Below are 144,179 nucleotides of genomic sequence, written 5' to 3'. Positions count from 1 at the left end.
AGTTTTGACTTTTATCTTTCGTGATTTAATGTGTAATCCTTACATATACTTATCAATTGTTTTGATCTAAAATACACCTAATTATATAAAATCTGATTGATTGGATAGATGATTTGTTGATTACGTGATAGATTCTTATTGCTTATTTTGTTTTCTTTTTTCTTTTGGAGGAAAACAAATATCTATGTATTATTACATTTAGGGCTTGTTTGGTTGGTGTTTTGTTGTGTGTTGTAGTGTTCCAGGCCAGCTACAGTAGCACTATTGAAGCTCAAAACATGTTTAGCATAGGCCTGTGTTGCTTTCAACAGTGTCAGAACACTTATCAAAATATGGGCCAAAAGTTGGAACAACAAAATAGTGTTCTGGCTTGTTCCACAAACTGACCAGCCCAATTTGCATTGTAGTGGGGGCAACATATTTTGTAGCGGGACAAAAATAATTTTTTTAGGGCAAATCATTTCAGCCTCCCAATCACCTCCATCTCTATTCTCGTTCTCAACTCTGAACTTGCCCTAATTTCCCAAAAAAAACTGTGAACTTTTCTTCTCTTTTTCTGTGCAACTGCAAACTATAAAATCTACAAGAATCAGAAGTTCAAAACCCGTATCCATCTCTATTCTCATTCTCAATTCTGAAGTTGCCCCCCCCCCTTTCTTTTTGCAACTGCACACTACGAAATCTACAAGAATCAGAAGTTCAAAACCCATATATTTCAGTTAATCTATCTGTCTGTAAGAATCAAAAGTTTAAAACCTATTACCTATATCAAAACCCTTATATCAGCATATCATTCCAGATTGTTCAAAAAATCAAAACCCATAGTTTCCATCGCCCGCTATTCCAGTTCTGGTTCGCCATTCGCAAGGTTCAGCCGCTGTCTCTCAACTCTCAAGCTTGCCCCCTCTCTCTCTGCAACAGCTAACTTATGTGTATGGGTTTTGTTTTAATTTTTTTTCTAAATCAACTAATCAAGCTCTGTAATTCTTGTTTTGCAAACTAAATCGTATTTGGTGAAATTTTTTATGATCTTTTTATAATCAAGCTCTACTCTCGTTCTGAACTCTGAAGTTGCCCTCTCTCTCTTTCTCTCGGCAACTGTAAACCACAAATTTTACAAGAATCAGAAGTTCAAAACCCATATATTTCAGTTTATTACCTATATCAAAACCCATATGGGCATATCATTTCAGATTGTTCAAAAAATCAAAACCTGTGATACCCTTCGATTCTAGAGCCACGGGTGATCAAGTCCGAGTACAGATCCGAGTGATATCAGACAATTAATATGTAAACAAGCAAGAACAAAAACTGAAATAAGAATAAATTAATAATACGCTGAAAGAAATCTAAAATGAAAATCCTCGAACCTTAAATAATAAATTAATATAATTTAAATTCGTACAACTCGGGAATCCACCTAGTGGACCCCTAATTCCAAAACTTTAAATAAATTTACAGAATTAAAATCCAAAACCAAAATAGAAAGGAAATCCTATGTAACCGGAAGAGTGAGTGTCTATATCTGCATCAACACGATCAAACTCTAAGCCTGGTACTGGCGAATACCTGAAAAATAGAAGTGGGTCAGGCCCACATGCAAGTTCCAATCTACTACAATCCGTTCATAAACCCGATACGCAGATACATCCTTGATAGCTCGGCAATATCTACAATAGTCCATATATATATACACACACTATAGGATGCTCACTAGCCTATAACATAGTTTAACCTGGGTAGAAGGTGACATATAAAACACGCTTTTCAGCGGCCAAGTACCTAGACCTACCAAGGAACATTAGCTATATCTAGCTACTCAACTTTTGCAATATACGCACCCTAACCGTGATCAGGAGACTCAAGCTCGTATCACGGTACCATAAATATATATATATAAATTCCTTCCTAATGCAGAAAGATAAAACAAACATCCGTTATGTCATTCAACTGTTTTAGTTGACAGGACATGTATCCATGTAGGAGTTAATTATTTTAGTTAATCCATTCCGTATGTACGAAGGGTAGGACTTAGCTTTTTGATCTAATCCATCCCTGATATGTCACCGTCCCATACCGGTACATATAATGCAAATGATCCATAAATGATGCACATTCATTAGAACATCAAACATATCCAGAAACCAGCATAATAGAAATCAGATATTATTAAGATCCTATCATGCATCCAGTATATGATTATAATCATAAATCATTCCTTTAAATTGTTAAAGTAATGATAAACAATTTAAATTATCTAATTCCATACAATTGATCGAACATAAATTTTAATAGTTCACCAATTAACATCCATAGCACAATATAATGACAAATAAAGTTATAACTGTGCACATTATACTAAATTGCCAAAATTACCTCCATACTAGTCCAGTTTGTTTGCTAAAACAAAATTAATAATCACAACCTACATCATCCTTGACAGCATGCCAAGTAATGCTTAAATTACATAATGTCCCTTTAATCCTCCCTATAGATCATGTGTCTGATATAACGACACTCAGAAATCTACCCGGAGTACATTTTATGAAACTCCAAAAGTATTCCCGTACAAGTCCATTTAGTTCGCTAAAACAAAGCTAGCAATTTAAACTCCTACAACTCCTGTCGGTATGCAACCTATCCGTTAGAATTACATAACGACCCTAACCATAGCATAAATAACCTTCTTGGAACTGAAACATGTAATTTATATTGGTATAAAATCCTAACACTTACCTTTGTAGCCGTTCATTTAATTTGCTAGCCAACCAACGATTCTAGTTATCCTTCCTTCTTGACAATATTGAACATTCATACTTTAAAATTTATGTTGTCCATTCTCATGACCTGAAACAATACATCCTAGGTCTTAAACATGTTCTGTACGCCATTTAAGAACCCCCACGAACTCCAAAATTACCCTTTCTGCCCCTGAAGTATCAAAAATTACCAGAAATACCCCCGGAGGGGTTTCTGTTCAAAGAAGCCGGCTCCCCCTCATGGGAGCCGGCTCTTCAGCTTCCAGAGCCGGCTCTCCCTCATAGAGAGCCGGCTCTACCTTCTTGGGAGCTAGCTCCCTCATTTAAGGAGCCGGCTCTCTTCCCATGAGAGCCGTCTCTGCTCCATTGTTTCGTCTCTGCTTCGTCCGGTTGCCGTCTTTGCTTCCGGCAAAGTCCAGTGTTCTATTCTAGTCCTTTTTAAGGTTATTAAGGTTCCATTAATGCTCTTAAACCCCTAGAGACTCCTCCTATCCCAATGTGAACCAATTGACAAACAAAACTTAAACTACACACACAGTTTATGCAAGAATAAGTTTAAACTTTAAAACGCAGAATAGATTTCAGAAAACATCAAGCATGAATAAAGTTTGTTTTTAAAAGTTTAATTAAGTTCCTGGAGTCTATATAAGATGCACAGAACACAAGTTTACAGGAGAGGAATAGACTGAAACTTGTCTTAAGATTCCGGTTTGAAACCTTCACCGCCGTCTCTAAGTTTCAGAATTTTCAAGACTGTATTCCACCTCTGACCACCATTCCAGTCCTCTGTTGTTTCTTAATTCCATCCAGAAACAACCCCTCTGTTCTTCCCCTATTCTTCCTCCTTTAGCCTCACAGCTTTTCCCTCAAGTCTCTCTCTGTTCCTCTCTTCTCTAGTTACGGGGAAAAGGGTTTTTGAAACCCTTGCAGACATACAACATATATATATATATATATATATATATCTGCCCTATCAACCCTAATCCTAATCCCAGCCTAACCATATGTCGGCTAATTAATCCCTATAGAAGAAAAACCCTAATCCTGCGACCATACAAAAAAATCCATACCAACTAAGTCATTTTAAAACACACGTCATTAATCCAAGTAAATCACAATTATTTTAATTAATTAAAGTAAATCACAATTACACACCTAAAAATACAACCAACATACAATTACAGTTAAATAACTTATTTAAAGAAAAACCAATACAATTAAAAAATAATAATAATTCAAATAAACACTTTCAAACAAATAATAAATAAAACAAAACACCTAAGTCACATAATTAAATCAATTAAACAAAATTAAATCCCCATTTTATCCTTTTGAAAACTAGGGGTATTACATTCTTCCCCCCTAACAAAAGGAATTTCGTCATCTGAATTCACGAAACTCTGAATTAATGTCTTTGCAAAATTCATTTCCGTTTCCGTGTGGCACAGCCCCTTTAGACGAGCTCCACCAAATTCCAACATATCTAACAATATACTAAGTTTCTATGTTTAATAAACACCACAATTAGACAACGCCTAGATTGTATCTATCAATGATCCAATCTTACCCACTATGTAATGAAGGGTACAATCCTTATTCCTCCAAGTTCTATAGAGCAAATGCATAAAATTCCCATGCATCCAGCGCTAGCTATTTAGTAACACTAAACAATAGGCTACAGCCTAAATCGAGAAACAACATCCTAGAAAAGTCAGTGTAATAAATTAAACTGACCTTCCTCCAAAAACATTGTTTCCAATACGAAAGTCCTCCCAACAACCATTTCCTGATAGAAAACTCTCATGTACAAGTTCAATTATCGACAAAATCCGACTGCCGCCTCCAAACCGTGCGCAATCATTACCAAAAGAGAGTATTGATCTCCAATGTACCCTTACTAAAAACAAGGTCTTATTATATAACCTTGCTTCCATGCCAGACCAACCCAGGCGAGATCTGTACAACATACTATCCAAAATTCCAAACATTGTCGCACTAACCTCCTTGTGACGATAATAGCACAGATAATACGGAAAAACTAAGTACCGCTTTCAATTATCCGTGCCATCCGAAGATATATATCCTAAGCATATTTGCCATGATCAAAACTTATATCCCAATCAAATTTTCCATCTAGAAATGCGAAGCATAGTTGTTGCTCCCACACCTTCAAAAACTCCATTAGCATAGCAGTGTCTAACTCTTATAAGAGATAACCACATACTACAACTCCATTAGCAGCGCAATGTAGAACTAACACAACACGTTAAACAAACCCGACTAACAATAATGTCCACAATCGAATTACTTGATCCACGACTCTTAATCCATATGGAATTAAAATTCCAACTAATGGCGGTACTGTCTACCAACCATCCACGTCCTGATGAGTCCTACTTCCCTGTTGAGATGGGGAGTGGCTAAAACCTCCAATGATATCAAGTATCAACTTTCCACCTTGTTAACAGGTGACACTTGGAGACAGTGATATACTTATCCCTATCCATACCGGCTCACCAAAATGAACCTGGCATGCCGTGTTATAACGCCTATCCATTTGACTGCATCGTAAAAGTTATGAATTTTACATCTCAGTCACTCCGACTTTCCTAGAATCAGAAAGACAACTACCAATCCTCCTTCAGTACCCTAAACTCATCTGAGTAAGATACGACCCCCTGTGGGGTCAGCCCAAATATTCTAAGTTGACCACTTCTATTTCCCTGGTAATAGCAAATGTTATTATTTTCACATGTTAAACCATAACAGATTACGCAATAACCACTGAAGGTTTAATTACCATATCGATTAATAAGATCATCCTCTTCCCTGTTACTTTTACCAAACGAAACTTAATGCAAAGTGTGAATCACCACATCTATCCATCTAAGCTGTCTCGTGATCCGTGCTATTTGTAGGAACTGATATCTTACCAGTTCCAAAATAGACAAAGTGAAGCTGATTTAATTTTATCAGTTCAACGATATCCCAACCAGAATCCTGACCCTTGTGTAGAATCTGTAATCTCTCATCTAGATCTGTGGAAACTACTCTGTCAATCCTGTTCTAGCATGAGAAGTGGCCGCAAGAATCTAATGATCTTTGACGGTCCATTTAGATTATTTACCAGATATCAGACTTTGAGACAGATATTAGATGTTTGGTCTCATATTCAAGTCTTTGACGTCTTACTTTTCTAACATAAGTAAGTGTCTATTAGACATCCCGTCTAACTGCAACCGCATATGGAAATCTTTTCATCCTCCAAATAGTCAACAATTTCCGAGCGACAATTACTTGTTGCGAACAGTAACCTAAAAAAAATTTCCATATTATTTGTGCAAATGAGTGACTCTGCCTCCTCCTTGATATGCAACTCCAGCACCTCCTCCTAATGACACTCCCTGATGAAAATAAAATTCTTGATTAAGAATTGACTGATGACTAGTAAATCCGTCTACTATCCTCAGTCGGTGTCATTCCAACAAGTACTTAAACCAGTACCAAAATCCTCCTGCTGATTTGGGACTACCTCTTCTAAAATCTCCAAGAAGATATTCAGCTAAGTCAGTTCCTCCGGTAAAACATCATGGCGTTACAGTTTAGCAAATGAATCCATATCATTTGACTCGAACTGCTGGTTTACCTATCCCATCCTGAAAACGTACTATAACTACGCATATCTAAGTTCACTAAATTGGCTAAGGGTAGGTATACTACCAAATCCTTGGACCCCATGCCCAAAATCCTAGTATAGTTATTGCTATTCCTCCAAAATGATAGTTGGTTGATCACATACTCGTGTCCCCAACTAAACCACATTCCCCCTCCTGAACATTTAACAAAAAGGAAACACATAATGCACACACAATAAAACACAATAAAATCTACGTAAAACATCGTTCCTCCTTGCAAAGAAAATCTCTTTTAGAAATCAACTGTGCCTGATTGGTTCACAATCTCCTTTTCCAGTTTCGGAGGTAATCAACTAACCTCAAAACATAAGCTCCAATCATAGCTCCAAACTAAATCCATTTGCCTCAGCAAATTCCAAAGGCTTAACCTTCATCCTCCTTATACGCGGAATATAAAACGTCTAATGTAGCTTTATAAGGCAACTTAGAACGTCACAACCTACTTCCTATACTTCCCGGAACGTGACATCAAATCATTGCTTCGTTCTGAGAAGAACTCCATCCTATCCTAAGCTCCTGAAGAGTTCTCTTTTATCTACCTCTTTTAAAGGTAAAACGAAAGTCTAACTATATGTAGGTCAATCCACACCAATACTATAAGTATCGTTCACTATACTATTAGCGAACAAGATCACTCTCGCGTGATCCTTAATTTCCAAGATTCAATACCCTCTTTCTTGGGTATGTTGAAATCTCCTCCACTAGAATCCTCTTTGGACTCCTTTTCCTCGGTTGTCTCTTTTATGAGAACAACTAAAATCGTGTTGGTCCCTTTATATGGTGACCAAAAACGCACTCCTATATCCCTCTTTGGCTTATACTTCTAAAAGTAACACCAACCGAAACTAAACCTTCAATCCCAAGTTCTGCTTCTAATAGAGAACTTGATAATGTACTCCTCTACTCATTCGGGTCTGATTCACTGTCGTCTTGGACCCCATCCTTCTTCTAGTGTCAACCATTCCATAGTTATGGAATATAATTGACATCAGCTCCTTTTAACGAACCGTAAAAGAGTACAACGAATCCTAATATGGCTCTAAGTTTTTAAGAGACGCAACTTCTAACGAAAGACACTAGAACCTGGAGTGCGCTGATACTAACTATGATACCCCTCGATTCAAGAGCCACGGGTGATTAAGTCCGAGCACAAATCCGAGGGATATCAGACAATTAATATGTAAACAAGTAAGAATAAAAACTGAAATAAGAATAAATTAATAATACGCTGAAAGAAATCTAAAATGAAAATCCTCGAACCTTAAATAATAAATTAATATAATTTAAATCCGTACAACTCGGGAATCCACCTAGTGGACCCCTAATTCCAAAACTTTAAATAAATTTACAGAATTAAAATCCAAAACCAAAATAGAAAGGAAATTCTATGTAACCGGAAGAGTGAGTGTCTGTATCTGCATCAACATGATCAAACTCTAAGCCTGGTACTGGCGAATACCTGAAAAATAGAAGTGGGTCAGGCCCACATGCAAGTTCCAATCTACTACAATCCGTACATAAACCCGATAAGCAGAAACATCCTTGATAGCTCGGCAATATCTACAATAGTCCATATATATATACACACACTATAGGATGCTCACTAGCCTATAACATAGTTCAGCCTGGGTAGAAGGTGACATATAAAACACGCTTTTCAGCGGCCAAGTACCTAGACCTACCAGGGAACATTAGCTATATCTAACTACTCAACATTTGCAATATACGCACCCTAACCGTGATCAGGAGACTCAAGCTCGTATCACGGTACCATAAATATATATATATAAATTCCTTCCTAATGCAGAAAGATAAAACAAACATCCATTATGTCGTTCAACTGTTTTAGTTGACAGGACATGTATCCATGTAGGAGTTAATTATTTTAGTTAATCCATTCCGTATGTACGAATGGGTAGGACTTAGCTTTTTGATCTAATCCATCCCTGATATGTCACCGTCCCATACCGGTACATATAATGCAAATGATCCATAAATGATGCACATTCATTAGAACATCAAACATATCCAGAAACCAGCATAATAGAAATCAGATATTATTAAGATCCTATCATGCATCCAGTATATGATTATAACCATAAATCATTCCTTTAAATTGTTAAAGTAATGATAAATAATTTAAATTATCCAATTCCATACAATTGATCGAACATAAATTTTAACAGTTCATCAATTAACATCCATAGCACAATATAATGACAAATAAAGTTATAACTGTGCATATTATACTAAACTGCCAAAATTACCTCCATACTAGTCCAGTTTGTTTGCTAAAACAAAATTAATAATCACAACCTACATCATCCTTGACAGCATGCCTAGTAATGCTTAAATTACATGATGTCCCTTTAATCCTCACTATAGATCATGTGTCTGATATAACGACACTCAGAAATCTACCCGGAGTACATCTTATGAAACCCCAAAAGAATTCCCGTACAAGTCCATTTAGTTCGCTAAAACAAAGCTAGCAACTAAAACTCCTACAACTCCTGTCGGCATGCAACCTATCCGTTAGAATTACATAACGACCCTAACCATAGCATAAATAACCTTCTTGGAACTGAAACATGTCATTTATATTGGTTTAAAATCCTAACACTTACCTTTGTAGCCGTTCATTTAATTTGCTAGCCAACTAACGATTCCAGTTCTCCTTCCTTCTTGACAATATTGAACATTCATACTTTAAAATTTATGTTGTCCATTCTCATGACCTGAAACAATATATCCTAGGTCTTAAACATGCTCTGTACGCCATATAAGAACCCCCATGAACTCCAGAATTACCCTTTCTGCCCCTAAAGTATCAAAAATTACCAGAAATACCCCCGGAGGGGTTTCTGTTCAAAGGAGCCGGCTCCCCCCCATGGGAGCCGGCTCTTCATCTTCTAGAGCTGGCTCTCCCTCATGGAGAGCCGGCTCTACCTTCTTGGGAGCCGGCTCCCTCATTTAGGGAGCCGGCTCTCTTCCCATGAGAGCCGTCTCTGCTCCATTGCTTCGTCTCTGCTTCGTCCGGTTGCCGTCTTTGCTTCCGGCAAAGTCTAATGTTCTATTCCAGTCCTTTTTAAGATAATTAAGGTTTCATTAATGCTCTTAAACCCCTAGAGACTCCTCTTATCCCAATGTGAACCAATTAACAAACAAAACTTAAACTACACACACAGTTTATGCAAGAATAAGTTTAAACTTTAAAACACAGAACATATTTCAGAAAACATCAAGCATGAATAAAGTTTGTTTTTAAAAGTTTAATTAAGTTCCTGGAGTCTATATAAGATGCACAGAACACAAGTTTACAGGAGAGGAATAGACTGAAACTTGCCTTAAGATTCCGGTTTGAAACCTTTACCGCCGTCTCTAAGTTTCAGAATTTTCAAGACTGTATTCCACCTCTGACCACCATTCCAGTCCTCTGTTGTTTCTTAATTCCATCCAGAAACAACCCCTCTGTTCTTCCCCTATTCTTCCTCCTTTAGCCTCACAGCTTCTCCCTCAAGTCTCTCTCTGTTCCTCTCTTCTCTAGTTACGGGGAAAAGGGTTTTTGAAACCCTTGCAGACATACAACATATATATATATATATATATCTGCCCTATCAACCCTAATCCTAATCCCAGCCTAACCATATGTCGGCTAATTAATCCCTATAGAAGAAAAACCCTAATCCTACGACCATACAAAAAAATCCATACCAACTAAGTCATTTTAAAACACACGTCATTAATCCAAGTAAATCACAATTATTTTAATTAATTAAAGTAAATCACAATTACACACCTAAAAATACAACCAACATACAATTACAGTTAAATAACTTATTTAAAGAAAAACCAATACAATTAAAAAAAAATAATAATTTAAATAAACACTTTCAAACAAATAATAAATAAAACAAAACACCTAAGTCACATAATTAAATCAATTAAACAAAATTAAATCCCCATTTTATCCTTTTGAAAACTAAGGGTATTATAAAACCCATATCTTTAAATTTAGTAATATTTTCAAAAGGTAAAAATGCTACTAAACATGAATGTTCTACCATGTTTCTGTTCCAAAATTGTCACTGCAAATTTCATCGTGAAACATGTTTTGTTCTTATCTCATAACAAAACATGACAAAACACTTATTCTGTTCTAGACTAAAACAAAACACTACAAAACACAACACATACCAAACGAGCCCTTAAATTCTTTTTTCTTTCGTCATCCAGAGCTTTGTTTGTCTCTTATAATATTATTTTATTTAGTAATTTTAGCTTAAAATGTTTTTTTTCCGACTACACCCCCTTCTTATTCACTCCCTGGACAAAAAGATAAAATCGAAGTAGCGTGAGAGAGAGGGGGGAGAGAGTTAGATTTGGATCATATTAGATTTAATTCGGATAACCTCTCAAATCTTTTAATTTTTATTATTTTATATTATAGGGACACATATTCCACTAATTTTACATCACATCAAGGTAAGTATAAACTTGTTACTCACCGGCGAGTAAGTAAGTATTGTCCCTTTTATTTTGTTCATTCAGCAAGTATAGAGAAATTCATGGTCCTGGACCAGGATCAATCACATAGTAACATATAAATAACTGTGTCAACTTTGTTTTAATTTTATTATACTTTTTACTTGTTTGTCACCATATAATTGGTCGGCACCACACAATAAATTTTAAAACTTCGCCTATAAATTTATGCTACTGCAATTGTGTTAGGAAATTGACTTTACTCTCTTTCTAAAATAATCTTTTACAGCCAAACCTACAAGTATTATTTATTTTCTTTCTTTAAGTAAATAACACACGCCTAGTTTGCTTCATTGCATGTCATAACATGTCCGTCACGAATAAATATGGAAGAATTGTAGTGTCAAACCAAAGGTTGAGGGCCCTCTTTTAAACAATATATATATATATATATATATATATATTAGGGATTTTTACTAATACATGGACTTAAGGCCCAAATACTACAATGCAATGATGTCAACTTCTTGATTTATCAATAAAATGAGGGGACCACACAAACTTTGTCTTACAAATGAAAAGACCACACAATTATTTCTCTAAAATGGAATGATATTCTACTTTAGACCACACAACAAGTTATACTATCACTTTGACCTAACAGAATATATGATTATATCATAAAAGCTTTAAAACATAAAATAAGCTTACTGAAAAATCCTTGAACAAACTTTTAATATTTTTCTCACTAAATTAAAATTCGCAATAGATTAATATGGACTTATAGATTTTTTTAGACAAAAGATCTTATATATAAATTTAATTTAACGAAACAGTATAGGCTCTGATACCAAAATTGAGTTGGATCTAATCAGACAGAAGCATGCAAAATGACATAGAATAAATTTAACAATTAAATCATAGAAATGACTGCCGAACCTGATAACGCTCTGATAACGCCCTGTAAAAACGCCTGAACACCGGCAAGAATGGGCCAACAAGCCAACAGTTCAAGTCCACTCACAGAAGAAATTGCTAATTTAATACTAAGGCTGCTTGTATTGGTTGGATTCAAGAAAATTTTAAGATCTACACTATCTGGCTAAATAAAATCTATATATTAGATCTTTTTGTCGACATAAGTCCTTTGCCCAAAAGTACTGAAAATACTAGATAAAGAAAAGGAAATTTTTTTTGAACAGGAGCAAACTGGATGATTTATTTCATGGAAAATATATACATGGATACACACTGTTTATACATGGATACACTCTCATACTCTATTGTACAAAGAAAACTGAAAGAAGTCACAAAAAAAAAAACACACTGAAAACTGAAGGCTGAAATGCTTGATGGTTCTAGACTTGATTGCTCTAAAACTCGATGATCCTTATCTGAAAAGAGAAGCTCCTTTTATAGGAAAGGAGAGAGATGAATCTTCGGCTGAGATGAAAGATGCTGCATAGATGGTTGAGATGTAAGATGCTTTTGAGATAAGATGGCCTGCATTATTGCTAAACTGTTGATGTCGGCTTTTGAAGAATCTGATCTACTTTTACTGTTGAGAATCTGCTTTTGGTGGATTTGCTTTTATCTGTACACTGTTGGAAATTTTCTTGATTGCTGAAGCTGCCTTTATCTTTATACTGTGGCTGTGGTGAATGTGCTTTTTCTTTAGAATTCTTGCATATTGGACAAATTTCTATCGAAAACACTATCTGGTGGACTGTCCCTTTTGTGTACGCATGCCAAATATTCATCAGTGTTGTTTGGTGAGTTGGTTTCTTCATTCTAAAGGTGAGGTTGAACTGTTCCAGCAACATTTTTTCTTCATTTATTATTTCTTTAACTTCTGGAGATATCTCAATCTCTGGAGGAGGCTTAATGACATGAGGAATTCTTGCTTTGACAAAAATTTTCATGTTAATATTATGGTCGTAGAGTCTGAAACCAGGGTTGTAGCTTAAGTTAACTCGACTATAGGCTTTATAGTACATCAAATGGTTAAAGGTAACTGGTTCTATCTCATTACGAAAGCTATTTATAAAATCAATATGTTGAGTAAGAACTTTAACTTCTGTGGGATCAGAATGAATGTAAATTTGATTGCTGTCCTAGAATTATAGCTCCACCCTTTACCCATTCCGGGCGAGTACTGTGGATTTGAAGGAGGATTGGACTTTCTGGCTTGAAATTTTGGGTTAGTTTCAATTTGAAGGCAATGGCTTGGTTTAAACGGTTGGGAAAATTACCTAAAGAATTTAGATATTCTAATGGCATATCTTTTGGTATGGTAATGGTGTAGATCTTCCTAATTCTAACAGTTTGCTTAAATAACATATGGTTATTTTTGTAGAGAAAATGGTTTTTCTGGTTATTTCAAAAGGGTAGAAGAAAACAATGTCTACATCTAACAAAATAATGGCCATAGGTACGGAGTTTCCTGTTTGTATAAATCTTAGTAAAAAATAGTTATAACGGGTTCCTTTGGGTGGACTATTGTTTCGGAGGTAGTTTTGGATATCAACCCATTCCTTAATACGTACCATCAGACATGACTTCTTTAAGGATAAGATCCTCGAGGTCATCAGGAAAAAGTTCAACTTGTTGTCTTAGGATTTCTCTGTAGGTTGGAGAGAACATGGGTAATAACCTGGCATACTTGGTTTGTACCTGCAAAATTAAACTTTCTGAAGATTTTCATCTTCATCAGTCATTTGCTCAGAAATAGTTAGTTCTGTGGGGTTTGCTGTCATTTTTTGATAAGCTAAATTTAACTTTTTATAATGAGATATAAGCGTCTCATGTTCTTGCTGTAAATTCTGATATGCTTTATTGGATGATACAAAATATTTACTTAAAGTATTTAGATTTCTGACGAGGGTTCTATCGGGGTTGTTTCTAGAAAACCAAATACTATCTAAAAAAGTTTTTGGTCAGGAAAAAGATTATGTCTAGTGCGGAATTGTTGAGCTGTGTTTTGGATATTCAAAAGAGGATTAGAAGTGCCTGGTATAAGGCTATAGCTGTTGTTACTCTTGATTTCCATTCCTACAAAATTTAACAATTAATTAGTAAACAGGATAGAATATCTGCTAAATAATTGTCTTTTCCTTTAAGATGTTCAAATATGGGTTTAAAATCTCTACCAGTAATACAGTCAATAAAGGAAATCCATTTTTTTGCAGACATCCGTTGTTGTTTTGCTTTGTTTGCAAATTTAACTATATTATTACAATATGTTCTTATAAGAAATTCTTTATCAAGGACTATCTGAAATTTCTCAATAGAGTTGATTACTCCTAAAATTTCTAGATCGGTTGAAGGTAAGGTAGATTGTGCTTTATTAAAAGTTCCACTAGCATGGTGACAAATTTGTTCTTCATCTCAAGAATATTCTTTTGTAGGCCTTTAAAGAAGTAAACTTGCCCATCCTTGAGCTAATGCGTCTGTTTGAATTATTTTATAACTATTTTCAAGGGGGAGTTGTAAAGGCTCTAATTGAGAGACTAAAGATTTAATTTTCTTAACTAACTCTATGTCTTGGGTATTGAAATATTTTTGACCATGTTTCCCTAATTTTGAATACAAAGGTCCTACTAATTGTCCTAATTTAGGAATAAAATTGTGTCCATAATTTAATAATCCTAAAAATGCTTGCAGTAATTTAGTTTCTTCTAATTTATCTAGAAAGTCTAAAATTTTCTTGACAATATGTGATTGTAATTCGACATTTTCATTCTTTATGTATAGACCTAAAAATTCAATGTCTTGTTTTTCTAATATCATCTTTTTGCTACTTCTAATGAGTCATTGTGTTATAAATTCATTGAAAATAACTTTAAGATGCTTTCTATGTTCTTCTTTAGTTTGACTGAAGACTAGAATATCGTCGATGGAAACACAACAAAATTTTGAGTGTCTATTGAATATGGTATCCATTTTTCGCTGAAACTCTTGTGGTGCATTTTTTTTAATCTAAAAGACATAACAAACCATTCATAATGTCCTTCAGGACATGTGAACACTGTCCATTCAATGGATTCATCAACCATACGGATTTGCCAAAAACCTAATTTACAATCAAACTTAGAAAATCATTTTCTATCTTGTATTTGATTTAGTAACACATCTTTATTAGGAATTTTATAACTGTCATCGTATGTGTTATCATTTAATCGTTTATAATTTATAACCATACGAGTTTTTCCTCTTTTTATTTCAGAATAATTTCTAACCATGAAAACTGAACTCCTATGTCTACTATTGTTTTTTCTTATCACTTTAAGTAATAGCAGTTTTTTAATTTGTTTTTCGAATTCTTCTTGATCATCTAGGGTATGCGGATTATCTTGTGTTTTTATAGTTATGAACGGATTTATTATATTTAATTTAGCTTCGATTTTATTTTTGTACCAGTGTTTCTGAGGGTCTTCTCCTAAAATTTCAGTAATTTCAACTAATCTTATAAGATTATCAATGTTTAGTTTGGGGTTTTTAAATATAGCTTTATTATTAAGGAAAATCTTTGGCTTATTTAAGTGACTAAGAAACATTAAGGCTTCAGAAACGTCTTCTAAAAATTCGGATATATCAAATAAATTTTCTGTAGTTTCTTCTATCATAGGTAAAGTATTAATATAAGTAATGGCTCCTTTTTCTTTTTAAGGAAGATAAGGATTTCTAGATGGAATAAAGGTTCATTTCTTAAAAAACTGTAAACCTATAGGAGTATACATGAATCCTCCAGTGAGTGAATTTATAAAATTTAATCCTAAAATAAAATCAAAAGTGCTAGGAGTATTATTTACTACATAGGTTTGTGGTAAAATAAAATTTTCATTATTAATTAATATAGGAATATTCTGAACACAATGGGTTATAGGTAGTTTTTCATTATTATATTGACTCATATTAACATTATAATTTAATTTTATTAATGCTTCCTCTGGTACTAAATGATTTTGAATTATGCTTTTAGATGCTCCAGTATCCAACATAGCTGAGGTTTTTACTAATTTTTCTCTAAATTCTAATGTTACGGGAAATTGGATTAGACTAAATGGTTTATATATTGAATTTATAGATTCAACTAGAATATCTTCTTGCTTATCTTCATATTTTGTATAGCAATCATAACATAATAAAGTTTTGCAATGGTTTCCACAGTAATGACCTTTTTTAATAGATGTACTGCACTGTTTACAATTATAAGAAGAAAATTAAAAACTAACTAAACTATACCCACATGATGGATTACTTATAGTGTAAACGAAATCTTCTACTGAATGAAGCCCTTGTTCAAGGTCTTCATCATTATCAAAGTTGTTATCTAAGCTTTCGATACTATATATACTTTCATTATCATCGTCAGAATCATAAATACTTTCTAGTTCATATAATTCTTCTGTCTGTTCTTCAATATCTTCAAGTATGTTGATCTTTTCTTGTATCCTTTTGATAGGATTTTGCTTGTATCGATAAGGGCAATTTGGCCTTATATGTCCTGGATCGCCACAAATAAAACATTTGCAATGTCTTTCTTTTGTGGGTAAAGTGTTTACCTTATTATCTTTGTCTTTATTATCCTTTTTATCTTTATTTATTTTTTATTTTTTATACCAAGGTCGCTTTCTAAATTGCCTAGGGTTAGTTTTGATATAAGGTTTTTTATTTCGATAGTTCTTGTAGGTCTTACTTTTGCATAGATTATATTTTTTGGGTTTATTACGCTTATAATTATAATTTTTCTGAGGCATACAATGTGATACCCCTCGATTCTAGAGTCACGGGTAATCAAGTCCGGGCACAGATCCGAGGGATACCAAAAATCAATATGTAATTGAACACAGAATATAAAAAAATGAAATAAGATAAAATAATAATAAGCTGATAAAAATTCTAAATACGAAAAATCCTTCAAACAAAATTTTAATATAATTTAAACCTTCCAATCCTTACAACTCGGAAATCCACCAAGTGGACCCCTAATAATCCTAAACTGTAAATAAAATACAGAATTAAAACCTAAAACTAAAATAAGAAAGAAACTCCTATATAGTCGGAAGAGTGAGTGTCTGTATCTGCATCACCACAATCAAGCCCTAAGCCTGGTACTCATGAACACCTGAAAAATAAGGGTGGGTCTGGCTCACATGCAAGTTCCATACAACTACAATCCATACATAAACCCGATACGCAGATAGATCCTAGATAGCTCGGCAATAGCTAAAATAGTCCATATAGATATAGATACACAATATAGGACGCTCACTAGTCCAATAAGTCTGTCTCAGTCTAAGTAGAGATACCATGCAAATCGCACATACTGTGGTCATGTGTATCTAGACCTACCAGGGAACAACACCTGTGTCCAGTTGTCTATCCTAGGCGATATACGCACCTTAACCATGGTCCTGAGACTCAAGCTCATACCATGGCACCATAATGATATGTATATAAAGTCCGTATACTCCTAATATAAAATATCATCCATCCTTTGTAGTGGTCTGATATAAGTATAATAATCCATCCAGAAACCAAAGTAGGTCATTCAATTCATAATTGATATGACATAAATATGAGTGGGACTGAACCTTTATGGTAAATTCACACCTCAATCCAGAATAGGTAGGTTATAGTGTTTGAACTAATCCATACCTAGTATGCCACCGTCCCATACCGGTGTATACTATCCTCCATCCAATATAGTTGACAAGTTAATAATAAATATTCATCAACCATACTCCAAAATAAACATAAATACAGTCTATTATACGTATGACCAAATTATGCATCCAGTATATGATTATAATCATAAAACTTCCATTTAAATTGTTAACGCATTGATAGACAATTTAAACCATCCATATCCATCCAATTGACAAAACAGAAATTTCAATAGTTCATCAATTAACACCCACACCATGGTATAATGACTATCAGAAATATGAGCTGAGCACATTATACTAGACATCCCTAACCATACTCTCATACTAGTTCATTTAAATTATTAAAACAAAAACTAGTAATGAAAATCCTCCTTAGTCCCTGACGGCATGAAAATTATTGTTTCATTACATGACGTCCTTTTTAATCCTCCATGTTAAAACATGTGCTTGACATAATATGTCAACTAAGAAGTCTCACAACACATTATATATAACCCCAATGGTATTTTATACTTACCAAAATAAACTGGTTAAAACAAACCGGCAAATAAAAACTCCTCCACTCCTGACAGCATGCAACAATGTATTTAAATTACATGATGTCCACAACCATAGCCCAACCAACCCTCATGGAACTTAAATATATCACAAATATCTTTGGTACAACATCCCTAAAATATCTTTCAATTCAATCCATTCAATTGGCTAACCAAACTAGAAATTTAAGACTTTCTCCTTCCTGGACAACATGCACATTAATTTTTTTTAAAAAAATTCATGATGTCCGTTTATATTAACACACTAGCATATACTTACTAATTTATGGTTTTAATAGGTTAATTTTAAACATCTAAAACCCCACACCACTTTTCATTAATTTCATTTAAGCCCCTGAAATCAGAAAAACCACAAAAACGCACTTACTGTGCATTACCAAAAATGGAGCCGGCTCCATTATATTTTGGAGCCTGCTCTATCCTCTTGGAGCCGGCTCCATAATAGTTTAGAGCCTGCTCCATCTCAATGGAGCTGGCTCCTTTGAAGAATGGAGCCTGCTCCATTATCTGAACCTCCGTCTTCTTGAATTCCGGACACTTTCTGACTTTTCGGTTGCCCTTGTTCAAGTTCCTAAACCACTGTTTTAAGTTCCAGACCATCCCAACTAATTATAAGAAGTAATTTTGCATCACTACATGATTCAAAACAAGTGTACATTCAAGGGAAATCATAGTTAAAACAGGTACATAATCCAACCGTAAAAGCAGTCCAAAAACAAATTCAATTTCATGCAATTAAATTCCTTTAAATTCAAGCACGTTAATTAAATAAATTTTACTGTCCATTTAAGTCCTGACAATCCTAGAAGCTTCTCCAATTCCAATATGAATTAATTGACAAAACATAAACCATAAACGAAACAGTTTATGCTTCCCCTGTTTGCCCGCTCTGCTACCGGCGAACTCCATCCTTCGGTTCTGAATTTTTTTTTATAAAGTTTACAAGGTTCAATCAGAGTCTAAACAACCCTAGAAGCCCTTCATGTTCCAATGTAAATCAATTGACAAAAATCTAAACTGAAAACAACACAATTTATTCAAGTGAACTGAGACCAGTTAATTAAGCATGCAACAGGTTACAGTCTGATAATCTTGTATCAACCTTCCATTTCAAAGTTAAATTAATTTCCTGGAGACCATATAGAATGCACAGAACACAAGTTTACAGGAAGGAGATAGAATGAAACTTGCCTTTAGGTTTCGGTTTGAAACCTTACAACGTCGTCTATGGAGTTTCCGACGAACGGACGACCGGCAACCTTCCTACTGCTCAGTTCCAATAGCACAATCCATCCACTCCTTCCTCCTTGATACGACCTTCAGGTCACGGATGAACTCCTATCTGGTGGCCCATATAGTTTCCTCTCAAAACCATCATGCATGCCTCTGTTTTCTCTCTCAAGAATTCTTACATGCATAGGTTTGTTTTTAACCCTAGCAGACTTGTAAAGTTAAATATATAGGCTACCATAAAAAACTTAACCCTAATTCCAACCTCCTATAAGTCGGCACCCATAATTACATAATTGTAACACCCTAAACCTAATTAATTAATTACACGTAAAACAAATAAGGAAAGCAAATAAATAATCACTCAAAACACATAAATAAATTCAAGACAATAAATAATTAAATACATACCCACTATTCACAATTAAACAATATTAATTTAAATACACACTATTAATCACTTAAGAAAAACAAAACAACTAAATCACATAATTAAATCAATTAATCAATAAATAAATAAATAAATAAAAATTCCAATTTTATCATTTTTAAAACTAGGGGTATTACATTCTTCCCCCCTACAAAAGGAATTCCGAGAAACTCTGAATTAATGACTTGTCAAAATTCATTTCCGTTTCTGTGTGGCACAGCTGTTTTATATGAGCTCCACCCAAATTCCAACACAACCAACAATAACCAGGTTTCTATGTTTAAGAAATACCATACCTGTATAACTCTTAAGTTGTATCTATCAACGATCCAATCCTACCTAATATTTAGTGAAGGGTAACGATCCTTATTCCTCCAAGTTCCATAGAACAGACACATATAATTCCTATACATCCAGCGCTAACAAATTGGTAACACTAAGCAATAGGCTACTGCCTAAATTGATAAACAAAATCCTTGAAAAGTTAGTGTAACACGTAAAACTGACCTTCATCCAAAAACATCGCTTCCAATACGGAAGACATCCCAAGCAACCATTTCCTGATAGAAACTCCTATGTACGAGTTCAACAATGTACAAAATCTGATTGCCGCCTCCAAACTATGCTCAACCATTTCCAAAAGAAAATATTTATCTCCGATGTATCCTTAAATAAAGACAATGTCTTATTATATAACCTCGCTTCCATGCCAGACCAAACAGTGAGAGATCGGCACACATACTATCCAAAATCCCCAAACATCTTAGTCATCCCGACCTTCTTAGAATTCGAAAGACAACTGTCAGTCCTCTTTCAGTACCCTACACTCATCTGAGTAAAGTATGATTCTCCTGTGGGATCAGCTCAAATATTCTAAGTTGACCGCCTCCATTTCCCTGGTAATAGCAAGTGTTATTATTTCCACATGCTACACTCAATTATCTTATCAACTGATAAGATCATCTTCATCTCTATTACTTCTATCGGACAAAACTCAATGCAAAGTGTGATTCCCCACATCTATCCATCTAAACCGTCTCGTGATCCATGCTATTCATAGGAACTAATATCTTACCAGTTCCAAAATAAACAAAATGAAACTGATTTAATTGTATCAGTCAGCCAATATCCCCACCAAAATCCTGACCCTTGTGTAGAATCAGCCATCTCTCCTCTAGATCTGTGGAAACTACTCTGTTAGTCCCGTTCTAGCATGAGAAGTGACTGCAAGGATCTAAGGATGTTTGACGGTCCATCTAGATTACCTACTACATATCAGTCTTTGAGGCAAATCACTATGTCCCTTCTCCTACCTGCCTTCCAACCATCTGCTTCCTTTTTCGAAGCATCATGTTTCCTCCAAGACCCACTAAGAACTAAGAGTTGTGAACCTCAGTCCTTACATCCCCCGTTCAATTTGTCGAATGAAAGTATTATTAGTCTGGTAACAACAGCTTCCATAATTAGATGTTCGGCCTCATCTTCAAGTCTTTGACATCTTACTTGTCTAATAAAAGTAAGTGTCTTATAGACATCCTGTCCAAATACAACTTCAGATGGAATCTCTTCATCCTCCAAATAGATTACAATTTCTAGCAACAACTATTTGTTGCAAATTGTGACCCTTAAAAAAAAAATTCCCGTATTATTTGTGCAAATGAAGAGACTTTGCTTCATCCTTGATATGCAACTCCAGCAACTCCTCCTAATGACATGCTCTCATAAATCAAATTCTTGATTATGGATAGACTGATGAATAATTAATCCGTCTACTACCCTCAGTCGGTGTCATCCTAATAAGTACTTAAACCAGTATAAAATCCTCCTGCTGACTTGGGAATTTTTTAATTTTATTTTTGATAAGCGTCGAATATTACATATTCAAGCGCCCTTATTTGCATTAGTTAAGTCCATTAGTTGTTTATTTTATTTAGATTGCCTTCATTTGCATGTTCATATTTATTTTCAGGTTCATTGGCCAAAAAGGAGCAAGAATGAGTTTTTGTTGAAGCCTTAAATGTCATGGTGCTCATTAAGGAAGTTCTGGCAGCAGTGGGAAGTGAGTTTGATCGCCATTTTTGACCTAGCAAACTCGAGAATTGGACTTTCATCAAAACATATAACATGAAGAGCTATGAATCAGCTTTCCAAAGACATAAAGTTTGCTTCATTTGGAGTTCAGAACAAAGAGTTATGCTATTTTCACCAAAGGTGCGCAGAACAGCCTGGCAGCAATGGATTTCGACCTTGCTCCTCATTTTTGACCCTCCAACCTTCAGAACTGGACTTTCATTATAACATGGTTTATGTAGAGCTTTGAATTAGCTTTCCAAATCTTCAAACGGTTCGTCATTTGGAGTTCGGAGCGGGAAGTTATGGTCATTTTGCCAAAGTGGCTCAAGCTGGAAAGTAGCTTCGAGCGCTCGAAGAGCCACCTTCGAGCGCTCGAAAATTGGGCAGAATGCCCTCCGGAAGTCCTCATTTTCAGCCCACTTGTGCCTTGTCACCCTCATCTCTTATTTCCTCTTTTTGGAGTTGGTAGAAGATGTGTGGAGGGCCTTATTTTGAGGGGTTTTGGTTGGTTTTCTTGCCTACAAAAGCTAAAGGAGCATTTCATTATCAAATATCTTGGAAGGGCAGAATTTCTAGAGAGAGGGAGGAGAGCAAGAGAAGGTTTTCTTGAAGCCACAAGAAGGGAGCTCGAAAATGGAGGGAAAAGGCATGGTTTTTCCTTCATCTAAAGCTTCTATGGGTAACTAACTCACCCTCTAGGGAGGTGATGAAGTCCCTCCCTTGTAAGCATGATCTAGTTTAGCTTTATTTTGGGGATTACAATGTATATGCTATGGTCTTTTCATAACCAAGAGCACTTCATTTGTTGTAATGAATGTTAATATTGCTATGAATGATTTATTTGAGTTGTTTATCTTGTTTTAGATGACCTCTTACATTAATCATGTTGCTTGAGTTTTCATGGTGAGAATGGAAACTAGGTTATGGAATGGTTTAATGACATGTTGATAGGTGACTTTGATAGATCATTGCTTAGGGAAGTCCTTTGATGGTGTATGCTTAATCCCTACCTTCATGTGCTTCATCATTGTGTCAAGGGCTTGATAGTCTTTCATTTAAGTATATGTGTTTAAGCTACACTCTAGTTTAGGTAGTCTAAACATATTCACCTTTGATGGATTATTCTTGTTTGTGATTCAATGTACTTCTTGTTAATTATATGGCAACCATGAGTTGCTATATAATTCTTGGCCATTATATATTGTTTTTCCCCAATTTAGCTCTAATCTAGCATGTGTATAGGGATGGAGACGGATTCACTCCCCTAGTTGTCTTTAATCGAATTTCATCTCATTTAAATTCTTGCAAGTTTTTAGTTCATGCATCTTAATTTCATAACTTAAGTGACAACCAACAAATCCTCTATGAACACTCCATATCACTCTAAAATGATTCTAGATACTTAGGTTGCCGTAGATTAGCGCAGTCCCAGTGGTTCGACTTACCCGACCAATAGCCCTATTTTACAATGATTCGTGCTATTGCGAAGGTTGATTAAATTTAGGTCATATTATCAACCGATCAATTTTAGAAAATATTCAGTTAAGCCGTTTCCTCCAATTAACCATCGTGACACTACAGTTTATCAAATGAATCTATATCATTTGACTCGAACTGCAAGTTTACTTATCCCATCCTGAAAACGTACTATAACTACGCATGTCCAGGTTCATTAGATTGGCTTCAGGTAGGTATACTTATCAAATCCTATGACCACATGCCCAAAATCCTAGCGTAATTAATGCTATTCCTCCAAAACGATAATTGACTGTTCACTCACTTGCGTCCTCAACTAAATCGTATTCCCGATCCTGAATAATTAACGACAAGAAAACACATAATGCACTCACAAAAACATAATAAAATACAATAGAATCCTACGTAAAACATCGTTCCTCCTAGCAAAGAAAATCTCTTTTAGAAATCAACTTTACCGGATTGGTTCACAATCTCCTTTTCCAGTTCCAGAGGTAATCATCCAACCCCGAAACATAAGCTCAAATCATAGCTCATAACAAAAATCCATTTGTTTCAGAAAATTCCCAAGGCTTAACCTCCATCCTCCTTATACCTAGAATGCAACCGTCTAATGTAGCTATAAGAAAGCAACTTAGACCGTCACAACCTAATTCCCATACTCCCTGGAGCGTGATATCACATCATTGTTGCGTTCCGATAATAACTCTATCCGATCCTAAACTCCTGAAGAGTTCTCTTTAGCAACCTCTTTTAAGGTAACACGAAATTTTTTAACTATATGTAGGTCAATCCCCACCAACTCTACTAGTATCGTTCATTATCATACTAGCGAACAAGATTCCCCTTGCGCGATCCTTGATTGACAAGATTCGATATCCTCTTTCTGGGGTGTGTTGCAATCTCCTCCACTAGAATTCTCTTCGGACTCCTATTCCCCGGTTGCCTCCTTTATGAGAACAACTAAAATCGTGTTGGTCCCTTTATGCGGTGACCTAAAACACACTCCTAAATCCTTCCTTGGCTTATACTTCAAAAGTAGTGCCAATCGGAACTTAACTTTTGATCCCAAGTTTTGCTTCTGATAGAGAACTCGATAACGTACTCATTTACTCCTTCGGGTCTGATTCACATTCGCCTTAGACCCTATCCTCCACCTAGTGTCAACCATTCCATAATTATGAAATATAATTGACATCACCTGCTCCTTCTAACGAACCGTAAAAGAGTACAACAATCCTAATATGACTCTAAGTTTAAGAGACGCAATGCGGAAGACTTCTAACGAAAGACATTCTTAAGGACACTAGATCCTGGAGTGCTCTGATACCAACTGTGATACCCCTCGATTCTAGAGCCACGGGTGATTAAGTTCGGGCACAGATCCGAGGGATACCAAACAATCAATATGTAATTGAACACAGAATATAAAAAAAAACGAAATAAGATAAAATAATAATAAGCTGATAAGAATTCTAAATACGAAAAATCCTTCAAATAAAATTTTAATATAATTTAAACCTTCCAATCCTTACAACTCGGGAATCCACCAAGTGGACCCCTAATAATCCTCAACTGTAAATGAAATACAGAATTAAAATCCAAAACTAAAATAAGAAAGAAACTCCTATATAGTCAGAAGAGTGAGTGTCTGTATCTGCATCACCACGATCAAGCCCTAAGCCTGGTACTCACGAACACCTGAAAAATAAGGGTGGGTCAGGCCCACATGCAAGTTCCATACTACTACAATTCATACATAAATTCGATACGCAGATACATCCTAGATAGCTCGGCAATAGCTAAAATAGTCCATAAAGATATAGATACAAACTATAGGACGTTCATTAGTCCAATAGGTCTGTCTCAGCCTGAGTAGAGATACCATGCAAATCGCACATACTGTGGTCATGTGTATATAGACCTACCAGGGAACACCACATGTGTCCAGTTGTCCATCCTAGGCGATATACGCACCCTAACCATGGTCCTGAGACTCAAGCTCATACCATGGCACCATAATGATATATATATAAAGTCCGTACACTCCTAATACAAAATATCATCCATCCTTTGTAGTGGTCTGATATAAGTATAACAATCCATCCAGAAACCAAAGTAGGTCATTCAATTCATAATTGGTATGACACAAATATGAGTGGGACTGAACCTTTATGGTAAATTCACACCTCAATCCAGAATAGGTAGGTTATAGTGTTTGAACTAATCCATACCCAGTATGCCACCGTCCCATACCGGTGCATACCATCCTCCATCCAATATAGTTGACAAATTAATAATAAATATTCATCAATCATACTCCAAAATAAACATAAATACAGTCTATTATACGTATGACCAAATTATGCATCCAGTATATGATTATAATCATAAAACTTCCATCTAAATTGTTAACGCATTGATAGACAATTTAAACCATCCATATCCATCCAATTGACAAAACAGAAATTTCAATAGTTCATCAATTAACACCCACACCATGGTATAATGACTATCAGAAATATGAGCTGAGCACATTATACTAGACATCCCTAACCACAGTCTCATACTAGTTCATTTAAATTATTAAAACAAAGACTAGTAATGAAAATTCTCCTTAATCCCTGACGGCATGAAAATTATCGTTTCATTACATGACATCCTTTTTAATCCTCCATGTTAAAACATGTGCTTGACATAATATGTCAACTAAGAAGTCTCACAACACATTATATACAACCCCAATAGTATTTTATACTTACCAAAATAAACTGGTTAAAACAAACCGGCAAATAAAAACTCCTCCACTCCTGACAGCATGCAACAATGTATCTAAATTACCTGACGTCCACAACCACAACCCAACCAACCCTCATGGAACTTAAATATATCACAAATATCTTTGGTACAACATCCCTAAAATATCTTTCAATTCAGTCCATTCAATTGGCTAACCAAACTAGAAATTTAACACTTTCTCCTTCCTGGACAACATGCACACTAATTTTTTTAAAAAAAATTCATGATGTCCATTTATATTAATACACTAGCATATACTAACTAATTTATGGTTTTAATAGGTTAATTTTAAACATCTAAAACCCCACACCACTTTTCATTAATTTCATTTAAGCCCCTGAAATCAGAAAAACCACAAAAACGCACTTACTGTGTATTACCAAAAGTGGAGCTGGCTCCATTATATTTTGGAGCCTGCTCTATCCTCTTGGAGCCGGCTCCATAATATTTTAGAGCCTGCTCCATCTCTATGGAGCCGGCTCCTTTGAAGAATGGAGCCTGCTCCATTATCTGAACCTCTGTCTTCTTCAATTCTGGACACTTTTTGACTTTCCGGTTGCCCCTGTTCAAGTTCCTAACCCATTGTTTTAAGTTCCAGACCATCCCAACTAATTATAAGAAGTAATTTTGCATCACTAAATGATTCAAAACAAGTGTACATTCAAGAGAAATCATGGTTAAAAGAGGTACATAATCCAACCGTAAAAGCAGTCCAAAAACAAATTCAATTTCATGCAATTAAATTCCTTTAAATTCAAGCACGTTAATTAAATAAATTTTACTGTCCATTTAAGTCCTAACAATCCGAGAAGCTTCTCCAATTCCAATATGAATTAATTGACAAAACATAAACCATAAACGAAACAGTTTATGCTTCCTCTGTTTGCCCTCTTTGCTACCGGCGAACTCCATCCTTCGATTCTGAATTTTTTTTTTTAAAGTTTACAAGGTTCAATCAGAGTCTAAACAACCCTAGAAGCCCTTCATGTTCCAATGTAAATCAATTGACAAAAATCTAAACCGAAAACAACACAATTTATGCAAGAGAACTGAGACCAGTTAATTAAGCATGCAATAGGTTACAGTCTGATAATCTTGTATCAACCTTCCATTTTAAAGTTAAATTAATTTCCTGGAGACCATATAGAATGCACAGAACACAAGTTTACAGGAAGGAGATAGAATGAAACTTGCCTTTAGGTTTCGGTTTGAAACCTTACAACGTCGTCTATGGAGTTTCCGACGAATGGACGACCGGCAACCTTCCTACTGCTCAGTTCCAATATCACAATCCATCCATTCCTTCATCCTTGATATGACCTTTAGGTCACGGTTGAACTCCTAATTGGTGGCCTATATAGTTTCTTCTCAAAACCATTATGTGTGCCTCTGTTTTCTCTCTCAAGAATTCTTACGTGCATAGGTTTGTTTTTAACCCTAGCAGACTTGTAAAGTTAAATATATAGTCTACCTTAAAAAACTTAACCCTAATTCCAACCTCTTATAAGTCGGTACCCATAATTACATAATCGTAACACCTTAAACCTAATTAATTAATTACATGTAAAACAAATAAGGAAAGCAAATAAATAATCACTCAAAACACATAAATAAATTCAAGACAATAAATAATTAAATACATACCCACTATTCACAATTAAATAATATTAATTTAAATACGCACTATTAATCACTTAAGAAAAACAAAACAACTAAATCACATAATTAAATCAATAAATAAATAAATAAATAAATAAATAAAAACCCTAATTTTATCCTTTTTAAAACTAGGGGTATTACATACAACCATACTGGGGTGAAAAATCTATTTGTCTACACATATAATAAAATTGTTTTTTGATTTGTTTGGATTCTTTACGTTGTCTACATTCTGCTTTTAGCATATTATACACATGATTAACTCTATCTGCTATGGTTAGCATTTCTCATCTAGGATTGTCTAACCATTTTTCCCAAATTTTTGTTCTTACACTTCCGTGTAACTTCTGAAGATACCTATCGAGTAATGTTTTATCTCCTGTTTTACCAGTGACTGCAAAATACTCAAAAAACTTATTGGTGTACTCTTTTATGTATCTAAAATAACAAATCTGCAATAATTCTAAATTACGTAAAGCTTCGTTTTGCTTTATTAAGGTGTCATCTAATAATCTATCTTCGCCAACTAATACCTTTTTTATTAGGCTGGTAAAACCTTGAATTGTAAAATTATCTCGTAAGAGGGCATAATCATTGTGATAAGTTACTTTATAAGAATGCCACCAATCATGAATGGTTCCTCTTAATAAGGTTTCACAATAGGTTAGGGCTTGAGTTCTATTGTCAAAATTGGTTAAATAAATTGCCTAATACAATCTTGTTCCCAGTTTTCGATTACTTTTGCCCAATTTTGGGGATTATGTCTTGCTATATCTAATATTGTTCCTACTTGCTGTGCTGGTATATTCTCATAATGTCTACGGTATTGTGTCAATGTGTACATATCTGGTATATTTCTATTTTCTACTTAAGTTTCTCGTGAGGGATTTAATCTTTGCCCAGTAGTATAGTTATCATTTATGGTATTACTACCTAAGGCGTTAGTCTTTCTTTGGTCAGTCATTTCTTGGTCAATTGACTGAGATGCAGATTCTTCAGGTTCTTTTCCTTCTCTATGTTCTATTACGTACATTCAACTCTTCTTTTACTGTGTTTAATTCCGATGTTGTATAGAAAGATTCAAACCCTACGCTTAGAATATTTTTCTTAATATCATCATTATTTCCTTGTCCTAAGTAAATACTTTCTATAAGTTTGTATTTAGGTTCTGGATACTTGTCTTGCAAGGCTTCTAATTCTAAATTATCAAACTCGTACATTATTTTTTCTAAAATTTCATCTTCTAATCTATCGTAAAGGACATTTATTTCTTCAGGAGATTCTATTTCTATGAGTGTAGTTAAAAAGTCTTCTTGGGTATCATCTACTAAATTGTCTTGTCTTTTATAATTACTAAACCTTATGCTAGCTTCTCCGCTATTTGTAACATATATCATATTATTTTCGGGAATCTTTTTAGGTGTAGTAGTAAGTTTAGGTAATTTCCATTATGTTCCTTCACGGGTAATGCTACTTACTTTTCTAACTTCTATCATCTGAACATATTTGCTACTTAAAGGTTTAACTATCTCACTAAATTGGGCTTTAAATTTGAAGTTATACTGATTAACTGTTTTTCCCATAAATAAAGTATTAACTAATAGATTTTCAAATTGTCTTGTCATATTGTATCCTTTTATAGATATGGCTATCTTAATATGTTTACTGAATTCTCTAGTAGTCATTGTGTAATTGGGAATACATCCTACTATTGCTGCATTGTCGGCTAAATCTATTTCGACGTTGGCTATTTGTGTTTGTTGATGGTTATTCCATCGGTCATCATAAATATAAGTAAGTGCTCTAGTTCCTATCTCTGCTCTATTTCATCCTACTAATCCTATCATTATGATGCCTAAATGCATGAGTTCTAAATTATTATCATTTAATTCTTGGCATGCTTCGGGTGTTATAAGGTCTAAAATAACTTGATGGTTAACTGCACTTATTTTTCTTTGGCTAAAATGATTGTATATCTTGCTCTGGAAGTCTAATAAATTATTGGAATAAATATTAATTTTATTTTTTACCTTCTTCATTCATTGTTCTATATATTTTTTAGCATCATGTTCATTATCATATAAATCTTCTACTCTCATTATTTCTTTGGCTTTTCGAAGGATAACGGTCATTGTGGTATTCGCTTATGAGGTTGAGGTTGTAGTAAATTTACACGCTTGCTTGTTGTAGGAGAGGACTGATTATTGGTTGACAACTTTATTTCCTTTATTTTTTCTGATAATTCAGATAATTCTTTAGAAAATTCTCTGGGAATACTTTCTTGTATCACTTATAATTTCTCTTCAAGTTTATTAACTTTATCAGATAACTGGAGTAATAACTGGATTAAAAAGTTATTTTGTCTACGTATATTAGTTAATTGTACGTCTGTTTTAAAACTTGTAAATCCTATGGGTTCTTTATCAATTTTGTAAAGTTCAGCTAACGCAGTTAGATAATCAGGATTACTAATGCTCATAAAACTATTATAATAACCTTTGAATATCGGTTTTAATGGATTTTAAGTAGTCTATAATTATTTTTTGATTTTCAGCAATATTTTTAATATCACTATTAATATCTTTAATTGCGACTAATATTATCTTGTTATCTAAATTATTTGGACTAGATATTCTGTACTACTTGTTCTTTAATATAATCAAGATTCTCTCCTAGTCGTTTTATAGAGTTATCTAAATTATTAAAGTCTATTCTATTCATAAACTAAAATCGTTGTCGTCTAACTTCTAAAATATTCTGTATCAAAATAATTTTAAATCTAAGTTCTTCTATTCTTCGTTGTAAACTACGAGTTGTGTCTCTTAATTCTAGTGCTATGTAGCAGTTCTTAAGTACTATTTGACAAAATTCTAAGACTTACAGAAGTTGTTCTTTGGTTAAATTGTGCATAAAGTAAACTTTTAGAGGTGAAAATATAATTTTTTAATGCTAAAGGGTTCAAATAAAATGCTTTGACTTTTAGTTCATGCGATGGTAAATAAGCAAACTACGTTCATGTATGGGTAATATACCTTTGCTGCTACCATTTATATGTAAATTTTCCTATATATTATAGAAGGGCGATAGATAGCCCACACTTTATTTTTCAACAAATACGTCCCTAACTATATAAATAAGACAATCAAACAGTAATGAGCTTGGGGACACTTTTGTCATTTATTATAACAAGAAAACGAGAGTGAATTGCATTTGCTAAAAAGTAGATCGAACACTGAAAATATTGTTAAGTGTTATCTACTCTAAAATTAACTTAAGCTACAAGGTATTACTTTCGAAATTTTTAGGTACAAGTATAACTTAGGTGGATCAACTTGAATTCAACCTGAGGGACACTTCGATTTTTTACTGTGTTTAGGCAATTATTTTTCAATTAAGGTTCAGGGTTTGAGTTGTAAATTCTCAATCCAAACTTAATTAGGGTGAGGCTTTGATTGATACTGGGGGTGAGACTTGGTTGAGACTAATCCGAACAACCCGATTCCAGGTCAAAAATTTTACAGGAATGAAAAAGATACTAGAGACTGTGAGATGCGGTTAAGTTCAAACTCTAGAATTCAAATTTATTTTGGACGGGATTTGGGTAAAGGTTGTAGAACCCGAGTGACTCGAAAAATCCAAAGAACTCGAAATATAAGAATAATTATAACTTTTATATTTAATTAGATTATTTATAGTATCATCAATTATGAATTCATCTATCATTGTTATAATATCATATTACACATAGTTTAGTTGCTTTTTGTCACACATTTGGTTGGTTTTGGCAAATGAAAATAATTATATTATTTTAATATTTATTTGTTAGTACATTATTAAACTTAAAGATGATATGAGAAACCCGAACAACCCATTAAACCCGTGCAGTATGACACGGATTGAGACACGACGATTTTTTTGAAATTTTGACTTTGCGCAAACTAAAACTTTAAAACCCTGAGTTTGGTGTGAACTAACTCCTAACCCGTCCAACTCCTCTACATCCCACCCAATCGGATACATCAATCTATTCCTTGTTTGAACTCAAATTTGGTTGAGAAATGTATTTTTTGTTCATTATCACTAGTAATAAACCTGACAAAGGGCTGTGAGTCCAATAAATATAATCTTCCAATTTGAGCTTTTTTTTTTTTTTTTTTTTTTTTTTTTTTTTTTTCAATTTGAGTTGGTCCCTCAAAAGTTGCACCTACGTGTGGATTTTAAAATATATATTATTCATATATCATCTAGTGCGTAATTTATATATCCACCAATCTATGTCATATTGGCGTCATTTTTGTGCTTTCCCAAGTGAGTCGTGGGGTTGAGGTAGATATCACGTGGAGGTTGTCCATTGGACTGAAGCTGTTTGCCATTGGTCAACCTCGATGAAGACTTGCAGAGGTAATCCTCAATTGGCTACGCTATTTTGCGCCTTCATCTCCATGTACATGTTAGTCTGTCATATATTGACACGTGCATTTATTTCCCACGTGTTTGGAGGCTTAACTATTTAGCTTAGTGTCGCAAAGTTGGTCATAAGCCACGACCCGCCAACACGAGTGGAGATAAGCAAATTTGAATTAACTTTAAATGAGTGTAAGTCGTAAACGAGTCGTGTTAGGGTTGATGGATTCAAATCGTGTAACATGTTTAACTTAATGTGTCATGATCATAAATATGACTTACGTAGCCCGTTACATATTTAGACCTAATTATAGTAGGCAATTAAGTCATTTCCACATAAATTCTGACAAACATTTGTATAATGTCTACTTGACAATGGGGGTGTTTAATATTTTTCTTTTTATTTTGAATATTTAGGTTTTATAACAACTGTCTAAACTTCTTATTATTTTGTTTTAATTTTATTTACTATCTTGTGAACTTGAGACTATTTAGTAATTTAGTTGGATTGAAATATATATTTTTAATATTATTATTTAATAGAGTATTAAATGTTTGATTTTGGTAAATTGGTCACAAGTATAATCCGTTTAATAAACAGGTTGTGTAAGTGTTGAAGGTTCCTGATACGATTATTAAATAAGTCTTCATACTCTTGAAACAAAGACCCATTTCAAACAAAAATTTTCACATTCTATTTCTCATCTCTAACTTTCTCGCTCTATATGTATGTTATATGTGTTTCTTCTTCTCACGCTTTCTGGGTCCCTGTAAGATTAACTTCGAACCCTCATATCTTGGACCTTTGTTGACTACATACTCTCGTGAAAGAGCACAACAGAAAGAAGAAGAATGAGCTGTAAAAAATTATTCACTATACACTCATGTAAAACGTTCTTTGCACTAATGTAAAATTTTTACTGAATAATGTAAAATCTTTATTAAATAATGTAAATCTTGCACTTAAGAAAAGTAAAATGGTAATTGCAATAATGTAAAACTTTTACCGGATAATATAAAACTTGCACTTAAACAAAGTAAAATATCAATGCACTCAAGTATTGCACGAACATACTTCCAATCAAAACAGATTCAACATATTTATGATAGAATACATTAATCATTATGCATCAGGTCATCTTTACAACAGAGCTATCAGCCAAAAAAACAGAGCATGATATCACCGTCAAGTTAAGCATGAAGCTTCATGAAATGAGTAATATACCCATGAACTTTATTTTTTTAGTATTCTTATAATTTGTTCATTTTCAATAATATACCCATGAACTATTATATTTGTCCCCCCTAAAATTACTAAAAAAAACACTATTGCCCCCTAAAATTCAAATTTGCCCCCCTTACCTTACATCCTGGCTCCGTTCCTGATATAGAGTGAGAAAGAGAGATGAAAAATAGAATGGGAAAATTCTCATCTGAAATGGGTCTTTGTTTTAAGATTATTGAGCAGAGAGAAAGAGAAGAATTTTAATGGTTAGAGAGATGAGGGTTTGAAATGGGTCTTGTTTAAAATTTCAGATTAGTAATGGTTAGAGAGATGACATGGAAAGAAAAGTAAGTGTAGTTTAGTAAATTTCATAAAGTACTTAAGGGCAATTTGGTCCCCATGTATTTATGAACGTAAAAATTAATTGACAGATTTATAATTACTTTTGCCTAAAATGTTTTTTGATAGGTTTATTTTTAAGTGTTAATTACATTCTAATAAATAAGGCTTGTTAAAGTGTTTTTTTATTTATTAAATTAACCCTAAAAGATATTTAATTCGAAATTATAAATTATATGACGCCAATGTAATGATCTACAAGGGCAAAAAAATCTACAATTATTTGGCCTACAAGTGGCATGTTTTAACGTTTATGACTCTGGTATAATCTCATTGCAACAACATATAATTAACATTCACATGTTGCAGTCTAGAGTGATATATATAAACACGTTGCATGCAAGTTATATTTACACAAATTTCTAACATAACATATCTAACATAATATAGGTAATAATATGTAATAAAATACACTAACAAAATAGTTAATAAAATGCATTAATAACTACAATAAATAAAGTTTTTATTAAAATATTCTCATGCATGAAGCAATATATTGGGAGTACTACTACTATCAGTGTGTTTAGTCACATGTAAGTGTACCGATAAAGAACTGCACAATTATGTAAAGAACTGTAGTGTACAATCAAGCCCAAAGGGCAAAGGGCAAAGGGCACAAGCCATAGCCTGAACTAGTTCTATACTTTCAATTTTTTCTCTATTCGAAAATTTAATAAATGATTTACTGAAATTCCATGCTCAAAAACTTCATAATCATGATGCTACATTATAATTTCAACTTTAATAATATGTCGCCTCTCTCATTACAAGTACTATTTTTGTTCAAATTTTCTAAGATATATTGTATATTTTCGATCCAATTCATGACACGTGCCACCTGTCAGAGCATAGGGCATTGGTCATTGACTAATTGTGGTAAGTGGCATAATTCTTATTTGATCAGCTGAAAAAATCATCAACAAAGATTAACATGTTTGATGATATGATTACTTAAAGTGTTAGAAAAGAACATTGAGTGATCAAGATAAGTGGTGTGGACCTTTGGGATAAAAAGGAATTTAAGTATTATGATTAGGGCTTGGTTAATATAAAACATTTCTTAATTAACTAGTGGTAGACATTGTTAGAGACCTAGGATAATGGCATCCATTAGACAACTTGCATGCTTTATCAAAAGTATAAAACTAATAATAATTCTTTTTCCAGTCCATATTTCTAGTTATGTTCTATTTTGAAATTTGAGTCATCATTTCTAAAAATTCCTCTTGGCCCTCCTCCCCATATCTAGTCCTTTTATAAACTTTAAAAAATAAACACCAACAAATAGTGGAACAAATCATAAAAAAAAAATTAATATTAATTTGGTTGTCAATATGTTTGTTAATGTTTGATAGAATGGTTTACCTGCAATTTGTCGTTTTCTGCCAATCAGTCAACATCTGATGCTCTGACGTCAGCAACTTGATCTATTATGTCACCCGATTTTTATTTTTTGATCGGTAATCATGTGATAACTTTTCAATACCTTTTCATTCAGCCAGTATCCAATGCTCTAGAGTTAACAACTTATCTATTCTTTCATCCCGATTTATATTTCTCGATAGGTATTCCTGTGACAATATTTCAATACCTTATCTCTAAACTAATCCGACCCATTCAATATAAATGTAGAAACTACTCATTGGTAAAATAAGGTATTGGTGCTTAATTATAAATAATTATGACCCTTATTACATCCATGCCAAAGTTTTAACAAGAAATGTGATATATTTCTAGCTTATTTCAACCTCCCAAAAGTCATCTTCCTTTCATCCTTTGTTATGAAAAATCTTGTAACATACTGGTATAATATGTAAGGTTCCTCAACTATAGATATATATATATATATTTTAATTAATTAATGTATATATATATCTGTCATATGTCTAATTATTTTATCAATATGGATGGGAGCCTGATGGATGACAGTGGCAACTGTGAACTTGGTACTTGCACCCAGGTACCAACTTGTTGTAAAAGAGACCACACAAACAAAAACATTTTGACATCAAAATTTGGGTTTTTGCAGGCAGCTATCTTATTTCCAAAATTGGTAACCTTAAAACTAAAACAAAAAAGGAAAGGCTTTTATCAGATCATCTATTATTTACTCTCGATTCCCCACGTTCTCTACTGACACGTGGCCTCGATTCCCCACGTTCTCTACTGACATGTGGCAGATTCCCACTAATAGTCGCCGACCGCTTTCAGTGTTACGAGGTGTGGGATTTAATGACTAAATTACCCTTTTTTTTTCTTCATACATGTCCGTTTCTTGGCATAAAATGACAAGAATAGCCCTTCGTCTAGACATTGCAAGTGTTTTTTTATTACGTCGGTAACTTTGTTCTCCTAAGTGATAACCAAGATTTATATTTTAATTAAACAATCAGAAAATTTTAAATTTGTTTACTATCAAATGAGGACTAATGAGGTAAAACACAAGAATAGATTTCAGCCATTGACAATCTAATTCAACACTTAACTGTGAGCATATTAAGTGTTAATTCTGTTGTCACTTACAAAATTTAATTAGCACTTAAAATTTGGCTATGAAGAAAAAGAGTGAAGGGAAAAGATGACTCATTGGATCCTAAGCAATGTATGTATGCCAGTCTTTTGTCTTATATGGTAGAGAAGAATTTTTTTTTTTTTTTTTTTTTTTTTTTTTTTTTTTTTTTTTTTTTTCTTCTTAGTTGGTACTCACACACACATGCTTCCACTGAAGTTCGAATCTCTAATCTCTTTTTAAGAAATAGGGGTTTGATACCGTTAGACCACTAGCCTATTGGTAAAGAAGAAATTCAATCTCTTCTCGCACTTTGGCTCGAGGAATTGGTTGCTCTACTTGTCAATTTGTAATAATAATTATTGTTGGGCAAAAGCAAAACACGATCATAAAGCACAAATATACGAGCTTACTATGTGGAATAGTAGCATTAAGAATATATTTTTAAGCTATGTCTAAGTCATTTGGCAATAGATAAACTCAATTTTTTTTTATGATAAATAACTTACACATTCACTTTTATTCTTATGAAGACTTGGATCTTCAACCTTCCTTTTGCGGAGTAAAATATTATTGAATTACAATCTTTGGTCAATAAACAAACTTTGAAGAGGGAAAAATCCTCTTCTATTCTTGCTTTTGTCTTCTGACTAATGCCCCTAAAATAATTCATTATCTTCAAAACCAAGCCAATCTAAGGGTCCGAGAATAAAGAATGACTGATGAAGTTGGTCTTCAAAAACGCTCTAAAAGGGTAAAATCGTCCCTCCATCTAAAAGGGCTAAGTTGTTAAAAAAAAATGTGGGATATCCGAATTTCAAAACCACGCGTCGACGATCCATATGGTAGGCTGCACAATAACAGCACACTAGCCAATAATTAATTAAATACTGCTCTAACTCTATTAGTACAGTACAAAACCACTAGTGGTTTTGTCCACCGAACGATTAGCGGTATTTAGTTCCTCATTTCTATATGCATATATATACACTTTCCTTATATAGCTGATTTATGATCAGTTCAGAACTGACCAAAAAAAAACGTCGATTCCGCAGTCCTTTTGTCTCCATCAAAAAGCTCCTCCGCCAGCTAGTAAGTTTCTTTTCTCGGAAAATTCTTCGATTTTCTATCTCTCAAACAATTCTCCCTATTCACCTTTATTTTATCTCATTTTCTTGACAATCTCTCTCGAACTCCGATTCAGTCTTCAATGTCTTACTTTATTCAAATACGGAGAATTCTTCGATTTTCTCTCTCTCCAAACAGTTCTTATTTTCCTTTATGTTCTCTCGATCAGTTTCTTCACACTCTCTCTCTGACTTCGATTCAATCTTCAATGTCTTCATCATTTCTTCGAATTTTAATTACTTTCTCTCACTAGTCCTCTCTATATTTGTGTGTGTATATATATATATATATATAAATGTTTCTCTCTCTACAGATCGATCTGGTACTGGTAAGAATGGGGAGAGGAAAGATCGTGATCAGGAGAATCGACAACTCGACGAGCAGGCAAGTCACCTTCTCTAAGCGAAGGAACGGATTGTTGAAGAAAGCTAAGGAGCTAGCGATCCTGTGTGACGCGGAAGTAGGAGTCATGATCTTCTCCAGCACCAGCAAGCTCTATGATTTCTCGAGCACCAGGTTCTTAATTCTACGATCTCCATATTTGAAGCTTTCACTTAGTTTTATCCAATAATGCTTGCCATATGTTTGTATCTATAGATTTATGAGATTGTTTACTCATATTGCTATTTCTCTATTTAGCTCCATATATATGCCTTTTGCTTTATGCACAAAAATGTGACATTATTGTGCATGAAGTATGTGAATTTTTATTTATTTGTGAGATAGAGAAGTTGCAGTGCATGGGATTAAGGTGCAATAAGTGTTGAATCTAGTGAAAATGTGATTCCTTGCTATAAATCTTTAATCAACATGTGTGTTTCTGTTCATTGTTGTAGCTAGATTTAATTAGGATTTTGTTATGCTTGTAAAATGTGTAGTTTAAAATTTAGGTGGGAATGGCTTAATTAGGAGCACAATTAGGGGTTTTTGATGTTAAGGACATTGTTTTGATCTAAGTGGAGTGAGAGATGAGTTTGTAATGATTTGGCTCAGTCGATCTGCTGCACATTAGATCATTGTACAGCTAGTTGTATGCCACACCTACGTAACAGTCATGCAACATTCTTGACTTAAGAAAGGATCATGAAGTAGAAATAGAATAGTGCACATATAGATACATATGTGTATATATATGTGTATGTATGTATATACATATGTGTGTGTGTAATATCTACCATTTTATGCTTTATTGGAACAAAATTTAGTGCTTATTTATTAGTTCCTACAATCTGTACAATGTCATCGTGGGGCATTTTCGTATGATGTGTTGGAAATGCTGAATAGCCGAGAGATGTTTTGTCTAGCTAAACTTGCCTGTATATTAGTAAATTAGCTCGGTGAAAAGCTATTAGATTTTACAGTTAACACTAGCAAGTAACTGGTAAGCAAAGGCTAATCATATATTAGCAAATACAAGGAGAAAAAATTGATGATAATTAATAGTAATAATGATGCTTATTCTAAGATAGGGGTCTGCAAGACTTTATGCGTGTGCCTTTCCATTTCCATCCATCACTCTCTCCATTTCCATCCATTCCTTGGAGTGAGCTTTTAAGATATCCCTCTTTTCTTTCCTTTGCAAAGGGTTTGACATTTGTGGGAATTTCACCCTCTCTAAGTACATCTCAAGAATTTTATATTCCTTCCTATATATCTTCACTTCCAAACATATATTTCATCTACACCAACAAATTAACTAGCAAGGAGGGTACGTACTTCTTTGGAATTGATAATATTTTAGTCCCATTTCATGAAGTTAATTAATTTCCAAAAATTAATCCCTAATTCCATATAGACTTGAAGTAATATCAGTTTATTTTAGGTTATATATAAGAATGCTCTTTCATCAAACTGGTATACCTATATCCATAACTTCAGTTAAATGGAACGTCATATTTTTCATACAATTTCAAATCATGTTTATTTTGGTCTTTCCCTTCTCCAAATATGATCCTAAATGTGGAACATGTTATTCTTTGCCATAGGTATTTTTTTTCTTTCATTCCAAGGTTAAATCAAATGCGCAATACCCATAACATACCCGCTCAAACCCTCAGCCTCTCCTTGAAGAGGAGAGATCGAGCATATCAAACACACTAGTGGCATGGTGATAACTTGTGAAGTTTTTTTAAGTCTTCATCAGACACAACAAACTTGTGTATCTTTGTCAATTTTAATATGAATAATAATATTCGGACTCGCAAAACTCATAGTGGGCCCCACCATAATTGATGGTCTCCCTTAGAGCCTCTTTAATTGATAGGCATTTTGTTTTTGGTGTTTTAATTTGTTGGAAATTGTAGTAGTGAATAGTGAAAAAACACGTTTTGTTTTGCACAGTGCCGAAACATTTCGTGAATAGTGGCCAAAAATCATAATACCAATTTGGTGTTTTTACATATTTCAGCACCGTAGCAACTAGTACTGTAATATGTAGCGATGAACAATAATTTTTTTTTTTTTTTTTTTGTTGAAAAAATCTTAAATGACATATTTACATTAGCCATTGTATTTTTCAAACTTGTAACACTTTTTTACCAAACATGTTTCATATTTTTGGTTCCAAAAATCTTGTAACAAATAGACGTTATTAAACATGTTTCCGAATAATATTCAAAACACTTTACAACAAAATACTTATTTCGTCGCGGGTAAAACAAAATTGCAAAAACAAAACGCGTACCAAACAGGCTCTTAGAAATTATGAGTGTTGTGACAATCTGTTGTTGCAACACTTATCATTGCTTCATTCTTTTTTTTTAGAAATTATATATATATATATATTGGTGGAAAATCCCTTCTTATTATGTAATATTATGTGGAGACTTTTATTTCCTTTTCTTTTCTTTTCTTTTTTTTTTTTTTTTTTTTCATTTTCCCCCTTTTATTTTTCATTTTAAATTGGGCAGTTGATTTTAAGTGGAAAATCCTTTTCTTTATTTCATTTTCTCCTTGGATGTAGTTACAACCATTGGCTAGTTTTAAATTTTAATCCCCATTGAGGGATGGCGTATAGTTAAAATTGTGATACCTTTCAAAAAAAAAAAAAAAAAAAAAAAAAAAGTCCTTTATAGCTTTTTGCTTGGTTAATGGAAAAAGTTAATGAGAGTTGTTTTCTTGATAGTTGATCCTATCTTAATCTAATAATTGTCTAAAATAGTTACTGTATAGTATTTTTTATTCCCAAAGTAGATAACTTTTCAGCTGTCCCAATAATTTGACTGGAGGGCACTATCCATATTTAGATTACAGCATATTAAATTAGCAAGCCACATGATTCTCCTTGGAATAAATAAAAAAATTGAGTATACGTGTGTCATCACCACAACATGCTGATGGATGTACCTATCAAAAAACATTAAAAAAAATAAAAAGCTGATGGAGGCATTTTTATAATTAACAGCTCATTTTAAAGGGAAGAATCAAAACACATATAAAAAATCTCTTCCGTAAATGTCGAACTTGAAACAGTTACTTTATAGTACATTGTAATTATACTAAAGTAACTATATTATATATAATGTCATTCTTTATACATACGTGGGCTTTTGTTGTTGCAAAGTAAACGATAAACAATAAATAGAGTGCCGTTAGGAGGATGGGGAGGAGTGCAAGGTTTTGAAGTACTTCTCTTACATCTTTGATTTGAGACTCATGACAAGGCGAAGGCTTGAACGTAAATGATGATGCATGTTATTTGCGATTGTATTGTAAGTCAAGACTTGAAAGTAGTTAATAGGTGCGTTGATTCTTGGTTACAATATATATATATAATACCCTTTTGTCTAAGGGAATGCTGATATAAACATTAGATTGAACCAACTTATTTTGTACGTAGTAATTGTTCTCATATTTGAATTAGTGTATACTTTTACCTTTGCACCAAATAATGATAGATTGAGTTAGCATGGGAATCTCAACAAATACTTTAATGTATTTAAAGTGTCATAATATATATAGTATCATCAACTGATTAAATACTAATAATTTATTCAAAATAAATAAATAAATAGAATGTAACTCCTGCTAATGTAGAAATATATATGGTAAAACAATGAAAATCAAAGGTCAAAAGATACAAACTTGGAAGCACATACATTTTTTCTAAGGTGTTGTGACAATGTCACACATGCTTGTGGAATGAACACGGAAGAGACAAGGTAGGATTCATGTCAAGCACAACTAGAAATGTCTTTAAATTTGAATATTTTTTCAATGGCTGGTCATGAGATAGACAAATTTAGGACACTTTCATAACAAGTTAGTTTGTAATAATTTTTCTTAAAATAATGAAATTTTAGTGCTGTTTTAATATATTATATGTTAATAAAAATTAATTAATTTAAAGTTTTAGAAAACAAACACAATGTCTATCTACCTCTTAGCTCTAAATTAGTAATTTCATCATGATAATCTAAATAAAATAAGTAAAAATTATTTTCTTTCAATATAATAATATATATTATTATTTCTTGAAGTATCCCTATTTGTATCATTGTCCTTGTCGTGTTACACTCTTGTTCTGTGTCCATATCAATTATTCCTATGTGTCGCACCAGGTTTTTGACATGCACAGTTTCGAAGGTTTTTTTTAAGAGAAGTTTAGGGTTCATTTGGTAACTACAGTTGCTTTATGCTTTTACTTTGATTCAAAACATTGATAATGTTTCTGCTTTGAAATGTATTCAATACTATTCAGAAGCTTGTTTGGTAACGTATTTTATTTTTTAACATTTTTGGAATTAAAAACATAAAAACATATTTGGTTAAAAAGTGTTACAAGTTTTAAAAATTAAATGGCTTGTTAAAAAGTCATTTTAGAGTTTTTTTTTTTGAACAATGTTTTTGCTACAGTGCTAAAGTAACCAGAAGCACCAATATGGCCTCTTTTCGGAAGCGTTTTTGTATTATTCAAATTGCCTGCAAAAGTTACCAAACATATTTCATACTTTTGCTTTGCTATAGTACACTGGAAGAAGCAAAAACCCGAAACAGAAACAACTGCCAAACAAACCCTTAATGTCTCGAAATGAAAAAATGAGAATTGAAACATTACCTTAATGCAACAAACTAAGATGTAGTACAGCCTAGTGCAGAGATTCAAAGAGTCATCTAACATTGGGTTTAGGTGTGTTATGTTAACTTTAAAAATAAATTCTTTTTTTCTTTCCTTAATTGAGATTTACACACCCCCTCTAAAGGAATTGTTTAATTGATATTTACACTCCCCCTCTAAAGGAATTGTTTACAACCAATAGGATTCGAACCTTAAACCTAATACTTCCTGAGGCACAAGAACTAAGTTTTTACCCACTTAAACCAACCCCTTGGGGTAAAAATAAATTCTTTACAAAATGTAAATTTTGAAATAATTTTTCAAAAGACTTTTCTAGAAAGGCCCTTTTCACAGTGGCTCTATACGTTATTGAGATTCGTGAGATTGGGGGTTCGATTTTGCCAGGGGAATGTGTTAAGAACCTAAAGCATTTATGAAAACATCACGATTGCATATTTTAATATAATAGCCTTGCGTCTTCATCATTTGAAATTTCACAAAAAAGTTTCAATTAGTTTTAGAAAAATGGTTTTTGAGTTTTGAAACCAATATGATGATGCACCTAGGCATTTCATTGCCTATTGAGTGGATCTGGAGTTAAGTAATTCGATATTTAACTCCTTTGTCCACCGATAATTTTAGATTTTAAAAATTGAAAAATAAGTTTTTTTACCCTTATGGTAAGTTTTAATGATTTTTAGAAAAATATGCAATTTTGAAAGAAAAAAAAAAAAAAAACTGATTAAATGAAGAAATGCAATAATTTGAGGGAAACAACAATTAATTTTACATGTTGATAAGGCATTTACAGAAAGGTACTTAAAAGAACATGAGACCTTTACGAAAAACCCTCTCCTAAACCACTCTCTCGGCCTCTCCTTTCTTATCTTAATGGCCCATCTTCTCATGGTATCATCCTAAAGCTTCCATCATCACTCCTTAAATCACCTACCAAATTCACACAAACATCACATATTATCCTTAACCATCACAACATACCTGTTTCCCATCACCCTAAGCCACCTTTACCTCTCAAACCTCCATTACCACCTAAACTAAAATACTTAAGTCTCCTCTGTACACAATCTTGATAATCCTTACCCTCCAACTTAATTCGCCCCATGACTATCTTCGGTGACTGGTTTTACCATCAAAAAGTTAAAAATGCGCTTCAGAAGGACACAATTCTCAATCCTAACAATCTGTTTATCAACGAGGTGGTGTATCTCCCTGAGAGTATTGATGCATAGATCATGGACGCCTTAAAGCTTGATTTTATAGAAGAGGTGGCACGTTTGAGGACTCTCTTTCAGAGTAAGGATGATGAGCTTTTCGATGCTCAATTAAAGATCAAAGAAGTAGTTGGTTTTTATATGGAAATATTAGAGCTGGTGGAGCTCGTTAAAAGGCTTCAATCCTTACCCTCTCCGCTCATTCTAGCCTTAGTTATTGAGTTTCAGGTGCTAGGAGGTTTTTACGTGCTGGTCATCTCTGCTCAAAGTGTGATTTGGAAACTTCAAATTTAAATCCTCCTAAGTTTTTGGGACTTGTTCAGTCACACCATGCCACCTCTGCAAATGCTACAAAGAAAGTCCTTCCCTTACCTACTAGCTAATGTCAGGTACACTCTAACCAAGGTGTGGATAGTGAACAACCCTCATTTAGGATATGGTATACACGCCTAGGATGTTGGGTGGTATTGATTTCCCAAACCTTGAAATGTCAAATATCATTGCAAATTTGAAGTACATTTGGAAGATTTTATAAGAAAAAAGGAAAGCTTTTGGGTAGCATGGACTTATAGGTACTTGATCAAAGCTGTGAGCTTTTGGACTGCTAAAGCCTCTACACTGAGTACTGGTTTATAGAGAATAATACTGAAGCTGAGAGGTATGGCCAGAGGTATAATCAAACATAGAGTGAGAAAGGGCTCTGATACTATGGTGTGGCGGATTAGTGGTTACTAAATAGCCATATTCTTCACCAGTTCAACCTCAATGATGTAGAAATTCTTTAACTTGACAGATTTTCGGAGTTGATAGCCTAATTTCTAATAATCAATGGGTTGTCCCACCCTTTCTCTCTCAGGTACAATTTGTAACGACCCAAACTCGGAGGTCCGGATCGCTAACCGGGTCCTAAGCCGACCCGGAGACACCAAGGGTAAAATGGTCATTTTGAGGTAAGAGAAAAAATGTGAGTTGACTCTAAATGAGTCAAATTAAGTCTATGTAAGTCTTCATAGCCTTATAAACACATTCTCTGAGGTTCTAGGTGCAAGTACAATGTTTTTACAAAAATGCCCCTTTTTGGTTTAGAAAATTCTCGAAGTAGTCCTCATTAAAACAATTACAACTTCCTTTGCGATTGGTATTTTTTAGGTGAGGTTTGTACCATTGGAATGCTAATTTAAAACCCTTGAAAATGGACTCAAATTTAACCCAATTTAGAGTTAAAATGAAGGAGATACGATCATTTGAAGTTGGGTCAAAAATCCTGATGCACTGAAGGCGTCAGCCGGCCGAAACAAGTTTTTGGCCCTGGTAACTCTCTGTTTTGGCCCTCAGTCGGCTAGTGGACCTTGCCAGCCAGTCGACAAGGCCTGGAAGTGACAAAAATGGCCCAGAAATGAACTTTTCTCATTGTTTGAGTGCCCAAACAACTTGATATCATATAGTTAACAAATGAAACCTTTAATATGATCAAACACTGTCCCAAACAACCATAAACATATATATATATATTGATAAAATAACATCTGTTTATTATAGCGGGATTAAATTATATCATTATATATATATATTCCAAAATACATGCTTTGACATGCCCAAAGAATAAGGTTGCATTTACAAGGTAAACCTTAAGGTTATTACATAACATTTGATAGAAGACCTTACAAAATATACATCTTAACACAATATGGCAAAAAAAAAAAAAAAAAAAAAAAAAAAAAAAAAAAAAAAAAAGAAGAAGAAGAAGTAAGTAATCACATGCCTTACATATAATGAATAAGGAAAAAGAGCAAGGGGGCTCATGCGAGGGATTCACATACAACATTTTCATTTTTTCATTTAATCATCATCACCATCCACACACACTTGCAATGCAAGAAATGCCCAATGCAACCCCACACCACACCCACACAACTCACATGTCTACATATCACACCCACACCCTCGTATATCCACACATCACATCCACACCTTCGTATATCCACACACAAGCCCCTCATCCATACAACTCAATGCCTATGGATACCCTTGTGCCATGCATATAGAAACGCTTTAATCAGAATCAATCACTACTCATTATGCTTCCGTAACACAATAGACAATCATACAACCACAAAGAGATTAATTCACATTTATTGCATACTTCAAACATTAAAATATTATCGAGCATGTATATAGCCAAAAACATCAACACCACCATATAAGAAAAATATATGATTCATCATATGGCCCATTTAATTGCATGTCTTTACAATTTATACACAAAACTAACATATAAACACATCAATTAGACAGAACTCATGCATAAGCCAATGGCCTAGAATCAAATCATTCAATTTAAGCATCAAATTAACATGCTAAAAAGGGGTAAAAACATACAATTAACTACCAAATTTAAGGAATTCGATAATTAAACAACTCTACCTATTTAGATGTAAAAAACCCCAATTTTTTGAAATCCTCAAGATCACCCAATTGGAAATCTGCTCCGATCACTTTGTAGCTCTCGTCGAACTCTACAATTTTACCTTCAATGGCAAAACTCAAATTCCACAAGAAGAAGATGAAATCTAAACTTAAAGCTTAAGTTTTTAGAGAGAGAAATTGATTTTATAGGGAGAATGAAGTCTCGGTAGAAATGGTAAAGAAATATGACCCAAAATGGTGACTTGTGGTTCATATGTGGGTGGTTTAGTCAAGGTGGGTCCCATTGACCCAAAATATCCCATTTGTCTTCTTGTTTATATATATATATATATATATATATATATATATATATATATATGTATATACATGCCACAATTGCACTTCTAAGCACCTACCCAGATAAATGTACACCAATAATAATATATAAAGTGCCATGATGCCAAAAAAAAATCCGAGTACGGGTCCCACCCGAAACCCCCCGGCCCAAAAAATTGAAAAATGACGACATTGCTGAAAATGCATTTTTAAGAGTCCTGAACTTGAAGAAAGGCCCTAATTAACTTCCGGGACTCACACGGCACACCCCACGGTGTTCGACACGCAAAACGAGGCGATAAATAGATCATTTCAGAAAAAATCGAAAAATATCCGAAATGAGAAAACGAAAAAATTGCGAAACGTCACACAATATAACCTCGTCCATCCACTGAACTAGATACAATCCTTTGGTTACCTTCACTAACAAAGTCATTTTTCATCTCTTATACTATTAAGTATTTTTTACCACCATCCTTCATTTTTCCCTGGCACCATACCACATGGTTTAAATACCATATTCCCAAACATGGTTTCATTGTTTGGTTAGTTCTCTATGTAGGTTATGCACCCTTTTTTAAGCGTTACACTAATGTTTATTACTTGTGTTTGGCAAATGAGGAGTCTTAGATATAGAACTTCATTCAACACTGTAAGGTTCTACATTAGACCTAGTTGATGGCACGATCTTATTGCATGGTGCATTACTAACTAGAGCTCTAAAGGCTTATTGGTTCACAAACTCCTTTTCTTTACTGCTATTTACTTTATTTGGTTGGAGAGAAATGCAAGAGCATTCAAAAATAAGGCTACCATAACTCACCATGTCATTGACCAAATCAAAAAATGCAACAGAAGCAGATTGGCCTCAATTCAACTAAGGTCCTCTGTTGACCATAGGTAGCTTGGTAATTTAGAGGATTTACAGTTTCTCTTCACACAAGGATGTTATGGTTCTCCTTGGTTATGTTCATATTTTTGCTTTGCTTTTGTGAAAAGAATGTTGGATACTAGTTTTTTGCTTTGATCCTTTTGTTTTGGTTTATACTCATTGATGTTTGTAGTTTCTTGCATTGCTCTATTAGCCTCTTGGCTTTGTGTTGTCCCTTTGGGACCCCCTTGTACATACTTTTTCCTTATTTATACAACTTACCCTTTTAACTAAAAAAATATTAAATCATTCCACGTTACCCTCTTGTGAGAGATGTGGAAAAATGTGAGAGGTTCATGCATGTGTGATATTTGCCCAATGACCTATTTGTATTTTCTAGTATAAAGACATTTGTACAGGGCCTGCACCCCTCTAACTGTCCACTCTAAACCAGTCACTTCGATTCCACCCTTTATGTCATGCACCACTTAAAGATTAAATCGGAGCTTTAAAACATAGGCCAGGAGAGTTAACAAGGTTGAAATTTACATAATTTATTATAATTTTCCGAGGGACATCCGAATCAGTCCACACCCGCTAACATTCTACAAAAAACATGTTACTCCGATTCAACCCTTTATGGTATGCATCACTCGGAGATAGAACTAGAGTTTTATCGTGTTGGTGAGGACTTCCCATGGTCCATATTCTTTTTCAACATAGAAGGATGCCAGACGAGTCTGTACCCGGCTATCGATTATTCTAAATCGATCCTACCAATTTAATCCCTTATGGCTTGTACCACTCAAAAATCAAACCAAAGCTTTAAGAAATGCCTTTTGTTCTTTTTCGATGTAAAGGGACATTCGAAAGGGCTACACTCGCCAGCTTCCTACTCTAAACCGTTTACTCTAATCCAACTCCTTATGGGTGCAGGACTTGAAAATTAAGTCGGAGCTTTAAGAAAAGAACTAGGGAACTTGGTAGAGGCTAAGTGTTACAAGGGGAGACTTGTCCCACATCGGATTCAGATGAGAATTGAAATGGGTATAAATAGGTGGGTATGCAACACTACCCAATAACTTAAGCTTTTGGTAAATGGGCAAGCGCCTACCCGTTATAGTTGGTATCAGATCCAGACTCAGTCCTTGATCCGGTACCACATTAAGCGCCCGGCTCGGAAGGCATCCAAGTGAGCCACTCGAGTAGGCAGGGTAGCCCGACCGCAATGAGGGCATTGTAAGTTCGGGTGGAGGAGAGTGTTACAAGGGAAGACTTGTCCCACATCGAATTCGGATGGGAAGTGAAATGGGTATAAATTAATGGGTGGGTATGTAGTACTACCCAATAGCTTAACTTTTTGGGTAAATGGGCAAGCACCTATCCGTTACACTAAGGGAGACTATCTTGTTTTTCTGACTACGCATACTACCTCTCTTGGTTAGTGAGCCCTGAAATGTAAAAATTGAGAGGTATTTATAGAGATAGGAGTGTGAATGGTAAATGAGGGGCAATTTTGGATTTCTAGGGAAAAGTGGGTGATGTGGCCCAATTCACCCTTTGTTTTTTCCATCCCAATAAAAGGGAGCCTTGCTCAAGAGGTAGGCCCCCATGGGGTTGAGGGCGTTTGCTTAAGAGGTAGGCCCCCCAATCTAGAGTATTTATGGTTATTATCATTATTATTTAGTTTTATTATTTTATATTTTTCTTTTTGTAATTGTGAGGAACCTCGCCATTGTGCTAGTTACTCATGATTTTGGTACATTCGAGACCTCGCTCTATATTTGGGACTTGAGTTGGATCATCCGAAATCAATAAACTAGTCAAGTAGTTGGTTTTATACCAAACGACTTTGGCGCTATATTGGACTGTTGTTATCAGAGTATTTGACTATGTGAGTGCAATTTGTTTTTTAAAAGAAATATTGAAATGTTTGTGGGATATCACACGGTTGAGGTATGTTTGGGAGAGTAGTGATGCGGGGCTTTGAAATTTTCTAAGGTTAGGGATAAAATGGGGTGTCTACACTTAACAAACATTATTATTATTATTATTATAAAACAATTATTTAGTACGATGGAGATTGGGATAGTATTGTCCATACAATTAAACAATTGGATTAAATGGAAAACTAAAATTAGCATCAATTAGAGACGGCATGAGAGGAAAGCAATTACGTAGTAATTAATATGATTTGGCCAAGTGCAATGATATCAATAACTACACTAGTGAAAAATATGACATAATCCACATTAATATTAGACTCAAGTGAAGTAAAGGAGAAGGAAAGAATAAGTAAATAAATAAATGGAGAATTATAACGAAGTCTTACTTTTCATTTTATGATACTCTACCATGTCGTCATGATTATTGAAAGATTTTTGTATACATTTATATATATATGATAAAAACCTAAGAAACATCATATTTAAGTTATTTTTTTACCCCCAATTTTGTACTTAGTTGTAAATAAATTAAATACTTATCAAGGGTCTTGTAACCTAATTGTATTTCCTTGATCACCTGAGAGTTCAAGTCCCCATAGGGGCAAAAAGTGGGCGTGCACGTGTTTCTTGTCAGTTAAAAAAAATTAAAAAAAGAAATTAAGTACTTATTCAATTAAATGCATTTAATAATGTCATACTTATAGTTGAAAAAGTAAGTGTTTAGTTAAAAATTTAAATGAGTTAGCTCGTTGAGGTTACTCAGGTGGAAGGGTTTTATGTGAGTTGCGCTATGCGGAATGGTTGTGAAAGTTTAATTTCAAAATAATAACCTAGAGGGGATGATTTGTCCGATTTTTTTATTATTTTAATTTTATCTAAATAAAAACTAAACCAATAGCACAAAGCAGTAAATAAAGTAAAAGATGACACCAAAATTTTAGCATGAAAACTCAATCGTGAAAAAATCATAGAGACTTAGTTGTCTTAAGCGAAAAAATCAACTATCTCGAAGCAAAGTACAATAGACTTTGTCTCAGGCTCACCCCCCCAACTCTACAAGAACAAGTTGCAAGACGCCTCGGACTTACTCCTACTCCTCCTCCTCCAATTGTTACAAACTTCTGACTCACTCCCTAATCCTTGCACAGGGGTTGCTTGAGGAACACGAACCATCTTAATTCCTTCACGTGCAATAATATGTGCTCTCAAAGAAAAGAAAAAAATATACACAATAGTCGAGGATGATTTTTTTTTTTTTTGGTGTGAAAAACCTTCTCAAAAGTTCTCTTGTAAAAGTGATATTCTCTAGGACATGTATTTTTTAATAAATGAGAGTGTTTATATATGTTTGAGAGCCCTTAAGAAGGTTGAAAATTAGGTAAAAAACGATCAAAGTACCCACAAGTTTAATTAAAAAGGAAGTTTAAATGTAACAAAATTGTACAAGTGGGTCCAGTTGGATTCTGTAGAAGTTCTAACCTTGAAAGTTTGATCGGCTGCACTTTTAGCCAACCAAATTCAAACAATTTTTTTTTTTTTTTTTTTTTTTTTTACAAGGTAAGAAGTGTTGGAAGTTAGATTAGTAGATGCAGAGAGTCAAAATCTAACACTTTAAAGTGCATCGAATGCACTAACCCACTAGGCTATCGAGGCATCTGTAACGACATTTAAACATAAAAACCTGAATTTTGCAATCCCAACCAAATATAAGCATATGTATAAGGTGTCCTCACTTAACATAGGTGTTTGATATGCTGTTCTTATCGAATCGAAGTATCTTGCACTTTTTGTTCCGCTTCCGACATCAAAACTTACAAAAAATGAAAATTATAACTCGATCGAACTCGTTTTGAACACGAAATTTGCCAAAACAAAATCATATATCTCAAATCTTTCTTTTTGGCATTTTCATAAATTTATCAAAAATAAAAATAGCTGAACTAGTTTGTTAAAAATAAAAATAGTTGAACCAATTGAAGCTTCACACTGCATTTGAGTTATTTGTGAATATGATGAACACCTATATTCATAAAATATGATGAATCCTTATATTCTACGATACAAAATTTAAAATACCTTTGTGAAAGCTTAATAAAGAAACTAATATTGCGTTTGGTGTGCAGGAATGGAATGTTCATTCCAACCATTTATTTGTTTGATATGCAATTTAAAATGGGAATGGTTATTCTATTGGAATGAAAATCCATTCCACAACTAAACCTTTGAAATGGCCACTCCATTCCCAAGTAAATTTTTTTAAAAAAAATCAACTTCCCAAAAAGCCCTTATGTATTAAGTCCAAAAACCGCCACTACCTTCCACCGCACTACCTTCGTCTTTCACCACCACCACCACCACCTATTTCTACCACTACTTCCGCTTTTCACCACCACCACCGCCATCGACTTTCACCACCGTCCACTACTTTCCACCACCACCTCTGCCACCACCACCATCGTCTTTCATCACCGCTACCACATTCCACTACCACTTTCACCACTGCCACCACTACCACCTTCCACCACCACCACCGCTACCGCATTTCACCACCACTACCACCTCTCATCACCACTACCGTTCTTGCCTTTCACCACTGCCACCTCTTTCCACAGCCACTGCCTTCCACCGCCACTGTTTTCCACCACCACTACCACCGCCACTGCCACCACCTTTCACCACCACCACTGCCACCATCTTCCACTACCACCACTGCCTTCCACTTCCGCTACCGCCTTCCACCACTACCACCGCCACCATCACCTCCTTGCATCACTGCTAGTGTCTTCCACCACCGCCATCGCTACGGCCTTTCACCACCACTGCCACCGCCTTTCACTCCTACCGTCGTCTTCCACCACTATCACCACCTTCCATTACTGCCACCGCCACTGCCTTCCACCATCGCCACCACCGCCAATGCCTTACACCACTGTCCCCCACTACCGCCTTCCACTATTGCCACCATCCACCATTGCCACCCCTTCTACCATCGCCAACTCCACAAGTGCCTTCCACCACCACCGTCGCCGCCTTCCACCGCCACCACCACTGCTTTCCACCACCACTACAGTCACCTCCTTTAGCTTCTACCACCATAACCTACACCACTATCTCCTTCCACCACCACCACACTATTGCCACTGCCTTCTACCACCGTCGTCGTCGCCTTCCATCATTGCCACCACTGCCGTCTTCTAACATAACCGCCTACACCATTACCACTTTCCACCTCCACCACCATAGTCACCACCATCCACCATCGCCACTGCCACCATTTATTTTTAAAAAAATTATAAAAAAATGTCATTGTGTTAATTTAATTTATTTGTTACAAAGATGGATATTTTGGAGAACTCAATTCGAAATTTATTCCATTCTAAATTTTAAATTAGTCCAATCAAACATTAAAATGGTTATTATCATTCTATTCCTATACATTTGATATTTACAACCAAACAATAGAATAAGAATGGTCATTTTATTCCATTCCCATTCTTATTTCATTACTTCTTGCATTTTATTCCATTCCTACATACCAAACGCAACATAAGAGGAAAAAAAAACAAACTTAATAAAGAAAAATATAAACAAATATTTAAATCATAAAACAACATCACTCTCCTCCTCAAATTAACATGTCAGTCTCAAGCACCTTCTTTCCCTCTTTTTGTCAGAAATTGACAATGATAAATAATGAGCATAAACAATCAAAATAGAATGATGAGCAGGCAAACTCCCCTTGACCACCCCCAAAAGAATTATCTCTCCCTTAATGATTGACTCTCTCCCTTTTGATATAGATTGACAAAGGAGAAAATAATAAGAAGTTAAGCATATAAAAGAGACATGAGCAGAATTAGAGAGGACGTCCATTCACTAAACATCACAATTTTTTTTTAGTTAAACCGGGGTGTCTGGGAAGACATGAACCCTTACGGTCCCTCAACAACCCGACTAATTCTTGAGGACTTGAAAAGACGTCTCCCTACTCGGGCCGGGTAAGTCACTGCAAGGGTAGTGGAAGCTAGTCATAAAAAAAACCCAACGAAACTCGAACTCCAGACCTTGGGCTTGCTAAGCTCCAAAGTCCAGTGAGTAAACCGCTCGGCCATATATCCAAAGTGGATACTAAACATCACAATTAATGGACCATAGAGAGCTAAAAAATTATTTTTGGGATCTTCAAATTTTTTTTTTTTTTTGAATAAAATAAACATTGAGAATGCTTCAACCAATATTTCAAAGACTTGAGTTATAAAAATTTCTTTAAAATTCAAGACATTTATGAAAATTTTAAGACCCACAAATTAGCTAACATTCAAATTCACGTTCAACTTATGGACCATATTGGACCCACATTCCAATTAAATTTGATTCATGAGCAGGCCTAGAGTAGGGGCGAGGGCAAGTGCCCCTTCAAATTTTTTATATTTTCATTTTCTGTTCATAATAATTTGTATGGTAAAGTGTTTAAAAAAAAAAAAAATCTATACATTTTCGAAATTGAGCAAATAAGAATATTTTATCAATTTAAAGAATGAAGTACTTAAAATGCCTTTAAGACAAAATAAAAATAAAAAATACAGATTTCAAATTTTAAGGGTATATTAATGGTATTTTGGGGGTCTTTATATATATATATATATATATATATAAGAAAATCTGCCAAAATTGATGGTCAACAAATATTAGAGGAACAATTTGCATATATTTTCAAATAAATAGTAGGGATGTTTTTTGCACTTTTTTTTTATTTATTTATAAATTTTAAGTTTTTTTGCAGTTTAACATAATTTGAAATTCTAAAATTGCCCTTCATTTTTCCCCCTCAATTTTTATTTATTTATTTATTTATTTATTTTTCCATTATACATATATAAAATTTTGAAATTCTACAAACACATCTAATCTTTAAGCCCTAATTTAGTTTTTGACCACTAGGCACTCATTTCTATCTAGAGTCATGATACAAAGTCTGAGTTAGACGTATCCAACTAAATTCGTGTGAGTGGGGATGACCACATTGGGATGACAACTTCTGTCACTCACATAAATCCTACTACTTATCATTATTCTTTCCATCTATAATATTTTCTTTTCCAATGATAAACGTTACAACTATTCTTCCTTTAGAGCATCTTCAATGGTATATATACAGTCCCGTTCAGTTGCTCCCAAGTGTGCAGGGAATAATATACGCGATTTTTATTTCAGTCGTTGGATGAAATCCAACAACTGAAATTGAAAACTACTAATATTATTTGTTTGTGGTTTTTAAAACTCCAAAACCACTAGTGTTTTAAATAAAATAGAAGACCTTATAATAAGGAGGTAAAATCCTTAAAAGGACACACTATTGTATTTTTCCATAATTAAAGTAATAAGTTGTAGTCAGTGTTTTATTATTATTGTTTTTTACAATAGAGAAGGATTTAGTAATTATGAATAAAGAGAAAAGAGATAAACATATAAGTTTTCTGTCAAAAATTTTGTATGAAGAAATATCCTTATCCTTAATAATTCTTAATAAAGAAGAATATAATTTTATAGCATATGTAATGTGCAGTAGTTTCATTAAAAGAAGAATAGAAATTTTTAAACACAATCAAACTAAATTAAACTATGAAAATCCACCCGTAAGCATGCCGAACCCTTACTGCAACACACAAAAACACAAATTCCCCAAATAAAGAAAATGGTTAATAATGTCAAATTCACCACAGGCAAGAGTATATTTTGGGAGCTTGAGGTGCAAGAGGGAATGTTGTTTTATCTCCATGTCGTCACTTAAATCACCGTACAGGAAACAATCAGTCCTTATTATAAGTTCTTCTATTTTATTTAAAACACTTGAGTGGTTTTGGAGTTTTAAAAAATCACAAACAAATAATATTAGTTGTTTTCAATTTCAGTTGTTGGATTTCATCTTACGACTGAAATAAAAGTCGCGTATATTGTTTCCTGCACACCAAAGAGCAACTGAACGGGACTGTATATATATATATATATTTATAAATCTGATGTGTCATAGTAGACTTGCACAAAAAATTTGAACTAATTATTCTTAGCTCCAGCCATTATTTTATATTTTTTGTGTAAAAATATATAAGTCAATAACAACAACCAATCACGTGTCATACCTAAGACCTCACATAATTTTTATAAACTTACCTAACATATGGTTGATTTATTAATGGAATGAGAAAGGAGGGGGGGGGGGGGGGGGGAGAGATATAAAATATGCTGACATTGACTGTGTAAAAGGGTTGTGCAAAATACACAATAATTTTATACATTAGAGCATCTACAACCGTTGTGTATATATTTTTGTGTAAATTTAATGTGGTAAAGTAAATTTACACAAAAATTTTAAACTACCTATTTTTATCTCTAAAGGTTTTTTTTTTACATTTTGTGCAAAAAAATATCCCCCAATAACAACCAACCACGTCTCATACCCAAACCCTACTTATCTTTTACAAACCTACTTGATTCACTTTACTTTTTCGCGATTAAACCTCACGTCCCAATTCTCCTCAATTAGGAAAAAAATAATAATTTCCCCCTATATTTCACTTTCCCATCTCGCCAATAGCAAATCTTTCCTGCCACCAGAATTCTAACTTAATAACAAATAATAAAATAAGATTAAAGTATGAAGAAACTACAGAAACAAAAAATATGCAACAATAATTGCGATTGAATTGGCTAATCACCAAAAAAGAAAAAATAATAATAATTTGTATAACTATATAAAACAACAATTATATAAAAACGTAATTAAAATATATAGCTAATCTTTAGCTAATACATATTTATCTCATTAGAATAGAATATAAAAGGATCTAAAAAAACCTTAGAATCTACGGCGATGATTGCAGAACTTCATATCATATTTACTTATCTCAAACCTTTCACAACTTCATATTTAATTTACAGTTAGCACACAAAGATTTAATATACTCTATGATAACTACGATTTATGAAATAACTTACCATATTGGCAGAGATTTGATATCCACAAATAATGGCATAGAATATGTTATAATTTGATTTAATTTCCTTTCTTGTAATATGAACATGTGCTCTCTCTTTTTTTATCTATAAATACTAGAGTTATGAATGAGTGATTTATATCATTCAAGCATTTACACAATTCTCTCATTTTTTTTCTTCTTGATTTCAGAGCCAAATGTTTTGAATTCAAACATCACCGTCACCCTAATTAAAAAAATTAAAAAACACATGTTGGACCAAAAGATGACCATATGTGATGGGGCATGTTGAAGGATATATATATATTTAAATTACACCCTCCCTAACAACTTTAGCTTTTGGAGTAAATGGACATTAACAGAGTTAAATATAATAAGCAAAATACCTTGTAATACAATATAAAAAAAAAATCATGTAATCGACGGCATTCATATGAGGATAAAGGCAAGAAAGATGAGGATAAAGATGTACATCCTCCAATTCTTTGATATGGAACCAACAAAATAGATTGAAAATTTAGAATTTTTTTTTTTTTTTGTCCTGGAATGAAATTCACTCACCCACATTGCTCGCATATATGGGAATAGATTCCCCGACCTTCTAATTATAAAAATAAAAATGTGCCATTACATTATAACCCTTGATATAAAAATAAAAAAATAAAAAAACAAAAGAATGTTCGATAAACTTTTACTTTAGTTCCTTCTCTTTCCTACCTCTTCCTTATTCTTCTAAAATTCTTTAATTATTATTACATTTTTTATTTTTTTAACACTTTTTATTGGTTACTTAGGGTACACTATTTCTACAATATTTAATTAATTACGGTGACATTTAAATAACATAAAGCATTTTACCCCCCTTTAGCAGAAGAATATTGGAATTCGTGGTCTTGTATAACACGTGATTCATGAACTAATTGTTTTGTCAAAAATACCCTTATGCATGTCCATTTTACCTTAACGCTTAACCTAATGCATGTCTATTGAAAAACAATTGTAGATGGTAAAATGGGCATATGCAAGGATATTTTTCCTTATCAAAACAATCATCCTATATGTCGCGTGCCTTGTATGTGACCACTTTTACATAAGAATTCCAACATCCGTCCACCAAATAACTTTGCAACTTTTGGTAAATTGAGGGGGTTTGTTACCAAAAAATTAGTATTGGAGTGTACTTTACAACTTTTTAAAAGTACAGGGAAGTTTAGTGCAATTTGACCTCAATTTGTACCAAACAAACCCCAATGCACACACATGAGAAACAGACAATAAAATAACAACTGGAGAGATGCTTACCCACCAAAAAAATAAAAAAAATAAAAAGAAAAAGAACAGACATGAGATGTTAGAAATTAAAAAAAGGGAGAGACGGAGAAAGGTAGGTAGACAAGGGAACTAGTTTTATCATATAGCGTGTTTGACGCAACATTTATTTCATTATTTGGGAGGGATACTTGTGCATGCGGCGAAGATAAGGCTGCATACATATAACCCTTTTCAAACCTCACAATGACGAAAGCTTCGTGCACTGAGTTTACCCTTTCATACGTGTATTGTTTGGTAGGAAAGAAAGAAAACTGGATGAAAGGGAGGGAGAGGAGTTGGATGCACTTTCTTAAAGAAGGGATAGTGTCCTTCCACATTCCCTATTTTTGTTTTGTTAAATAGAAGTGATGGGAATGAGGTAATGTGTTACTTTGTTTGTTAGGAAAGAAAGGAAAGAATTTTGATATATTCTTTATACCATTATAACCATATGTACGTATAGTACTTCTTTAAAGGGTGGTGATATATTCTTTATACCATTATAACCACCATCCCCATCTCTCTATCTCTCAACCATCCTTCTTAGGATCGACATCCGATAGGAGAACTAGATCGAAGTGGCTCTGACGATGGCGAGAAGTTGACATCGTCTCCCAAGGAACTCAGTTCTTCTTTGAGAGATCTTTCGGTGTCGACTCCCAAGCGTCGTTCCACTCATGGCGTTGTTCTACCTAACTCACCTTAAGCAACCATTTTCTCTCCACCCACCACCATCACCCTCTTCCATATTATTGTGGTGTGTGTCTCTAGCCCGTTCACTTATTTTCAACAAGGTGGTATCAAAGAAAAAACAAGTGGTATCAAAGCCAGGTCATGATCAGAGCCAAGGTTCCATGGTCAGAACCTATAGATGATCCTAAAGGTCTGGCAAAATTGATCCTAAAAGGTTCAACATTTTGAGAAAAACATGTTTCTCCTTGATGAGGATGAATAGGGAAAAATGTATTTACTTAGTAAAAAATGATGTTCTCTAATTACAAGAGAATGAAAATCATCATGACTTTATACCTCAAAGCATGTGATTTGTGGGATGTTGTTGGAGAAAAGCCAAAGAATGACATGTCCAACAAGATTTGTGTGAAAAAAGAAGAAAAGACATTGGCAATGTTGCAAAAGGCAATATATCAAGAAATTTGGGAGTATTTTGAAGAGTTCAAAACATTAAGTTGCGTTTGAAAGATGCTGGATGCCATTGTTTCCAATCATAGAGGTGACATCGTCTCCTAAGGAGCTTAGTTCTTCTTTTAGAGGTCTTTCGGTGTCGACTCCCAAGCGTCGTTCCACTCGTGGTGTTGTTATACCTAACTCACCTTACGCAACCATTTTCTCTCCACCCACCACCATCCCCATCTCTCTCTCCCTCTCTCAGCCACCCTTTGGCATCAACATCCGATGGGGAACTAGATTGGGTTGGTTTTGACGATGGCAAGAAGTTGAAATCAATCTCCCAAGGAGCTTAGTTCTTCTCTAAGAGGTCTTCCGGCAACCAAGCTTACTCCCAAGTGTCGTTGCAAAAGGAATTAGGATATTAGAGTTAGGAATTAGGATATAGGCTTTTGGTCCAACAGAATTAGGATATTAGAGTTAAAAACAAAATAAGAAACATATTACCAACGGGCCAATGGCCTAACGGTGCCAAACCCCTATTTCTTAAAGGAAAGTCAAAGGTTCAACCCTCAGTGGAGGCATAGGTGTGTGAGTACCAACTATGGAAAAAAAAAAAAATTAAGAAACATATTCCAGAAGCTTCAATCCACTAAACTGTTTCAGAGGGTCCTCCAATGAGATTGATCTATTGAATTCCCTGGTCACTTTAAACTTGATTTTGCAATTGTAGGAACTGTAACTATTGATTCAAATGGTGTATGTCATGCAATGCTGGCATGATGAATTATGGGAATGCATAAATCAGAACCCTAATTGGTGGCGTGTCTAATACTTGAAAGATGATATGTCTTCTGACGTCTTGGATTAGCTTCATTAAAACCTATAGATCAAAAGAAATGTCTCAACTCTAATTAATTAAATGAATTTTCAAAAACAAAATAATAATAATAATAATGATTAATAATCCTAAATCAACCCAAGTATTAATAACCTAACAATGCTAAGCCCTATACAATGCCCAAATTGCATTCCCAGAGAACAAATATATATAGAGAGAGAGACAGAGACAGAGACAGAGACAGAGAATCACTCAGACCTCTAATTCCCCAGAAGTGCTCATGGAGTTGCCGCAAGCTTCTTCAACTCAGACCTCTAATCCAGCACTTCATTAGAATCACAGTTGAGAATGGAATTAACTTTCTTTTGGCACAACAAATGGAATGTCCTCTAAGTGCAATTCAAAAATCAGGCTTTGACTCAAACATCAAGTTCAACTCCACATGCAATGGGACTTCAAGGAATTTTCCACCTAATTTTCAATCCAGGGTGCCTGAATTAAGTTCCCTTCCACCACCAATACCCTTAAGATCAAACCAATTCATCTGGATTCCATCTCAAAATGGGAAATTCTCTCTCAAACACACTATGATATTCCAAACCCAACCTCTCCCTTCTGTTCCCTGGTAACACCTCCTGCGGAACCCAATCTCCATCCCTCGACACATGTTCATTCTTTGGCTTGCTTTCCGAAATCGTCTAACATACATGCAAATCCCTAACCACTGCCCTCTCTGACTTTTCTCTAGTGTCTTCCCTCTAGTGAATCTCGGGACCATCTATTCTCTAGATGCCCCTTCTCATCCCCAATAGGGAGCTTCATTCAATTGCTATGTATATTTCACATTCAACCTCTCAACTGAATTGACATCGTCCACTGGGCCTTACCATCAAAACAAGCGGCATTCGCAGCATCAATTTACCACATTTGGACTCAACGCAATGAACCAATCTTCAAGGAAGTTTCTTCTTCACAAAACTCTGGTTTATCGAAAATACTCATCTTTGTGAAAGGAAAGCTACTCTCTGAATCATTATCAGACTCAATGATGCCCAGGGTTGTTTGGAGAACATGGGACCTCCCATCATCACTCATTTGTCCTCCCCTTCGACCACCTGATCCACCATCGCCCATTAACGGTCTCTGACTTCAAATGATACATTTGTGGTAACCAGATATTGTGCAGAGCCTCTCAACGGTCAATTTTTGAATGGTTCTTGAGCTTGTGTCTATTCAGAACATGTTGGGGAGCAAAATATATGCTTATATGTTGGGCCTAATTTTCCTCTGGACCACCTTAGTTAAGCTTGTCTTGCATTTGTACAAATTTAATTATTTCCTCAAGGGGGTTATCTACTTTAAACTCCCAGACACCCACTTTACCCCCTATGGAGAATTGAACCATTAATCTTCTACTTTGTAAGGTGAAGAAGTACATTAAGCTACAGCCCTTGACATTCTATATAAACAATGTTCTACCTAAAACTTATTCCATTAGGCTATAGCCCTTGACAATCTACATAAACAATGTTCTACCTAAAACCTATACCAATATGGACATAAAAAGTATCATGAGAAACATGCTTGGCCTTACAACTTATAAGATTTTGGATGATTTTAAAGATGAATTCAGAATAATATGAAAATCGCAAAACCACCTTAACTATCATATATAAATGTAATACCTTGACAAAGTCTAGTGGGATGTATGTATAAGCTTATTGCCAAGGTCCTTGTTCTTAGAATGCGAAATGTTTTGGATGGAATTATCTCGCAGTCACAAAACAGTTTTGTTGGTGGTAGACAGATTTTAGATTCCGTTCTTATCGCAGGAGAATGTGTTGACTCCAGGTTGAAGAGTGAAGTTCCTGGTGTATTATGCAAACTTGATATCGAGAAAGCTTATGATCACGTGAATTGAAAATTTCTTCTTTACTTGCTTCGGAGAATGGGGTTCGGGGATCGATGGATAAAATGGATTGAATCTTGCATCTCATCAGTTATGTTCTTTGTACTTGTGAACGGCTCTCCTGCTAGTTTTTTCCCAAGGTTGCGTGGTTTGAGAGAACGAGATCCTTTGTCGTCTTTTCTATTCCTTATTGTCATGGAGGGATTGAGTAGATTAATGAAAAAGGTAGAGGATCTGGATTACATAAGGGGGTTTACCGTTGGCAGAGATGTCGCTAACCAGATTGAGATATCCCATTTGTTGTTTGCAAATGATACCTTGGTTTTCTGTGATGCAGATGTTTCCCAACTCAGATATTTGAGGTGCATTCTTACATGCTTCCAAGCAATGTCTGGTCTTAAGATTAATGTTGGAAAGAGTGTGCTTGTCCCAATGGGTGATATCTCTGATATTTCCTCCTTATCTGCTGTTCTTAGGTGTGGAGTGGGTGCTTTTCCACTCCCTTATCTGGGATTACCTTTGGGAATTTCCTCTAGGAGAGTGGGGACTTGGGATCCGGTGATTAACAGGTATGAAAAAAGATTGGCGGGATGGAAAAAACAATATCTTTCGAAAAGGGGGAAGGTCACTCTTATTAAGAGCACCCTCTCGTTCCTTCCCACATTTTATTTTTATTTTTATTTTTATTTTATTTTTATTTTTTTTATAAGTAAAATGTATTAAAAGGCGTTCAAAAGGGGAACGCGTCCGAAGTTATACAAAAAACTAAAACTATGATCTCAAGGAGCCCAAAAAGTCCACAATATCCTCAATGGAGGAAAAATCTCTCCCTCAACCCCAACAAAAAAGAGTACAAATAATAGAGAATTTCAACACCCCAATGGAGGACTCATTCCCATCAAAAAATCTTCTATTCTGCTCTTTTCAAATGCTCCACCAAACACAAAAAGGGGTTACCCTCCAGAAGACTCTCGCCTGAGCCCCCACCCATTGGCCCTTCCAAATATCCAGCAATTCCTAAGATGTCCGAGGCATAACCCAATGAATAACAAACAAATCAAAAATGAGACTCCAACAATCATGAGCCACAGGACAATGCAGCAACAAGTGATCCACTGACTCCCCATTCAACTTACAAAGACAACACCGATTAACAATAATATGTCTTCGCTTCCTCAAGTTATCCAAAGTCAAAATCTGGCTCCAAGCTACAGTCCACACGAAAAAGGCCACCCTAAGAGGTGCCTTAGACAACCACACCGTCTTCCACGGGAAGGAAGCACCATGAAAACCAGAAAGGCACACAAAAAAATACCGGACCTGGAACATCCCCTGAGAAGAGTGCACCCAAAACAGGGAGTTAACACCAGTGCCCTCCACCTCCTGTCTGTACAAGAGAGCCAACAAGCCAGTGACATCATCCAACTTCCAATTTTGAAAAGATCGCCGAAATCGCACATCCCAAGATAACCTCCCGTTATCAAAGCGATAGCAGTTAGCAACCATAGCATGTTTGTCAACAGCAATCCTGAACAGCCTTGGAAACAAAAAAGCCAGAGGCCTATCTGCGCACCAGGGATCCTCCCAAAACCGGATAAACCTTCTATCCCGAACTTTGAATCTAACATGTTTTGGAAAACTCGTCCCATCCTTTTCCAATGGCCCTCCACACCCATACTCCACTAGCAGAACTGATTGGCCTAGCTAACCACCCCCCTCTCTCCTCCCCAAAGCGACAGGAAATAGCCCTCTCCATAATCTATGCCTTTCATTGCCGAATCTCCAAAGCCATGTTACCGAGGAGAGCACTGTTAAAGGGGGCTAATCTCCTAATCCTAAGCCCGCCCAACTGAAAAGGCCTGCAAACCTGCTCCCATCTGACAAGATGATACTTAAACTCCTCTCCACGACCCCCCCAAAGGAAGTTTCGTTGTAACATCTCCAAATGGCCAACAACCGAGGCTGGAACTCGAAAGAGCGAAAGAAAATACGTTGGAAGGCTTGACAAGACGCTTTTCACTAACGTAACTTTACCACCCTTGGAGAGATATTGCTTTTTCCAACCAGCTAATCTTCTTTCGACCTTCTCAATCACCGGGTCCCAACTTCCCACCCTCCTAGCTGAGTCCCCCAGTGGCAAACCCAAATACGAGATAGGGAAACGTTGTGTCCCACAGCCTAAAGCAGTTCCAACCAGCTAATCTTCTTTCGACCCTCTCAATCACCGGGTCCCAACTTCCCACCCTCCTAGCTGAGTCCCCCAGCGGCAAACCCAAATGCGAGATAGGGAAACGTTGTGTCCCACAGCCTAAAGCAGCGGCCAGAGTGTCCACCTCCTGAACCTCCCCCACAGGGACAAGCACACTTTTGCCCACGTTGACTTTCAAACCAGAGACAGCCTGAAAGCAAACTAAGACACATCTCAGATACCTCAACTAGGACACCTCTGCCTCACAAAAAACAACAGTGTCATCCGCAAAGAGCAAGTGAGAAATCTCCATTTGCTGAACAGAGTCGGGACCGATCTTGAAACCCCTGATAAAACCCAAATCCACCGCCCTTCTCATCAATCTACTAAAAGCCTCCATAACAATAATAAAAAGGAACGGGGAGAGAGGGTCCCCCTGCCTCAGACCGCGAGAGCTACCGAAAAACCCCGCAGGGGACCCATTCACCAACACCGAAAACCTGATAGTGGAAACACATGAAACAATCCATTTCCTCCATCTCTCACCAAAACCCATCCTCTCCAACAAGTAGAACAGGAAATTCCAGCAGACATGATCATAAGCTTTCTCGATATCCAGCTTACATAGAACCCCAGGAACCCCACTACACAATCGAGAATCCACACATTCACTGGCAATAAAAGCGGAATCCAGGATCTGTCTACCCCCAATGAAAGCATTCTGAGACTCAGAAATAACTCCATCCAAGATCTCCCTCAAACAGAATGCAAGGACTTTTGCGATGAGCTTGTAAATGCATCCAATCAAACTGATTGGTCGAAAATCCTTAATGTGAGAAGTACCACCCTTCTTAGGAATAAGAGTAATAAAAGATGCGTTCAGTGATTTCTCAAACCTCCCCGTGGAATGAAACTCATGAAAAGTGCCCATCACCTCGTACCGGACCACCTCCCAGCTCTCCAACAGAAATCTCATAGTAAAGCCGTCCGGGCCTGGAGCCTTATCACCATTAACAGCTCTTAAGGGCCTTCAGCACCTCTTCCTCCGAAAAAGGATTTTCCAACCCATCTCTTTCCAATGTAGAAATAGAATCAAAGTGAAGATCATCAAGACGCGGCCTCCATCGAAGAGGCTCAGAATAGAGCTTTTGGTAGAAAGAGACAATACCGCTACGCACCTCCTCCTCCGTAGTCAAAACTGCATCATCCACACACACCCGCCTAATGTGATTATTCTTCCTATGAGCATTAGCGGTTCTATGAAAAAACTTGGTATTCTGGTCTCCCTCTTTGAGCTATAAGGCCCGAGATTTCTGACGCCACGAAATTTCCTCCAAAACTGTAATCTCCACACATTCTGCTTGACAAGCTGCTCTCCTACTGTGTTGGGATTCAGAAAGAACACACTCCCCTTCCAGTCTATCGATCTCGGCAATATCAGCCAAAGCCCTATTCTTTCTCCACTCCAAGCTCCCAAAAACCTCCTTATTCCACCTTTTAAGATTATTTTTCAGAATATGAAGCTTTCCTGCAAGAATAAAACTCGACGTACCCACCACCAGGTTCTCCTCCCACCACGAACGCACAAGTCCCTGGAAGTTATCCACACGAAGCCACATACTCTCAAATCTGAAAGGAGTGCAACGAGATCTCAACCCTCCACAATCCAGAACCAAAGGAATGTGATCCGAAGTCACCCTAGTCAACACAGCCTGAACAATATCCGGGAACTTCTCTTCCCACTCACCGGAGATCAAAAATCTATCAAGACGAGAGAGAGTTGGTATTTCCCTTCCACTGGACCAAGTGAAAGAAGCTCCCTCAAGAGGAAGATCAATAAGCTGATGACCATCAATAAAGTCAGAAAAGTGCATCATAGCCCGAGTCCATGCACCTTCTGAAGATCTCTCTGCCAGGAACCTCACCACATTAAAGTCACCTGCCACACACCAATGAAGAGACCACCTCTCTTTCACCCCACTCAACTCCTCCCATAAACCACCCCTCACATCATCATCAACTGGCCCATACACCCTAGAAAAGCTCCAAGTGAAACCATCCTCCTCCATCACAAAGGCACAAGATAGAGAAAAAATCTCTCGAAAAACATCCACCTTAGCCATTCATCTTCTATCCCACATAATGAGAACACCGCCTGAAGTCCCAACAGAATCCAGCGCCTCCCACTCCACAAACCGGTTACCCCACAAACTCTTCACCATCCGATCAGTCATAGAATCGATCTTAGTCTCTTGAAGACACACCAACTGCACCCCCCATTTCCTCACCGCCATCTTCACCACCTTTCTCTTGCCCGGACCATTGAGGCCACGGACATTCCAAGATAAAAGTCATAGCTTCATAAGGAGACATTCTCCCCTATCACCCCCTTACCCCTCCCTCCTCCCTTAGCACTCCCTCTCCTTCCCCCCCTCAACCACCCTATCATAATTCACATCAGAAACCAGATTCCTAAGCTCCCTTTTCCCATTTTCACGGAGAAATGTTTTTCTTCTTCCGACTCCTCCTTCTAGAAAACTGAATCATCTCCCCCTCTCTCCCCTCTGCAGTAGCCTAAAGAATTGCTAAGGCCTGATCCCGATTGCCGTTGCAAGAGACACCCAGAAGTTCACTAGTAACCCTAATATTAGCCTTGACCCATTCCTTTCCAGTATCCTCAGCTTTCTATCTACACACCTCACTGCCCAAATCCTCTGGAAGAACAATAGCCAGTGGGTCCACCACCCCCAAGTTAGCATGACCCTCCTCGTCCCACAACATTAGATCAAGAGACCTGCTCCCATCTCCCTCAACTCCCTTATCCACCACTGCTTCCTTCACATGAGAAGACCAGTCCTCACCATAGTTTGAACATCAGTTTGAAAGGGTCCAGATTGCAATCAATAGTTTGAACATCAGGCGAAAATCTGTGCCTCTGCAGTTCCTTTACCAAAAGAGAAGCTGATTCATCGCTAAGGGAAATACGGATGTCTTTGCCCACACAAACAGTCACCAAATCAGGCGCAGAACCCTTCCAATAAGTCATTGGGCCAAGTTTTAGAGGAGAACAAGACCCTGCCGATCCACTCAAAAAGAAGCTTGGCCGACCTGCCCATTTCCTCCCCTGAGGAATCATTATACCGAGACGTGGAAGAAAACTCCGAGCATGTCTCAGCAAACCCGGCACACAACTAGTTGAAATCCCTGTCTCCAGACAAACAAACCGTCCCATCCCTTTCTGATGGCCCAACATCCCCAAAATCAGAGCCAACCGTAGACCTCCTCACATCCACCGAGTCACCCTCTATAACAGGCGACAACACCTGCTGCCTCCCAGCAAAATCCTCCTCCCCCTTGCTTCTCAACAACTCACTAGAAGGAATAAAAGAAGAGATAGAAACTGATGGAGCGTTCCGGACATGAGAAAAAGACGACTTACCTTGGCACGGATAAGAATCCTTACGGGCAACCCACTTCTGTTTGTCCTTTCTGGTCCATTTCTTTCTAGAATGCTTCAAAAGATTCCGAGAGAGACCCTCCTCCTTCATGGCCTCAAAATCACCATTATCTTCTTCACCCAAAGACCCAGACTGTAGAGGATCAAATCTGTTACCCGAGAGCCGATTCTGACAACACGAACCATGCCGGAAAGACTTCGGACAAACCCCATCCCCTTTCGTCATGCTCAAACTCACCTTCGCCCAGTTCGTCTTTTCACTCCTCGACCAAGACCGTGATGCCGAGCTTCTCTGAGATGTGTCCGGATAAGAATCTTGAAAAAAATGGCTATGATACATTTCTGAAATGGGCTGCCCACCTTGAAATGAAATTGAGAGGTTTTTATTTGGGCCCCATTTAACCACCCTCTCCTTAGCCAATCTTGGCTTAACCTAGGCTGGTCCAGCAACAACAAAAGGCCCAGCAAGCTTGAGGCGTCCATCCCTTTTAGCGGGCTTTGAGGGCCGCCCCAGCCCAGAAGGAAGCCTAGAACCACCCCCCTCATGCTTTTCCTTGCCAGGCCTTTTTGAACCTTTAACATGAGACCCACGTTAAAGAAGCCCAACCTCATCAGGCCCAAAAGAATTAGAATTCAAAAAACGCCGAGAGTCACGAGGCTCAGCACGTGGAGGGGCAGCTGTCTTCCACTCACAACGGTCGTCGTTCCTCCTCCGACCACGTGTCACATGAGATGCCTTCCCATTGCCACTCGCTTGAGGCGCGTGGTGTCTCCCACGTCCCTGACCTTGAGTCTGGCTGTGCTGCACCTCCGCCTTTTGGATCTCCGACTTTGATCTACCTCCACCACCAGATTTGCGAACCAAACGGGAGGCAGCCGACACCGCCGATGATCCCAAATCACCATTTCCAGCATAAGTCCCAGTCAGCGGGACCATGGTCGGAGCAATTTCTTTAGATAACGAGATTCTAAACGCCCACTGACCATCCTCCACCACAATACTCGTCGGAATCACACCACCGTCAGCCACAGTGATCACAATCCTTTCCGTGTCGCTCATCTCAAAGGCCTCCACTTCCCGAAAGCTTCCACACACATCTCCAATGGCGATGAAAAGCTTCTGGCACCAAAGATGCAGCGACAGACCATACAAAACGACTCGCCGGAATTTATTCCTCAACCTTAGACCAAAGCACCCAACCCTGTAGTACCAGAGATCAATAAAAAGTTGAGCCTCACCCCACACTTTCTTGCCCCAATCAAGGACCTTATGAGGCTCCAACGCCGACGGGAACCGGAACAGCAAGAGCCCGTCCGGCAAGGAGTTAACCCTAAACCCGCCTGAAATCAACCAAGTCTTCGTGGCCCAATCTTCAATCTCCTCCAAGAAACCCACCTCTTTGTCAAAACACCCAACGAGGCAAGCTCTAAGAACCTGTTCGCGAGAGGAAGTGCTGAGCCTATCCACCCTAAACACATGATCCTTCTGAGAAGAAATCCGATTCACCTCCCCTTTAAAATACAGGCGAGGAAGACGGGCAACCTCCAAAAAAGACAGCTTCTGACAATCGAACGCTTTCATGAACAAAACCACAACCAACGAAGCAGTGAAACCACCAGAGAAAGAGAACGTAAGAAACGAAAGCAGTAGAGGATTTCACCGGAGTTAATGAGCCGGTTTCAAATCCAGTGCTCTGTTGCTGAACGGATCGAAAAAATTCAGAGAAATTTTCTTTGGGGTGGAAAAGGAAAGGAGTTTAAGTATCATCTTATTAATTAGGAACAAGTTTGCAAACCTTTAAAGTTTGGCGGTCTAGGTATTCGGAACTTGGTCCCTTTTAATAGAGCCTTATTGGGGAAGTGGTTATGGAGGTTCGATAAAGAGCGTCATCGACAATGGAGAAGAGTTATCTTGTGTCGTTTTGGGGAGGAGAGTGGAGGTTGGTCCTCTCTTCCTGTTTCTATTACCGGAGGCTTTGGCATTTGGAAGTTCATTCGGAAAGGTTGGAATGTGTTTTCCACCCATATTCAGTTCAAGGTTCATAATGGTATGAAGGTTAGATTTTGGGAAGACTTATGGTGTGGTGATCAATTGTTATCTCTTTCCTTTCCTCGTTTTTATTGCATCGCCTAGAATAAGCATGCTTACATAATTGACTGTTATCATCTTGATAACAGTGGAGTTACGTAGAATGTGCGTTTTAGGCGTTCTTTTCAAGATTGGAAGATAGCGGAAGTTTGCGTCTTTTTAGACCTGTAGTATAAACAGAAGGATGTTGGCAAAGGTTGTGATGACATTTTGTGAACCTCCTCTCTTCATGGTAGATACGAAGTTCGATCCATGTTCTTGTGTTTGTCCAATTCTTTTGGTCATAATTTCCCATGGAAGTGTATTTGGCATTCTAAAGCTCCTCTTAGAGTCGCCTTCTTTGTTTGGACTGCTACTTGGAGAAAAATTCTAACATTGGATAATTTGCGTAAGAAAGGTAATACCACTATTAACTGGTGCTGTCTTTGTAAAACTGATAACGAGTCCGTAGACCATCTTTTTCTGCATTGTCCTGTTGCATCTGATTATTGGAATCTCATATTCAGTATTTTTAGTGTTCAGTGGGTAATGCCTAAGCACTCTTTCCAATTAATCGACGCTTGGAAAAGATGCCCTGGTCATGCTCGTGATTTTTGGATAGTCGCCCCACACTGTGTTTGGTGGTGTATTTGGAGAGAGAAATAACAAAAATTTCGAAAGGAAAGAATCGTCTTTTGCAAACCTTAAGTCTCTTATTCTTCGCTCTCGTTTCTGTTATGTTAGAAACAGCGCTTGCTCATCGATTAATGATTTTTTAGTTCTATTAGACTCTATTGGTCCGTAGGTTTGGCTTTTGCTCTCTCATTTTTGTGTATTAGGGACGCATTCCCCTTTTGAACGTTTTTCTAATATATTTTTTACTTATCAAAAAAAAAAAAAAAAAAAAATGCAATACCATGACAATATCTTTAATTAAAAAGAAGTACTTGATGAACAAACGGATTATAAGAAAACACATTCAAGGGAGGGAGAAAAAAAACCAAAAAAACAAACAAACAAACAAAAAAGGAAAGTACAAAGCCAATCCAGCTGAATAATATCAGATTGGATTGGAAAGTGCTATTGTGAACTTGGCTAGATTAGCATAACAAAGGCAAATAGTGTGAGGAATAATGATAATGAACAATAACTCAGCTTCAAACATAACAACCTTATAGACTTGGTTTTCCTCAACATACAAATCTGAAAGAATAACTATAAGAAGTAATAACTCTGCTTCGAAATGTCGATCAAGTACCTACTACACCCTATTGGTGTTTTTTAAATATAAAAAAAGTGTAAGATGACTCAATGAAAAGTAAACAAAAATAGACTGGGATTTTTCATTACAACTTAATTTTCATTTTTTTATTTTTTTTTCTTTGGGAGGGTAGTTGTAGAAGAACCCTCAGTAAAACATAGTTGTGTGGGAATAACAGGAGAACATAATAAAGTGCATCATGCAATAAATGTAGTCTTTTCAGTTCAACATTTGATTTCTAGAAAATGCACCACATCCAATTTTCAGATAAACATGAGTTCGTGATCCACAGAGCTTAAAAACAATCGGGAAAATCTTAATGAGTAATCAAAAGAAATACTTCATGAAGCCATTTTAATAGTTGAATTTTCTTTCAACATTTGTTCTTCAAGGATTTGTTGAGTAATTATTCTTCTTGCAGTGATACATGCATTGTGTTACAAAGAGTTCAATATGAAGCTTTCACAAATATTGTTGTAACATATCTAACACAATTGATGTTACTTTGAACAGCATGAAGTCAATAATTGAACGGTACAATAAATCAAAAGAGGAACATCACCAATCGGCAAACTCCAGTTCTGAGGTTAAGGTAATCTTCAATACAAAGTCCTCCGAGTTCATCTGTAAATAGTTGATAAATAGTTTCGTTTCATTACATTTACCTTTCTTTTAACACATGCATAAAGTAGAAATTTTTTCCTTATAATGGTAGAATACACAACTTTTTAGTCTATGGAGCATGCTGGATCTCTAGAGAGCCTAATTTCGCACATGACGTATCTACAGAAATGGTAGGGTGCTTTTTGCCGTTGGCACATCATTTATTATCATGCCACTTAGATGATGACCAATCCGTGGCTAACTTTATAGTCTAATTGAGAAAACAAGGTTGAGTGGTTTTTTTCTTTATGTGACTTTCTATTTCTCTTCTTTTCTAGAAGGAAAAAGGACAGAAAATGTAACATTCATGAAGCCATTTTCTTTCTTCTGACAAATTTTAGATGTTTTGTAAAAGATAAACTTGGTCAAAATAACAACTATATAACTAATAAACTAAGAATGGTGGGTTGCTCTAACAGACCCGATGCCACCATCGTAGACCCAAAAAAAACATAAAAAATTGCCCCGATATTTACTGTACTAGTCTCCTTATATTCAATTATTTGTAGTAGACATAATTGTTGCACACTTCCCATGCCTAAAATTATTGAAGTATAAAGAAAAGAAAAGTACAAATCAACAGTTAAAGTTCCCAGACATATATATCACAAATCAGTAGCGCACACAACTATATTACATTTCAATTGACTTGCTGGTGGTTAATAAAAGACGTGCTCAAGAATCTAACCAGTAACATTGCTGAAAATTTATCAAACATTTTATCTTAACTGATAGACATGTATTTAATAACCTATACTCACGAGTTTCTAAAACATGAAACATGCCTACAATGACATAGCTGTTTGAGAGAAACAAACCTTTTCTATGTTTTGTGGTTGTATGTAATGGTTCTGTCGTGTTTAGAGCCTTACTTTTAGTAGGCCCTAAGTCCTGAAAGAGAAAAGTTGTGTTAGGTAGCCTAACATCCAACAGGACACACAACTTTTGTTATGACGATCTGAGCATGAACTTGACTCCAAATAGTTGGAAAAGGGTTCTGTCAAATTAAGTTGAGAACCAAAAGAAATAAGCAAATTGGTATGAGAGTAAATGATCAGATACTTCAATTTGATATGCTAAGCCATCTGCATCAAAAAAAGTTAAGCAAGCTAACATGCATGACTGAGTATTGCATATAAAAGGGCCAAAACATTAAATGAAGAAGTGGAACGGGCATGTTATGGATGCTCCAAAAAACATAGAATAGTCTAAGTGAAAAGGGTATATACAACACTAGTCAAAAACCAGAGTTCAAGATCTAGGGATGATACAATAAGCAATGTTACTTGGACCGGAGTACATGTTTATTAGTAAAGAGTCTAAAGACACCATCATTGATCATACTAAACATTTCCAAGCCTAAATAAGAATACCATTTGATCATAAAGCCTGTTTTCATTTTTCTTATTGTATTTTTCAATCTGCACACTCCAATCCTTGGAAAATTTTGTTTTCTTTAATATCCTTTTTGTTCCAATATTCCCAAGTTCTCTATATGATTTTCATTAGACAATTTCTCAAAGTAACTTTTCAACCTTGTGGATTTCATCATTTTTCAGCTAGACTACAAGGTCCTCACCCTTTGTTCACTTTTTAATAAAATTAAAATATCTTCTTTTCCTCCCCCTTTTTTTTTTTTTTTTGATAAGTATCTTCTTTTCCTCTCCCTAAACTTATTTTTCCAAGTAATTCAGTCTAATCAGCAGTATCTGAGTACATTACTAAATCATGCTATTGTACTTGAATAGTACTGGCAAAGAGAGGCAGGAATGCTGAGGCAGCAACTCCAGAACTTACAAGAAAAGCATCGGTAAAATCTCTTTCCTGCTCACATGAATTTAATATATCAGATAGGATTCAAGCTAAGTGATACATTTAAAAATATCATGGTATAAGAGAGCAGTCTGAATTTTTTCACAAATATGATTTTTACTTCTAGAAATTGGCATGTCAGAAACTTGCCAACATAAAACCATACAGTAGTTTAAAAACGCAAAAAGCCGTCCATAATTGCTAAATTACCAAATGTCCAGGAAAACATGTGTATTTAACATTTTCAAATGCATAGCCTATTATGTGCCATTACTTTATCCTTTTTGTATGATTTATGATGTACGATGCTTAACCCATGCTCTGTTCTGTATATACCATGATTGGTTAAACTTTTAAGTCTTGAAAGAAATGGAACAATGAAACATGCCCAATAAGTAGATTCAGATGCATTAAATGGGTGGAACATGTATATTTATCAATGCAGATATGTCCACAAAGCCTGAAATCAGTATGCCCCTATCAAGGATAACAAGAACATACTTGAAACTTGCATCGGTGACATGCAACACCAAGTGGAGATGACATAATTCCAAATTCAACTGAAAATTTTACCAATACAAAAGATGAAGAAAAAGAAGGTAGAATAACCATATTCTTCGAAAGCCAAAATACCTCTACAAATCATAAACCAATAAGGAAATGAAAGGAGATATTCTTTGGATATGACTGGTCAATCTCATGGAAGATAATCCATAAAGGAAATATGTTATTAGAACACCTTCCAACAACCTATGCATTTTGTTATTATTTCCAATCAGACGATCCATTAATCCAACTAGTGGAGGATTATAAATGGATTTTTTCTGATTTTCATTGGAGATTATGAATAGATGGACTTTCCATAGGACCCATTTTACTGTAAGAAACACTACCATTGCCTTCATGCCCGCACCAAGGTTGCACAAGTAACACTTAACTAAGGATCCCCAAGCTAGAGAAACACCTTAATCAAATAATTCACATTTGTTTCCACAAGACAACAATTTTACAGGTCAGAAACCCTACAGAGTGTTCTCTCACAATATTGCTAAAAGATAACAATTTTACAGGTCAGAAACCCTCCTGTTGCTCTAAACCACCACATAACTTGCCTCTTTGAGAATAAAACATAAACTGAAGCACTATTAACTGGTTTCACAATCAACTCATGAGCACACTATCTAAGCCTCACTGACCTGCAAGCAGAAAAAGATTCTAATGCGGTGCCACCCCAGAAGGAGCCACCTATAAAACAGAGTTTAAAAACACCGAAACAAATGAAAATAAAAAATAAATAAAACTTTAAAACAGAGATTTTGAAAACACAGAAAAAAGAGGGGAGCACTCCCAAAAGAATACACAAGATGCCAAAGGCGAAAACTATAGCTTTAAGCTATCCACAAAACCCAAAAGATGTCCCAGAGCTTTACAATTACGCCCGTGAACCCAAAAAAATAAAGAATACAATATATCGTATTTGAGAGACCAAATAGGAGTCTCGTCTCCATCGAAGGATCTCTTATTTCTCGCACCACAAACCCCACCATAAACAAAGGAGAGTGGCCCTCCAAACATCCCTGGCTCGCCTCTCCACTAGACACCCTCTCCAAGCCACTCTCATTAACCCCCAAAATCTGCCAGAGGCAACTACGTGTCTAACCAGTCAGGGACAGTATGCCAATCCTATGCCTCCATCCTACGACCATGCGTTGTAAAGCCAACAAGAAAAGAACACTAGGAAAAAGTCGCTTTTCAAGCGATAGAGTGATGGTTGCTACCAAATGTTAACTCTTAACCTTGATCAAGCATTATGAAAATTAAATAAGTTGGCAAATTTCAACACAAATGTCCCAAAGAGACTCGGTGAACAAATACAACAAGCTACACACGAAAGAGGGCCTCTTTATGATCAAATCCATGTTTGACCTCAAGCAAGGAAGCACAATGTAAAGTAGGTAGCCCATAGCCTTCGTGGCACTATCCACAAAGCAAATTGGAGCTATATATATCTAACCGAACCTAACTCGTTGAAACTAGTCACGTCGCCAAATACCCAAGGAACCTGAATGCTTTCACTTGCTGACTGCTTCACCAAACGAGCTAATCCACACTGCCCTGCATAATCTATAAATGCCAGGGATAATTATTGGTTGAATTACACTCCCTTCTCCCAAATTAATATTACGTAACTTTCATCCGAGCATCACCCTTAATGCCACTGATCATGCCATAATACCTCGAAGAGATGCCAAGTGTCACTGTTGGCTACATTATGCAGTCTAATCCAATGCACACCCAAACATCACCAAACTAAGACCTATACTAGTGATGAAGACTCCAAAGTCAACCTTTTTCCCATTAATGCCGACTTTTAAGTTCAAATGCAAGTAAATAGGCTCCCGCTATTCAGCCTTGTCAACTCAAGCCTAATTATCAGTTCCTTGTTCCAGCAAAACACTTGTCCAACCAATGGGGTCTATGTCATCAATATTACTTCCTTGTATGCACTTGTGCTTGTGTCACCCCAAATGTCCAAGCCCAGGTGTGCAAGCCAACACATAATTCATCACCACATGTAAGTTGGCAACGGATGGTCTAGAGCACCCTTCTCCCCATCAATGAGTATGGAGGATTATTCTATGCTTACAATACATCCTCAAGCCACTACCCAAGTAAACACCATCTAAAAAAACTGCAACCTAATCCTGTAACCTGATGACTCCAGTTCCAGACATTGTATTTCATATGCCAGTAAGTGTTTTAGGACCTTTACCATTCCTTCAATTAGTCATGTAATCTAAGATCCTAAGCAAGTGAAAAAAAAAAAAAAAAAAAAACCCAAGCTAGGCAAGTTTACGCTAGATTCGCAAACCAAAGCATAGCTTGCAACTTGCAAGATATAGTAAGTGCTCATTGACAACCTCCTTTCCACAAGTCACGCATAATGTTGGAGAGGCATTGCCTTCACAGCATATTTTATGGAGCCTCTCAATAGCATAGCGGCCTGAAAAATCCGATATGAACATCCAAGGCCTGCCCAGATTCCACGAGGTAGACCCACTTACAACCAAACCTAGCACCCAGAGTAGTTGGGCTCATCATTATTTCCCACTTAAAAGAAAAGGAAAATATTTATACTTTATGCAAATAAAAGAAAAGAATTTAAGCCATTAAGCTTATAGTAAAAGGAAACCACCTAGAGAAATTATTCTGGCCCTCTACAAATAAGTGAATATCATTTGAAACCATCATTCTGCACCACTTTTAGGTGACCCCACATACAAATTCAACCTTATATACCCTGTTTCCTGGTTCAACCAAATTGCTAGGGGTGAACAAAAAACGTTAGAACCGGTAAACCGGACCGAACCAAACTGAACCGTATGGTTTAGTAATAAACACACACACACACACACACACACACACACACACACACATATTATATAGCAACTGGGAAAAGGTTGGTTGTATATAGCAAACTTGTTCAATTTATCATACACCACAATACATGGGATCATTATATATATATATATATATATATATATATATATTTCAGATTTTGGTTTGTCATTTGATTGATATATGTGTGCGCGTGTAAGAAAACCCAAAACTAACCTATCACCTAGTGTTTGTTCTGTTCGATTCCACTAGTTCCAACGGTTCGGTTCAAGTCCAATATTTTTGGAACCACTAGGACCGGTTTAGTCCTAAATTATCCCAAAAGCGGACAGGGCCAAACCCTGTGCAGCCTTATAATTTGCCAACGAAAATAGGCCATAATTATGTCTCATCAAGCACCTTCAAAGCCAGTATCCATTCCACTATACTCACCTCCAAGCATTGATTCTCTCCTTATTCCCTAGAAAGATGAATACATCTATCACTACGATGCTACCTCACAACCAACAAAAATCACCGTCCTTAACATTAGACTTCCCTCCAAAAAAACTTCTTAACCTCTACTTCAATTGAAACTCAAAATAAAAGTTCTCACTTACAGATATCCATCAGAACTGCAATCAAGAAAATTTTTCTTTTTCTTTTTTACCTTTAATAGTTCTCCCAACAAGATATCTTCCTTAATTAGATTATGTTGGTGCGTCGTGATACACAAAACAAAAGAGTAGTTTCCAGAAATGAAAGAAGCAGAGATCACTCTGCAAACTGACTCATGATTCCATCACATTCACAAGAGGAATATGTCCATCCTGGCTTAATCTTCTTACAAGTTAAACATTGACTAGAACCTTGTTTCCAAGACAAGTTTATTTAGCAGTCTTTCACCACCACCTCTGAATGCAATACAACGTAAGATTACAAGCCTGGTACCAGATACAGATGTCATTGTTTAAATTGAACAAACACTACCTTCTTGCTTAGATGTATTGTCATAAAGGACTAGAGAGCACGATATTATTTGGAGTCTTATACTGTGTAAACTGCATTGATATAGAGACCTTGACATCCAACGTTCAAGAATTAGAACTAAAATTATGCTATTTGTAAAACTAATCTGTTAGCCTCTAGGAATATCAAAATATGTTGATTAATATATTAAGGAAGATCAAAACATTAGCATTGAAGAAAAAACAAAATACATAAAGAATGTAGAGAAATAAAAAGTTATATCTACGAAAGAAAAAAAAAAAAAGAGGAAGAAAAATTAAGATGCAATGGTCCATAATAGTCATCACGTATATTTGAACCCATATATAGAAATTTGCTCGAGTTGGCCAAGTTGTTTTTTTTCTTTTTAATTTTGCTGCATTTCACAAAGAAAAAAACCATATATCGGCCAAGGAAGAAATATCTTATTACTTATATTGTATTTTGTAAAAAAATAAGCTAGAAAGTAGAAGAGAAGAATTCTTGTATCTTCCATAGTGTAAGTATATGTGGGTTTATATAGAAACCCAAGGCAGACAATCAGTACAATCATTTAGCCAATTACCAGAAATTAAGCTAATCAAATATTAATTCCTATACTCAAGCTAGCAGCATCAGAATATTCCTACAATCAAGCTAGCAGATTATATGGATCAGAATAGTCAACTCTATGAACTAATGACAGGCTCTAAACAGCCAATATTCACGACATAGCTTTTTATCGGTAAGGACTTCTATTGTATGTCTCTATATCAATTTCACTATATTACTAATGAACAGAAAAGGAGCCAGTGCAATGGAACGTAGTTTCATCTGTGGGCAATCATCGATCATGTCTGTGCCAAATCAACTCTTACCAACATCCTTTTGGGAATATGAACTCCCTCCAACTAGCTTTGATACCAGTTGTTGGAATTAAATCCCCCTTCATTCAAGCACAGACGAAGCACATCATCATACAATCATCAAGTATGCATATATGGAGGAGATACAATCATTCATCAATCAACACACACACAATATTTTACATGGTTCACCCAACCTCTAGGGCTACGTCCATGTAGAGAGAACTTTCACCATTATGAATCAAAAAGAGACATTACAAGTAGAGAATGCACTCAACCCATTCCATAAGAAGTCTATCTACCAGTCAACCTCACCGGGTCCTTTTGGGCTCAGAGCAAACCCACTTCTTATGAGGCTACATCCCTCTACACCCACCCACACAAACCTTTTTTCTTCTCTCTACCTTCTACACCCAACTCCGCCTCTATTTATAGAGTCTTCAACACATTCCTTCTTGTCTAACAAGAAGATACCGTATCAATCTTCAACTCTAAAATAGAATACTAACAAGAGACAACTTGCTTAATTACAAAGAAACAACTTACCCTACAAGTCTGCAGCCTTAGGAAAGCAATTCTTCAAATAAGAAAACAACTCCCGCACATATCAAGCAAGTGCGACCGGTTGCACTTTTCTAGCACCTTCAATCTTCACACTTCGACAAGTGCGCCGGTTGCACTTTTCCAGAGCATCATTCTTTGACATAATTTGAGACATATTCCAACACATCCCACATTGTGGGACCAACAACGGTTATGGCCCTTTCATCACTAAAAAAAAGGAGTACAGGTTTTTTTTTTCACATTACTAATCTTTGTCAAAACTTTTCTTCTTACAAGAAGTTAAAGAAATCTTGAAACATTATCAGAATTAATATTTGAGGTTATATAAACAGCCAGCATATGCATTGATCACACCGCAAGGAGCATGAGTCCTAACTCCTAGAATTTGCAATGTTACACTCTAGGTGTTACCTATTACTCCCTCCATCCCAAAATAAGTGTCCACCTTTCCATTTTTACCCGTCCCAAAATAATTGTCCCATTTGAAAAGTCAATGTAATATTTTTTGCAATATTACCAATTTAACCTTCTTGCTTTGAACCTATAAAAATTAAATCATCACATCACTGTGGACCCACTAAGGGTAAATTGGGTAATTCATTCACTACTAATACAATAAAAAAAAAATAAAAGCCATCATCTTAAAAAGTTTGACTCCCAAAAAGGGACAATTAAAATGGGATAGAGGGAGTATATAGTATAGGCTGGAAGTCTAGATAGGATGAATGACTAGATAGGGTTCATGTAGTCAATGCAATGTAGATAAACATTTAAGGCTTTGTTAAAATGAATCAGGTAGTTCAATTTTAAGAATATAGAATCACAATGCATTCTGACCCAAGTCACATAATTCGCATGGATGACTACCGCTCCAGAGCTCCGCATGTGGTTTGACGATTTAGAATCCGCGAACTCAGTTTTAGAATTCGGCTTTTGTAAAGAAGAAGAGAGAAGATGAAGTCCGAAGAGATATATACATATATATGTACATAAATTTACATAGCTATCGTGTTGAAGCTATATTCGTCTCAATCTCCGTATTCGTGAAACCTTCAACTCCATTGTGAATCTGTAAAGAAATGAGAGATAAGATAGATCGATGCAAAATAAAATTCGAACATGAGAGAATATGATGGAGATGGGATCATGGGATTGTATCTCTGTGCGGCAGACGAAATAAAGGGTTTGTATATCTCTGGGACGAAATGAATGATAAAGCCTAAAGGGAAAGTAGTTTAGGGTTCCATTCCATGCTGCTGAAATGGTAAAGTGACCCTGCGGCTGCTGCTAGATGTTTTTTGGTAATCCTTTTAACATGTATATGAAATTGATCCAAGGGCTGAGATGAAATCATGAATTGGGCCAAATTTATTACTTAACTAAATGGATTTAATTTGAAATATTGGGCTTCCAAATAGGAATGTACTAATTGGCAAATAAATATAAGTGGACTTGGACTAAAATTATATATATGGGTTATGTTTTGCACTTCAAAGTTGGGCTTCAATCATTTTGAAAAAAATATTTAGTAAATTAATATAATCATATTTCACATAAAATAATTATAAAAATATAAAATATATTAGATACAGGCACTCTCAAGCCGCTCCCGCTCTCAACTAATTTTAGAATTTGCTGCTCTCGCTCTCGCTCCCGCATTATGTGACTTAGATTCTGACATCTAGGAGTGCTCCTTGAAGTAGCTGTCAGCAAGACTTCCTAAAAGGCAAACTCAATGTGAAAGCCTAAAAAAAGAAAAGAAAAAGACCACAACCATATCAGAAGTGCCTCCAAATACAGCTCAAGCATCCTTTGTGTTCCTCTTAATGTGTATTGCCACATCAGACAGTTAAATTCTGACATACACATATAAGAAGCTTGTAAAAACCCATCTGCACGTGATGGATATGGACACTGGCTAATTGGAAATATTGTTTAACATCAGCATAGAGCAAGGCTAAGTATGATCAGCAAAAAGGGGTGTGCTAGCGATCTATACTTGTATAGCATGATAGTAATTCCTTGAGCAATTATGACAATGATTTTGCATGGTACATTAATCTTAAGGGACAAATACTTCTCAAAACATTAGCACGTACACCGATTATGAAATTGAATGGGCAGAAAATGGAAAGTTGACCAGGTATAAAGCCGGTAAAAGATATGGTTTTAGTAAATTCCTGGCAGACATTAAAGCATAGAATTAATCAACACCATGATGTCCTAAAAGAAGTGGGGTAATCATACGAAGAAATTATCTCTGTTTTCTAGAGATGGCCTTGATAATTTTCATGGATAATAGGACACCAGTGATACTAATCCAAATGCTTATATAAATTCATCCTATATCTACATTCGAGAATTACAGGCAAATGATGGGTGAAGAGCTTTCTGGTCTGAGTGTCAAAGAGTTACAGGATTTAGAGAACCAACTGGAAATTAGTCTTCGAGGGGTCCGCACGAAAAAGGTTTGAAACTCCCATCCCCTAACAATGCTCATCATATGATCTTCTATATACTCCACTCCAACACATGCATAGTCCTTAACATAAATTTTTCTTATGTTGTAGGACCAAATTTTAATTGACGAAATACAAGAACTAAGCCAAAAGGTTGACTCGTAAAACTGTGGCCTCTAATTGTCATTTTTTTCTCCTTGAAAATCAACTGACTCAATTTCATTGGCTTGTTGCAGGGAAAGCTCATTCATCAAGAAAATGTGGAGCTGTATAAGAAGGTAAACCTAATTCATCAAGAAATCATAAGACTGCGTAAGAAGGAATTAGTTATGCTACAAAAACAAAAATAGCCTCTAGCAATCACTAAATCTGTGCAAAGTGTGAGCTGTTCCATACTCAGCTGAAACATTTTGCATCCCAGGTCTATGGAACAAGGGATGTAAATGGAGCAAATAGAAATTCCCTTCTTTCAAACAGTTTAAGTATTGGAGAGGATTTGCATGGAGTCCATCTCCAGCTTCGCCTGCCAGAGCAGCAAAACTATGAAACACCAGCAAGAGCCACAAAATTGGGGTAATTCTTCATCCATACATTTAAATATTTCAATTAAAAATACTAAATACTTTGCCAAATTATTGATCCCATACTTGTTTCTGTGAAAATGCGGCAGACTACAGCTGCATTAGAGAAGAAGATAAAACAATTGTGGACAGAAGTTAAGTGATTCCTTATCAATGGAAGGATCCATGGTTGCAAAGATGTGCCTCTATTAGCAAGAAATGGTGTATGAACCACAATACCATTTGCACAAAGTTTCCAATTCGACATTACCAATGAAATCAACTTTAGCAGTGTGAGGTGATGAAAGAAACCAGCTACTTTTATAAAGTCAAGAAGAAAAAGATTATAGGCACTTCATATGTTATGTGCTTTTAGCTATTCTGATATCATCCATTACACTTGCCTTTTTAGATGGACATATGGCTATAAATGTAGTAGATGCATTTGCTTTAATAAAAGATAGTTAAAAATACATGCATCCAAAGAAATATTCATCTGAGTTAAAAATACATGCATCTAAAGAAATATTCATCTGAGCACGATACCACCAACATGCAAGAAAATCAGGAGAAATGACCTATATAAACATATAATTTACAAATAACGCAACACAGACAAACCAATAAGTTACTTGAGAAACTAAATTGCCTTTGAAAGAAGAGACAGGAATATATATGCTCCATGACAAAAGTAATTTGAATAAATTAAGCAATTTTCAGATTAGCATTAATCTGCACCGCATAAATAGAAAATGAAATTAGTAGCAAATTTTCTTTTACTTTCAAGTTAGAAAAGGAGCAACGCACCTTATTTCAATGATGTAGTCTCTTACCCAATTACAACGTCCGGACTCAATATTCTATTGTACAAATTTGAAAATTGTTCTCAATTGTTCTGCAATAATTTATGCCTGGACACATAAGCTGACAGTGTTACCGAAAGTGGACATACAGCTAATATAAATAGGTAGAAAGGAAACTGTAATGCAAATCAAAGATAACAACAGACAGACAGACAGACAGATAAATATATATATATATATATATATATATATATAGAGAGAGAGAGAGAGAGAGATCAATATGCACATAGAGCCTTCTTAATTTGAAGTGTGTTCTAAACATGTTACATCTTCAATTTATAAAAAGAATGCAGTCACAGAGTATGACTGAAACAACAAATCCACAAAAAATCTTCTAAACATCCAGCTAGCCACATATCAATGAGATTGGACAGTTCAATTTACTAAGATACATTGTAAAAGAAAAAAGAAAAAAAAAAAAAGATGAATGATGCATAAAATCATTACAAGTATACAACACAGCACTGCATTGAGAAAATCTATATCTTCCATCACACAAATCTAATGTTGGTGCAATCCAAAGAAAACAAAAATCTCTAGACAATAGTGGCCCTGAGACTGCAATAGAACTCCCTCAATTAAGTTTAGAAAAGAAACCTGTGCAGGCAGGAATTCTCCAACGAGTGGCACATTGGTAGTCCTTGTTAGTGCACTTAAACAATAAGGCTTTTTATTGTGAGAATTCATCAATAGCTATAGGCCATAGAAATAAAATGCAACTAAAGTTGGGTGACTGCAATTCTCAACCATCTGATTTTAGCAAAATGCTTAAGATATAAATTATTTCAAAGCAAAAAATCAATTTCAGATTCAAATCGTCCAAGTTCAGTAGTCTATCTTATGGTTGGACAAAGTTTCACAAGTCAAGGCACAGTACTTGAGAATTTTTAAGAAGTCAAGCGTTGGATCTGGTTTTGAGATTCAAGATAAGAACACCAGCAAATTTTATGATAAATTTTGAGAAATATTCCCAAAACTAAGGGGCGACTTTTAAAGGGAAACAACGGGACATGTTAGGAAACAAAAGCATTAGTTTCGATCCAAATAGCCTAGTATCGTGCAGAAGTTGGGAAGCCAATGACAATGAAAATTTCTTCTGATCAATAGTAAGAATTGAACCTTTGACCTTAAATGTGATGCCAGCACTTCACCACAATGATACACCCAGCTTTGGCCTTTATGAAAAATTGTCAAGAACTCGGAAATTTCTTTTAAAACAAATGAATAAAAATCATGGTTGGGACAATGTTTCATTCTTATAGTTATGGTGCCAGTGTATCACATCAAAATTCTTTAATATAATTATGAATTTTGACCGTAAATTTAGGAAGAAATCAATTATTGTTAAAATTTAGATAAAACTTGATTAAAGGAAAAATAAGAAAATAAAAGTAGGCCAAAAAAGGAGGTTGAAAAAATAACTTCAGTACAAATCTTTTGATAAACTAATTTAAATTCGAAATAATATTACTCGTACAATAGGTAAAGAGCCACACCGTACAGGACTTAAAAGATTATTTTCAACATCAAAATAAATCCAATCATGAAGATGTCCTATCAGGTCCACAACAAATTTTCTCAGTGCTAGAGGATGAAAAATCAGTTATAGGAAGACTATAACATTCTCAGTGAATTTCGTTCATAAATTGCAGGAATCCCACAAATATGTGTGAAGTGCTACCAATGTCAGCTGAGACATGTTATGGAGACAGGAAAGGCTATGTGGATGTCACAGTTACTCCAGAACAAGTTACCGTAGGGGTGGCATCTTTATATTAAATAATTGAAGATTAGAATGTACTAAGCTACTCTCAGATGCAAGACCAGTTCTTTTCTAACAGTAATCATTTTTGTCAAAGAATATTTTTGTTCATTTTAAAAGCCTGTTTACAATGCAGGAGCATGACTTGCCTTGTTATCTTGATGCGTATGGTTTTTCCCATGTCCCAAGTTATTGTAGCCTCAAAATTCTAATTTTCAAGATTTCATTTTTTAAAAAGATATTGCCTTGCAGAGAAAAACAATAAAGGAATCAAAAATGAAGAATAATATTAGATCACTAAATTTAGTATTCTGGAACAAAAGTATATTGTGTTTTGGGTAGTCTAAAGAGATTGCATGAGTGATATCATTTGGGAAACTACATTTTCTAACAACACTGGGTTCAAAACTAAGAAAAAAGGAGACGAGCATTTGACTTGATGCTTAGCAAATACCACAGGATTGCATTGATAAATCAACAAACCATTTGAAATGAATCAAGCTTTTCTAAAAAAATAAAATAATAAATAAAATAATACAAATAAATAAATAAAATTACTGTAAGTGAACAGAACTATTTTACAATAAATTTAACATATGCAATGGCAGGAAGTTGTTTAAAAGAATTAGCAAAGCATAAAAACTGGAAAATTCATCCAGCTACAGTGTAGAGACAGGAAAGTCATATGTTAATTTTTTATGATAAAAAGAAAATCATTTCCTAGAGGTCATTGTTTCCTTTATCATGTCCATTAAAACACAGGACAAAAATGTTGTATCTATGGTATTCCAAAATGACACCTGATTTACCAAGGAATCTAAATATTTAGGAGATTTTGAAGGTCTGAGCAAATAAACAGCCCTAAAGGGGGGTACATATACCAAAAAAAATATATATATATGGTAAAAATGGTTGTTTACAGAAAATGGTTGCTTGTTAACTGTTTTTTTTTTTTTTTTTTTGGATAAGTAATAAGTATTAACTGTTAAATCATTTTCAAAAGGGTCATTCTCCCCCGATGAGAAACTTCATAGCACTTTCTAACCAATGGTTGTTCAACAAGTTCCACAGTCTCTCAATGATTTTCCTTATCTAGAATTCTACTGTTTTCGAAAGTTAAAGCAAACACACACACACACCCATTACAGACCCCGGTTCCTTTTCTAGAATTCTAGCTGTAAGAAGAAAGTGATGACCCTCTCACAAAGGAGGATGGGCAAGTGAAAAACGGAAACATGGTAGCTATTGAACTAGTTACCTTCCTACTACTTGTATTAACACTAAATACATTTTTTTGCTATTAATATCATTGAACAATTTTACTTTACTACTTTCAGCATCTCCTTAACGTTCCTAAAACAGTGAGGTTGTTGGTCTCTCACAGCATTTAGCAGGATTCATATGCGTGTGTGATGAATTTTGAGGAAGGAATCAGTTCATTGGATCTTCTGAGTGACATCAAAAGATTAAAGAACAAGTCTTTGAAATCGGAAATTTGAATTTCTTTAACCTCCTGATGAGGACCATTCTAGAGATATCAAACATAACAAACAGACAAAGATTCCTGAATCAAAAGAGGTTGCCCAATGTACTATTCCCAGTTGCAGTTAATAAAGAATATCTCTAAGAAACAAGGTAATAGTAGAAAATCGAAATATATTTTCAACTTAAAGGCTCTAATCATTGTTTGAGAACATAATTCAAATCAAAACAAATAAAATAAATAAATTCTGCCAACAAACTCCAACACATTTTAATGTAAAGCCGAATTAGATAAGCATGTGTCATCAAGTAAATAATACAAACGTTGCACGTGATGCAGTTGATGAAGGACAAGTGTAGGGAAAAACCTTCCTACAAGCTCTAATACCGGGTAGAAAAAAACGTTTCTACCTTATCCAGTACCTAACTGATATAGTACCTTTAGAGTTAAGCAATAATTATGGTTATTAAGGTAAGAGTTGAAAGTAAAAAGGTTTAAGGTTAGTTAGGAATTGGATGGGTAGAGTAATGGGACTGTTCTGACCGTTAATGTGCTGTAAAAAGCAATCCTTGGGTTTTTGCATTTTCAGGTTTCTAGGGCTGAATAATTAATGGATGGAGTGATGCAGATTGGACTGGCTCAATTGATGATAAATGGTCCACCACATGTTATTGCACCTTTATTGGAGGAAATTTGGTTATTGGAGGAGCAAGAAACAATCAGTAGTGGCTCAGTCCAGTGCAGAAGTAGAATACAGGACTATGGCTCATGAGGTATGTGAACTCATATGGATTCAGACCTTGATGAGTGATTTAGGTATCATGGATGATGGTCAATTGAGACTTTTTTGTGACAATAAAGTGGCCATTAGTATTGCACATAACCTCATTTAACATGATAGAACGAAGCATATTGAGATTGACAAGCACTTCATCAAGGAAAAGTTGAACAATGGAGTGATTTTATGCCCTTCATGAATTCAGAAGAACACCTAGCAGATGCATTCACTAAGGGTTTGAGTTGTAATATCTTCCTTGCCATTGTAGACAAATTGGGCATGAGAGATGTCTATGCACCAACTTGAGGGGGAGTGATGGACTATGTGGGATGTCAAGAGCTTACTACAACCCTTTCTTACATCCGTTTTCCTCTTTTCTTATTTTTGCTTTTCTCCTCAAACCCTAATCATCTAAACCCTAAAATATAATTTCAACTTTTTATTTATTGCTTTATGCGTTTATGTGATTGCTATTGAAACACAAATCAAACTAATAAACTGAATTTAAATAAGGATTAACAGTAATTCAAAAAGTTAGTTAATTTTATTTTAGTATCCATAAAGCCTACTCAACCACTAAAAAGATGGTCTGGGAGGAGTTGAAACAAGAGGGACAACAATCTGTGGAGTAGTATACCACCAATAGTATCGGCTACTGCGGCAGTGCGGCCACGGCCAGAAGGACGATTGAGAGAAAATTTTTGCTTTAGCTCTGGATGAAGCTTAAAGCAACGACCTTTTACATGACCCGTGGCTACACAATGTTGACAAATAACCTTTCCCTCTAAAAGTTTAGAATTAGCAGCAAGAGCCGTCTAATCAACTGGAGTCTCAGCAAGAGCCATCTAATCAACTGGAATCTCTGGTAAAGCTACTCACTGAGAGACCTAACGTCTATGCTCCTCATGGTCAACAATAGCGAAAGCATCATATAAATCAGGCATATGAGAGGTGTCTATGATCCGAGTTCTAAGAGCATCATACTCAGATCGTAAACCCATCAAAGATTGGTAGGTATGCTGGCGGTCAATCTCTTAGCCAAAAGAGTCGCAGCTTCTTCTCAGAGAAATCGGAGAGAGGTTCATATTGTGCTAATTCTTCCCACCTAGACTGGAGGTACTTAAAATACTCTGATACTGACAGCTTGAGTGTCTCCTAAGATGCATGAGCAATCTCCTGATAGAGTTCAAAGATACGAGTGTCATTGCGAGAGTGGGTACATCTTGTTAAGGGCTTGCCACAGACGAAAAACGGAAGTGTGAAACATGAACAAGTTATAGATACACTCCTCCATTGAGTTGAAGATCCAACCCAGAATGGTGCACCTATCCATATCCCATTCAATAAATTTAGTATCTGTCTTTTCCAGTTCCTTGACTAGACCCAAAAGCTAACCACTTTTCCCTTTCCCTCCAATATAGAGTTGAAGAGAACGGGACCAAGATACGAAGTTGCACCAATTTAAGAGCACACTAGTAACCCGTTGCGCCGAAGTATGATGTGCCGAAGATAAAGAATGCTGGACCGAGGATAAAGTTTCCTTTTGGCTACTAGAATCAATCATAGTATCAAAATAAGATTAGTCCACACGTCAAAGCAGAAGGAAAGAGAAAAAAACAAGGCCGGAAAAATCGGCGCTCTCCTCCAAATATGTTGCCGAACAAACACGTACAGCCCACAAAGAAAAAAACACTAGAAGAATCCTTAGGTCATAAAAAACCTAAGGGAATTCTCCTAAAAAAGGAGTCAAAAACAGAGGGTTACCGACGGGTCCGGCGCAAGGGCTAAGAGGAGATGAAGGTCTACCGGAGGTGAGGGGAAATGGAGAGAGTGAGAGAGAAGGTGGCGGCATTGGGGAGAAAGATGGGGAGGCGAAGGCTTTTGTTTTGCTCTGATACCAAAAAGAAGTCTTGGGTTTTGGCTTACTCAAACCGAGAGCCAATAGCTACATTTATATACAAGAATATAGTACAAATAAAGGAAACCAAATCAAAGAAAAACAGGAAATATGCCAAAATCTACGTGATCCCACGATTACGGGGATCTTACATAAAACACCTAATAAAAGGCTAAAAACAGTTAATAAAAATAATAATAATACAGATATTTCAACAATAATCAACCTCTATATGCTCGGTACGCTCGTGAAAAAACATATTGCTAGCAGGAGTAGGAACATCAATACCCATCTCCTGAAGAAGATAGCGAACCCACAACATATCAGAGTCAGTGTTAGCTATAGCATGATATTCAACCTCCGCACTAGAACGAACAATGACATACTGCTTTTTTACTAAGCCAAGTAACAAGATTAACACCAACAAAGGTGCAATAACCAAATGTAGATCACCTCTCAGAGCAATTGCCAGCTAGTCAGCATCACTAATGCTATATTTGGTTGGAAGGAAGGATTGAGGAAGGATGGAAGCTAGGAGGGATAGAAGAACCTTCCCTTGTTTGGTTGGAAGGAAGGGAAAAGGAGGAGGAAGCAAGGAGGGATTAAGCATCCCTCCTAGCCTATGCTTATGGAAAGTTTGTTATCCATCCAAAATTGGATGGAAAAGATGAGGGAAAGCAAAAAAAATTACGCTACAAATACCAATTTTAACCTTTAATTACTTACAAAATCACTTATTAAACCCTAATGAAATTCTCTTATACCTATTATAAGGGTATATTGGTAAAAATATATGAAAACTCGCATTCCCTTCCTTCCAACCAAACCAAAAAAAAAAAGTGTCACCCAATCCATCCTTTCTACGATCCCTTCCGTTCAACCAAACAAAAAGTGAAAAAGACGCTTTCCCTCCCCAAGGGATGCCTCATCCATTCCTCCCCCTCTCCCTTCCATCCCTCCAGCCAAACGGAGCATAAATACTGCCACGTATAGGGAGAGCAGTCCATCTCCAGAAGTCCCCTTCAGATAACCCAGAATACAACACAACCCCAAAGTGAGGGTGACGAGGAGTGTATTTACTGATTAACCACACCAACATCATAAGTAATGTCGGGACGAGTACCAGTAAGATAAATCAATTTCCCAACTACGTGTCGATATCAACCAACATCAGCAAACAACTCCCCCTGTTCACCATTAAGTTTGACTATGGAATCCATAAGAGTGTCAGGCGATCAAGCGCCTAAGAGACCAATCTCAGACAAAAGATCGAGAACACATTTCCTTTGAGAAAGTGAGATGCCTTGGCGAGACCGAGCAACTTCAATGCCAAGTAAATAATAAAGTACAACCAAGTCCTTAGTATGGAATTGATGACCTAAATGTCATTCACAATGCCTACAAAATCACTCCTATAGATGATAAATATTATCAACATAAACAATAAAGACAATGGTACTAGGAGAAGAGAAATAAACAAAGACAAAATGATCAAAAGTGTAATGCTGAAAGCCAAAATCTATCACCACAATGTTGAATCTATCAAACCAGGCACAGGGAGACTGCTTTATGCGATGGAAAGCCTTTCGCAGTCGACAAACTAAGTGCTCACTAACAACAACAACATAACTAGGTGGTTAATCCATGTAAACTTCCTCCTGTAGATTGCAATGAAGAAATGCATTATGTTGTACTGAGTTGTCACACGTGTATAGTTAGGTTACATTGTATACTAGGGTTTTCTGTATTTTGTAGCCGTTTTCAGCTACCCCTCCTTACCATATATAGCATTACAATGTATAGGGTTCTATTGTTCTCCACTCACTTACTCCAGTAGTTTCTCCTATATAAACACTATTGTATTATTGTATTACTTACTCAATAATATATACGTTTTTATATATTCTCTCTCTCTTTTCAACATGGTATCAGAGCGGAAATCGATCCCTCTTTAATAATTTTTTTTTTTTACAGTCTTATTCAGACTCCGATCTTGATTCCATCCCGGCTTTCTCTTAGCAATCTCTCATCGGCTCTCTCAATAATTTCACTCGGCTTGATTCTGGTTCTCTTATCCCGGCTCCCTCTCGCTACTATATCTCATTTGTTCGGCAGCTCTTGTTGTGAATACCAAGGAATCTCATCTTCTAGGGTCTAGCACCAAACTAAAAGGCTCGAACTACCTTCAATGGTCTCAAGCCGTAGAGGTGTTCTTATGGGCTCGAGGAAAACTGTCCTATCTTAAATCAACCAAACCCACCAGTAATGAAGAGATTATTGAGGCTTGGAAAAAAGAAGATACTCAGATTATGACTTGGTTATGGAATAGCTTGGAACCTGAGATCTTCAACAACGTGTCATTCCTAGAATCTGCCAAAGATATCTGGCAAAATCTTGGGGACATTTATTCTTCAAAGAAGAATATTTCTCATATTTATCAATTGTACCACGATATTTTTAATCTGTTAAAGATTATTACTCGAAATTGAATGGTATGTGGGAAGAATTGAACGTCAACCAACCATATTGACTATAGACGTAAAACAACAAAAACAGCACAGGTAGGAGTTTCGGGAGGCAAAATGTTTATCTGGACTTAAACCCAAACTCACTCCGATCAGTTAGCAAGCAAGGAGATACCCACAGCTAGTAAGACTTCTACTCGAGTTCGAAGAGGATCTACACATGCCCTCGTGATTAAGGACAACCACTCTACTCTTGTTGTTCCTACTGAGCGACATGATACTTTCGGTGGAGGACGAGGGGGCAGAGGTCTTTCCAATCCAGACCGCGGTATTATGGTCGAAACAATCACTTTGTTAACTTCTATTGGCTCTTCGTGGAAAGCCAACTTGGGCTAACCAAGCTTCGGTTCAAGAGGAAACTACTCCCACTCCTGCGAATGAACAAGTCGTTCTCTCCAAAGCCGAGTATGATTCTCTAGTAAAGTATGAGCATGCAAATCAGCCCTCCTCCACCGCTACTATTGTAACTTTAGTTAATACTTGTCTCCATGCTTCATCTTTTGCACCTTGGATCATTGATTCAAGGGCATCTGATCACATAACAGGTAACCCATCTCTTCTTTCTGATATTTCTCATGTTTTCTCACCATTGGTTATTATTATAGCGAATGGTGCCAAATTACCTGTTCATGGAATTGGTACCTTCCGCACTTCAGGTCTCACTATTTCATCAGTTTTATATATCCCTCAATTTTCATTGTATTTATTGTCAATTCGCAAAATCATATCAGATTTAAATTGCTCAGTTATTTTTTCTCCTTCCTGTTGTGTCTTTCAGGATCTCAAGACGAAAAAGACGATTGGTGGGGGTTTGAGAAGGATAGTCTTCACTACTACCAGCCAACTATTGCTCCAATAACTCTACATTCCACCTCTTCTTCAGCTTACCAGTGGGCATTGCCGCCTTGGACATCCCTCTTCAAATAGTATCGCCTTGGTCCCTTCTTTAGTTGATTTTTCTAAGTTTAATTGTACTTGCAAACTTAGTAAACATCGTCGGGCTACTTTTAAGTCTCGTTTTGATAATAAGTGTTTGAAACCTTTTGAGTTAGTACATTCGAATGTTTGGGGCAAGCTCGTACTACTGGTTTATTTGGTGCTCGTTATATTGATGATTATTCACATTTAACTTTGATTTATATTCTTAAAGATAGATCTCAAGTATTCTCTGTTTTTCAATCCTTTTATGCTGAAATTCAAAATCAGTTTGATGCAAAATTACTTGTTCTTAGAACTGACATTGACCTTGAATATAATGTTAATATTTTTCAAAAGTTTCTTCAATCGAGGGGCATTATACATCAAACATCTTGTGTTGATGCCTCTCAACAAAATGGAATTGCTGAACGGAAGAATGGACCACTCCTAGCCATCGCTCGTGCCTTAATAATTCAAATGCATGTTCCAAAACATTTTTGGGCAAATGCAGTTCTGGTTGCTACTTATCCTTTAAACAGCATGCCTTCTACGGTCCTTCAAGGAAAATCACCCTTCCAAATGATGTTTTCTAACAAAAAATTCTTTTAAATTCCTCCCAAGGTGTTTGAGTGTGTCTGTTTTGTTCATAATCTAAGCCCAGGGCGAGACAAACTTGATCCTCGTGCCCACAAATGTATTTTCTTAGGTTATTCTTGTACTCAAAAGGGATAAAAATGTTAATAGTCCAACTCTTCGTAAACAATGTGTGTGCAGATGTAACTTGCTTTGACGATGTTCCTTATTATTCCCACGAAGGCAGTCTTTTAGAGGACTCTGTTCTTCAAGAGTCTGTTCTTCCAACTCCAGTTTTTTATTCTAACATCCCACCAACTCTATGCTCGTCGCCGGAAAAGAGTAGTTAATCATGTTCCAACGACTGAAGTAATAAACCCAGCCTCACCACTTCCACCAGTCTCTTCAACGCCTAGAGATTCTTATATCTATCTGGACTTTGATCTTAATCAACCTATTACTGTTCAGAAAGGTAAAAGATCTTGTACCAATTACCCTATCTCCAATTTTGTATCATATAATAAATTGTCCTCCTCCTTTCAAGTTTTTTCTTTGTCGTTATCCTCTATTGCACTTCTTAAGTCCTACAGGAAGGCACTTTCTCATCCAAGGTGGAGGAAAGCCATGGAAGAAGAACTAAATGCTTTAAAATTGAATCATACTTAGGACCTTGCTCCTAAGCCTGCTCATTGTTAGTTGTCGTTGGGTTTTCACTGTTAAGCAGAAGTCTGATGGTACTGTTGACCATCTCAAAGCTTGACTTGTTGTTAAAGGCTACACTCAAACTTATGGCCTCCATTATACAGAATGTTCTCTCCTGTGGCCAAACTGAATTCTGTTCGTGTGATAATCTCTCTTGCAGCTAATCTAGACTGGTCACTTCATCAACTTGATGTTAAAAATTCCTTTTTGCGCAGTGACCTTCCTGAGACAGTTTATATAGCTCAACCTAGCACCTGGGTTTGAGTCTAAGGGGGAGTGTGTGTGTCATCTCAAAAAGTCTATCTATGGCCTCAAACAGTCCCCTCGTGCATAGTTTAATAAGTTCAGTAAAGCAGTGGTAACTTATGGTATGACCAGAAGTTAGGCTGATCGCTCTTTTTTTTTTAAGAAAACGAAACGTGGTATTGTGATTCTTGTAGTGTATGTAGATGATATCGTTATCACCGGCGGTGACAGAGATGGGATACAAGTTTTAATCCATCACTTAAGTTCTAGCTTCCTTACTAAGGATTTGGGCAAACTTCAGTATTTTCTACGAATTGAGGCGACTCGGTCAAAGCAAGGCATTAGCCTCTCTCAGCGGAAGTATACTCTTGATCTCTTACCGAATACTGGATATCTTGGTTCAAAACCTATAGCTACACCCATGGAGACTAATGTAAAACTTAAGGTGGATGATAGTGACCCACTCGATGATCCAGAGATGTATCAGAGACTTGTAGGTAAACTTATTTACCTCTCAATCACTCGTCCAGACATCTCCTATGCAATCAGTGTTGTGAGCGAGTACCTCACATAGAGGCAATTGTACTCATCTTGAAGTATCTCAAGGGTGCTCCGGGGCGTGGTCTACTTTATCGATCTTCTGGACATCTTCGGATTGAGGGATACACAGATGCAGATTAGGCAGTTCTCCTTCTGATCGACGATCCACCACGGCTTACTGCACCTTCATAGGAGGAAATCTAATAACTTGGAGGAGTAAGAAAAAATCAGTTGTGGCTCGTTCCAGTGCTGAAGCAAAGTATCGTGCATGACGCACAATGCTTGTGAACTTACTTGATTGAAGACTTTTTTACAGGAACTTGGGATTTCAGTCCAGTACCCAATTTCTCTCCATTGTGACAATCAAGCAGCTATTCATATTGTTAGCAATCCAGTCTACCATAAGAGGACTAAACACATTGAAGTAGATTGTCATTTCATTCGAGCTAAAGTTAACTTGAATGAGATTGTTACACCTTTTGTTCCTTCTGGCAGACATCTTCACTAAGGCACTTCCCAAAAACTCTATTGATTCTATATGTAGCAAGCCAGGAGTTATTTAAATTTACTCTCCAGCTTGAGGGGGAGTGTTGTACAGTATTGTATGACTTGTCACACGTGAACACTTAGATTACATTGTATACTAGGGTTTTTTGTATTCTGTAGCCGCCTTCACCTACCCCTCGTTACCATATATAACATTTTTTTTTTTTTTTTTGATAAATAAGCAATTCATTAAAAGCGTTCAAAAGGAAAACACGTCCCTATAAGACCACAAAAAATCTGGGTACCCTAAGGCCCCAGGGAAGCCAAAAGCTTAATAGTCTCCTCAACAAAGGAACATAGTGTACCCGAACCCCAAAAAAAAAAAAGAGCTAATAACTGAAGATTTGAGAACAATGACCGAAGATTCCTCTCCTTCACATGATCTTCTATTCCACTACCTCCACAGACACCACAAAAGACACAGGGATGCCATCCTCCAAAACCCTCGAGCCTGTGCTCCCACCCAACCCCCTCTCCAGGTGTCTATCAGACCTCTCGTAGATCTAGGCATGACCCAGTAAACTCCAAATAAGCCTAACAAGAGATTCCAACATTCAACCGCTACTAGACAATGCAAAAGAAGATGGCCAACCGACTCTCCATTACACTTACACATGTAACACCAATTCATCGTGTTACCAAATATATAGCTTTACCATGTATAGGGTTTACTTGCTCTCCACTCACCTACTCCTGTAGATTCTCCTATATAAACACCATTGTATTATTGTATTACTTACTCAATAGTATATATGTTTTCATATACTCTCTCTCTCTCTCTCTCTCTCTCTTAACACATTCTTTATAACAAGCTGATATAAAAGTCAAGAATCCACCGAAAGAAAAACCCATACAGAGTTAAGACATGTGACAGAAGAAGTCTCTAAGTAATCAACCCCATAGGTCTGCGTATACCCTTTAGCAACCAAATGTGCCTTAAGGCACTCAACAAAACCATCAGGTAGATACTTATTAGTGTAAACTCAACAGGAGCCAACAGTTCATTTTCTAGAATCGAGAACAGTAAGCTCTTAGGTCTGATTCTTGTGAAGGACACTTATTTCCTCGTCCATAGCGTGTCTCCATCCAAACATAAACAAAGCCTACTTATAAAATGAGGGAATAGAGATAAAGGATAAGGTAAAAGCAAAAGACTGCAAGGAGGAAACATGATCATAGGACACAAAATTAGCAATAAGATGTCGAGTACAAGTATGTTTACCTCGACGTAACACAAGTGGTAGATCATTAGTAACAAAAGTGCATGATAGAGGAACATGAACCCCTGATGGAAAAGATGTCATTTCCGGACTATAAGAAACAACGTCGAGATCTTGATGGTTGGTAAACCTGCAAGGGAAGATTAGAAGGTGGAGATGATGGCATCGGCAAGGGGGGATGAGAAGATGGAGCTAATGGCATAGGAGAGTAGGAGAAGAGTAGGAAGGCTCCCCTTCATAAGTAATTATAAGATCCAGAGACAAATTATAACCAAACGATGAAATGAAAGCAGTGGACTCAAAAAAAGGTCATAATATCGTTGAGGCTTAGAACTATAATAACGCTACCCCTTCTGAGTATAGGAGTACCCAAGGTAAATACACTTATGAGCACAAAGGGACAATTTGTCACAAGCAACATCTAATATATGAACAAAAGCTACAAAACCAAATACACGGTGAGTGAGCACTGTGAGCTGGAAAGAGACCAAGATATAAAAGATAAAAGGGAGAATAATTATTGACAACAACAGAGGGCATACAATTAATGAGATGACAAGTAGTAAGAACTGCATTAGTCCAAAATTGTTTTGGTACCTACATATAAAACAATAAGGTACGAGCAACATCCACTAGATAGCAATGCTTTCATTCAACAACACCATTCTGTTGAGAAGTGTGGGCATATGGAGGTCCACCAAGATCCAAATGGTGGTTCGAGAAGGACCGCAGATGTTGTTGTAGATTACATCAAAGGACTCAATCTGACAACAATGACAATGACTAGGATTGGAACTATGGTGGTTCTAGCCCAACTTACAAGCTTCACATTTTAAGACAGACACATGCTTGACGTAGGAAAAAGGTAATTGCAACTTTGCCAAAGATGGGTGGACCCAAAAATGCAACTGAAGGGGCGAGATTGTAACACTCAAAGCTGATGAGAAGACATATGGAGGTCCACCACGATCCAGATAATAGCCCGTCTTTCTTATGCCCCGAACCAATCATAAAAAGTTTCAAAAAATCAAAACAAAGCTCAAACAGCTGTAAAATGAATCAAAACCACCACCATAATTACCAGAAAATTTAGGTGATGTGTTTCTTCTTTTATATGCTGCTGTCAACCCCTTCTGATCTTCTGTAACTCTAGTTGGATGATTTATTGTCTTCGATTTACTACTCCGATACCAAGTTAAAGTATATAGCAGTGTATTTTTTTTTTCTGATAAGTGTATAACAGTGCATTTTAGGATTATAAAGGAGAAGAAGAGAAGCAGAAATGAGAGACAGATTGAGAGGAGAATCTAATGGTTTAGGTTTTTACACCACCTCTCCTGTTTATATTAATGAAGCAAAATTACAGTATTGTCCGTAACAAACAATATAAAGTCTATCAACTCCAACAATAAATATATTTTTTGTGACAATATAATTAGTGAAATTAGAAATCAGAACACTTTAAAAACTAATTTGTAGGTCACTACTCGTATAAAATCACCTTTACATACTCAATAAAATCATTAAAAACATACTTTTATTGAATTCTAGAGTTATAAGTTGTGGATCGGTTCACTTTTATCAAGATTTGAGAGTTCGAAACAATCTCATGCCGCAATAACTGATACCATTACGTAACCTCCATTACCACACGACAATGACCCGGTCAGCTACTAAAAAGGACACATGTTAACCTTTTTTTGAATGTTTCAAGCTCACTATTTATAGGAAGGCCATGATATTAGGGTTTTACAAATGGTCTTGAATTCAAGTTGATTACATTTCGACTCTTCCTCTGAGAACGAGGATCAAACAATACAATACCAAAAAAAAAAAAAAAAAAGATCAAACAATTTCCATTCATGGTCCTTGTGGATCGAATCATCCATATAATATATAAAGAGAAAACCCAAATATTTGATATTTTTCTCTTTGAATAAGACAACACGTGTCACCCAGGCCATAAGCGGCATGATGACTTGACGCCGTACTCACCTTCCTTGGGCTTATTGTCCACAGTCTGTTCAAGTTCCAAACTCAACAATGGATCCTAAACACGAGGGTTGTGCTCATTTCGAAACTTAACCCAACACCTTATGGCATGAGAAAAATTTAAGGGGGACCACATGTATATTTTTATTTTATGCTCTAAAGCACACTATTATATAAAGGCCATATTTTTAAGGTTTTACAAAATTTCGGATGGGGCACACACTAATTATTTTTCATGTTTCAAGCAATTATTTATAGAAATGTGACATTTTTAGGGCTTTTAAAAAGTCAACCCCCACACCCCCTCTCCCAAAAAAAAAAAAAAAAACCCTTTAATAGGTCCACCATTGACAATATGACAACTTTTACTGCTTACAAAAGTATCACACTAACACAAGAAAGTAAAAGGAATAATTAAACATCGAGTTATATCCTTCTTATTAATGATAATTATAGAATCAAATGCTTGGAAAGTTATTCACTTTTTATTAATGAGAGTTATAAAACTAAAAGGTAAGAATGAATATTAAAAAAATAAAAAAGTATAAAATTCATGATTTAAGCAACAAATTCAGCCCAACTCGTAATTTTAGGAAAAGGACCAATATATGACATCAAATATATGAAATACATCATAAATATAAAAAATAAAAATAAAAACAACAAATGCTAAGTGTAAAAATAATAAAAGAATCAAGGGGCAAAAGAAAAGCCCAAAAAATAAAAGAAGTTTCAGATAGTGAGGATTTTGATGCTACAGATTTTTAGAAAGCATAAAAAGCATTCCACTAGGTAAAATCAAAATTAAATATTTTACATATGAAGAGACATGCTTTACAGCTTTAGTATGTATGATTTATGCATATTTACATGAATAAATATAAATACATAAATTTGTATAGGTTATTGTCCTTAATGACCACCACATGCAATAAAAAAATATTTTTTTTTTTTGAGAAATATATTGTTTGTCCGTACATATTTTTCCGTGATGGTCATAAGGAAGAGGCAACCTTGGCCTTAACCTTATAGGAAGAGGCAAGCTTGTATTAACCTTAAATGAAGAAGCAAGCTTGGATTAAGCTTACAAACTCAAGTCTCATTAATTCCCCGACCATATAAAAGATTACTACAGTATAAAAGTATAAAACTACAGATCTTATGAAATGGCAGTTGATTCAAACTAACAGCTATAGTAATGATAAAGTTTAATCAGTTAAAGTCTAACACTTCATGACACAGTGATCAGAGGTAAGTGTAATTCAATAGGATGAAGTTTAATCATTAAAGTCATCACATCAAAGTTAAAGGCGAGCTGTATATATCATACTCTTAGCTTTTCCATAAAAATAAAGCATAAGCATAATGAGACTCAAAATCCGAACCTGAGTATCAATGGCACATACGCGTAGCATCAAGATCCATTCTTCCTTCATTATCGATCTACAAATATTCCAAAAACAAAGAACAAAATGTCAAAAAGTGAACTACGACATTTAACGATTCCAGCAACTTGCATTTTATTTTACAAACACAAACTGAAACGACGCGTTAAGTACATAAACAATGAATCCAGCTTCGAAAACGAATCGTTTTTCATTCACCTCTTTTTCTCGAGAACCAAACAGAGACAACTCCACGGTGAAATTTTCTAATGGCGACATGTTCAATACAAGCATGAACATGTGCATTACAAAATCAAAATGCGTTTGGTAAAACGTGATTTACAAGAATCATTGTCTTGAACGATGATACAAAACCGAACAATTCAGAGAAAAATAGGATAGAAAGTGAGAGAGAAAATGAGGAGAGAGAAAGTGATCGATGCATGTTTCGCAGAGGTATCTAGAAGGCAAAGGGTATGGAGAGAGAGGGAAACATCTGGAATAGAACACGAGTAGTATATATAATTGGAAGAAGGAGTCCACAAGATTAGCACGTAATCAAATGGATTTGTTTATTGTTTGTGTGTGACTGTGTGTGATTTGAATTGGAGGATTCTAGGGCTTGGGGTTCCCTTCCAAAACTGCTTTCAAAGATTTTCTGGGGACAGCTGCTGTTTCACAATAGCGAGCAGAGGATGAAATTAATTAATTAAGGGGTTTAGTCGGCCAGTCGACTTGGGTGAGCCTAATTCATGATAAGAGCAAATTTTATATAAATAAATAAATTCTTTAAGAGTTGTCAAGAAAAATAAAATAAAAAATTAAGAAAGATCAATGTTAGAATAATATATGAGTGAGTCAAAGAAAGAAAGAAAGAAAAAACAACTTTCAATCCACCAATGATTTTTTTTTTTTTTTCTTTCATGGCATTTGTGAATATATATTATATTACTATAAAAGGTATTACACTTTGAAAAATATATGTATTATATTACTATATTTTAAAAATATATATATTATTAATTTCGTAGAAGCTCATATAATGTTAGATGTACTCATAATTTGGAAGAATTTTGGGTATTTGTAAAGGCCGACATAACAAGCAAGTAACAACAATTCAAACTTAAGAAGAAAGGGTCTTTTCGAATGTCTACTCAAACTTCCTCGTATCCCAACAAGTTAGTATAATCTAAATCACATAATTCGCTTATAAGAGTTCTGCGAGATATGAATTGGGAACAAATTCGCAATAAATTCATGAACTCAATTTCTAGAGTTTACGAATTCAAATCTAGAATTCATTTGAGTTCGATTGAATTCGCAAATTGCCTTTATGCGGGTGCTGTTTGGCTCAAATAATGACTAAAAAGGGATAGTTAGTGCATGGAATGGAATTGAAACCAAAACCCTTTTGCAAAGATCCAATAGAAACTTCTACTGGGCTGCTAGATGTTTGAGATCTAAAGAACACAATAAAAAATTATAAATACTGTTTTGTAATTTTAATTAATAAAAATAATAATTTGCAAACATCTCATTACTTTTAAATATATTATATTAAAAATAGTATTTAATAAATTAAAATAATAATGCATTAAGCGGAATAAGTACATACAAGTACATGTACAAACACTCTCAAAGCGTTTCTGCTCTCAAATATTTTTTAACTTTGATGCTCTCACGCTTTCACTTTAATTCCTACTCCCGCTTTATGTGATTTAAATTATAACAGTAACATATTATTATAAATATGACATCTCACTGATCAAATAAGTAAGAGACAATTAGTACATTAAATTTTTAATTTTACTTCAAAATTTGGATGACTTGATTGTCAAAAAATTGTCGACAGACACCATAACTCAGCCAAGGTTCATCTCTTTATTACATTGGAAATGATGCACGTTCTGTATATAATAAAGATTACTTTTGCACTTTACTCGCAAAAAAACTAAAAAATAAAACAGCTAAGCCGCTTAAAGTCAGCCGCCCCAATATAGAGCCGTGCTTAAGCTTTTTTCCTACTTCCTGGTTAGGCAAAACGACCCGGAGCAACTCCCAAAAACAAAAAACAGCAGCACACGTGTCGAATTCAAGAGAGGCCACGCTTAATTGTATACAACCTTATATGAACTAATTATTTAATTGTGATTTCTATAAATAAAACACGTCGACTATATATATATTTTTTTGGGGTTAAAAGTCGACTATATATTATCCCCACAACTTGTGTACTTTTAAAATGTAGGTACTATCTGTCCTCGAGGCATCCACATTAAGAAAATCCAGAACAGTAAAAGGTCGAGAATATAAAGACACATTACCAACCTGTCACCGACACGTGTCATTTTAGGATGCCCAAGTATCATTTTACTACCCATCAACAATAATTATCAATTAAAATATTAAAGACCGTGCCAAGATATTTGAGCAACCGGTACCATTTGCTATATATACTTATATGTTTTCTTGGGGTGACATTTTAAAGTAGAGCTCTTTTTAACGTCTAGACACATCTACTACTTTTATTGGGAATCTGGTATGCATTTGCTACGTTGGCAATCTATGTGCAATATTATTTATAATATATATATATACTCACAGCTTTGCCTACTGATAGGAACCATACACAAACCTAAGGTCGGTATGACAAAATGATTCTACTAATCAAGCATTGCTCATGTGCTTAACTAGTTTTGTTTCATGGACCCAGGGTCATGTGCTTGACTAGATTACAATGTCTATAATTATTGGGCAAGATTAGGATATGTAAATAATTCGTCAATTCGGTTCGGACCAATTCGATTCGTGTGGTTTGGTTCGATTTTTAAATTTCATAAATCGACGATGATTTAGAAAAATAGTAATTCACTATTCACAGTTCGGCTAATGGATTGGATTCTGAAAAAATCGATCCGATCTGTTAACTGAACCGATCCGATCCGTTAGCTTAAGTATATATATATATATATATATATATATATATATTAACTGAACCGATCCGATCCATTAGCTTAAGTGAATATTAATATTATATATATATAATATTAATAAACAATATTTCTATTTATATATTAATATTTCTATTTATATAATATTATATATATATAATATTAATATTTACTTAAGCTAATGGATCGGATCAATTCAGTTAACAGATCGGATCAGTTTTTTCAGAACCCAATCCTATATATATATATATATATAAATAGAAATATTGTTTAGAACTGTTCTATGGTGCATGCCTGGAGAGATTTATTACAACTCTTTTTGTGATAACTGAGAAAGAGGATTTGATTCATGCTGTGTGTGAATGTTTTGCCTTCTATTTTTTATTTTTTTAACCGAAAAAGGAAAATCTCCCTTTAAGTCAAACTTTTATGTGGCGTAAAGTAATACCATACGAGTTGTATAACTTTAGGGGCCTGGTTGTCGGTCTTTCTTTTATTTTCCATGGTAAGTTAGTTGGTCTTTCAATTTAGTAATTAATAGTAACAGAATTATTGTTGGGCTGTTTGAAAAGTCTAATTTGTGAAAACCGAACTGATCCAATTCGTTATTTCACGGATCGGTTTGGTTCGGATTGAAAGTCCCTACGGATCGGTTCGGTTTCAAATTTCACCAATTCGTTAGGACTGATTTGAATTAAACTTTACCCCAAATCGAATCGATCTTATCCGTTATCAGCGCTAGGCAAAAGTGAGTTAAAGGCCTGAATAATTGATATGCCTGATGTAAAGAGACATTAGTTGTGATACGTAAAATCTTTCTATGGAGGTCTTTGAATGTATTTTATGATGGAAAACTCCACCAATCTTTTAATGTGCTTATAGTGGAGACACTATTAATGCCCTATTGTCTTATCGAAGATTTTTGGATAGATATACAGAGAATGTTAGATGATCAGAGAAGAACAGAAGGGGAAAAGGTGGAGATTCAAACCCAAGAGTCGCATCTACGGCGATGACAGACTTGACGAGTACAATCTGTTCAAACCAAATGAGTTGTTAAATGGTTGTGTGGTTTAATCTTTTAAAGGAGTTTGTAGTTAACAAATACTGTAACTTTTTTTAAATTGTTGGGTTGTTAATCATCGTTGTAGCAATTAACTCTCCAAAGGTTACAGTCGCGTTATGAATCATCACACTTGCCAATTCGAGAAGGACCGAACAGGCGCTTAGAGGTCCATCAATAAGCCCAATAGTTCATTTGCCAAAAAAACAAAAACATACTCCGTACTTCATAGTAAGAATTATTCTCTCCTTATCAACTTGAACCCAAGACAGATAGGTTCAAGCCATGTAGTCTAATGGTCTTAGCCGAATGCCTAAAACCAAGTTCAATCTCCATATTATTAGTAGTGTTATAGTTTTGTTCGAGTCATATGGTCAAGTGGTTCGAAACATGGGACTCAAATCTAATGGACTTGAGCCATCTGAAAATTGGTCCGAGTCATATGTAAGGATCGAACTCATTTCATTATTTTAATAGTCTAGGTGCATTTTTGAATCAAATCAGAGCAAATATTGCATGGAGGAAATTTACCATATTCATAGGCTTATAGCGCCGTTATATCTTAATAGACAAGTGTCATACAAAGTGTTTACTCCATTATTTTGGCCCAATGGAAAGGTGACATGTGGCGAGTTCCAATGAACTTGCTACATTGGATCACCTCTTTTAAAGAGGAGGCATGATTTGAAGTTGTTGAAGGCTAATTTGGTCCTACCCACCAATAAGAAGGAAATATATGGCAAGTTCCAATGGAACTTACTACGCTAGAACGCAATTCTTATGAACCAATTGGTTTTTGACACATGGCGAGTTCTGTGGGACTTACTATAATATATCAATTATTTTAAAGAATTGTTATTATGGAAGGTTTATGGGTAAAATCATGTACTTATAAGTAATTGGAGGTTTTCCTATTATTTGATTTACCAAAGTTGACTTAATCAAGGAAGTAGAACGTGGGGTTGAGGGTCTCCATGCTTTTAGGAGACTTTAACATTTATTTTGCTAAGTCAGACAAAATGATACATGGGAGGTTAATTTCTATAAATATATATATATATATATATATATTTATTTATTTATTTGACCCACGATAGAATAACCGTTGTGAACGAGAAATTTATGGTGCCATTGAGTACTGGATCCAGGTGAGGCAAGGCTGAAAGGAAGTTGCTAAATTTAGGACACGTGATTACCCAATATGGAGGATGATGTATCTGTTTGTGGTAGGAACGAACCATGGTAAAAGCTAAAATCAAGGAAGTATGTTATAACCACAATCCATGATATAGAATCGGTGGAAGAATGGAAAGTGACCACGACGCTATAAAGTTAGTATGGAAAGTTCAGCCTAAAATCCAGGAAACTGGTTTGCAAAAAGGAATGAATTGGATATATATATATATATATATATATATATATATATATATATATATATATATATATTCAGGAGATTATGGCTCCATGAATTCTAAAGGAAAGTCTTAGAATGGAAGTTACCAAAGTTTGAGGGACGTGGTCAGTTATATTTCTGGAATATGTGATCCACGACGAGGAGGTTATACAAATCAGACCACGATGCCATGACATAGAGGTTTTACAGAAAGAGAAGACTACTAGAAGTTGTGGGACACTTGGCTAAACAAGGATACATCGGTTGAGAGTGGTGGAACTCTATAGTGAAACTACCACTAGCCGAAGTGGTTGTTGAGGAGAGTGGGTAACAAAGCTGAATAAATCGTGTCTGAAGAAGGAAGAGGTCTGCGACAGAGGAAGAAGAAATTATAAATGCTAAAAGATCATGGGACAATTAGCTGTTTGAAGTTAATCTACGTGGATGTATCTGCCACACTTCAGTTTACATGTATGGAGGGGCTCTATAAATAGAACACTTAGAACTAGTTTGCAAACTCTGTTCAACACACACAACCAACAGCACTTCAATTTCTTTACATTCATGTAATGCAATTTCAATATGTTTAATTCAAGTCTTGCACTTACTATTCCTACTTTCCAGCACTTTACTTTCCAGCCTTGCACTTTCAATACAGCTTTCCTTTCCACTAGCCATAGTTCAGTCCAAAAGTCCTTTTCCAAGGCAAAAAGAACCTTTGAAGGTGGTAATTCCAGTCCTTCATTCAATCGCCTGATCCCTACAATTTCTTACTGGATAGTTGTTCAGATCTCCACTTTGGAACAACAGCAGTTCCTGGTACGCCCGACGTTCACCCTCCTTTCCTAATAGGAAAGGACCCCGGTTTTTAGGAGCCGAACATATTAGCACGCCCGGCGGGACATTTTAGATAGACTGTTCAATGGCCGGTGGAAGAAGGCAAGGCAAGTCTGTCCAAGACCCTACCGAACTAGAAGAGATGCAAGCTAGTGAACTTCCAATGGAAAGTTCACGATTTGCACCTGATGAAAATGATATGGTGGAAAAATTTACTCAAACAATGGCAAATGGACCCATCATGGACAACATCCGCATGATGGCAATGCAGCAAGATAGGTTTGCGCAAGACCAAGCTAAAGTCGCTCAAGACTTAGCCAGAGTTGCTCAAGACCAATCTAAAGCTGTTCTTTCTCAAGAACGAAAGTTTGAAGAATTGGTAGACCGAATCTCTCAAAGGTTCAAGTCTATGTTGGAACAGACCCTTGGAAGCTCAAACGAAGGTTTGGCCCCTCGGCCAAACAACTCTGAAGGGTCTCAACAGTCAGTATTCCAAGCTAGTAGGCCGGCCACATTTGTTGAAGGAAGTTCTTCTCAATAACATGCAGGGTCGTTACTTGCAACTCAGCAGCAGGAGCAATCCCTTCCAATGGCACAGACTTACACTCCAGCTACACCTGTGACTGCTCCAGTGGCACAGATGACTGTTCCATAAGCTGCGCCTATGCCAACCATCCAGCAAGTTCAAAATCTTCCTCTTGTGGCATTTCCACAACAGACTTGGCATGATCAGCCTGGCCAACCATGGCCATACCACAACCCTCAAGCATAACAGAATGTTCCACCTGTGAACATTCAACCAGCCGCACCTGTTCCAGCAAGGCCACCCATGGTCATTCCTATGGCGGTTGGGGGGCAACCTTTTCCAAAGGATCCATTTCTTGACCAAGGAGGAAGGAACCATGGCAGGAACAACTATGCAGATACCAACCCCTTGCTTATGGCAGGTGGGGGGCATCAAGTGGCCAATTAATCTCAAGGTTGGCCAGACAACAACTTTCCACAACCTATGGTGCTTGATAGAGGCCAATTTGCAGAATTCCTTCAATAGGAATTTGGCCTAACTCGAAGGGGTGAAAGGCCAACTACAGAAAGCCCTATCCAGAGTTCATTGATGAAGTTGAATTTCCAAGGAATTTCAGAATTCCAGAGTTTGCAACGTTCAATGGAGAAGGCGAACAGTCTACCTTGGAACATATCAGTTGGTTCACTGTCCAATGTGGAGAAGCAGCAGCCAATCCATGGTTGAAAGTACATTTGTTTCCAAACACACTAACTGGATACGCTTTCAGGTGGTATTCCAACTTGCCAACCAACTTTATTCAAAGTTGGCAGTAATTTGAGGATTTATTCCATACTCAGTTCTATAGAGCTGAGCTTGAAGTATCCATGGCAGACCTTTCCAGACTTCATCAACTACCTGGAGCGTCTGTGATGAGTTTCCTTTCTAGATTCAGGCGAGCCAAGTTTAAATGTAATTTGTCTTTGCCACCAGAAGAATATGTGAAGATGGCTGTGAACGGCCTAGAATTTGAACTTCGCAAAAAGTTTGAAGGTGTACAATTTCATGGCTTATTTAACTTGGTCGGCAGAGTGGCTAAGTATGAAGAGCTCCTTCGTGAGGAGTAAGACCGGAAGAGTTCTTCCAAGGGCACTTACTATTGTGATCTTAATTATGAGGTGTATACCACTAAAACTGAAGGGGAGTTTGAAGTAAATGTAGCTGAGCTCAACATAAAAAAGGCTTATACTTGTGAGGCTTTGACAAAACCAAAGTCAGCCACGGCCAAATTGCAACTGCTTCTGGTTCCAAGTGGAAGGGAGCAAACCCTTCCAAGAGTTATTCTTTTGACATCTCTAAAGTCGAGCAAATTTTTTATTTGCTCATGGCTGACAAGCAACTGATTTTCACAACAGGCCACAAGATGCCATCGGCCTCAGAAATGGCCGAGAAAGAGTATTGCAAATTTCATAATTCATGGAGGCATTCCACTAATAATTGTGTGATTTTTCGTAACATAGTGCAAAAGGCGATTAAAAATGGCAGGTTGAAGTTTCCAGAAAAAATAGAAGTCATGGATGTTGATGAAAATCCTTTCCCTAAGGTTGTTGCCATAAATGTTACTTCCCTTGCCACGGAACACCCTAAGAAAAAGGTGGACTTGGCAGATTCAAGAGCTAGTGGAAAACTTAAAAAGCTTGAAGCTGCAGCATCCTTGGAGAAAACGGTGGTCGAGTTGGAAAGGCAACTCCGTGAGGCTCAAATAGCCTTAATCCAATAAGGTTATTGCCCCAAGTGTAAGATTCAGAATGAAGGTTGTCATAGAAATGTTCTAGAGGATAATCTGTCCAATGATAACCGTGGCCAAAAAAGGAAGGTCCATGACCGGCTGACTTTCCAAAAGGTAGAAAACACAGTTACTATAACTATTCCAGAGAAGGAAAGCCGGATCCATCCAGAAAGAAGGGCAACAGAAAGGAGATCAGAATACCTTCCAAGGAGTATGGAAAGGAATAGAATTTCCTATCAGACAGGGCCTCGTCCAAGCAGAAAGTTTGAAAGTAGTAGATAGCAAGATAGAGGTTCTGAAGGTGACATGCATTCCAGGCCAAAAATGGCCTCGGAGGTATGGGTAAGGAGGGGGAGTGAGTATCTCCGACCAAGAATGGTTAGACCTCCTACCTCGCAAGATGAGGAGTGGAGAAGGCTTGATCATTCCAAGTTTCCCATTCATGATGACTCTTATATGACCCGCACACAAAAGCGAAGGCAGCAAAGGAAGAGGGCTAATAGAAGGAAATTATGGGAGAAAGACCATAGTTGGACTAATTGGTCAAAGAAGACTACTAAGCTATCAGACTTTTCTGAACTTCCAGCTAAAGGAGGGGTTAGAGATCCTGATAATTTATTGGATTTGGTTTCAGAGGTTGGAAATTCCTTAACTGCAGACAATCCTTCTACAAAAGATAAAATAGATTTGGAAATTCCCAACAGTTCCAGCAGCAGCAAGAAAATCTATTTTGGGAGCCTTCCAGGTGAATTTACTTGCAATATGGTAGTGGTTCTTCCCTTATTTTTTGAGCCACAGCCAAATCAGCCCAATTCAATGGAAGAAGATATAGTAGATACAAGTCCTCCCATGGAAAGCCCTAGATAGTCTAGTTCTAGGCCAACCATTATGGAACCAAATAATGGTATTCATATAGAAGAGGTCTTTGAAGATGAAGCTGGGCATTTTCAAAAATTAAGGGGGGTTGTGATTGAAGAGAACAGCCCCACAAGGCCAAAGAAAATTATGTTGGAAAAGCCACCTTATGGCATGACTCAGCAGCTCAAACCTTTGTATATTAAGGTACTAGTGGAAGGAAGGCCCTTGGCAAGAGTTCTGGTGGACAATGGTTCGGTATTGAATGTTGTTCTAGTCAATGTTATGCGCATGCTTGGAAAGTCTCCTGAAGATATCATTCCAACTGATGTATCCATTAGTGGATTCACGGGAGGAATAGTGAAGACACAAGGCATTCTACCTTTGGAATTAACGGTGGGATATAGAACGTCCATCACAACCTTCTTTGTTATTGAATCTACAGCGGCATATAACTTGCTTTTGGGCCGCAAAAGGATTCACCCAAATTTTTGCATTCCATCTTCACTCCATCAAATGCTAATAATTTGGGATGGAGATGAGGTAAAAGTGATGGAAGCTGATAGCTGGCCATTTGTGGCAAGGGTTTACCATGTAGATGCTGAGTTGTATAATGAAGAATTCATTCCAATCAGATTTATTGGAAATGATAGCAAGGGCCGTCCAAGGAAGGCCACCATGAGAAGAACTCTTACGGAAGAAGATGTAAGAGAGCTTTTCCAAGAAACACCAAAGCCAACAATTCTACCCAAGGCCGGTGTTCAGCACTACATTTCAAACAAAAGTTTTTATGGAAGAGAAACCTAAAGAAGATAGAGTGCTTGGCCAGACGGTTAATTGCTGCCTTGCCAAGTTGAAAGCATATCTAGCCGGACTACGGCTGGAAAGGGCTACTGTTGATGGTACTTCATTTTCAACCAATGTTTTGGAGATTATGGAAGATACTGAAGACAAGCTGGATGTTATCCAGCTGACAGACTTGAAGGCAACGCCAATTAAGTTAGACAATCTCAAGGCCGAAGTACAAGATCCACTTTTGGAAGTTAATCTTGGTTCGGAACAGGATCCTTGGCTAACCTACATTAGTAAGTTTTTGGAACCAACCTTTAGAGAATAATTGATTTCCTTACTTGAAGAATACAAAGATTGCTTTGCATGGACATATGAGGAGATGCCAGGACTTTCCAGAGAGCTGGTAGAGCATAAGTTGCCAATCAAGGAAAGTTTCAAGCCTTTCAAGCAGCCTCTAAGAAGGATGTCCTAGGAAGTTATTCTAAAGGTCAAAGAAGAGATAGAAAGGCCACACAAGGCTGGTTTTATAAGAACCGCCAGGTATGTTGATTGGATTTCCAATATAGTTCCAGTTATTAAGAAAAATAGCAAGCTAAAGGTATGTGTGGATTTCCGGAATATCAATCTTGCAACTCCAAAAGATGAATACCCCATGCATATTGCTGACCAATTAGTAGATTCTGCTACCAAGAATGAAATTCTTTCTTTCATGGATGGGCATTCCAGGTATAACCAGATTTATATTGCGGAAGAAGACATTGCCAAGACGGCTTTCAGATGTCCAGGATCCACTGGAACCTTTGAATGGGTTGTCATGCCATCTGGATTGAAGAATGCCGAAGCAACATATCAAAGGGCCATGAATGCCATTTTCCATGACATGATCGGCCTTTTCTTAGAAGTCTACATTGATGATGTAGTCATCAAATCCTCGGCCAAGGCTTAACATCTCCATAACTTAAAAATGGCTTTTGAAATAATGAGGCAGCACAAGTTAAAAATGAATCCATTTAAGTGTGCCTTTGGGGTTTCAGCTGGAAACTTCCTGGGTTTTCTAGTCCATCAAAGAGGTATTGAAGTAGACCAAAATAAAGCAAAGGCAATTATTGAAACAAAGCCACCGGCCACTAAGAAAGAACTACAAAGATTTTTTGGCCAGGTTGGATATTTGAGGAGATTCATTGCCAACCATGCTGGAAAGACTCATGCTTTCTCCCCATTGTTGAAATTGAAAGGTGCTGAGGAGTTTAAGTGGACGGAACAGCACTAGTAAGCCTTTGAAGGTTTGAAAAGCTACTTGGCCAACCTTCCAGTGATGATGCCTTCAATCAAGAAACGGCCTCTAAGATTATACTTATCGGCCGCCGATGAATCTATTAGAACTCTTCTAGCTCAAAACAATGAATGGGGAAAAGAGCAAGCCATTTATTATCTAAGTAGGGTGCTCACTCCAGTGGAATGTAGGTATGCTTCTATTGAAAAGTTGTGCCTTTCCTTATACTATGCAGCTATGAAGTTAAGAACTTATATGTTGCCAGTGGCCGTATATATCATTTCTCAAACAGATTTGATTAAGTATATGCTTTCAAGGCCTTTGATCACTGGACGTATTGGAAAGTAGTCATTAGCCTTAATGGAGTTTTCCTTCAAGTATATTCCACAAAAGGCAGTCAAAGGAAGGGCGGTGGCAGAATTTCTAGCAGACCATCATTCCACCAAGATTGATTCAGAAATATGTGACGAGGTGGATAATCTCTACCTTGATTATACACCTTGGACTCTCATGTTTGATGGATCAAGCACTCATGATAGAGGAGGAGCTGGAATAGTCATCATTTCACCAAAGGGGAGAAAAACCACATTTTCTTTCTTTTTGGATTTCAAGTGTACAAATAACCAAGCTGAGTATGAGGCGCTAATTATTGGGTTGAAAATCCTATTGGAGCTAAAAGTAAAGAAGGTTCAGATTATTGGAGATTCAAATTTGATACTCAGCCAACTTTCTGAAGAATATAGGTGTAGCCAACTTTCTGAAGAATATAGGTGTCTTAACTAGCATTTGAGGCCTTTCCATTCTTTGGCCTTCGAATTACTCTGCCAATTTGATGACTTTCAACTCAAATATTGGCCAAGACATTTGAATACAGAGGCTGATGATTTAGCACAGCTAGCTTCTAGAGTGAAAGTCCCACCGGGTGTAGAAAAAACTTTAATCACAATCAAAAGAAAGACTATCCCTTCTATAGAGTCACGGTATGAGATGGCAAGTCATTTCCAAGCTGATGAGCCAGAAAGGATCAAGCCTGCCAAGAAAACATGGGAGATTTTCAATGTTGATATAGATGGTTTAGACTTGGAAGATTGGAGAACACCAATCATCCATTTCTTGTAGGAGCCTAGTACCAATGTGGACAAAAGAATTCAGCTTTTGGCACCTTATTATATTTTGATCGATGGAGATCTATACAGGAAGAGTAAAGAAGATGAGTTTTTGCTAAGATGTCTTGGCAGAAGTGAGTCCATGAGATTGATGGCAGAATCACACCTTGGAATATGCGGAGCACATCAAGCTGGGATCAAAATGAGGTGGCTTTTGAGAAGGTACGGTTATTATTGGAAGGGTATACTAAAGGATTGCATAGAGTTTGCAAAGACTTGTATTGTATGTTAGAAACATGGCCCGGTCCAAAGAGTTCCAGCTATCAACATGTAGCCAGTAGTAAAAATATGGCCATTCAGAGGATGGGCTTTGGACTTTATTGGAAAGTTAACACCACCATCTGCAGATGGACATACTTATATTGTGGTAGCAACGGACTATTTTACAAAATGGGTGAAGGCTATTCCATTAAAGACCTGTGAGCAACCAACAGTGATTGATTTTATCAGGAAGCACATTATTCATAGGTTTGTAATTCTAGAGACTATCACCACTGACAGAGGACTTTCCTTTGTTGGAAATAAAGTTCTTGATTATTGTGCTAAGTGTGGCATCCAAGTGATCAGTTCCACTCTATATTTTGCCCAATCAAATGGACAAGCTGAGGCTTCCAACAAAGTAATTCTCAATATCTTTGAGAAGATGATTGAGAATCATCCAAGGGAGTGGGATGTGATACCCCTCGGATCCGAGACACGGGTTGATCAGACCCAAGCCCAAATCCGAGGAAATATCAAACAATTAAAGTATTTAAAACGAACACGGAATACAAAATGAAATAAGAAATAATTAACAGCTAGAAAAAACTAAAATAAAATCCTTTAAAAATAAATACTTAAATTCAGTAATCCAAAACCTTCAATAGTTTAAACAACTCGGGAATCCATCTCTAGTGGACCCTTAAAAAAATCCAAACTAAATCTAGAGTAAACCATGGAGAGAAGTCCTACGTCGTCGGAAGAGTGAGTAGTAATCTCTGCTCAGCACGATCAGGTCTAAGTCTGGAACTGTCGAGTACCTGAAAAATAGAAGTGGGTTAGGCCCACGAACAAGTTCTATCCTACTACAATCCAAACAGAGACTCGATACGCATATACATTCTAACCAACTCAATAATATCTATATAAGCCGTGTATATACATATATAGTTACACTATAGGACTCTCACTGGACTATGCAGGGGGTCTCAACCTGAATAGAATGCAACATGCAAAGCGCACCTGGGTGGGCATAAGTACCTAAGCCTAACAGGGTATACCTCAACCTAGCATATCCAGCTACGCATCCTACTGCATATACGCTCCCTAACCGACGACTCTGAGACTCAAGCTCATATCGCGGTACCATAAAAATATATTTAAAATCCTATCATACCCATACATAAGAAATCCAGTTAGTCATTCAGCTTGTGCAGCTTCTTTGACGTAACATAGATAACAAGTAATCCAGTTAGTCATTTAGCTTGTGCAGCTTCTTTGACTTAAGTATAAGTAGGATTTATTTTATAATCCATTTCCTTATTCCATGTAGGCAGGATTTTGTATTTTGAACTAATCCAAACCTAGACATGCCACCTTCCCATACCGGTACATGTAATCCAACATCCAGCAGTTGATAAAACGAGTGCTAAATGTAGTTATCAACTATTTCATATATCCAATAATTGATAATAAAATATTAGATATAAACATCAATGGTTCAATATTAAGCATAGTAAAATTATATAAGTTAACAGGCTTAATCAATTCCGCATCGCAAAGTCCAATAATTGATTCAACGGGACATATACGTAAAACAATTTATTCCAAGTAAGCACAATAGAATATATACTTCACAGGCTTAGTTTTATAATACTGGAACATATTTGATTCTTTAAAAGAAACCATCCACGAGAAGTGCTATCCTTTAATGCAGCGACTTCAAATCCTTTCCTCCCAGAAATAGTAACCAACTTACTTCCCAATAAGCATATTAGAATCTATAAATTCACAAGCTTATTTTTATAACACATAGGCAGAATCAACTAAGAAAATAATACTTTAGATTGTCATTCAAAAATTTAGACAACTTAAAGTCCTTTTATCCCGGGACAGCAACTAATTTCTTTCAACCATGTCTACTGTCGGATTAAACACAAGGTTGCTTTATTCTGCTTAAATCTTCTATCAGAGATTTTAATCCAGCCTAGAACATCTCCAAACATCCAAATATAGCTTCTACCAGAATCTAAAAATCCAAAAATCCAAGCCCTGTAGCCCAAACAGTCACTGAAAAGCCCGAAAAAAAAAAAATTTGAGAGAGCCTGCTCCCTCAAAGAGGGAGCCGCCTCCCTAGTGCATGGAGCCGCCTCCCTCTTTGAGGGAGCCTGCTCCATGGTCCCTAGAGTCGGCTCCATGCTTCCATGGAGCCGCCTCTTTGTAAAAAGGGAGCCTGCTCTCTTCAACTGAGAGCAGGCTCTCACTCGTTCCCTCACCTGTTTCATCTCTGGTGAATTCCGTCCCTCTCTGTTACAGTCTCTAATGATCCTAATTAGGTTCCAGCATGTTCAAGAGGCACTTAACTTCTTTATACAATCATTGACTTCAACTTAGACATGTATTGTGTAAAAAAAATTTAAATGGATTAATTAGCCGTTTCTAACACCCACTATTTTAAGCAACTAAATCATGTAAACCAAATTAATTTTAGTGTTTCCCAGTATGTTACAGACTAATTAAACTCTTTATACATCAATTTACATGAATTAAAACAGATGATACGCAAAAAAGAATTTAAAACAATCAATAAACGACTTGTGAACATGAACAGTTTTAAGCATCACAGACATGCAAAACGAGATTAATTTTGATCTTTGTATAATCCTGGAGTTGTATTAGTCATGTAAAGAACATGAGCCACAGGGAGAGAGTTAGGAATAGAACTTGCCTTTAGCCTTGCACAGTCGTCTTCCTAAGTTCTTCGGCGAAAACCACCTACTGAAATCCTCCTCTGTTCTCTCTCTGCCTCCACAATCGTAAATAGGGTTCTAAAACCCTAACTAAGCGTGTGGTATATATTTATAGACAATAATACCTAAGTCTAACTAAACCCCAAACCTAAACATAATCGGCCCATAACAAAACCTATATATATATATATATTTTTAATACACGCTATGTCTGCTACCAATTTAATAAAACAAAATTAATTAATTAAATAACATAATTAATGCAACAGATTAATCACCAAATAAAATAAAATAGTTAAATAAAATAAAACAGTTAAATACACGATTAAACAGGTAAAGCAAACCAACTAATAAAACAATTAAATAATTAAGCAAATACGTAATTAATCACACAAAAATAAAATAACTCAATAAATAAAATACCGAGACTATCCTTTTAAAATTAGGGGTATTACATGGCATCACTTACTTTCTGAGGCTCTTTGGGCTTATAAGAATTCAAAAAGATCAAGTACTGGTGTCACACCATATATGCTCACATATGGACATGATGCCGTTCTTCCAATGGAAATGACCATAAGATCTGCAAGAGTGGCTTTCCAGGATAAGCTTACTCCGGCAGATTACAACCATGCCATGTTGGTGGAATTGGAAGACCTTGATGAAGTTCGTCTTAATGCCTTGGACCATATTATTGCTTAAAAGAAGAAAGTCATGCGGGCGTACAACAAGAAGGTTAAGGCAAAGATATTAGTTGAAGGAGACTTGGTATGGCAAGTCAGATTTCCACCAGGAGTCAAAGATAAGGAATATGGAAAGTGGACCCCTAATTGGAAGGGTCCTTAGTTGGTGGAACGCGTCCTTGGAAAAAGGGCTTATAGATTAATGGACATAGATGGAGAATCCCACAAGCATCCTGTGAATGGTGTGTACTTGAAAGCTGAAAATCCACAATCATTCAACCAGCCATGTAGTCTGGCTGGTACCCTCCTTTCCAAGTAAGCTGGAAAGCTGGAAAGGAATCTCAATAGCCATACTTTGGCCATTTATATAGCTAAGTACTTGAAAGGGTACATTGGCTAGGGCCTTGGAGAATATTCAGTTAAATATTTCCAAGAACAGATGATTTTCTAAGTATAAAGTTTCTTTTTTCGTTGAGAAAGAAGCTACATTTCATGGTCCAGGTTTTACCTATCTTGGAAAATAATTGACATTGCTGTATATACATGTTTTTTCCATGTTAGCAAGTTCTTTTATTTCTTCTGAATTCCTTTGTTTTGGAAAGTCACTTGGTGACAGCTTCGTTGTTAATATATGGAAAGGATTTGTTTCTAGTTTTCAATGATTTTTTATGTAAGAGGCATAAAACCAAAAAGAGTTGAGAAATAACCTCCATTCTCATTAGATCTATAATTCCATTACATATTCCAAAATGGCCGCTAACTCTAAGAGCTGGCTGTACAAAAGATTCCAGGAGGAGTTTACTTATTCACTACATAATAACCACTTAAAACATCATGAGAAAACCACATCAAATGGCAAGAAGGACATTTCCAAGTGCCATCCAAATTTTTCTTGCTTCTTTAAGAGTAGCCAGTGCTTTGGTTTTTGTTTCTTCAAGTTGGGGAAATTCGTTTACTAGAATTTCCTATTATTTCTTGTGAGGCTCAGATTCAGCAAGAATAGCACTAGCAGTTTGATCCAGTTCCAGCTCATCACGTTCCACTTGTTCTAGTTCTTTCTGAATTTTGTTTAGCTCTTCTGTCAAGGTGTTTTTCTTGGTTGCAAGTTCCTCAGCTCGTGTCTTGATCTCCGGATAGGGTGCTAAAGCAAGATGAAAACTTTCAAAGGCTTTATCCCTAAGTCTAGCTTTTCTTTCATATTCTAAGATAGAGGAAGAACTGGAATTCATATGGGAAACGAGAAATTGAAGTTGATGCTGCAATTTGGTCAAAGCAATTTGAATGTAATCAGGAAATCCAGGGTGTTTCTTCAGGGTAACTATAGTACCAGCCAAATCTTGATGGAAGGTCACAATTTTTTCCACATCATAAGCAAGGTGGGACAACAATTTTCTTTTGGCTGTGCTAAATGGGTCTTATGAGGGATCTGAAAGTACAAGCACGTTGGCAGTTGAAGTTGAGGTGCTTGAAGATTGAGTTGCTTTGATCACTTTGTATAGATCGGCCAACACTGGAAGAGCTCCTCTATGCATTGTGAAAGACGTTGATGCTGACAAAGACAGAGTAGCCTGAAGAAAAGAAAGGTTTTGCTTATTACATAAGAAGTAAGAAAGGAGGCGAAGTTTAAAAGTGTAAAGACTTGCCTCTGGGATGGAAGGAGGAGGGCCGGTAGAAGTTCCACCACTGCCGGAAGGAATGGATGTTCCAATAGTAGGAGTTGGAATGGGCAAAGATTTTCCACTTTAGTCTGCCAAACTTTCCATAATAGAGGCTTGAAGGTCTAAGTCTTCTCCATAAGCAACTTGCACGTCTGACTGGATCTTGGACGAACCCTACAAGATGAGTATAAAAAGGAATTATGGATACTTTAGAAATTTAAAAGGATGAAGGAGATAACAAATTAGACTTACCAAAACAATTTCTTTGGTGGTTGGTTTTAACTTTTTTTTATTTTTGGAGAGTCTTTTGGCTGTTTGAACTCCTCGGCCTTTTCCAAGTCAATTTTCCTTTTTGCCTTTCCAGCAACTTTTCCAGTGGGACTACGCTTGGTGATTGTTTTGACAGAATGTTGAGTATGGGTTTGCCCTTTGGAAATACCATCATCATTGGAGGAATCTTCATCAGAGGAAGAAAACTAGGGTTGAAACTCTTTCTTTACAATGGCCAGTCCCTACAAAAGGAGATATTAGGAGAATCTAAAGTTGGAAAAGTTAAGTCTGGTTTTGTTGGAAATACCTGAGATATCTTTTCTTTCCCTTTTGCCTTATACAAGGCATCTTCTTCTTCTTCTTCCTCAACTTCTTCTTCTTCTTCGTTACTGGAAGAGATAAGTTCGTGACTCACATTACCACTTTCAGCCACACTTTCAACTTTAGTGGGCAAAACAGTGTTTTTCTCTTCACTTTTTTCTTCATCACTTTCCTCTAGAATTTCTTCTTTTCTATCTGAGGAATTTTAAGTTAAATCCTTAGCATAGGGAAAGGGAACAGAAAAGAAGGAAGGCAAAGCTCACTAAAAGTACATGTTACCCGGAGATAAGGGTTTGAATGAGGCTAAAATACTGTCACAGACGGCCTTATGACTTTTTGTCCGAGTGGAAGAAATGTAAGCCGTCCACCATACGGTAAATTCATTAGAAGTTTGAGGTTTGCTAGTATGGCCTTGAAAGTTGAAAGCTGACCTTTCCACTTCATAAGCTTTATCAATCGCAGCAAATTTGGTAACATCTGTGATCCTCACTCTTTGATCAAAGTATCTGTTCTGAGATTTGTATGGCGGTAAGGGAATGAGTTGGGTGAATCCCATTTGCCTAGCTAGTTGAGCTAGATTGTAGAATTCCACGCCACAAAAGCTGTTCCTTAGAGTAGGGTTGGCAGTGCTGTAATGAAGATCTCGAGCAAGTAGAAAGCTCGCCCAGATATTTTTTCATTCTTTAGAATGCTTTTGGTGGAAACCCCTGGAGAAGGGACTAGCCATGATGGCATGCGACCAAGGAAAGTAAAAGGGTCGAAGAATTTGTCATCTCCTGTTTCACATTGGTTGTAAAAATACTCAAAGTTTTCAGCAAAGCTGAAAGAAGAAGGGGCTATTGTAGCTAAGGGATAACATAAAAGGGTTTTTCCAGTTTGCATGGCAAAAGGGGAAGTTTTGTCTTGGAAATACACCTTAAGCCACATTTGGAACAACCAGAAAGGGCCTTGAAATCTTGAAAATTTGGAGGTAAGGAGGTCATTCAGACCTCTGTATAGATAAGAAAGTACGAGGGGAGCCAATGTTAAATCTCCATTCCTGGCCAAAGATATGGCAACTTGAATAAAGTCCTTGGTAAATTACCTGGATGGAACACATAACAAGTAGCTAGAAAGCCAACAGATTAGGAAAACTATGTGCTCGTCCTCTTCGACTGGCCCGTTTCCTTTATAGTGTTTGATGAAAGGAAGGTGGGATGAGACAAATTTCTTACTACCAGTGTTTTTGGTGGGAAAAGAGAATTTGTCTACATAAAGAGTGGCATTAACATCATCTCCATAAGGTTTGAGGCCAGTAATGCAACAAATATCCCTTAAGGTTGGGGACATCATTCCACATCTCAAATGAAGGGCATTTCTGGTTGAAGACCAGAGAAAGAAAGGGCTGGAAAGAGAAGGTTTGGGTCAAGTGTAATGGAGGCCTTGCTAGTCTGGATAATATCAAAGATTCCTTGTTTTTTCCACTGTGATGAAATCTTTTCATCTTTGGAAAGACGATTCACCCAGTACGACCAAGAGGAACGATATGGTGGCCAATTCTTTATACTGAATGAGGGCTTTACTCTTTTCCCTTTCTTTAAAATAAGAGGGAACTCCGAATCAAATGGGAGAGAAGACGTACCAGAAGGGTAGAACTCTGCCAACTCGGAGGGGGCCACACCTGCAAAGACCGGTTCAAGCCCGATTGAAGAATCTTCAAGGGGAATCAGAGGGTTGAGATGTAGCCTAACAGGATTAAGGGATTTCAGAAGTAATTGGACTTGATAGCTAGGGCTTCGAGTTTTGATTTTAGGTCGAATTGAAAGAGCTGGAAGAGAGGAACTAGGGGTTTGTTTAGACAGCTTCTTAGCTTTCACAGGAGCCATGGTTCATTATTGCTACAAAGTTAGAGTCTTGCTATTTTTTAGGGTTTGGTTGGAGGAGAAAAAAGAGGGAAAAGAGAGAGGTTTTGTGATGAAGATGAGAGATATACATGCACATATATATAGAAGTAATGAGAAAGTTATGTTTTTTGAGGGTTGGTAGTTGGGATTTTCAAAATTCAAAAGAAGGTAATAAAGATTAGGAAACTGGATGGTTTTAGCCATAAATGGGTAGGACTTATATTAGGATACGGAATGTTCTTTTCAAAATTGGCAGCAGATAAGGGTTGATATGGAGGAAACCGAGGAACTAGCAGCGTGTTGCATAGAAACTCTTCAACTAATGATTACTTGGGTTGTCTTAATCCAATGACGATTTTTAAGGGGGTTTGTTTGGAGAGTTCAAAATTTAAAAGGAATGAAGTTTTTGCCATAAAAGGATAGGATCTTCTCAGAATATGTGGTACTTGTCAAACAAGTGGCAGAATAAATAGACTTTGAAGGAAACAAGGAAGTCAACTGCTTGAAAAGAGGAAGTTGGAATTTTAAGAGGGTCATGATGGCGGAATTCAAATCCCATGTCTTATCATCAAGTTGTTCCACATGGCAAGGAATTTGGGGGGCATATGTTTACTGCATTATTTTGGCCCAATGGAAAGGTGACATGTGGCGACTTCCAATGAGCTTGCTACATTGGATCACCTCTTTTAAAAATCCAAAAGAGGAGGCATGATTTGAAGTTGTTAAAGGCTAATTTGGTCTTACCCACCAATAAGGAGGAAATATATGGCGAATTCCAATGGAACTTACTACGCTGGAACGCAATTCTTATGAACCAATTGGTTTTTGACACATGGCGAGTTCTGTGGGACTTACCATAATATATCAAATCTTTTAAAGAATTGTTGTTATGGAAGGTTTATGGGTAAAATCATGTACTTATAAGTAATTGGAGGTTTTCCCATTATGTGATTTACCAAAGTTGACTTAATCAAGGAAGTAGAACGTGGGGTTGAGGGTCTCTATGCTTTTAGGAGACTTTAACATTTATTTTGCTAAGTCAGACAAAAGGATACGTGGGAGGTTAATTTATATATATATATATATTTGACCCACGATAGAAAAACTGTTGTGAAGGAGGAATTTATGGTGCCATTGAGTACTGGATCCAGGTGAGGCAAGGCTGAAGGGAAGTTGCTAAATTTAGGAGACGTGATTACCCAATATGGAGGATGATGTATCTGTTCGTGGTAGGAACGAACCATGGTAAAAGCTAAAATCAAGGAAGTATGCTATAACCACGATCCATGATGTAGAATCGGTGAAAGAATGGGAAGTGACCACGACGCTATGAAGTTAGTATGGAAAGCTCAGCCTAAAATCCAGGAAATTGGTTTGCAAAAAGGAAAGAATTGGATATATATATATATATATATATATATATTCAGGAGATTATGGTGCCATAAATTCTAAAGGAAAGTCTTAGAATGAAAGTTACCAAAGTTTGAGGGACGTGGGCAGTTATATTTCTGGTATCTGTGATCCACGACGAAGAGGTTATACAAATCAGACCACGATGCCATGACATAGAGGTTTTACAAAAAGATAAGACTATTAGAAATTGTGGGACACTTGGCTAAACAAGGATACATCGGTTGAGAGTGGTGGAACTCTATAGTGAAACTACCACTAGCCGAAGTGGTTGTTGAGGAGAGTGGGTAACAAAGTTGAATAAATCGTGTCTGAAGAAGGAAGAGGTCTGCGACAGAGGGAAGAAATTATAACTGCTAAAAGATCGTGGGACAATTAGCTGTTTGAGGTTAATCCACGTGGAAGCTACTAAGGCTGCCCCACATCAGTTTACATGCATGGAAGGGCTCTATAAATAGAACACTTAAAGCTAGTTTGCAAACTCTGTTCAACACACACAACCAACAGCACTTCAATTTCTTTACATTCATGTATCTTTACATTCATGTAATGCAATTTTAATATGTTTAATTCAAGTCTTGCACTTACTATTCCTACTTTCCAGTACTTTACTTTCTAGCCTTGCACTTTCAATACAGCTTTCCTTTCCACTAGCCATAGTTCAGTCCAAAAGTCCTTTTCAAAGGCAAAAAGAACCTTTGAAGGTGGTAATTCCAGTCCTTCATTCAATCGTCTGATCCCTACAATTTCCATCTGGATAGTTGTTCGGATATCCACTTTGGAACGACAGCAGTTCCTGGCATGCCCGACGTTCACCCTCCTTTCCTAATTGGAAAGGACCCTGGTTTTTAGGAGCCGAACACAAAGCGTTCAGCACAATGCAAGATTTAAATTATCTTAAAATAATTCTACTAATCAAACATTACTCATGTGCTGACTAATATTGTTTCATGGAACTAAAGAGTAACAAAATGATTCTACCCATCAAAACATTGCAAATTCCATGATACCCTGTCCAAAGGGAAAAGTGATGCAAATTCTAAGTACAAGTGTATAATGGATTTAAAAGTGGTGTATTTTTTTTTTTCTTTCCTAGTTGGTATTCACACACACTGCCTCCACTGAGGTTCGAACCCCTGGCCTTCCTTTGGGAAATAGGAGCCTTATACTGCTAGGCCACAGGCCTGTTAGTAATGGTGTAATTTCAACTATAAGTGTTCACAATCTTAAAATGTAATTGGTGAAAATTCAATGAAAAAAGGGTATAATGTTCAAGCATAATTGATATGTAATGGAATTAAAAATAATGCAGTATCAACTAGAACACTTTAACCCTAAAATAATTGGTAAAAATTCGAAGAAAAAAAAATGATGAATACATGTAATTAAATATGATAAAAATTCCAAAACTATATCTGGCTACGTGAAATTGGAGTTTTGAAATTGAAACCAGTAGAATTGGAGAAAAACAACTCACAAAATTAAACTAAATTTTTTTCCAATCAATTCCAATTCTAAAATTCTAATTTCATGTCGTAGAACACAATCTAAGTACCGTTGGTGCAAATTCCAAGTACAAGTACATATAATGAAATTAGAAATAGTGGTCTCAACTGAAATGCATTACAGACTCAAAATGTGATTGGTAAAAATTAGAAAGGAAAGTGAAAGTTAAAGGCATGGTACATGAACATATTTCTCTCTCTCTCTCTCTCTCTATATATATATATATATATATATATATATATATATATATATATATATATATATATTTTGGGGGATAGTTTCTACACAAATTATTGAATTTGGAGAGAAAGATATTTATTTATTATTATTTTCTAAAGGAAGAGAGAAATATGCTTTTTTTTCAAGTAAACTCATATAAGTTTATGAACGAGTCAAATCCATCTTGAGCACTAGTTCAAATCGAGCTTGAAGATGCAAGAAATTTCTCTCTCAATTTTGACAGAGTAACTCTACACTTCAAGATTTTTTCGTCCCTTTTTCCCTCTGTTTTCCGTCTATTTATAGACTATTACATTTTTTCTAGAAGTTTCCTAACTAACTTTTTGCACTGGGCTTCTTCTTGGGTTCTTCTTGATCATGGGCTTTACTTTTTCAATCAGGCTTCTGGCGTGGTCCACTATTCATAGGCCTGACTTGCGAGAGCTCAGTTTGGACCTAGATCACTCATCCGACCAGTTTTTAGTGACAGGGACCTAGCCCGGCCCATGCCATATTTGGCATCCTCATCTGCCCCCATAATCTCTCCCTAATTAATTAGGGTGAGATTATCGAAGGGATCTAATCATATCTTGTCGGCTAGAGATGATTGCATGGGAAACGAGCGATCGGCTCAGGAGTCAATGTTTTGAAATTTGAAATCTCTTTACCTTCCTGACGTATCGGTTGCTGGGTCCACCTTTTCTTTATAAATCCCCCAATCCGTACTCAAACCTTTCTCTGCTATCTCTATCACACATCTCTCATCAATCAAATCACTGTTTACCCTTTCCAAGTAAATCAAATCTTCCCTGGTGAGTTCCTGCGAAAGATTCTCCCTTCTCAGCCATCTTGCTCATCCTTTGCAATCTTCAATCCTCTTGAGGTTAGTTTTGTTTCCTTCTATCTTTTAAAAACTTTACACACTTCCTTGGGGGTTATGTTCATCTTTCCATGCCCATTGATTTAGACATTCTTCGTATGAAGCTTTGACTTCCTAGCAATATTCTCATTAGGGCGTGCCCCAGGAATGTAAACATTAGAACTGGTGCCGGCCTTCTTCCCAGTGAAATCTTGTTGTCCCTCCTTCATCTAAACATTATTAGATTTCCTTTGCACCTTTTTTTTGTTATGTCCTTAATAGGTTGAGGCTTCCCCTCTTCAAGTAAACCCCAATTTTCTTAGGGTTTTGTCCATTCTACTAATTTTGAACCATGACCGGGGTTTAGATCTTGATATTATAGATCTTCTACTTTGCTACAAAGTCACCAAGATCAGGTTGGATGATATGTACAACCATTTTTACCCCATTGAAAAAAGATCCATCTGTACGGATAAACTTGACTTTGAGAAAGGGTGGAAGAAGAGCATAGTTGGGGTTAGGGGGGCTTGGTTTGCTCCGGCTACTAGGGATTACCCCATCCCAAGCGTCTTTGGTGAATGCTCCGTCTCTTCGTACAAAAAGTTCAAAAACCACAAAAGTGACTGCCCTTGTGAAGTATGCATTCCTCGCTTCTGTGATTTTCTTTGCAATTCTTTAGGTATTCCTCATAACGAACTAATTTACAACATTTGCAGGGATAAGATCAACCACCTGAAGGAATACGTTCTGAACAACGTTTCTTCCTGTTCAGAACTTCTTGTATCCGAGAACCTTAGCGACATTTCACTCCTGGGCACTACCATATATCAGATCCAAATCCCCTCTTTCAGCAAGAGGAAAGACCCTCCTAGGAATGTCGCTGCTCCTGCCCTGGCTTCCTCTCCAGCTTCGGTATCCTCTTCAGCCACTACATCCAACACCACTCCGAGCGTTGTGCATACTGTCAATCCAGTCGTCAATGCCTCGCCTGTCAATCCTAACACTGTTCCAAGGGCTAGTAACCCTTCAAGCACTACTGTATCTGTCCAAAATAAAGAGCGAGGGAAAAGACCTTAACCTGATAGTGAACCCGACCCTGATGACATTCCTTTTTCAAAAAGGATCCGACCTTCTGGGGTGGGTGCATCTTCAACTCTCTAAACTATGGCCATCACTACTCCTGGAACTGGCGGAGCTTCCAATTATCCTCCTGAATTAGTTCCATAGACCCCCCGATTCATCCGAGCGGATGGGTCAGTTGTCAACTCAAATGATACCATATTCAAAGATGGCCCCAACCGCCATGGCCTATTATAAGAACTTGTGGTCCCCCAAGGATATCGAGGTGGCTAAGGCATTGACCCAAAAGGAAATGTTCAGCCGTTTTCCCCTGGCCGTTATGGAGGTAATTCTCAATCTCTCATTTGGTAAGATTAAGTAAACCTTCATACACTGACCTCTTTGAATATACGCTCGGCTTAATTAGTATTCGTGCATTTGTTTGCAGACTCTATTCAGAATGATGACGATGCAGAAGCATATCGAGTTATCCAACGCCCAAGCACGTAGGCTTGCCAATGGGCTTGATGCGGCCAATAAAGAAAATAAAATTATTAGCACCAAGAACGCCGAACTGATGGTGCAGTTGAATTATGCTGAAAAAGAAAAGGACGCTCTGAAGAAGGATGCAGACTCCTTTCAAGATGAGAAAAACACTCTTCAAATTGAGAAGAATGTCATGCAGACCGAGCGGGAGGCTCTGAGGGCTGAAAAAGAAAATCTCCAGCACTTGTTGGATGATGAACGGTTAACGCAATAGGCTCTTAAGAAGAGAGCCTTGGATGAACGTGAAGCCTTGCTCGGCGTAATTGGCAGGGTTGATGGAGGAATGAGGGCTCTCCATGGTCGTTTCTCTTGGATCGGGGCCCTCAGGTATGCCAAAGGGTACAGAGATGGCTATACTGACCGTTCTCCTCCTGAAGGTTAAACCAGCTCCTATGCCGGTCCAGATGATGTTGATAAGGAATTGAAGATCAGCCCACCTGAAGTCTATGCTGACCCTGACCCCACTCCTGCTGAGCACATCTTTGAAGAATGCCAAGAGATTGCATCTTCTGGGGTCATTCCTATCCCCTCATCTGTCCAACCTCTTGATATTCCTCCTCTATCCACCATGAGTCCCCCTTCAACTGTCGCCGAGGGCAGAACTCCACCAAATGAGATGATTATTCAGCTTGACTCTCCTCGGGGAGATGTGGTGGCTAACAATGGTGAGGAGAATACCGAGCGTGGTCAAGAGACCGAAAGAACTGATAGAACTAGTTAGGACCCTATAGATGTGCCATTTTTTTGTACTGTACTCATTTCACCAGGATATTCCATTCTTCTAACCCAAAACTTTATGAAATGAAGCGTTTTTGCTAATCCTTGTTCCAACTTTTAACACCAGTTGATTTCATTTTTGCACAAGTCTTTGACGTTCGGCTCGTAGTGCCATTCTCATTTTTTATTTGTTGTGCAAGTGTCTGGCGTTTGGCTCATAGTGCCACTTGCCACTTACTTGGCTTAAGTGCTTGGCACTCGGCTAGAATACTATTTGCCACTCTCACTTTTTATTTTTTGTGCAAGTGTTTGGCGTTTGGCTCATAGTGCCGCTTTTCACTTACTTGGCTTAAGTGTTTGGCGCTCGGCTAGAATACCACTTGCCACTCTCACTTTTCATTTTTTATGCAAGTGTTTGGCGTTCGGCTCATAGTGCCACTTGCCACTAACTTGGCTTAAGTGCTTGGCGCTCGGCTAGAATGCCACTTGCCACTCTCACTTTTCATTTTTTGTGCAAGTGTTTAGCGTTCGGCTCATAGTGCCACGTGCCACTTACTTGGCTTAAGTGCTTGGCGCTCGGCTAGAATGCCACTTGCCACTCTCACTTTTCATTTTTTGTGCAATTGTTTGGCGTTCGACTCATAGTGCCACTTGCCACTTACTTGGCTTAAGTGTTTGGCGCTCGGTTAGAATGCCACTTGCCACTCTCACTTTTCATTTTTTGTGCAAGTGTTTGGCGTTCGGCTCATACTGTCACTTGCCACTTATTTGGCTTAAGTGCTTGGCGCTTGGCTAGATGCCACTTGCCACTCTCATTTTTCATTTTTTGTGTAAGTGTTTGGCGCTCGGCTAGAATGCCACTTGCCACTCTCACTTTTCATTTTTTGTGTAAGTGTTTGGCGTTTGGCTCATAGTGCCACTTACCACTTACTTGGCTTAACTGCTTTTTGCTCAGTTAACTTTTTGAAACAAAATGAACTCCTTCTATAGATCTTGGAGATTCTATACATTTATAAATCTGTAATTCGAAATTAAAATTGCTCAAAATGGAATACAATTTCTACTGGTAGTACCTCTTTATAGACGTGGCATTCCATGGCTTGCTAACTAATCTTCCAGCCATAGTCTTTAAAGTGTATGCCCCTTTTCCTAGGGCTTCTGCCACTTTGTACGGGCCCTTCCATGGTGACATCATCTTCTTGACAATCCCCAACTTCCTTTTCAGAACCAGGTCTCCAGGTGCAAAGTCCCTATACCTTACTTTTTTGTTGTGGCTATTAATGAGTGTCTGCTGATAGGATGCGAGCCTTATTGTTGCTGCGTCTCTTTTTTCTTCTAGCAAGTCGAGGTTGAATTTCAACATATTGTCATTCTGCTCTTGACTCCATGCTAGGCTTCGAACAGTTGGAACTAAGTGTTCAACCGGTATTATTGCCTCGGTGCTGTACGCCATAACGAATGGGCTTTCTCTGGTCGGTCGTCTTGGGGTTGTTCTATAAGCCCATAAGACGTTCAAAAGCTCGTCCAACCATTTCCCTTTTTCCTCTTCAAGCTTCTTCTCTATACAAGCAAAGATTATTCTGTTTGTGATCTCAGCTTGACCATTTGCCTGCGGATGGCTAACCGCTACTAACTTATGATTGATCCCATACTCTTCCAGCAATTACCTCACTTGTTTACTATCGAGATTAGTCCCATTATCTATAACAATCGATCTTGGCACACTAAAATGACAAATGATATTACTCCAAATGAAACGCCTTACTTGGGTCTGGGCCACACTAGGATACGATTCTACCTCCACCCATTTGGTAATGTAGTCCGTTACGAGCATAACGTATTTGTTCTACGACCTTGCGGTCGGTAAAGGCCCAACCACATTTATCCCCCATTGCGCGAAAGGCTATGGTTTGGCCATTACGTGCAAGTCTTCTGGTGGTTGGTGGATCAATGGTCCGAACCTTTGGCACTTATCGCACCTTCTGGAAAATTCTTTTGCATCCCGCGACATGTTCGGCCAAAAATACCCTTGTGTCATTGTTTTGTGTGCTAGAGACCACCCTCCTGAGTGATTGCCACATACACCCTCATGGATAGTTCGCATGATCTGCCTAGCTTTTATGGGAGTGACATATTTTAAGTAAGGACCAGAGAAAGACCTTCTATGCAACTGATTATGCACAAATGGCATCCCTCGCAGCGTTTGACCTGATCCTCCTTGCCTCATCTTTGCTTTCGGGCAAGACACCATCTCGTATGAAAGTGATGATTGGATCGATCCAACTTGGCTCATATGGAATGACATTCACCTGCCAAGGATCTGAGTTTGATGGTTCTCCAAGATTGATGGTTGAGACAACACACCAACTAGAATTACCCTTGCCAGTGTCTCTCTAGAACTTGACGTGCTATATGCTAACCGATCGGCATCTTCGTTATATTCCCTTAGCAATTGGATAAACTTAACTTGATCAAAATGTTTTGCCTCGCGCATAACGGCAGAACAATATGCCTCCTGTAATACCCCTAATTTTAAAAGGATAGTCTCGGTATTTTTATTAATTGTTTTAAATGGTGTTCTTGATTCTTTAATTGATTTTCTTGGCTATTTGTTAATTGTTTATATGATTTAATTAATTATGTGTTGGGTTTTCTTGTAATAAATAGTTAGGAATTTAAATATTTTATATGGTTGCTTATTTTATTTTATTTTATTTTAATTCATTTTATTTTAGGGTTATGAATAATAGTCATGGGCCAACCAATTGAGTTCCATGGACTACTTGGATAAGGAGTTTAATGGGTACGGATAATTACCCATAGATAGTGAATATGCATATATATATAATTAAATAATATATATTTAGGAAAAGTCCTTTGGAGATAATATAGGGTATTTATTTTATTTAGATAAGAATAATATACATAAATTATACGTAACTAATATTTTTAGTTACCTTTTTAGTTTTTTATTTTATTTATTTTTCTTTATTAGTTGGATGTGGATTAGGAAAAGGAATAGGGTTTATATGTAGCCTATATATATGTCTCTATAGGGTTGGAAAAGGAGTTAGAAAATATATCACGTATATTATTTTAGAGAGAGAGAGAGAGAAAGAAGGAGGAAGAAGAAGAAGGAGGCTAAGGTTTTATCAAATCCTAAAGGCAAGTTCTCTGTTCTACATTTTCCTTAGATCTGTAACCTATATGTCTCTAATATAATTTTAGGGATATCTAAAAGATTAATTAAAATTGGAATATATGTTTTAATTGATCTAGAACTAGGTTTTATGAAATTATTGTTCATGGTTGCTCTTGTGTATAAACTGTTAAATTCAGGAATTGATTTGATTAGTTTGTGAATTTAATGCATTTTTCATATTGTATTATCTGTATATGGATGGAATATAGAAACATGCCTAGGATTCCTGAAACAAATAAGAATTTAATGCACAGTTGAAATTCTGGGTTATTCGCGTAACAGTGTTCAAACCGTTGTTACAGTGCTCGAGCCTTGGGGGAAAAGCTCGAGCCTTGGGATGAGAAGCTCGAGCATTTGGTTGTGATGCTCAAGCAACTGGTGGTAAAACTCGAGCACTTGGTTGTAAAGCTTGAGCATTTAGGGATGTAAAGCTTGAGCCTGAGAAGGAAAGCTCGAGCAATTGGGATAAAGAGCTCGAGCCTACAATAGGATGATCGAGCCTTGGACAGGGTGCTCGAGCCTTGGATAGAAGCTCGAGCCTTAGCTGGTAAAGTCTCGGAATCAGCGTTGAAATAGTTTTAGATTATAGTTATGGAGTCCTAAACATCGAATAAAGACTAGGGCTGATTTAAACAACTTTTAAACAAACAAAGTATGGAGAATGCTTAAGTGATTGTATAGGAAAAAATATATATATCAATCTGTTTAAGATTCTGTATATGTAGGATATGTGACATCGAAAACTTAAATAAATTTTAAGTTGTCCTATCTTGTGTTAGCATAATATAATATTATTATTATGTGTAACTTTGGATATTTAGATGTGCTTCTGAAATTGTTACATCAATGGTTGCATTGTGTGGATTTAATGCACCGGTATGAGACTGTGGCATTCTAGGTACAGATTAACCAAAGAAGTTAAGTCCTACCTACTTTGAATAGGGGAATGGATTAACTAAAATGCTAAATCCTACTTATATTCAAGTCAGGTCAGTTGAATAAGTTTAATGACTTATGGAGGATTACTTGTAGAGGATTAATTTATACTAGATTATATATATAATTATGGTGCCATGATATGAGCATGAGTCTCAGGATCGATGGTTAGGGAGCGTATATGTATTGGGATGCATAGCTGGCTATGATGGTTGGAGGTTGTAATACCCCTAATATTTAAAAGGATATAGTTGGAATTTAAATTAAATTTTCTTTGAATTTTTTTTTTCATTTTTATTTAATTATTTGGATTTTGTGTTTTATGTGAGTATTTGGCTATATGTTTAATTAACATTGTTTTTGTATTAAATTAATTATTTATTTGTTTTAATTTAATTGGATGATTAATTGGTATTTTAAATTAATTGATTATTTGTTTTAATTTAATTGATTGATTAATTGGTTTTAACTGACGTGTGTTGTACATGGCTTATATGGTTTATAAATTAAGTTTAGGGTTTATGTTATATAGCCGTCATATAATGAGTCGTGGAATTAGGATTAGGATTTTAATGGAGCCTAAATATATATAAGTTATAGGTCTGGCAAGGGTTTTAAAAACAAACTCTGTTCCCGTAACTAGAGAAAAAGAGAAACAGAGAGGCTGAGGGGTAAAATATGAAAGGAAAACTGGGGAAAGGCTTTCAGCAATGTAACTGAAGGTCGTATTAAGGAGGAAGGAATGGTTTACTGTGAGATTGAACTGGAGCAGTGATTAGAGGAAGGAACAGTCTTGGAGAAATTCTGAAACTTAGAGACGACGATGAAGATTTCAAACCGGAATCTTGAGGCAAGTTTCAGTCTATTCCTCTCCTGTAAACTTGTGTTCTGTGCATCTTATATAGACTCCAGGAACTTAATTAAACTTTTAAAAATGGACTTTATGCATGCTAGATGTTTTCTGTAATCTGTTCTGCGTTTTTTTGAAAGTTTAAACTTATTGTTGCATAAATTGTTCTTTTGTGAGTTTACTTTCTGTCGATTGATTTACACTAGAGTATGAGGGATTCTAGGACTGTAAGAAACTTAAATAGAGTCTTAAAGATGCTACAAAGGTTTGGGGATAGGATAGGAAGCTTCGCCGGAAGCACAGAAGGCAACCGGACGAAGTAGAGATGAGTTTGGAGCAGAGGAGAAGGCTCAAAGTGAGAGAGAGAGGGGGCTCCAAATTGTGGGAGCCATCTCCCCCTTCTTAGAGCCAGCTCCAAGGGGTTAGGGAGCCAGCTCTAGGTATAATAGAGCCTGCTATTTGATTTTAGAGCAGGCTCCCTTGGTTAAGACACGTTTGGATGCATTTTGGAGCTGTTTGGGCTATGTTTGAAATTCTAAATGGTTTCAGGGACTGAAATGAGAATTCTAAAATTATTTTCAAGGGATTTTAATTCCTCTAATTGTATATTTTGGTTCATAGGGCAAATGGAATAAACAGTATAAAAATAAGCGACTTTGTACACTGCTAACGGATAGGAAGGACTGGTGCGCTAAGTTTTGTTTTAAAAATTTAACGGACTGTTGCATGGAATCTAAACATGATATTATGCTATATTAGGACTCACAATGAATAATTTATCCTAATATGCTAAGGGCTTTCACAGAGTGGGAGTTTTAAGTAATGACGCACATTGTTGGCGATTGTAAAGTATCTAGTTATGTAAATTTAATTTAGCAACTTAGATGACTGGAGGATGGTTTTGAAATCTATGTTAGATACAGAATAGGGTCATGTATTTATTAGACCTTATTTGTGTATAGGTTGGATTTTAATTAAGGAACTAATAAATTAGGTTCCATTAATTAAATGGAGATTGTTATTTTAATGGTTAAATTTTTCTTTATGTTTCAGCAACTATTGGTTAGTACTGTGGATTTTTCTGAGTTATAGTTTGGCATTCTCAGCTTTATAATTGACTCCTACTATTATTAATATTGTCAACTGCTGGACTGTACTATGGGTTAGTTGAAATTTAATTAAATGAATTAAATTGTCAATGACATGGATGGATACTGGATCTTAACTTGATGAATTATTAAACTTTGTCTCGTTAATTACATGGATGGATTCTGAATTCTCAAGTTGATGAACTGTTTAAATTCTGTATATCAACTATTTAGATTACGTGGATATGATTTGATGAACTGCATAAAATGTTCCATCATTCAAGGATCATTTGCATTATATGTACCGGTAAGGGACGGTGACATATCAAGGATGGATTAAATCAAAAAGCTAAGTCCTACCCCTTCATACATAAGGAATGGATTAACTAAAACAGTTAAATCCTACATGGATACATGTCCTGTCAACTAAAACAGTTGAACGACATAATGGATATTTGTTTTATCTTTCTGCACTAGGAAGGAATTTATATATATATTTATGGTACCGTGGTACGAGCTTAAGTCTTCTGATCATGGTTAGGGTGCGTATATTACAAAGGTTGAGTAGCTAGATATAGCTAAAGTTCCCTGGTAGGTCTAGGTACTTGGCCGCTGAAAAGCATGTTTTATATGTCACCTTTTACCCAGGCTGAACTATGTTATAGGCTAGTGAGCATCCTATAGTGTGTGTGTATATATATATATATATATGGACTATTGTAGATATTGCCGAGCTATCTAGGATGTATCTGCGTATCGGGTTTATATACGAATTGTAGTAGATTGGAACTTGCGTGTGGGCCTGACCCACTCCTATTTTTCAGCTTTCGCCAGTACCAGGCTTAGAGTTTGATCGTGTTGATGTAGATACAGACACTCACTCTTCCGGTTACATATGATTTCTTTTCTATTTTGGTTTTGGATTTCAATTCTGTAAATTTATTTAAAGATTTGGAATTAAGGGTCCACTAGGTGGATTCCCGAGTTGTACGGATTTAAATTATATTAATTTATTATTTAAGGTTTGAGGATTTTCATTTTAGTTTTCTTCCAGCGTATTATTAATTTATTTATTTTTAATTCAATTTTTATTATTCCTGCTTGTTTATATATTGATTATTTGGTATCCCTTGATTCTGTGCTCGGAATTGATCACCCGTGGCTCTAGAATCGAGGGGTATCACAGAGGTGTACCCTGCTTAGGTTTAGGTACACATGCCTACTTCGGCTGCGTTTTGCATTTTGCCTCTATTCAGGTTGAGACCGGTCTGTAGTCCAGTGAGAGTCCTTTAGTGTGGATATATATATTTACGGATTATATAGTTATTGCATGGGTTAGCTATAGATGTATAGTTTTTCGGTCTCTATTTGGGTTATCGTAGAAAGAACTTGCTCATGGGCCTGACCCACTTTTATTTTTCAGGTGTTTGTCAGTTCCAGGCTTAGAGTTGGTTTGTGCTGAGGAGAGGCAGTCCATATCATTCCTCCGGATCTATGTAAGACTCTACTTATGTTTTAGTTTATGTTTATAGTTTTTTAGTTGTTTCAGTTGGATTATCATTAGGGGTCCACTAGATGGATTCCCGAGTTGTAATGATGATTTAAGGTTTTTGGATATTAAGTTAAGGATTTTAATATTTAGTTTTCTTTTTTGCTTAATTATTTATTCATTAAATTCATCTTGTATTCCTGTGTTCGTTTAAATATTAATTGTTTGGTATCCCTCGGATCTGTGCTTGGACTTGATCACCCATGGCTCTAGAATCGAGGGGTATCACAGTTGGTATCAGAGCACTCCAGGTTCAAGTGTCTTTAGATTCTATCATATAAGACTTCCGCGTAGCGTATTCTCTTATTTAGAGCTTAAATTTAGGATTCGTTGTATTCCTTTACGGTCCGTTTAAAATCATACTGATGTTTGTCTTTCTATGTTAACAGTATGGTTAACGCTAAAAGAGGACATAACATGCAAGGAAATAGGCGGCAAAGGAGAGCGGTACGTAGGCAGCAAGAGCGCCTACAGTGTCAGCTAATGGAAGAAGAGTAGCAATTGCCAGGGTTTCAGGAGAATGATGGTCAGTTTCACGAAGAGCAAGAGGAAGTTCAGCAGACTCAGAGTCAAGGAGGAGATCCAGAGTATGCTCTTCATCTTAATGACCTCATTGCTCGGGATATAGAAGCAGAGGTAACAGCTGCACTTCAGAATCAACCACAGGTTCAGCAGGCACCTATACCAGCACCAGTGGTTCCGACTAATCCTTGGGAAAAGGCTAGGAGTTCTTTCACAAAGGGGAGCCCACCTGAGTTCACAGGCTCCACCGATGCGAAAGCAGCTCATCAGTGGAAGAAAGATATCAAGCGATATCTTCAAATGAGACAGTGCATGGAAGTTTGGAAGCAGATGCTTGCTACTTTCAAGCTTGTCAGAGATGTACTCTAGTGGTGGGAGTCAGTTACCACCGCAGATGAGAGAATTTCGTTAACTTATGATCAGTTCAAAACTTGCTTCAATGAAAAGTATTTTCCTTATGCAGTCAGGACTGCTAGGAAGACTGAGTTCCTTAATTTACAGTAGGGGAACATGACAGTGGCAGAGTATAAGCAGCAATTCACGAGCTTGCCTCTTTTTGTACCAGAGGAGGTGGATACAGAGGAAAAGAAATGTAATAGTTTCATTAAGGGACTGATGTGGTCTATTAAGCGAGCTATTACAGGTAGTCCAGCCTATACTACTTATGCTCAGGTGGTGGACGTCGCTTTACAGCAGTATCAGTTGACAGTGGACTTTAGACAGGCTAGGGGTGAGACGCGAGGTGACAGAGACTCTGCTAATCAGTCAGCTAAGAAAGGGAATGGGAATGGATACCGATAGAATGACAAGGGCAAATTCTAGGGACAACAATGTTGGAAGAAGCACAAAGGTAGTTTCGATGCTCACAGGAATAGGGCACCTGTTCAAAGGCATCAAGATGGGGGACCACAGGCAGGACAGTGTCAATCACAGGCTAACCGACAGAGGAGGCCATTTGGCCCTTTCCAGGGTAGTTGCTATACTTTTGGAGAGTTTGATCATACTTCCAGGCAGTGTCCTAAAGTAGGATAGGGACATGGACAGAATGGGCAGCAGGGACCGAGGGTACTGGTACCTTTACTCGCTCCACAGGTTCTATGGATTCAGGGACAGATATATCCAGCTTTACAAGCACCACCATAACCACAGGGACAGGCACCGCAGTAGTTGCATTATGGCAAGGTGTGCAACCCCATGCCTCAGAATGTTCAGGCACCTCAAGCTGTTGAGGGTATGTTTCCTATTCATGGTTTCACAGGGTCATGTTTTGTTTGATACGGGTGCTACACACTCATTCATGTCTAAATCTTTTGTTGCTTTATCTGGGATAACAACGCGAGAATGCGATAGACCTCAGGGGATTTCTACACCTTTAAGCAATACTGTTATTTTACATGAGAGTGATGGGCCTGTGACACTAGATATTGGTAGACTCAGATTTCTAGCCAATCTATTGATCCTGGACATACACACTTATAATGTAATACTTGGGATGTATTAGTGTGATACCCCCAAATTTTCGGATGCTGGTTGGCCAGGCCCATGCCCGAACACCTGAGGATATCAAAAACAAATGGCAATAATCGAACACAGAATACAATTATGATAAATAGGAATAAATAAAATTTGCTGAAAGAAAACTATACCGATAATCCAATAATGAAAACCTCAGAATAAATTTATTATATAAGAATTATTCTGGTACATCTAATACAAATGCAACTCAAAAATCCATCTAGTGGACCCCTATTTAAAACCCAATTGAAGATACATTAAACCAAAAAGGAAAATCCAAAACTAAATATAAACAGCAGTCCTACGATACCTGAAAAATGAGTTACCGTCTCTGCTCAGTACGAACAAGCTCTAAGACTTGAACCATCCGATACCTAAAAAATAATAGTGGATCTGGCCCATGAACAAGTTCTATTCTAACTACAATCCAAACAGAAACCCGATATGCAGATACATCATAGATATCTCAACAATAGCTATCTAGTCCATACATATAAATATCCACACTAAAGGACTCTCACTGGACTACAATGGGGGTCTCAACCTAAATAAAAGGCAACATGCAACAATACACCCAAATGTGGCATGAGTACCTAGACCTAACAGGGTATACCTCAACCATCATAACTAGCTATGCACCCCAATGCATATACGCTCCCTAACCAACGATCCTGAAACTCGAGCTCATATCGTGGTACCATAAATATATATCTAAAGTCTGTCCAAAACCAGAATATGTCATTAAATTGTTCATTGATCTGACATAAGATTACCAATCCAGTTAGTCACTCAACTTATTTAGTTGATCTGACTTAACTACAAATTACAATTAATCCATGAAGTCACTCAACTTACTCAGTTGATCAGACTGAAATATAAGTAGGATTCAATATTTTACAATCCATTCCCATATTCCAAGAAGGTAGGACTTAGCGTTTTGAGCTAATCCATCCCTAGTATGCCACCGTCCCATACCAATGCATACGATCCATAATATCCATATAATTGACATAATTTATTATAGCAATTCAGCAATTAAAATCCAACACAAAAATCCATGTAATTGACAGACATAGTTTAATAGTCCAGCAATTAAAGTCCAAATCAATAATCCAAGTAATTGCAGAATTTAATAAAATAATTCAGCAATTAAAGTCCCAAAATGGTAATCCATGTAATTGCGGAATAGAGTTAATATTTCAGCAATTAAAATTCAAAACATAAGTCCATATAATCGCATAATAGAGTTTAATATTTCAGCAATTAAAATCCAAAACATAAGTCCACATAATTGCATAATAGAGTTTAATATGTCAGCAATTAAAATCCAGAGTAAGCATAAAACAAGTCTGATAATTAAATGACCCTATTATGCATCCAAAACAAGGTTTATAACCCATATCGCAGTCCGTTAAATTGCTAGACACAATTTAAACAAATAAACCCTCTCATCCGTTAACAGTATGCAAGATTATTTAAACTTCCCTACTGTTAAATCCACTAGCAGAAAGACATTAATTATGCAATGTGGGTTCTAATACAGCATAATATAATGTTTAGAGTCCATGCTACAGTCCATTAAATTGTTTAAATAAAGTGACATAGTTTAAATCCCTTATATCCGTTAACAGCATGCGAACTTGTTTAATCTTTCATACTGTTCAACCTATTAGCATACCAACAACAGGCATCAAAGGGTTTTAATATACCATGAATTAATATTTAGATCCTTATCAATACTCTAAAACAGTTCGGGAAGCTCAAATTACCCAAATTGACTTCAATACGCACCTAAAATAAGAGAGCCTGCTCACAAGAATTTAGAGTAGGCTCACACCACCTTGGAGACAACTCCCTAGACCTTAGAGCCGGCTCTGTGAAGAGGGGAGCCGGCTCCCCATCACCTGGAGCCGGCTCTGCACAAGAGGGAGCCAGCTCCCACTTCCCTAGAGCCGGCTCTTACCCTCTTTGAGAGTTCTGAACCATTCTCCGGCCTTCTGCTTCGTCTCCGGCCTTCTGCTTCGTCTCCGGCCTCTTCCAACCCTTCTGTTCTTCATTAGTACTGATCTAAACAGTCTAATTTATATCCAGTATTATCCCAGTTATCCATTCCTACCAGTTTACATTAAAAAGAACAGTAAAAACAATTACCGATTCATTATGATTTAATATCAGACAATGAAACCTAAAATTGCAGGAACTAATCCAGATCACATTAAACATATATAGGAAATCAAATTAACATATACTAAGCATGCACGATTTATTTTAAGTCCGATTAAAACCCTAGAGATCACTAGGCATGCACAGAACACAGGTCAAGGGCAGAGAGACAGAATAGAACTTGCCTGTGTGGTTTTGAATCAAAACCTCGTTGCCGTCTTCCTAAGCTTTCTGATTACGTCTGTTCACTGTCAACCTCCTACTGCTTAACCTTCCCTCCTCCTAGGTCCGTCCTTTAAGCCACAGCTGAAACCCTAACTGTAATCTCTCCAATTCCCTCTCTGTTTCTCTCTATAACACTGTACGTGCATAGGGTTTTTCCAACCCTTTTTGAAGACGTATAACAGTATATATATAGGCACCAATAAAAACCTAGGTCCAATTCTAATCAGAGATGGAAAACCTAATTAACTGCTAGTCCAGTCGTCCAATACGCGAGTCACAAAAGACTAAAACCCTATTTTAACATTATAATGAAAAACACTAATAATTAAACCTAATTAACTCATTTAAATAAACAAACAAACAATTTAAACAATTAAAACTAATTTAATTCAATTAAAAAAAATAAAAATACAATTAGACAACCAATTAAACTAAATAACAATTAGTCAATTAATGCAAATAAACAAGCAAACAAAATAACCAATTAAACAACCAATTCAAATAAATAAAACAATTAATCAATTAAACATATACATATATCCACATAAGCACATAAATAACTAAAAACTCACAAGAAAATAAAGTTAAATTCCAATTTTATCCTTTTGAACACTAGGGGTATTATAATTGGTTATCTCATTACCATACCCAAGTTAATTGTTATGATAGGTTTATTTTTTTTACCATACCTGGTCAGGATATGTACGTCGTCGCTACGCCACATTCTAACGGGGTTGCTAGCACCTATTTGTTCTATTTAGAGGAAGAAAATGAGGAGGAGGTTACTGTGTTGTTGGATAGCATACCAATTGTACAGGACTTTCTGGATGTTTTTCAGGAGATTCCAGGGTTGCCACCTAGTCGAGAGATAGACTTTGTGATTGATTTAGCTCCAGGCACTATGCCTATTGCTAGGGCACCATACAGGATGGCACCAGTGGAGATGCGTGAGCTTAGAGATCAGATTCAGCAATTACTCAGCCAGGGTTTTATTCGTAGGAGTACTTCACCCTGGGGAGCACCAATCTTGTTTGTGAAAAAGAAGGATGGTTCACTTCGCCTGTGTATAGATTATAGGGAGTTGAATAAGGTTACTATTCGGAACAAGTACCATTTACCCAGGATTGATGATCTTTTTGATCAGTTGAAGGAAGCTACAAACTTCTCTAAAATTGATCTGCGTTCTGGATATCATCAACTTCGGGTTAGGGAGCAAGATGTTCCTAGGACATCGTTTCTCACTAGATATGGTTCTTATGAGTTTCGTGTCATGCCTTTTGGATTGATGACGCACTAGCGGTCTTCATGGATTTGATGAATAGAGTATTCAGGGCTTACTTAAATCAATTTGTTATCGTCTTTATTGATGATATTTTGATTTATTCTAGGTCGAAGGACGAACATGCTAGACATCTTCGTATAGTGTTGTAGAAGCTTCGTGAACACCAGTTATATGCCAAGTTCAAGAAATGTGAATTTTGGAAGCGGAAAGTGAAGTTTCTGGGTCACGTAGTGTCCGAAAGGGGAATAGCGGTAGATCCAGCCAAGGTATCAACAGTGGTAGAATGGGGACAGCCTAGATCACCTACCGAGACTCGGAGTTTCCTCGGATTGGCAAGATATTATCGTAGATTCATTCAGGGGTTCTCAAAGATAGCGGGACTACTCACTCATTTGACTAAGAAGGGTGTACGATTCGTATGGGATGAACACTGTGAGAAAGCTTTCGATGAGCTAAGAAATAAGTTGACTTCTACACCAGTTTTATCTACTCCATAGAGCGGTATAGAATATCTAGTTTACACAGATGCTTCTTTGCTGGGTCTTGGATGTGTTTTGATGCAGGAGGAGCGACCGATTTTGTATGGGTCTCGTAAACTTAAGCCTCGTGAGCTTAATTATCTAACACATGATTTGGAATAGGCAGTTGTGGTCTTTGCCTTACATATTTGGAGGCATTATCTGTTGGGAGAGTCTTTCAGATTATTTAGTGATCCCAAGAGTTTGCAATATTTGTTCACTCAGCGAGAGTTGAATATGAGACAGCATCAGCGGTTGGAGTTTATGAAGGACTATCATTTCTCTATACAGTACCATCCAAGGAAAACGAATGTGGTGGCAGATGCACTCAGTCGCCGACCTTCTGGGAGTCTTACTGCATTGTTTGCTACAGAATGGAATGCATTGAAGACCATGGATGAGTTGTCTGATACTTTTATGGCTTGCATGGTAGTTACACCTTCTATTATTCACAAGGTTCTGAAGGCACAACTCACAGATCAGCAGTGCATTGACAAAGTTGCAGAGATAGCTTCTTGGGAGGTTCCATTTTACTATGTTGGGACTGATGGAGGTTTGAGGCACAAAGGGCGTTTAGTAGTACCTTCTGCTGATGATTTAAGGAAGGATGTGATGACTGAGACTCATCATTCTGACTTTTCTGTTCATCCAGGAGGGGATAAAATGTATTAGGATATGAAGTGGCAGTTTTAGTGGGCATGTATGAAGAAAGACATTGCTATTTTTATTTCTCAATGTAGTACTTGTCAGAGGGTTAAGATTGATCATCAGATGCCGCTAGGAGCTCTATAGCCACTACCTATACCAGAGTGGAAGTGGGAGAGCATTTTTATGGATTTTATGAAGGGATTGCCTAATTCATTCAAGGATTACCATTCCATTTGGGTCATTGTTGATAGGTTGACTAAATCAGCTCATTTCTTGCCTATTCGCACTGACTTCACTTCGGAGCAGTTGGCGAAACTTTACATTACAGATATTGTGAAGCTACATGGCATTCTGTTATCTATTATATTGGACAGGGATTCGAGCTTTGTGTCAGGATTTTGGAAGAGTTTTAAGCAGGTTTTGGGTACAGAGTTGCATCTTAGTACTGCTTGCAATCCTCAGACTGATGGACAGACCGAGAGGGTTAATCAGGTCATGGAGGATATGCTTCGTTCATGTGTCCTTGACTTTAAGGGTCATTGGGAGGACTATTTGCCACTTGTAGAGTTTGCATATAACAATAGCTTTCAGAAGATTATAGGCATGGCACCGTTTGAGGCTTTATATGGCCAACCTTGTTGATCTCCTGTTTGTTGGATGAAGGTTGGTAAGGGCAGATTTTTGTGTCTTGAGTTCATTAAGGATACCTTTGAAAAGATTGCTCTTATTAAGGATCGTATGCGCACTGCCCAGAGTAAGCAGAAGAGTTATGCAGACCGTCGTACTTGTACTTTGGAATTTCAGGTGGGAGATCAGGTTCTACTCAAAGTGTCTCATATGAAAGGAGTAATGCGCTTTGGGAAGAAAGGAAAGTTGTCACCACATTTTGTCGGTCCTTTTATGATTACGGATCAAATTGGAGTGGTGGCTTATCGTTTAGCACTTCCAGACCATTTAGATCGTGTTCATAATGTGTTCCATGTTTCCATGTTGAGGAAATTTCTTCGCGATGAAGATTGTTATCAGCATATTGATGTCGTTGAAATTGAGTTACAGCCAGATACAACCTATGTGGAACCACCGTATCGTATTGTCGACCGTAGGGATCAGATTCTTCGTAATAAGGTCATTCCTTTGGTACGTGTCCAGTGGAGTCATCACAATGAGGCTGAATCTACTTGGGAACGGGAGGATGCTATTCGCTCAACCTTTCCAGACATAATGGATGAAGGTAAGGCTGAATTCCGAGGACGGAATTCCTTTTGTTAGGTGGGAATAATGTAACAACCCTAATTTTAAAATGATAGTCTCGGTATTTTTATTAATTGTTTTAAATGGTGTTCTTGATTCTTTAATTGATTTTCTTGGTTATTTGTTAATTGTTTATATGATTTAATTAATTATGTGTTGGGTTTTCTTGTAATAAATAGTTAGGAATTTAAATATTTTATATGGTTACTTATTTTATTTTATTTTAATTCATTTATTTTAGGGTTATGGATAATAGTCATGGGCCAACCAATTGAGTTCCATAGACTACTTGGATAAGGAGTTTAATGGGTACGGATAATTACCTATAGATAGTGGATATGCATATATATATAATTAAATAATATATATTTAGGAAAAGTCCTTTGGAGATAATCTAGGGTATTTATTTTATTTAGATAAGAATAATATACATAAATTATACGTAACTAATATTTTTAGTTACCTTTTTAGTTTTTTTATTTTATTTATTTTTCTTTATTAGTTGGATGTGGATTGGGAAAAGGAATAGGGTTTATATGTAGCCTATATATACGTCTCTATAGGGTTGGAAAAGGGGCTAGAAAATATATCACGTATATTATTTTAGAGAGAGAGAAAGAAGGACGAAGGAGGAAGAGGAAGAAGAAGAAGAAGGAGGCTAAGGTTTTATCAAATCCTAAAGGCAAGTTCTATGTTTTACACTTTTCCTTCGATCTGTAACCTATATGTCTCTAGTATAATTTTAGGGATGTTTAAAAGATTAATTAAAATTGGAATATATGTTTTAATTGATCTAGAACTAGGTTTTATGAAATTATTGTTCATGGTTGCTTTTGTGTATAAACTGTTAAATTTAGGAATTGATTTCATTAGTTTGTGAATTTGATGCATGTTTCATATTGTATTATCTGTATATGGATGGAACGTAGAAACATGCCTAGGATTCCTGAAACAAATAAGGATTTAATGCACAGTTGAAATTCTGGGTTATTCGCGTAATAGTGTTTAGACCGTTGTTATAATGCTCGAGCCTTGGGGGAAAAGCTCGAGCCTTGGGTTGAGAAGCTCGGGCATTTGGTTATGATGTTCGAGCAACTGGTGGTAAAGCTCGAGCACTTGGTTGTGAAGCTCGAGCACTTGGGGATGTAAAGCTCGAGCCTGAGAAGGAAAGCTTGAATAATTAGGATAAGGAGCTCAAGCCTGCAGTAGGATGATCAAGCCTTGGACAAGGTGCTCGAGCCTTGGATAGAAGCTCGAGCCTTAGCTGGTAAAGGCTCGGAATCAGCGTTGTAATAGTTCTAGATTGGAGTTATGGAGTCCTAGACATCGAATAAGGACTAAGGATGATTTAAATTACTTTTAAACAAACAAAGTATGGAGAATGCTTAAGTGATTGTATAGGAAAAAAAAATATATCAATCTGTTTAAGATTCTGTATATGTAGGATATGTGACATCGGAAACTTAAATAAATTATAAGTTGTCCTATCTTGTGTTAGCATAATATAATATTATTATTACGTGTAACTTTGGATATTTTGATGTACTTCTGAAATTGTTACATCAATGGTTGGATTGTGTGGATTTAACGCACCGGTATGGGACGGTGTCATTCTGGGCACGGATTAACCAAGAAGTGAAGTCCTACCTACTTTGAATAAGGGAATGGATTAACTAAAATGTTAAATCCTACTTATATTCAAGTCAGGTTAGTTGAATAAGTTGAATGACTTATGGAGGATTACTTATAAAGGATTAATTAATACTGGATTATATATATAATTATGGTGCCATGATATGAGCTTGAGTCTAAGGATCGATGGTTAGGGAGTGTATATGCATTGGGATGCATAGCTGGCTATGATGGTTGGAGGTGTACCTTGCCTAGGTTTAGGTACACATGCCCACTTCAGGTGCGTTTTACATGTTTCCTCTATTCAAGTTGAGACCAGCCTGTAGTCCAATGAGAGTCCTTTAGTGTGGATATATATATTTACGGATTATATAGTTATTGTATGGGTCAGCTATTGATGTATAGTTTTCCGGTCCCTGTTTGGGTTGTCGTAGAAAGAACTTACTCTTGGGCCTGTTCCATTTTTATTTTTCAGGTGTTCATCAGTTCCAGGCTTAGAGTTGGTTCATGCTGAGCAGAGGCAGTCTACATCATTCCTCTGGATATGTGTAAGACTCTAGTTATGTTTTAGTTTCTGTTTATGGTTTTTCAGTTGTTTCAGTTGGATTATCATTAGGGGTCCACTAGATGGATTCCTGAGTTGTAATGATGATTTAAGGTTTTTGGATATTAAGTTAATGATTTTTATATTTAGTTTTCTTTTCTGCTTAATTATTTATTCATCAAATTCTTCTTGTATTCCTGTGTTTGTTTAAATATTAATTGTTTGGTATCCCTCGGATTTGTGCTCGGACTTGATCACCTATGGCTTTAGAATCGAGGGGTATCACAGTTGGTATCAGAGCACTCCCGGTTCAAGTGTCTCTAGGATTCTATCG

At 36.5% G+C, this 144,179-nt stretch overlaps 2 protein-coding genes, 1 long non-coding RNA gene and 1 pseudogene across 5 annotated transcripts; 3 read left to right on the top strand and 1 right to left on the bottom strand.

Moving 5' to 3' along the window:
* The first annotated feature begins 37,833 nt into the window (after nucleotides 1-37,833).
* LOC132278844 (MADS-box transcription factor 23-like) lies at nucleotides 37,834-81,840 on the top strand (annotated as a pseudogene).
* LOC132278845 (uncharacterized) lies at nucleotides 70,005-100,093 on the bottom strand. 3 transcript variants are annotated; one of them, XR_009471144.1, is made up of 5 exons: nucleotides 99,440-100,093; nucleotides 99,221-99,278; nucleotides 82,598-82,701; nucleotides 71,983-72,988; nucleotides 70,005-71,125 (listed from the first exon to the last, which is right to left on the bottom strand). It is a non-coding gene; the product is annotated as an uncharacterized LOC132278845 (long non-coding RNA). The 3 variants fall into 3 exon arrangements; XR_009471146.1 differs by having other exon boundaries at nucleotides 71,983-72,161; nucleotides 99,440-100,092; XR_009471145.1 differs by having other exon boundaries at nucleotides 71,983-72,055; nucleotides 99,440-100,089.
* A 10,942-nt stretch (nucleotides 100,094-111,035) lies between these two features.
* LOC132277664 (uncharacterized) lies at nucleotides 111,036-111,794 on the top strand. Its single transcript, XM_059779506.1, has 2 exons — nucleotides 111,036-111,445; nucleotides 111,536-111,794. The coding sequence occupies exons 1-2, from the start codon at nucleotides 111,036-111,038 to the stop codon at nucleotides 111,792-111,794; spliced, it is 669 nt and encodes a 222-aa protein (XP_059635489.1).
* Nucleotides 111,795-111,955: 161 nt separating this feature from the next.
* LOC132277663 (uncharacterized) lies at nucleotides 111,956-115,491 on the top strand. Its single transcript, XM_059779505.1, has 3 exons — nucleotides 111,956-112,023; nucleotides 112,142-112,460; nucleotides 115,285-115,491. Exons 1-3 carry the CDS (start codon nucleotides 111,956-111,958, stop codon nucleotides 115,489-115,491), a joined length of 594 nt encoding a protein of 197 aa, XP_059635488.1.
* The last annotated feature ends 28,688 nt before the right edge of the window (nucleotides 115,492-144,179 follow it).

This window comes from Cornus florida, unplaced genomic scaffold (assembly GCF_030987335.1).
Source record: "Cornus florida cultivar Cherokee Brave unplaced genomic scaffold, ASM3098733v1 CherokeeBrave_3.0.0_Hap2_Chr10, whole genome shotgun sequence".
Lineage (NCBI taxonomy): Eukaryota > Viridiplantae > Streptophyta > Magnoliopsida > Cornales > Cornaceae > Cornus > Cornus florida.
Note: the sequence above shows the minus strand (reverse complement) of the source record. Positions and strands in the feature narration are given on the sequence as shown.

Coding starts and splice junctions, on each gene's coding strand:
- LOC132277664 (XM_059779506.1), top strand. CDS start 111,036: ATGGAGTTTTCCTTCAAGTATATTCCACAAAAGGCAGTCAAAGGAAGG. Junction 111,446..111,535: donor CAACTTTCTGAAGAATATAG/GTGTCTTAACTA, acceptor ATATTGGCCAAG/ACATTTGAATACAGAGGCTG.
- LOC132277663 (XM_059779505.1), top strand. CDS start 111,956: ATGCGGAGCACATCAAGCTGGGATCAAAATGAGGTGGCTTTTGAGAAG. Junction 112,024..112,141: donor GTACGGTTATTATTGGAAGG/GTATACTAAAGG, acceptor ATGGCCATTCAG/AGGATGGGCTTTGGACTTTA. Junction 112,461..115,284: donor AAGCTGAGGCTTCCAACAAA/GTAATTCTCAAT, acceptor TGGGCTTATAAG/AATTCAAAAAGATCAAGTAC.